The sequence below is a fragment of the Semicossyphus pulcher genome, unplaced genomic scaffold (genome assembly GCF_022749685.1).
Source record: "Semicossyphus pulcher isolate SPU_LCO1_2020_fin unplaced genomic scaffold, fSemPul1.0.p SCAF_22, whole genome shotgun sequence".
Classification (NCBI taxonomy): Eukaryota; Metazoa; Chordata; class Actinopteri; order Labriformes; family Labridae; genus Semicossyphus; species Semicossyphus pulcher.
This window is the reverse complement of record NW_027211696.1, coordinates 18,291,863-18,410,064: the sequence shown is the minus strand read 5'-3', so window position 1 is coordinate 18,410,064 and position 118,202 is coordinate 18,291,863. Positions and strand designations below refer to the sequence as shown.

Below are 118,202 nucleotides of genomic sequence, written 5' to 3'. Positions count from 1 at the left end.
AGGGGAGTCAGAATGCTAAATCGGGCTTTTACTTTGAAAAAGCATACCAGAAGTGTTCACGTACTTTACTTTCAATGCCTTTGACATATTCTACAGAAAGAGATGTTAATATTGCTGTCAGAGATCAATACATTACATTTTCGTGTTAAAGGCTAGGATTATATTTTATTTATTTTCTGTCTGTAGATTTACTGAAAATTGTTAAGTTTGCACTAAAGTTCTAAATAAAATATGAAAATTTAAACTCTTATTTATTTATTCATATTTAAAGTAATAATCTAGAAGTTTGTCATTTAAATAAATGTCTGTTAAGTCTCTATCTATCGCTGAATGAGGTAACACAATGGTGATTGAGCCTATGGCCCACTGATGAAAGCCTTTGCATTTGCAGATTTTCAGACTGAGTGTCTGTGGTGACATTCGTGGAAAAAATCACAAGCGGCGCCCAGTCAGTGACGCGTTTTCCATCACCCAGCAGTGGTTGGTCTGCCAGAGAGGGTAGGCGGAGCTAAGCGGCTGCTTTTCCGCTCTCTGCGAGTGTTGCGAGTAAACAGTAATCTACTATGGCTGAACAAACAAAGAAAAGATGGATGACTACAGATACAACTTCAACAAGAAGTGAAAATCCAAAGAAGAAGAAACAAACTCGACGCTCAGATGAAGCAAACAGTCTGAAAAGGAAAGCGACCGTCAGCCAGGAAAATCAAGAGTTACAACCGGAGCCAACCGTGGACGTCACACATGCAGCACTGTCTGGATATCTGGGAAGTGTGCTCCTGCAATTACTGTTTTGTCGCCAAAGAGAACAAAACTGACATCTTTGAGATTAGCACTTTAATTCACACAGGATTATCCAAACATAGGCTTTACCCTGTGGTTATTTCATATAGACTAATTATTTGTTAAATTACCAGAAAACAATCTTTATTGTTATTGAGATATTACATTTTTTTTCACCCAGCTCTAGATGAAACTATTATACATTCGAGTCTAAAATTTAATATTCTATGGGGTAAAGAGGCCATTTTCATGTATCTCTGTGAGGCAGCCACCAACATAAAACACGTCACCAGAAAGAACCCAAGTAGTTGTTGAAATCATAAATTGAATGATAAAGTCCAGTGTCCAGTAATTACTCGGACAGAAACGAGTGATGGAGGAAGAGAAGAGGGACACTGTCAAGATTTGAACATACAGGTAGCACATCCAATTACAAACACCTTAAGAATATATATATATCTTTTTCAGGACAGTTTCTCATCACTTCAAGTGTCACTCGTCCAAATGTATCTGCTTCCTGTGACGAGTGTATTTGAAATATGCCTCCGGCCCTTATCTCCCACATGCTGTCCGTTCTCCTGTTTCGTCACTCTGTGCGTCACCGTCAGTGTCATAACTCCTCATTAGGAGCGTCCTGACTGTGTGTGATGGTTTCAGCATTTTCTTAGATTAATTCAAGTCTCAGCTGATATTGATGAGGTGAAAATTGAGTGAAAATGTAATGTGATGTGGACCTCATGGACAGTGAAGAAAGGTTACACAGCTGCAGGGGGATTAAGAAGGCTTTATATTTATAGTGTGTGTGTGTCTGTCTGCGCTTAATTAGTGTGTGTTTTGTCAAAGTCCATATACAGCTGATCGTTCTGCTAGTAAACCTTCACAACCAGCATAAGAATGATATATTCATTAATAGACCCAATCAGAAGGCTGCTAATGAAACTAAAGGAAAAACCTGTAAAAAGGCTGATGTGGCCCATTCAGAAAATATCACATATGAAATAAACCTCTTATTAATTTAAGATCTTAATTTAAAGTGTTTGGTGTAATGAAAAATAGTGAAGGAGACTTTACTCAACTGTGCAGCAATTCTGTGTGTAAGAGGGTCGTTTTTTTACGTAGGGCCAGTCACAGACTATTTCAATATAGTCACAGACTATTTCAATATAGTCACAGACCATCTTAAAATAGAAACAGACCATAGTGAAATAGTCACAGACTATAGTAAAATAGCGTTAGATGCAGGCAGAGTTATAGAATGTATTTAACCAGGCAGTGATAAGTATAAAGATGTTTAGAGGACACTTGTGTTGAGACAAGGTGTTGACAGGATTTGGACACATTGATGTCAACAAAATAGGATACGAGAAGAGGGATTTTCTTATCTAAAACACAAAAGATAAGATACATTAAGATAATCCTTTATTGATCTCCAGGGTGGAAATTCGGGTGTTACAACAGTACCGAGACAAAAATAGCATGTCAGTGAATATAGTATATATATAAAAAAAGAAATAACAAAAAAAACATAAGAATAGATAGATAAATAAAAAAATACGAGGAATATATATATAAAAAATACAAGGTATATACAACTGTTAATAAGTGCTGGACTTCACTTTTCTCACAAAGTACTTCCATGTGCATTCCTTAGTTGTGTACTTTTGTACAAAGTACAAGTTTTTAAATAATAGAACTTAACACATAGTTGACTATACCTGCATTTCAACCACGTTTACATTGTAGTTAAATGTTTATCCTCATTATACTTCAATTATATTACAAATATCTTTAAGAATACATTTAATTTGTTAGAAATACTTCATAAATATGCTTTAGATATATAAATATGTTACCTTGAGTTGTATTTTTAGTTGTTTTAAGTATTTTAATTTTAAGTGTTTTTTAAGTGTGACCATATATGATATATAATAATGTTTTATTTGAGCTCATCGTTGGTCTCAGAATAGCTGGATTTGTTGAGGATTTCTACTGCTTGCATATCAATTACACAAAAAAACAGAAAATCAGTCAAAGATAGTCATAACAATTTCACTAAATTGTATTTAAAAAACATACTACTACAACAACAGCAGAGTTTTTCTATTTCCAACATGCCCTTTGGTCCATTTTTTAAGACTTTGTATGATCGCTGAAAAAGAAGAAAAATCAGACAACTGAAGGAGCAGCATCACACAATAACACAGGGTGAAACATGTACATGAAGGCTCCAGGCTTTCCTCACAGTTTGTAAGAACAGCTGTTAAACAGTGAGAAGACATTTAAGACCGTTTTCACACCCATGTGAATTATCTTTGTGTGTGAGAACACCTTCAGTGCAGCTCAGTAACAGATGGAGGATGATCCCATTATGAATCACAGCACGTGAGGACCCACATTTTCCACAGCAGCTTGCTTTGTCCTGGAAAACGGTGTGGTCATCCCTCGGGGAATGACGAGAACACAGCAGTGCAAAGTGCCATCCTGCTGCCTGATCTGTCTCCCACAGGGAAAAAATAGTTTAGGAGAGCTTTGCATTGTTAAGAGTGTGTCGTGGTAATCGTACATGTAATGTTCAGTGTCTTTGCTGCTGCAGGTAAAAAAAATCAGGAGGAATGAAATGGATTTTTTCAGCCAAAAAATAACACAAGAAACAAGAGTCTACTAGCAATTCTGTAAAGATGAACTTTATTCACAGTAACAATGCTAACATGCCTCTAACTTTGGTTTAGAAGGTATATTATTTACCCATTATAGGATGGCCATGAAACGTTGTTGTGGACTGATGTGGAGAGAAACATGGCCATCTCTTGAGCCCCGCTGCTACTAAGACTAAAAATCGAGGATACTTAAATCAATCTGCAATAAAAATCACCAGAAAAAGACATTAAAAGTAGAAAATGTGGAACTTTTTCAACTTTTAAAACAGCTTAAAATGTCTTTGATGATTATGAGGGTGTGATGTTTTTAGAGACACAGCACTGAAAGTATTGAGTGTCTGAACCCGCTTTGAGCCCCTGCTGAGTGATTGACAAAGTATTGATAATTTCCTCTCGCTGAAAGGCCAGATTCAAATGTCACGCTTGATTTTCTCAATCTATAGACTAACAGAGGAGTTCAACCAAACTGCCATCATCACAAATAATCCAAGTATAAGTCGGTCCAAAACACACTTCCCCTGAGCAACATTTCAACTGTTTAGTAGAGTGACATGAGATGAAAGCTGCACAGCCCAAAGCCGCTTTCCCACCTGCTAACTACCTGGCTTTTGTTGCTTAATGGGAAAGGTTACAATCGGCATTCAGACCTGGGTCAAATGACTCTGCAGTAGACCCGGGTAATTATTGCCTCGGCTCTGAGTTTGATAAACAGACTGAGTAACAGATACAATAAAGACCTGACCAACATCTTCATGGTTTACTAACCCTGTTTGTGACGTCAGACGGTGACGCAGCAGAAAAGAGACCGAAAGCAGTATACTCCACTGGCAATGGGAAAACAGACTATCGGCAGCTATAAGCAGGTCTCCCTCAATGCTCTAAATCTGGTGCGAAAAGAGTATAAGACACGCCTGAGATAGCAACACAGTATAGCTTATTTTTAAGCATAAGAGAACACAGTATAAAAGAAATGAAATATTTACACATCAAGCTGGTTTGATTCCAAAACCAGGTCAAAACCAACAGTTCATTAATCATGTATTTCAAAGGCTGATATGTATTTCACTTACACCCAAGGGCGTAGGTTTCATTATAATATTGGTGGGGACAACCACTTCTTTCATTCATTTATTTATTTTTTCTGGGAAGAGAGAGAGCGAGCACATGCAAATGGACAATGCAAAAACTGTAGACTGCAGGCCTTGTTTACAGTGAGAGGCAAAGAGACGGCTGTAATTTCTGGATATTCTATGTCCTTAAATAAACCCCCTGCAGCTGCTATTACTCACTTTTGCACCACTGAAAAACGTCCGTTATAAATGCATTATTTATCTTGCTTGACAAACTAATAGTAAAAACTATGTGTCCAGGTGTCCAGAAAATGGATGAGCCTTTAAATATTTCGGATGCTTATTAAGAGTGTTTATACCCAAGAATGACAGCATCAATAATTTCAGTTCAGTCCCAGAACAACATAGGCTGAATCCAAATGTCTGGTCTTCACCAATCATGCAGAATCAGTGTGGAAAAGCAACTGTTCTGGATCGTACCCAAGTGATTTTTTGCATTGTCCCCCTAACTAAAAAGCTCCACTACCTTAAAAGGGTGTTGAGTTTAATTGGACTATTGATCTTTTCCTAAACCTAGCCAAGTCCTTTTTGTGCCTAAACCTAACCAAACCTTAACCATCGTGTTGTCACATCATAAAACTGTTCTTTGGAAGGTGCATGTGACTAATGTTGCAGAAACAAGCTGTATTTTTTCTCCTTTAATCGTTCGTTTTCAGAGAATGAAAACAGGCAGGCTGCAGTTGTGGAAACGTTTTAAGACGCACATTGTTTGGTCTTTTTATGAGATTTGATGACAATAGGAAAAAATAGAATAATTCCACTCCTAAACTATAGACACTATTTACAGTAGAAACTATAATATATGTTGTGTGCGGTAAAAAGAGTGGTCCCTTTAGACAGCTGCACAACTGATTGGTTTCTCACCATCCTTTCTTTGATATTCAAATTGAAATTAGCCGAAGACCACCAGAGGGGCTTATTACTACCACATGTATGCACACACACACACACACACACACACACACACACACACACACGCACACTTTCTCTCTCACACACTAACACACACTGTTTTCTGCTGTAAAGACGTGGGCCATCATCACGCTGCCGTTCATCACCAGCTGCGGCTCCAGGTGTCTGTCATTGATAATACACCTGCAGGCCTTTAATCACTGGTCGCCCCATTGGTTTGTATCATTCAAGCTGTTATTTTCAGAGATATCTCCTGCTGTTCCCTCTGTAGTGACACTGAAGGCCGGTTATATACCACAGACAGTGACATCATCCCACCTACGAAGGGATTATGAAATGGCGTGTGCTCCCCTGACAGTGTGAAGGTTGTTTACCAAGATGTAAGCCTACGAGTTCTTATTTAGTACAGAACAGCTGTAATGTAACGATCAAGTAGTGGATGGATGTTTATTTAAATGTTGTTTGAAATAATGAAAACACCGACCTGCTGTTGCATTTCTTTGTGAGTGAACCATGTTGAACTGAGACAAATGAGTCCTTTAACCCACATGACCCAGTGTTTCCTTCATTAGCATCCCGTGGTTGCTAACTATGTCAGTTGTATTTTATATGCGAGTTACTTGCATTTGTGCAAGGTTTTGTGCCCAAGTGAAATTACGTACATAACTTAAAGGTAGTTGATGTTTAACCGCCAACCATTAGCGCCTCATTCGCTCTTTTGGCACCTGATTTCTGCGTTTCTGCTGTCATAATTACTTAAACCACTAGAGGTCCCCAACCAACTCTTAATGTTAATATGGGTCAGAATTGTTGTTGCTGACGACCTTTATGTTACTATTTTTGGCACCTGCTTTACACAAATGGATGACACACTCATGCTTTGAGCAGAATGCTACCGTTCGCAAGCTAACATGCTAACAATGCTGAGCAGGAATAATTTCAACCATGTTTACCTTCTCAGTTTATCAAATTGCATGCTAACTGTTGCTAATTGGCACTAAACGCGACGTAAAGCTGAGGCTGATGAAAATGTCATAGTGTTGCAGGCGTTTGGTGATAAACTAAAGTATTTTTAAGAAAAGTTGTTAATGTTTAGTCAGAATTTCATAACAATCCGTCCAATAGCTGAAAAGATATCTCAGTCCAGGCCAAAGAGATGGACCGACCCGGACTGACAGGCCATCAGTAACCTTCCAAGAGCCACAACGTTACCATGGCTGAAACAAGATTTGTATTTGTTTCAGTGCATTGAACCCCACCTCACTGGAATCTGAGCAGAACGACTTAAATGTCGATATCAGAAATAGTTAAAACGGCGCCTAACAACATTATAAACTGAACACAGAATGTGCCTCTAAAATTCTCTAAGTGTTGTCCCATTATTTCAGAACAGAGAAATAAATCCCTTTAAGCCGTTCGGTGCAGAATGATACCATTTTACTTTAAACCAAACATTTAAATCTATATACTGTTATCTCTTGCAATTCAGATTAAATGTAATAATTTAATATTTTGGATAAGGACTGTGTAATACATCATTATAAAGCTAAGTGTTGCACAGATTTAAGATGGGACTCAGACTTTGGCACAAAACAATGAAGAGCCAAACCACTTTGTCGTGCTTTGTCATGCGGTATAATTTTATTACAAAAAGATTTTATACAAATTTAACTGCATAATGGTAATGAACACTTGTATCTGTTTATTTCACACTTTGCCCTCTCTGTCGTCAGTGGCAGGAAATGACTCGGCCCATCGCGTATCATTCAGCGAATAAACAGAAGGTAGAACATTCAATTTAGCACCATTCCTTTGCAAGAATGTTGACCACAAACCCAAACATGAAACATAATAACAATATAATAACTCTCATTTTAATTAATACACAACGCAAACATATAAACAATAGCAGTTCAAACAAACACAAAAGGACACTTAATTTAGATTTATTCAGCTTAACAACCAGAAAAAAGTGAAGTCCAGTGAATTTTGGCGTCTGTGTTTCATATCACTTTGAATGTTCATATTTATTATTCATATATTTAAATATTGATGTCCTTGGATGTAAGATATTTTATCTAAACAGGTGGACCGACCAGGTGGATCTCGTTTTTGATACAATTATTTTGCAGTCAAATGATACATTTGTCACGGCAGGATCCTGTCGGGATCAGTTATTGAAACAGAAATCCTCCACGTTGTTGAGTTTGATCGTCTGTAGCTCCTGGCTGTCCAATAGTCTGTAGCTGAAAGACACTCTGCTGACGAACTTCCCGCTGGACACCATCCTCACCACGGTGTTGTCGCAGCCGATCTTCATGTGGGCTGAGGGAGGAAAGAGAAGCCATGTTAGAAAGTTTTACCTCCATGTAATGCCAAAGGAAGCAGATCAGTGTGTACTCACTGGGTCCAGTGAAGGTGATGCAGAGGTCTGTGATGGGCAGCAGCTTCGATGTGTCGATGCCGTTTCCTCCCAACAGCTGAACAAAGTCTCCTGATTCTGCACAGCCAGGCATGGACCTCTGTGGAAACCAGCACATGGCTTAATATCATGTAGCAAATACCAGGGCTGCCCCGTAAAGTCTACAATTACAATCATCAGACACGGGGCCCCTAATTCGACTCATCACATGTCAGTAGAAACGGCACGGCAGGCTGGTGACTTTATAAAACGACCCTTCAGTTTCAATCTGTCCTGAGGTTTTTTCCCAGGAGCCAAATTCTTCGCAGAGATCTCCTCTCCAAAAATACTAATCGATAGTTAAAATGGATTCAAAAGCTGAACTAAAGCAGATTCCAATAAAACTGCTCTTTGGTGGGCACAGGATGTCAGAAGAGTTTCTGTATTTACTCAGCTTGTTTTAAGGTACCAATTCCCTCTGTGTTCATAGTTCACGTTTTTAACCTGGAGGTAAATTATCTACAGAAGTCTCCTCCACTTCAAAACATACCTTTTTAATGATACTGAATAAAGCAATTTCACGTTGTGGACTGCAAGCTGAGCTGCTGCTTTCTTTAGCTCAGCTTGCTTGTGTGTCTCCATTTGATCCATGATGGAAATCTTTTATCCGGTTGAATGAAATGGTAAATAATAATGGTGACGTAACCTGAGACGTTCAGTAAGTTGTAGGCTATAAATGATTTCATATCTTTCAGACAGCTGCTGCTTCTGGAAAACTCTGATAAACTAGCATCTTACAGGTTAACCATAAGACTCATCCATGTTGATAAAACAGAAGGAACAAATGGTCTGATTCGTCTTGAGCAGCCAAGTCCTGACTTTACAGTAAAACAAACTCATATTTACAGTTAGCCTACAATTCATTGGAAGGACAATTTATCACATTGACTGGGTAGGAAGTGCCAGCACAGCTACGATTTACAAAATGTTTTCTTTCAGGTTTTTGAACATGGAGTGAAGTGATTTCGTGTTGTGTTTTTTGACCTCTTAACATCGCGTAACATTTTATACCATGATCTTTTCCTCAACATAATCCAGTAGTTTCTGTGTCTCAGCGTAACCAAACTGTGAGCATTTCACAATGTTTGCTTTTTAACTTGAACTTCAACAGATGTCTCCTCAGTGAAATAAATCAGGCAGAAAGCCCTGAAAACTGCCAGCACATATATGTAACTCTGTTTTTTAAAATTAGTAAAACGTCAGTGATATGTTAGTTCCCTCAAATCTCAACAACAGTTTTAAATCCATACATAAAGTGGGTATAAGTGTGTAAACGAGGCCATGTTGCTGTCATATTATCAGTTTATAGTTTTTGGCTGCGTTGGACACCCTGAACCAAATTCAGCTCCATTGTAGTCGTGGTAACCTTTTAGACGATTCAAACACTGCTGCTAACCAAAGAGGATATTGAACAGATTTATGCACTTTTTTTTACCTTGGGAAAGTTGTGCATGTGTCCCAGGCTGAACTCGGAGACGTCGATCTCCACTGGATAAATGATGGAGAAGCTGCAGTTCCTGTGCTGCTGCGGGATCACCATTGTGTAACTGCCCTCTGGTGACTGGGAGATGACATTACAGGCTGCAGGGGAGACGAGAAACGGTGAAAGGAGGTGCACTCATAGCAAGGATTGGATGGATGCTCAAGGTGAAGCAGGTGAAAACATGCACAAATACAAACATACTGACCAGCACAGTGATGAGTTTAAACCAGACAACAAAGGCAGAATGTAAAGGTGATTTAATAATGGAGCAAAAATCATGTTTACAAAATGCATATTTTGATTCTGATCATGTGTTTGTTGGTGAAACGAAAGATACAGGCGCTGTAGCGTCAGAGATATTAAACTGACTGCACTAAATGTTGCTGTCGACAGAATTCAAGCCTGTGCTAAAGATTACTGTGACCACGCACAAGAAACATATCTTTATCTTTGAGGATATAAAGTTCCTGCTGTATTATCCGTTATACGATAAAATAAACCAAAGATTATTAAAGTCAGAGGAGGAGTATTTTTGGATGTTCTGACTTTATTCTAAACATTTTAACCTCATTCTTGACCTTGGATTTAGTTTGTTTTGTCCTTGCATGTTTCTAAAGGACAGCATCTGCCATGTGATTGTGGTCCTGATCCAGACACTAAGTAATGGCAAGCTGCCCCCTTTTTCGTTGCAATCGATGACTAAAGCCCCCCGCTAGGCTTCTATCATCACCATTGACTCACACATAAATAGCTGCCCAAATGGGACAGTCTCGCACTTACGGAAAGGGTTGATGTGTTTCCTGACTGTCAGGGTGAAGCTGCTGCCGGCGTTGTGAATGCGGAAGAAGACCATGGCCACGTTCTGAGAGGAGCGCACGGTTCTCCTCAGTGATCCCGAGTCGCAGTAATCCACATAACGCTCGTACACGGGCAGCGGGTGATCCTGGGAGCTGGGGAACTTCTCTCCTTTCATCACCCAGCCGTCAAACACCTTTGTGGGACAGAGTCACGGGGAGAAGTGGGGTCTTTAATTCAGTCATAGATGCAAATTGCTGATATTGCTCCAAGGTTTAGACCATGATGTAAGTTTAGCAGCGTGCAGTGTTAGAGGGGGAGCTTTAAGGGGAAGGTCAGTAATAGTAAGCAGGTTATGTACAGTTGCCTTATGTTAGACAAGCAAGTTGATTGACACCAGTTTGGTGTCATGAAAGCAAAAACATGCTACACTTCAAAAACAAATAGGAAGTCGCATTTTACCCCCCATGATTACTAAATGTATACATAAATATATAATGGAAAAAGAAAGTTAAAACTGTTGCATGTTCCAGTTGATACTTTAGCTCAACTTCCCAAATCTAAATGCCTTTTTAAGCAACGGGTACCTTTAAAGAGGAAAATAGTAATTTTTCAAAGATGCTGTGAGTTTACCGTGATGAAGTCTCCTCCAATGCAGTCGATGTCAACGTTGTCGTAATCCACAGTGATCACTTCGTTGGGCTCTGCCATGAAGAAAGCAGCGCAGCTGAGCTGAGGACGCTCGGCTGTGAAGGTGAACTGACCCTCCACTGCAACCATGTCCAGACAGCCTGCGACACGAGGATACAGGTGCAGGTCATAAATAAAAACAACAGAAACTGGTATGCAAGATATATTTGTAATTAAAACTGCCACTAATATTATTTTTCTGTATGTATTTATATTAATCCAATAAATCCAATTGAAACAGAGAGAGAAACTGTGTTTATGCTTTAAACTAAATCTGGTCAAATACATCAAATAGTAACATTAATGTCTAATATTGTTCATGGTCGCTTTCAAAATAAAATAAATATGCCCAGTTAGAAATTATTTTTTAATAAATATAATGTATGTAAGTCATATATATGAAAATCTCCTTTTATCTGCCTCTTATATACATTTTATAACACTTTTATACACATTTTTAACCTGTCAATTATATTATTAAAATAGGCTTTGTGCAGAATTGACACAACTTACGTAAAGGTCGGCGATACATCAACTCTTCAGGTGTTTCTCTTTTGAGTTCCGGGTTGAAAAATGAAAATAATTCATCTTTTGAGATCTCGTTGTTCTGCTGAAAAAAATGTATGAAAGTTTAACAGGAGCTTATTTTTTTTACTGAAGAGAATAAATATAAAGTTTAACTTCACTCACCTCGATGTATCTGGAGTCTCCCTTGAGGACGGACAGACACAACACCAGAAAGAAGAGCTGCTCCCGGAACGTGCGCTCCATCATCACGCGCATCTCTGTCTGCAGGATGCACCTGAGTGGAGAGGAAGTCTGAGCTGCTCCGCCACGAGCGCGGCTTTTTATAGAGACAAGTACGGTAACGATCATCGGACATGGTCGCTGTCACCCACCGTGGAGTCCCCCCCTCCTCCCCCTCCTCCTTTCAAAACCAATTACGTGTTTGTGACGAGAGCAAATGATGGACAAGTTGAGAGAGAGAGAGAGAGAGAGAGAGAGGCAGCTGATGCCAAAAGACGCTCAAACGAGATAAATATGACGTCATCTTCCCTCAAATTGTTAAAATTATCTGCAGTCCCTGAACAGTGCTGATCATCAAACACATGATCAATCATGCAAACTTAATTTAACGTCATTATGCACTGTGTTAATCAGCCACTTCTCTGCCTTTTGAGGAAGAATTGAGCAGATGTTTGCTTAAAACCATGTCAGTGCTGATGTTTGCATTTGTATCTAATTGCAAACATCATAAGAACCTGTATGTAATTGATATCTATCTCAAATTAAGCTTAAAACAGCCACTGAAAGTAGCTTAATGTAACAAAATAATGATGGCAAGTGGGGAAATTCTATCGGCTAACAAAGAAAATGTGACATAGTCAAAAAAAACTAGTTAATGGAGTAAACAGCTAATACATTTACTGTAACTTAAACCCTAAAGATATAATCTCAAATATCTCATTTTCGTCGTCTTTGGCGGCATCTTATGGAGATAAACAGTAATTGCAGGAGCACACTTCCCAGATATCCAGACAGTGCTGCATGTGTGACGTCCACGGTTGGCTCCGGTTGTAACTCTTGATTTTCCTGGCTGACGGTCACTTTCCTTTTCAGACTGTTTGCTTCATCTGAGCGTCGAGTTTGTTTCTTTTTCTTTGGATTTTCACTTCTTGTTGAAGTTGTATCTGTAGTCATCCATCTTTTCTTTGTTTGTTCAGCCATAGTAGATTACTGTTTACTCGCAACACTTGCAGAGAGCGGAAAAGCAGCCGCTTAGCTCCGCCTACCCTCTCTGGCAGACCAACCACTGCTGGCTGATGAAAACGCGTCACTAACTGGGTGCCGCTTGTTGCACCAGACAGCCAGTCTGTAATACTGCAAATGCAAAGGCTTTCATCAGTGGATATTTATTGAAATGAAAATCTTCAAGATTATTACTTAAATGTCCTTGAGAGAAAATGTGTCTTACAGCCAGGGAAAACCTTAAACAAATAGGCATAGAGATACAGACTCGGGTCCAAAAACATAAAAATAGTATAATACATAAAAAGATGAATGGGTTACATGACAAAAGGACACAGATTTATGTGGGATTGTTTTGCTGCTCACAGGTGAAGAATTTCCTTTAACATCTGTAGTTATTTAAAATACTTTTTATATTGTTCAAAAGTGTTTTTTTTTTTTTTTTACTGTGTCCAAGAAAAAAGATCCCAAATTAAAAATCACACGTAAGAAAATCTGGATTTATCTGTGTAACAATTCCACGTTGCAGGATTTAAGCCTGGTAAGAAAACAGTGTTTTCTGTCACAAATGCCATTTAATGGCAAAGAGGGGTCAAAGGTCAAGGTGGGATTTATTGTCCTTCCCTCCACTTATATATATATATATATATATATATATACATACACACACACTCTACTCAGTATACAATGGGAGGAAATTGCAATCCTTCAGTGCGTCATTGCACAAGATAAGGACGGTTTTTCTGTTGTGATTCAGGAAGTGAAGGCGCTGCTGGGGACCGGCTGAGGTCAGCTGTGATGTGAGTCCATGATTTCACTTTGATTTTATAGTTGTTATCTATCTGTCTTTTATCTTTTTGATTGGTTATATTGTTTCGCTTTTGTCTTTTTATCATATTTCATATTTTATCATAAGTCCAAAATGTATTTAATGTTTACATTTTCCCTGTTTTAATATGAGTTTGTCAGTCTCATATAAAGTACTTTGAGTTGCACTCAGTCTTATGTACAATTTCTAGGCATTGTCTTTCTAAGCAGCCTCGCAGCATCTGTAAAGATTCTTGTTTCTATTCATACAGTGAACTTTATTTTCGTGGACGTTTAAAGTTACATTCACACTTCATTAGGAGTGGAGGACACTGAGTACTCCCCCACCTGTCTGAGCTCTGTCCCTGTGGTCTGCAGGTGCCTCAGGCTGTTGGAAAGGTCAGTCAATTCAGATGCAGAAATTGGACCTGGGTGTTATCCACACTCCTGGTGGTGTCGAACAGAACAACCTGATTGTGTCCTCAAGATAAGTAGTGTATAAACTTGTTATTCAAAACTTGGAAACTCCATTAGAATATTTTATACACCTAGAAGGCAAATACAACTTGGGATACAATTTAAAGTTTTAAATGATGCCAAAACAGTGAGCTTGTTAAGACTCACATATGACCCCAAAAGTAGCAGTGTTAAATACAGCCAATCTTGGAACCCATCGGCTATAGTCTGTTGACGATATAGCCTCTGGGATGGACGGTGAACATGTCGGGTGGGTTCGGTTTAGCCAGCGTTTAGCGATAAACGACTTCCAGCCATGGCTTCCTTTTCCATCCGCTGCATTGTTTACAGTCCAGGTCGCGACTCAAGAAGCGACCGTGTGTTCAGATCAAAAGTGACACGAAATTGTCTCAAGTTGAATTCTTGATCTGGAGCAGCTTTTTAGCTGAACTTACTGCAGATGTCTGTTCGTAGAGATTAATAAGAAGCCAAATCATCGTCAGATAGCCGCTGATGTGAGCCGGGATGTCATTACGGCGGATAAAAGTCGAGCTGAAACGGCATTTCGAGAGTATCTAGCTTCCGTATCGTGACGTATTTCCGAGGGACACAGGACGTGCAGGCGGGACATATTATTAGAGGGATTTGATTTGATCGCTGAGAAGTGGGCGTAGACAGACGTTCTCCACAGCGCAGTAGCTAGCTAACTGACCGAGCGTTCTTGGTGCTCTGTGGCTAAATGTTGCAGATTGATTGACAGGTGGATGTCATGATATTATTGGTTGAAATTGTTTGGTGCTAACTTACGTAAGCACACATGACATTTTGTTTTACAGGAAGAAAAAATGATCAGATTTTGATATAAGAATATGAAGAAATGGATTTCCTGTATTTTTTTGGCCTATATTGTCAAATAGATGCACAATATTACCGGGGATGTGAACTTAAAGGATTAAAATGACATTTTTCATTTCACCTCGACTTTAAGTTCTGTCCGTCTTTGCTCTCCACACGGACTGTTTTTCCTGCATACACCGAAGCCTGCTGATACGTGATTGGTCAGTACTACACGGACTGCAAACACAGCGTTTTTATGTAGAAGCTGTAAATAGAGATTATATAAAACAAACACATTTTCTTTGTAGTGATGCTAGTTAAGTCACCCAGTTCGAGGCAGAAGTTCTGCTCTACTTCCTGGTTAGATCCAGTTTGACAATAGCTGTGTCCCAATCCACGGGCTGCAGTCTTCGAGGGAGGCGGTCCATGGAGGACGCTCCATTCATAGACCGTTAAAGCTGAACTGAAATGAGACGGTCTGGTCTACGGAGCATTTCCTGTTTGCGTCGCCAGCTGTTTCCGCCCTTACCCTTGCGTCACCAAATGCGGCTCCTGTCGCCTAGCAACGCCTAGGCTAACTAGCTAGCATAACTAACGTTGAGTAAGTGAACCTATTATTTTAAAGAAAATTTGTTTCAAGGGCCCTTTCGTATTCTTAAACATTTGTAACGTAAGCTGTTCGAGTTGAAACCCAAAACGTTTACATTTTAACGTGTATTCTTCGGCCGTGTGAGAGTCCACCTGCTCATTGGGATGCTCCCGATGGATTCTTCACGGCCCAGGAAACGGAGGACGCATCTGAAGGAGCCTTCAAATTGGGACAGCCTTCGACGCGCTTCTGTGACGCAATCGGCCTTCAGATACGGCCTTCGAAGGCTGCAGCCCCTGGATTGGGACCCAGCTATTCTATTGACAAATCTAATTGGATGTGCAGATGCTGGAATATACTCTGAGCTTTTGTAATATTAGCTCCAGAGTCTGGCCTTTTAAGACTTCCTTTTATTGAGATTTGACATGATTCAGTTATGTATTAAACAAAATGGCTTGCATATAGTGTCACATACTGCCCTCTCAGAGAAACAAAGCTGTGCTGCACTCAAATACGCCTTTGTTTGCAGGTTAATTCACTGTATCAGTCGAGTCAAACATATGCATCAATGAGCATTTATTTTCCATCTTTGTGAACAGTGCAGGATGTAGAAACCACTCAGCAGGTAACAGGTGTAATGGGGCTGAGATAGAGAAGGTAAAGCTAACAATTACTCTGTGAAAGCTTTAAGATTTCTCTGTGTGTTTGTTTCTATGAAAGGTATGTGATCTAATGTATGTGCCTGTACAACCTGCTGAGATTGGCAGGAGCATAACTGCAAATATAGCCGTTTGAGAGCATGACGTCTACATTATATTCAGATAGGAGCAACATGTGTTTTATTTGTGGACACACTTTACATCCTGTTCGCTCTTTTGAGCTATTTTACAATTTGCATACAGACCTCTCACTTTAAACTCTCATTAAACCTATTTTCTGCCTCTTTCGGAGCAATGCGCTCGGGGAGTTTTCATTTGGCTTTCAGTGTTTTTGCACAGAAGCCGGCCACTTGAGGGTCTTTTCATTTTAGCCCTGAGAGGTCCGTCTGAATAGCAGAGAAGCATTAAGTGCTGGTGATGAAGCGTCATTAGGCTCCATCGAATCAGATGCTTCCCATTGTGTCCTCTGTGGAAGTTATGTACATTATCTCTAAGTGGACGGACTCTGACATAATTAATGTCCACTTTAGCAAATGAGATTTCAAAAATATGCAGGAGGAAGCATTCACATCTGCTGGAGTAGCAGCCTTTTGGACTAAAATGTCTCCATTTGAACTGAGGGCCACTTATGGTCAGCTGTGCTCTCATTTCACAGCTTCAGATTAAAGTACTAATGTATTAAGCAGCTCTGAAAATAGTATCCTCTTTGAAACAGTTTGAGCCCCGTCATTTTACAACACGACTGAGTGTGTGTTCAGACAGAGCAGAGGGAAAATTTGGAGGAAAATAAATAGAAGCAGGACTTCCTGGTGAGGCCGGTCGCTCGCTTCATTTCAGCTGATGTCTGAACAGTTTGCTGTTTGGAGCGTTCACGTTGCGTGAAACAAATTGCTTTCATTGTCGGAACATATCAGAGTCTCCAGCCATGTTAACAGCTCTTTACTGAGCTAATGCTAATGTTGCCATGCTAGCATTCGCACAATAGAGTTGAAGTCCCTCCCCTTCCAGTGGACCACCATGTGACATGAAAAATCTGTACAATAGTCAATGACCAGAGGCAATCATTGGCGTTGAATTACACATATTATGTTTGTTAAATTAAAAGATAATTGCTTGTGTGTGTTTTGTATCGAATATTAAAGATACAATCTCAAATATTTCCCCACTGGCGATAATTGGCAATTATGGGAGCACACTCAATTTAGCCAGACGTCTGCGGTTGGCTCCCTTTGTCGTGGTTCTAACTCTTGATTTTCCTGGCTGACGGTCGCTTTCCTTTGTCAACTGTTTGCCTTCATCTGAGCGTCGAGTTTGTTTCTTCTTCTTTGGATTTTCACTTCTTGTTGAAGTTGTATCTGTAGTCATCCATCTTTTCTTTGTCTGTTGATCCCCGCCCCAACAGCCTTTGATTGCATTCATAAGGTTGTGCTCTTAGCATGGCTAAAATAGAAGCAAACCTTTCAGAAAATATTGATTAATCAGTTATCGTAACAGGGGCTGACCCACATATGCTCCACCTGTGGGCGTTTCATCCAACCATTGACCTCTTTTAATAAAAGGTCAGACAGAAAGCCTCGAGCTTGGAGCTACTGACATTTCCCGTTTGACATGACCTCCACCTGACATCGCTGAGAACACAAAGAAAACCATTCATCCCAGATTAGGATACTTTATGTCAGAGTTTATAGGACGTTGAAACAAATAAACACACACATGCCGATATGTATTCTGAGCATGCTGCTTGTCAGGGTTGTGAGCCCTCACTGACTGAGATGCTGTGACTTGACTGTTAGTTAGCTTCCTATGTGCTCCTGCTGACACTGATAAACAGCCCTCACACTCGGCTGAAATTGCATGTTAATGAAAACTTAAATCTTCTGTAGAATTTCACTTCTTCAGGTGTTTCAATAAGAGGAAAATTGCCTTTCTTATCACACAGATAGTGTCCCGTCGATACATTCTGATGCTCACACTAATATGAGAGGTTGGAGAGGTGAGAAGACGGCACGCAGGTTCAGGTTTGATCATATCATTCTGAGTTTAGTGCGAAGCTTCGGTGACGTCAACAACCACCCGTACTGACGTGTCAGACGTGCAGAGGCAGGAGAAATCTCTGATCTCATCTCCAGCTGTTGGATGAGAAAAGGTTATTGGATCTTTGCTCAGGAAGTGAGAAAAGAACTTTAATCTGTAATTTAAGGTTTCATTCATACATGTCACAAAGCTGCAAGAAAACAAGTCGAACATTAAATCAAGTGAACTGCAAGTAAGGAAGCAGCAGAGATCAACTTTTAAGCACGAGCATGTAGACGTTTCTTTTTTGAATTTTCTTGTCTTCACAATATTTAATTGTAGTCATACCTACATGTTGATGCTCCATTTAGGTGTGGAGATCTACTTTCAGTTTAGCTCAGTTGGTAGAGCAGGCGCCCTGTGTACAGAGGCTACATCGCAGGTTCAATTCCCAGTCTGCTGATCATTTTATGCATGTCTTCCCCCGCTCTCTACTCCCCACATTTCCTGTCTCTCTTCAGCTGTCCTATCAAATAAACTTTAGATCTACTTTCAGTTGTTGCAGCGCCACCTTGAGGTCAATGGTTGCCCTTTCATGTGCCCGAGTAGTGGGTGGAATTGATGCCCTACCTGTACTAATAAGTGATAATTATGTCAGGTTTTGCTTATGATACCTTTGGCTCTATTAAAACAATATTCACATTCAGAGCGCTGTCGCCTCACAGCAAAAAAGTTCCTGGTTTGAATCCTGCTTCAGACGTAGTAGTTTGCCTCCACATGCATGCGTGGGTTCCCTCCGTGCACTCCGGCTTCCTCCCACAGTCCAGAGACACGCTTGTTAGGTTCATTAGGTTCATTGGCCTGCAAGTGTGAATGTGAGCGTGAAAGCTTTTCTGTCTCCGTGTCAGCCCTGTGATTAACTGGGGAACAGTCCAGGTGTGACCCGCCTCTCACCCAACGACAGCTTGGATAGACTCCAGCCCCCCAATTACCCTGAACGGTATGAACGGTATATATAATGGATGGATGCAGTTTAAATCTCATCCTGATCCTAAAAATGTCATGTAGGCAGTGAAACAGCAGGGGGCAGCACTTAAAGGCCTGAACAGTGGTAGAACTTAAAAGACGACGCTGGCATTGCTTTGTCTTTAATGTCATTTTAATCACACTCAGAGCTAACTTTGGCCTTCAGCTGGATTGTATAGATGTTGGTACACTTGCCTGGTGAAATTTAAAAGAACAATCTTACAAGTGAAAATGATTATATGTGATTCATGACGGTCACATGACTATGGACGTCATGTATGTGTGCAAACATGCATGTTTGGACGAACACATGGACACGCAAACAAGTGTGAAAGCCTCCTTCATGACTCAAACTGTAACATAAGCAGTCTGTACCGTGTGTGTGTGTGTGTGTGTGTGTGTGTGTGTGTGTGTGTGTGTGTGTGTGTGTGTGGCGGATTCAGTTCAGCCATGCATAATTCAGATTTAGGAAACAAAGGCCTGCTTATGTCATAACAGGGTAAGCTTTACAATCCTGCGAGGTGAGCAGAAGAGGCTGAAATCCCACCGGCTGCTAAACCGGAAGAGAGACAGTCAGCATCTTTAGCTCCTGAGAACATCTCTCACCTGTTATGCACTTTTATATATATCCTGAAAAACACACAAATTCAACACCTATTATTAAATGTATCACTTCACAGTAAGTTATGTGGACAGTATTACAGACAATGTTACTTTGTTGCCTTTTTATTTGCTTGTTGTGCACTTTAGATTATAACTTTATCCCATTAACTTCATTATTATTATTGTTGTTTTTTCTGATCAAGTTATATCTCTCTTTTTTTTTTAAACTTTTTCTCATCTCAGGTTCCTTTTCACTTCTCTTTGTTTTGATCTGAATCTGACGCCTCTTTTTCTTTGGCAAACAGGAAATCACCTTTTCTTATTTTTATTCAATCCGTCACTTTGTTGTGTTTTTCTTTCTCACTTTGCCACTTTAGGCATCCCCACTGTTACACACGACTCCTTACCTTTTCTGATACAGAAGAAAGAAAATACTGACGCGGTGTAATAAAAACATTTTAAAAAAAAAAGATAATTCTCAGGTTGTGTAGAGCTGTTCACATCTTATCTGTGCTTCTTGCGCCCTCTGCTGGCCAGCTGAGGACCCTGCAGGAGGAAGGAATTACATCCTTTAGTTGTTCGGCTTTGAAGTGTAAAAACCTCCTGATTAAACTAATAAAATAATTACAGTACACTCACAGAAAATAAAATCATAATTCATTGACTTTGTAAATAATCATGACAAGAGCTGCATGAGGAGGATAAAAGGGTCTTACATATTCATTTTGCACATTTCATGGCCTAACACTTCTTAATAAAAGACCTCTGAAATTAAATAGAATATAATAATAAATACATTTTGAAAAAGAAAGTAATCTTACAAGTCTCTTAAACACACTGCAAATTCTAACAAGTTAAGTTTACTTTAAAAAAATGAGAAAACCGATGACCTCGGGAAAAGTGAAAGAACTTAACTGTGTCAACAGATTACCGTAAACCTTTTCAGCTGCATTAACACAAAACAAATACCGTAGAATGTGGTGTATAACACACACTTTAATACATTTTCTTTTAATCTATTTATAAAAAAGCTTTTTTTCAAAGCTTCCATGTCATGTGACCCAGTGTCCTCAAATCAATGTCAGATGTTAACACTCACTTGGACAATCAATGACTGTATATACAGATGGACGACGCGTCACTGCAAATTCTTTGGGACAAGTCAAATATCTTTGATGGTTGAGTTAAGTTAACTTCTTTTATTAAGATAGACTGTTAGCTTTTACAGTGTTTGATCATCATAATTTGTTGTGCATTTACAGTCCAAATAAAGAGACAGCAGTGCAAATAAGTGGCCCACGAGTCGACACTGTTTTGTCAACAGGTCCTGTGTGAGAGTTGGAGTTACGACCTGTCTTATAAAAGCTGTTTATATGTTTGTCCTTGTGTGCATTATGTGACTTGCTGTTGTGTGTTATGTATTAAATAACCTTTTTTAAGTTGCTTATTGTATTTAGTCTTACGATCTTAAACATCTGTGACACCATATTCCAGACATTGGCACTTGTGAATATTTGATTCATTTCTTTATTTAACAAGCAATTCTTTTTAATTGACAAACACATTTTCAAAAAGCTTTACGGTTTCTCATTGAACCCAGTTTCTATCATTTATAGTTCTATTTATGTTGTAATAATGTGTATATGCTGCTACTGTTCACCCTCCATTGTTCATACACAGAGGGGAGCGAGCAGTGCTGAGATGTGCCACCACTTATTTACTTTAGAACAGATTTGAAGCACTTGTCCTTCAGCGTACAAAACACCTAAAGAGCTCAGGATATATCATCTTTTGTTACATCAGTTTATAGAAAGACAGGTGAGATTAATGCATGTTACTAACTTTATATCGTCCCGGGAGTTTTTATGCTCCCTTGTTTTGTAGGTTCATTATGACAGCTATAGTTGTTATTGCTGAAGTGATCTTTTTGTTCACCTCTATCCGTCTCTCCCTCTATCCTACTTTCCCTGTCAAGGCAGATGACCGTGAGCCTTGAGCTGCTCGAGGTTTCCGTCTGTTCAGAAGGTTTTCTTCACGCTGTCGCAAAGTTGTTGCTGTTTTTGGATTAATGTCTCTCCAACAAATATAAGAGTTCAGTAAGGACCTGCTCTCTTTTGTCGTGATTTGGTGCTATAAATCAAAACGGATTGAAGTATCTATTTCATCTAAGTTAAGTCTATTGATCTTTTAGCTTCTGCTTTAGAAGTTTGTACTATTAGTTTGACATAAAGGTGTAATAAATATATATTTGACGTGTCCTTAACCGAACTTGACGGCTGTGTTTACTACTTTTACTCCTTGTCCTTAAATTTTAAAATTTCCGCAGGAGCATGTGATGTTACAGATGGTTATGTTTTCCATCCTCGGGACTTCTTTCCTAATATTAGTGCTAATTTAATTCCTAAAATATAAATGCATTCTAATCTTTGTGGAGGATCGATTCGACATCCACATTTCTTTGAATCATCTTCAAGGAAAATGTATAAACTGGGTCACAATCAGGCCGCAGGTTTGTTGTTGGCTGTGAAACATCTACATGAACTCTTCTTCTCTCTTGGAACAACTAGATATTTATAGAAACTAACTCCTCCATTCCTTTCGTTTTCCACCAGTTCTATGAATTTGTGTGTGTTCCTCGAACAGGCTTCCTGATCTGTTGACCTCATCCAGGCTTTTCCTCAGCGCTCTGAGACTGATCGAGGCTTGGTGACCCCTCAGGTGGTTCTCTTCTGGTGCAGACAGATGAAGAACAGAATCATCCTTTCTTCCTTAGAGCCAGGTGAATAGTTCATTTGTACTCACAAGTCTTTACATATATTCATTATCATTTTTATGGAACTATGGAACAGCAGACTGGCATGAGACACTGTATACGGGCAATAGAACCAGCATGCACAATATAAGCTGTGTCCCAATCCAGCAGCCTTCAGATGCGTCCTCCATCTCCCCGGCCCAACGTATCCCGAGTTGTTTGCGAGCCAATTCCAATGAAAATGCCGACTTTTAAGGTGCCGAGGAATACACTTTAAAATGTAAAAGATTTTGGTTTCAACTCAGTCAAACAGCTAGTGTTACACATGTTTAAGAAAACGAAAGGGCCCTTGAAACACATCATCTAAAGTAGTAGGTTAACCTACTCGATGTTAGTTATGCTAGCTAGTTAGCCCGCTAGCTACCTTTTGCTGGGCAACAGGAGCGGCGTTTGGTGACGCAAGGGTAGACCGGACTGTCTGATTTCAGTTTGGCTTTAACGGTCTACGCAGGCTATCAATGGAGCATCCTCTGTGGACCGCCTCCTTCGAAGGCTGCAGCCTGTGGATTGGCACACAGCTATCATCTTCCTGACTCAGCTTACGCCAGAGCTTCATTTTGTGTTGATTTAAGCACTATCAACGTCCTTTTAAGTCTGTTTTCTGAGTAAAGCTCGTATAAACCCCTGTGGCTACCTGCAAACAGCAGACAGACACAACTTGCTAGAGTTAGTTTAGCAGCTAAAGATCTTTAAGGAGGTGGTGGAGACCAAAACAGAGCGCCTGATTGTTTGATTTATATGACTACTTAATTAATTTATAAAATGTACAGAACAAACCCTTTAGAAATGATCTTGTATTTAAATTTAGAGCTGTTTGATATCTTCTGTTCGGGAAACACTGGATCCTCTTGGAAAGCTAACCACTTGGTGTAGGCACTTTCATCTGTCAGGTAATTAAAGCGTGTACTTGAGTGTACACCCTTTAATTATGCCATGATTACTACCCTGAAACAAAGTACATGAGCAGGCCGGTCTAGTGTCATTTCAGCGAATAAAATCAGAACGGCTTCATCCACAATTTATCCACGTGCACTGCATAAACAATGGACCATATGACTACACATGCAGGTTAACATGAGGTAAGTACAACATTTCTGTTTAAAATCCAGTGGAAGTATGGAGTAGTATAAATTAAAAATACACCTTTTAAGTCCAATTACCTGTTGCTTTATTTGTTCGTTGGAGTTTCCTGAGTAAAAATACTTTTCACCAACGCCAATTAGACTTATTTGTATTTGTAGATTAAGATATAAATAAATAATCTCATAAAATGTGTAGACGGTTAGATAGATTGTTGCTATACTGTGAGGACCTTTGTATATATATTGATTCATAATGATTTATATAGGGTCTATAGTGAGGACACTAGGGCCGCACGGACACCGAGCCTGCCGGTGGAGTTGTGAGAAGTTACGAAGTTCACAGGCCGAAATGTAACCCACTGTGCAGCGGTCTGTACCTGCAGGACGGCCCGTACCTCTCTGCACTGACTCACTATTACACATGCATGTTTGGTGTAAGCAGAGCAACCTTTCTGTACCTTCACCATTATTTTAATTCCAGATCAGAGGACTTAATATCGTGGTTTTAAGACATGAGTGGACTTTCAACAGAGGGAACTGTTTTACTCCCAAATGGACCGCTGAAGGTAAGAGATCCCTGCTGCGTGCTGCAAGCGGAAAACTGTGACATTAGCGTCTCACTGAACTTTTATACACGTAGATTCTTCAGTTATTAATGCACGAAATTATTAGTGTAAGTAATGCACACGCAAACACTTCCAAGCTAATGCCTTATCGATAATGAGCCAATTACTAATTAAAAAAACAGATTACAAGACGTCTGTGATGGGGTTTAAAAAAGAGAGAGTACACTATTACCTTGATGGATTTTTCAGACCACTAGATTCTATTAAAATAACGGAACATTCCCCTGTGGAATAACTGTAGTTAAAGCATAATTAGAGTCGGTTTAAACAACTTTAAAAAAGCAGGATGCATGATGGGAGATGTAATGTGTCCAAGAATGGTTATTAAAAAGGCTTAATGTGTGATAAGGGTTGTTGGCAGTTGTTTTGTGAGCCTGTATTTGGGATTTGTTTACGTTTAAAGTATAAAGATATGGAGATAAATGCACAGCTCTGATGGTCTGACATATATGAGGATGTTTGTAGGTATATCAGCCTGTTCGGATAATATTAAATGTGATATGCTGTTTTAAAGAGGTGCCGATGATCTGCAGCAGTTGAACATGTTTGCCTCCAGCCACCAGGGGGCAGTCTGCAGTCTCAGCAGGAGATCATGTAAGAGTGCTGAGCATGCAGAATTAGATCTGTTGTACACACAGTGCTCTGATTCTCACTATCAGAGACAATAGTTGATACTTAGAGGTGGTTGTGGAATAAGTATTAAGATTTAGATACTTATGTGAAGATAGAAATACTGCATTACTCAACACAATCAGGCACACAGCAGTATTTTTAGCAGGAAGTGAACACAGACAGATGCTTCGATGCCCTAACAGAGGAACCGTGTCTGTCAGATTTACTAAAGTTATCCAGTGTGTCCTGTGATGTAGTGGAGATTATATTCGTTCTAAATAAATGTATCAATGGTTTGTTAGATGTGTAGCCCAGTTTTACAGCCCAGTAATTAGCTTTAAAAAATTTAATTTACCATTTACAAGGTCAGATGTTATGGCTCATTACAGAGTGAGAATGAGATCTTATTCAACAACTTACTCTTATTTATGGCAGCAAAATTCATGAAGGCAGTTTAACATAACTAAACCTGCATTAACAGACAAAAAGACACTAGCTGTAACTACAAAACTCTAATATGATTTCTTTTTAAGTTTTTATGTGGCAAATGGGGGCTGCAGGGTGGTGCAGTGGTTAGCACTGGTTTCTAGGTCCAATCCCGGGTCAGACAAAGTGGGCCTTCCTGTGACCCTGAACAGGATAAGCACTATAGATTAGTGATGCAGAAATTCAGCATTTTCTCTAACCGATTACTCGTCCCATTGCTTAACAATTACTCGAGTAATCGCTTTGTAGTTATTGTTTTTTTAGTCCAGAAAAGTTGCGCAATGGAATCAATGCGGTGACAGTCTCCCACTCCATTGCTTACCTGGTGGTGTGTGGAAAGGGAGACTGTCTGCTCGCCACATATGGCAGTTGTTGCCACCTGCAGGGACTTGAGCACTGGGGTGATTTCCTCCCTCCAGTGTTCATCCCGGAGCTCCCGTGTGCGCTCATTGCTATGGCGGACAGAACGGACAGCAACGATTGCCCTCCTCTGTTCAACACAGTTCAAACGTTTCATAAACTGGAGTTAGGCTCTAGGTTACGGACAGCCTTGAAACCATCATTAATGGCCAGCTGTTGGCCAAGCAGCTGACCGACTCCCAGTCTTGCCATGCGAAGCTTTTTTTAACCAGCAGCTTTTAGCTTCGCAGGATTCTTTAGCTACAGCCGGCTGCGTGCGGTTCCCATGACGTCATCGTCGAATTTATAACGTTGCCATGGGGATTATTTTTAAAACACAGGAAGCAACAAGCATGATAGTTTTGATGACAATGATAGGCATACATGACACAGAGAACTTACTGGGATAAAATGTAGAAAAAATATAGGACCCCAAAACGATCAACGATTAAAATTCTTTTATAACCGATTATGATTTATTGAGTACTTGTTTACCCAAGTACTCGTTTGCCCCCTATAGCCAATGGATGGATGATACAGAGCAGTGTTATTATTCATTTGGAGTTTGGAGTAAGTCCACTGTTCACGTGTTGCTCTGTTTTTGGTCTCCACCAGCTCCTGGGTGGAATATGTGTCTTAAGATGCTAAATGCTCCACTGTGTCTGCTGCTTGTTTCTGTTACATACCTGTGTCTTTTTTCCTCTTTGAATTTTCTTTACAGAAAAATAAAAGTAAAAGCTAAAATAACTACATAACTAATTTATGAACAATCAATATAAACTATTAGTTTCAGCTTGTAGACAGTTAGCTGAATTAGTTTGTCGGACAAAACAAGCTGTTTGATGACCTCAGATCGGGGGTCTGCAGATTGTGATGCTGAAAGAGGAGTTACATATTTGTAAGGGAAACTGCAATCAGTGTTTTCTGAGCTCTTTATATAATTCATGCATTTTCCGATATATTTTGAAACCTACAAATATTTGATCCATAATGGGTCATAAAAAGTAATTGCCTGTTATGAAAGTTGTTTATTAGCTCACAAACGTGATGCTGGTTTCTCCCTTTCATAAGGTTTAGATGTCAGAGGTCGACCTCAATCAATATGTCATTAACCAAAATACACACGCGCTTAGACTGATGCACAATTGTAGCAAAGACAAGATTATTTTTGAGCATCTTTTACCAAGAAATCTAAATATAACATCAGCTGAACGAGAAGGTTGTAAGTGTTTTTTCATCACTTTGACATCATTATTCTGCAAATGGAGGCTTAAAATGACCCCTGGAGTCAAAGCACGGCCTCCGGGGGGATTAGAGGGTCATGATGGAGAGGTGGAAGTGATATAATGTCAGTGTGATGTCGAGGAGAGGAGGGGGGAGAGTGAGAGAGGAACAGAAAGAGAGGGGGGATGGACCGTGGCCAATGATCTGCGGGCGGAAAGTGGAGACATAGATGAGATTTCATAAATCCAGCTACTCTCCACGGGCCTTGAATGCAGCATATGTGAGAAGAAGGAGGTGATGAAGAGCAGCCAGGTGGTTCAGTCCATTTATTCATCCGTCTAGCTGATGGTACAGACCACCAGGAAGGCTCAGATTATATCCTGAAACATCTCTTTGCCCTGGATATAATCTCGAAATCTAACATCCGGAGCTGAGGAGGACGCATGAATTAAACAATCACCAACACCTCTTCCTCCGCCCTTCACGCGCTCAAACGGAGGTGTGTGTGTGTGGAGGAGAGAGCAGCCGATGCCCGGAGAAAACATCCGCCTGTGTGGACGGCAGGAAGGTGGTACCCAGCGTGTTTCTTATCCGGGATCTGACTCCGGAGGCGCGGCGCTGAGGTGATGGGCTGCGCTCCCAGCATCCACGTCTCTCAGAGCGGGGTGATCTACTGCCGAGACTCGGACGAATCCAACTCTCCGCACCAGACCACCACCATCTCTCAGGGCACCGCGGCCACGCTGCACGGGCTGTTCATCAAGAGCGATGCGGCCGAGACCATCCCCTCCGTCATCACCTACCAGAGCAGGCACGCGCGCAACAACTCGCACCGGGATCGGAAGGAGAACAGCGGGGGACACGTCCGCATCGAGGCCGAGACGCAGACCAGCCACACCAGCGTCAAGGTACAGAGCAGTAACAGAGAGGGGAGCGTTTTTTAGATGAAAGCAAACACGGTTTGCTGGCACTGACACGCGCAGGTCGTGAGTGGAAATGGCACGTGAGGACGTTTGTTTGTTTGTAACCGGAGGAGGCCCGAGCCTTCTGATGGGGGCACATGTCTCCTCTCATTCACTGTCTTTATCAGTCCATCTCTGCAGCCGGCTGTTTATCAGTAACAGTGATGATAATGTCATGTGTTACATCTTTTATTGCAGTGAAAGATTTGATTCTAGAGCTGCAATGATTAATCGATTACTGGATCAAAAGGAAACTAATCGCCATAATCGCTTAGCCTTTTCTGTCATGTTTCAAGCCTAAATGAGAAACGTTTGCTGCTTCCAGCTTCCTAAATGTCAGAATGTGCTGCTTTTCTTTGTCACCGTAATTTAAAAGTCTGTGATTCAATCAATCAATATATTTTACTTACAGCACCAAATCACAACAAAACTCAGGACAAAAACTGAGCAGGTCTAGACTGTATATTATTTACAGAGACCCAACATTAATCAACCCATAAGCATGCACTTGGCAACATATGGCAGGAAAAACTTTATTTAAACAGGCAGAAAGCTCGAGCAGGACCAGACTCATTGGTGACAAGCCTTCTGCTTCAAACAACCAGAGAAACAGAGAGATGGTTTAAAACACGCTGTATAAAGAACTCTTCGTTGGAAGTACTTTAGTTGTAATCGTCACAGAAATCTTTTCTTTTAATATTTTGTTCTCTGTCAACTCTGTCATGAGGCAGTTTAGTCTAAATGTGTGCAGTTGTTTACAGGCTGTTTGCTATCTCAAAGCACAGCCCTGTACAGCTCAGACTTAGAAGCCATAGATTAAAGCAAATGTATTTGTTATTTAGTTAATAGTTCTTTACAAAAAACATAAGTTGCGTTGTGGACCAAAAAAGTACAAGATAGTTTTAAAAAAAAGATTATCATGGGTTAAAAAGCACTTAGGTTAGTTAGTGCTTAGTTAATACTTGCATAATGCTACGATGTGTTACACTATGAACTGTTACGCTACAATCTGTTACGCTACAGTCTCTTGCGTGTTGCGTTACGATGTGATGCGCTACGATCTGTTGCGTTACGATGTGATGTGCTACGATCTGTTGCGCTATGATCTGTTGCGTGTTGCGTTACACATGTGATGGGCTACGATCTGTTGCGTGTTGCGTTACAATGTGATGTGCTACAAACTGTTACGCTACGATCTCTTGCGTGTTGCGTTACGATGTGATGCGCTATGATCTGTTGCGTGTTGCGTTACGATGTGATGTGCTACGATCTGTTGCGTGTTGCGTTACGATGTGATGTGCTACAAACTGTTACACTACGGTCTCTTGCGTGTTGCGCTATGATGTGATGCGCTATGGTCTGTTGCGTGTTATGCTACAATGTGATGCACTACAATGTAATGCGCTACGATGTGATGCGTTACATTGTTTTGCCCTTCATTGTGTTACGATGCGTTATGTCATGTTGCGTAATGTTACGTTGTGCAATGTTAGGCTGCGCTACTTTGTGCTGTGTTATGCTGCGTTACTTAGGGTACAGTAATAAGTCATGTTATCTGTGTGATGAAAAACTACTTGGTTATATTTAGGCACCAAAAGTACTGGGTAAGGTTTAGAATAAAAAATGTTGTTTAGGTTTAAATAGGAACAAATGTTAGCAAAGTTACGTATACTTCACATGATGTAAATAACTTCATGTTATGACTGTGACGTTAAGTCAGCATTGACTTCCAATCCGGCACAGGACTTGAACCCTGGTGAAGAATGAACTTAGGCGCACAAAAATCCAATTGGTTTTCTTGTGATACTTTGTGATATGAACATGAACGCTGCTTTTAACTTAGTAAACCAACAAAAACACATTTCTATGTGAAAAGTGAGCGCAGCACAGGCTGTCTCTCTCTGCAGTATTCATTCAGTGTTTGGGGAGCCAGAGTCTCAGCATGAAGACCATAAACTCGCACAGTTGTGTACACGTGTTGTCATGAGGGAGCATGTGAACAGATACTTCTTCATATTTATGATCCAGCCCCAGAGGATATCGCTGTGTTTTGTTAAGAAGCTGCACAGCAGATGATCCTGTCATCAGACCCTCAGAAACACTTTAACCCTTTCAGGCCTGAGTGAGATCTGGAGTGGATTTCCAAAATAAAATACACATCCTATGATTATAACCTTTTTTATTTAAACAGATTGACTTTGTTACACTATACTTTTGGACCTTTGCTTTAAAAAACTCTCATTATTTGTTTTGATATTGTGTCATTAATGTAATCCTGGCCTGAGTTTAACGCCTTCATAGAGGCTCTGTCGCTCCCATGCTCTTTACTTCTCACATTTCATTCATTTCTGGCCCAAACTTTCCTCCTCTGGCCCGCGTCTGGATGAAAATTGGCTTCAAAGAATAATTAGATTAAGTGAAAATCTAACAGGAAGTGTCTCATCAGCAGCTGAAATCATAGAACGTGTTGCGGCAGCTTAATCGTGTTTAATCTAGAAATGTGATAGAAAAGATTTGTGTCATTAGTTTGGAGTGGCACAGATTGCGTGCGTGTGTGTGCGTGTGTGAATGTTTATGTACACAAGTCATCTGTTTACCCCTCTGGTCAGGAGTGTGAACAGTGGCATGTGAAGGAGCTGGTGCTGGTGGTCTGTACAGAGATCCCTGCAGGGCGTCTTTACACACACAGAGACTTTAAGAGCACACAGAGCCGAGCGTGAATTAGCATTTTTTCAGAGCGACCACTTGTGACTAACAAAAGTTCAGTGAAGAAGAACAAGACTGGTGTTTTGAAAAATAGAATCACTAACTAAGTTATTACGATTAAAACAGTGGCCTTAATCTGCTGTTTGTTTTTATTTTGTGGGTTAGAGAGATATAGCAAACAGCTTACATCTTACTCCATAACCATAAAGATCTATCTCTGTAGAGATCCTTTCTAATGCTGTCTGACACTAAGAATATCAAGCACTTACAGTGTGTTTGCACTGAAAGATTATGTTGCAGCAATTAGAAACTGTCTCCCGGCTGCCAGCTAAAGCAATCGATTGAAGCAAGCCCAAAACTTTTACTTGTGCTCATTTAGACCCCCAGAATATTCAAAAATTTGGCTTAGGTATAACAATACAGGAATCTCACTTTAAAGGTAGAATAAGTAGGATGTTTTCTTACATTTTGTCAACAACACATTCAAACTGGGCCCCTCCTCCTGGGCTCGTCATCACCGGAAGCTCACTCTCACTCTCTCGTGCGAGAACACGCCCACCCCGCCGAGCCAACACCTACAGCATCACTGTTAGCTTTGCGCTAGCATGCTAACCACCGGTTAGCTTGTCCTACCCGGGTTGAGGCACCTACCTGTCCAACAGAAAGAAGGCCAACTCTGCATCGCTCTTTCGCCATGTTCGCCGGTCTGAATGGGGCCCAGCTGCTAATTTGAACCACTCCCACATTCACCTGTACGCTGTGATTGGCTCAGGGAACCACGACAGCGCCCCTCCTGAAAACGTCCCGTGCAAAGCAAAACAACAGAACAGATGCAGAGGGAAGGGTCTCACAAGGGTCTGCACGCATACTCACCAACACACGTATAGAGGCCCATAAGTGATGATTTATATTATATTTGTAAAAGTCTTTATTTTATTTTTCTAGGAAAATCCTGCTTATTATACCTTTGAGTTGGACCTATTTGCTATGACTTCTGGGCAAATTTAGACTTTCTGCAAGCTAAAAAAACACAACTAAGTAACTGAGTCAACTCTTTATCACTCCAGCAGAAAGTGTTGGCCGAAGAACTCAGCAACATCGAGGGCGTTTTATTGGGAGAGCAAAGAGAGCATCACAGAACAGGCTCAAACAAAAACAGCTGAAGCTGTCATGGATATCAAACGGGTTACTGCGCTCTCTGTAGCTGCTCTCCCTCTCATGACTCTCTCCAAACACAATGAGCCATGTTTCCTTTGGTGCTACTGGTCAGCACGTTTCACTGAAAGCATGGAAACATTGCTCGACATGGAGGCTGCCTGGGGTTAAGACGACTTGACTTTTAGTCCTAGAATATATTCATTAAAGACTAACACAACAGACCAGTCGGTAACAGGCCTCTAATCTTAGATCCATTAGCCCTTTTAGCGGCACAGCTCTTCAGGTTTTAACTGCAGTCTACACATTGCAACATTAATGTAGATGTATGGGATGTCTGATCCTTTATTGTGTCTCAGTATATGAGATCAGAGCTGTGTAAAGTAATGATTCTCACCAAACAGTACTCTGTTATTGATCTTGTCTGCTCACATCAGCTGCATCATTTGGAAAACAATGACACGCCTTCTTGCAGATGCTCGTGGACTGTAATATGAGGAAGACAACCTGTTGTTTCCAGACCGTAATTTATAAATCAAACTCCATCATCATACCGTCATCATCTATATCGTTTATCCTGTTCAGGGTCGCAGGGCGGCTGGAGCCTATCCCAGCTGTCATTGGGCGAGAGGCGGGGTCACATCTGGACTGATTGCCAAGACAGACACTCATTAATGCTCACATTCACACCTACAGGCAATTTTAGAGTCACCAATGAAGCTAACGAGCATGTCTTTGTGACTGTGGGAGGAAGCCGGAGTACCCGGAGGGAACCCTCACATGCACGGGGAGAACATGCAAACTCCACACAGAAAGGCCCCCTACGTCCGAACATGGATTAAAACCTGGAACCTTCTAGCTGTGAGGCGACAGCGCTAACCACATCAGCTAAATCTAATCATGTTAGCATTGTCATAGTTAGCATGCTGATGTCTTTGGCTGACTGACTGACTGACTGACTGACTGACTGAATGAGTGACGGTACTTTCAGAGCCGTAGAGAGAGAGTTGCGACATTGCAATGGCGGATCATGGAGCATGTTGGACCTCCACTGACACGACTCTCTGTCTATACGGCTCTGGATGCTTTGTTCGGGGAGTTGGCGGGGCTGCATCTCCGCTGTCGTCACGTACGTCCGCAGCGCGCACCTGCTTTCAAACACGTCGTCATCAGCCTCATAAGGACAGTGTCCTTGTAACACATTGCCCACAAAAGCGCACATTGACCTGATGCAGCCACATACGAGGTTTTGACCTCGTCTTGTTTAGGCAATACTTATGTTGAAAACTTTCATTTGACGCTGTCAGTGTCCGCCTTAAATCCCAGTATTGAAAGGCTCATCAGAGCTCATCAAAGTTGTGAATAAGAGCATCAGTGTTTACGCTGTGGTGTAACATTGATCTGTTGATTCTGTTCCTTTGTTGCATTTGCATTTAAAATGCTGTTATTGAGTCCTTTTGAACATTAAAGCGCCACCATCTTTTACAGAGTAGCACAGAGACAGAGCATGGAAACATGACTGTGCAGAATAAAAATTCAGACTATGCTCCATTGAGGTAACTTTCATGTAAACACACACCTACAGGAACTGCTTTGGAAATAAACACTCGTCCGGGTCCAACATTCAAACTATTTTCCACTTCAGAGTCTGGACGATTCCTGCTCTCGCACACCCCCTCCTCCAACGGGACTGAGCCGACACTGAGCTCAATAAACCTGATAATTTTGTTAAAGTTCACATGAGTTAGTTTTAATTAACATTTCTTTCAACATTCGACACTCAGAAAAACAACAGGAGAACCAACAGCATCTGTCTGTTTCTCCTGAGCAGCTGCACTGAGATGTCAGTCAAACTGAGAGACAGACCATGAGGAAGTCATTTTTAAGAGCTGCTTCTACTTACAGAACTTCTGTAATGTCCCATGAGAGCCAATCAGCTTGTTTACGTCCTGTTTCTTCACGTCTCTTTACTTTGAAGGCTGTGACTGATGATTTTGAAACTACGAAACAAAATGAAAAAAGCTAACAGATAAAGAGAAAGACTCTTAAAGTAACCAAGCAATAACCCCAAATGGCAACTGGTAATAATAGCACGCAAATGCATCTGTTTACATTCACCACAGGCTCCTATTTAACACTGTTAGCAGAGTGTGAAGCTCCAGCTAATAGAGCGCGGAGCATGCCTTTGTCTGGGCCTCTTATGAGTTCAGGTCCCGCCCTCTTTTGACCAGTCATGATCGTTGGCTTGGGCTGCACAGTGGTGCAGTGGTTAGCGCTGTCGCCTCATAGCTGGAAGGTTCGAAGTAGCGGAGGAGCAGCCCCGCCTACTCCCCGAACAAAGTATCCAGAGCCGTATAGACAGAGAGTCGCGTCGTGCAGGTCCAATATAGTCCATGATCCACCATTGAGAAGACGTAACTCTCTCTCTCTCTACGGCTGTGAAAGTAGCGTCACTCAGTCAATCAGTCAGTCACATACAGACCCGTGTGTAGGGCTGACTCCGGTGGTCAGCCAAAAACATCAGAATGCTAACTATGACACTGCCAACATGATTAGATTTAGCTGATGTGGTTAGCGCTGTCGCCTCACAGCTAGAAGGTTCCAGGTTTAAATCCATGTTCGGTCGTAGTGGGTCTTTCTGTGTGGAGTTTGCATGTTCTCCCCGTGCATGGGTGGGTTCCCTCTGAGTACTCCGGCTTCCTCCCACAGTCCAAAGACATGCTCGTTAGGTTCACTGCTGACTCTAAATTGCCCGTAGGTGTGAGTGTGAGCCCTGTGATTGACAGGTGATCAAGCCAGGGTGTAACCCCGCCTCTCGCCCAATGACAGCTGGGATAGGCTCTAGGCCACCCAATGACCCTGAACAGGGTAAATGGTGTAGATAATGGGTGCATGCATGGATGCTAACATCTGCTAATAAACATAAGAAACAAAGCACAGCTGAGGTTTATGGGAATGTCATTTAATTTGCTGATATTTGGCCCAAATTTTTTGACATATTTTGACTTGATGATGGAACTCAGAGTAGCTTAGCATAATTTATAGTTAAAAAACCCTCATACACCCTCTGCCTGAAACCACTCATTCAGCTCTGTCCCTTTAAGAAGCCCCGCCCCTACAAGCCTGCTTTCTTTTGATTGGCCTACAACGTGCAGCGTGTAGAAAAAACTGTGTGAAACCTGGCGTTCACAGCAGCCTGCAGACTGAGCTGAGAAGCCTGGGGATTACTCCAACATACTTTTACCTACAGATCTGAAACTTCACCCACGTTTAGTCTGGACATCCAACACTGTAACATTATATACCTGTCTTCAAATGTAAAACAGCATAATACCCCCTCTTTAGTTTTTCAAGTCATCCTGAGGGGAACAAATTTTGTGGCATTCGTCCAATAGTGCACAAGAAGTGAGGATTTAAACGGCCAGGTTTCCTTTGTACACTAACAGCCTCATGCACCAGTGCTACAGCTAACAGTGCTATTCTCGGTAGCGTGAACATCAGATGTGAAGGTTTGAGCCCAGAAGCTGCTCACATGACAGAGTGAACCCACGTCAGAACATCACCAGATCAGTGTGAGCTTATCATACTGCGGAGAGAAGTCCAGAGGAAGATAAGACTGTCAGTGTGCAGACTGAGGCTGACCTCAGGTCCGTCTGAGCTCCACAGAAGGACACCTGTGCTGCTGATAAGACGAGGCCTCGATGCAAGCATGTGCTTCACGTTAACTCCAAGGCCTGCTGTCAAAAACGACGCGTAATAAGAGATGATAAAAGCATAAAATGAATCTCATGTCATTTCACTGCTGTTCAGACGCTGATTAAAGCGACATAATTCACTAGATCAGAAGATTTATCCCTGCACCGAAGGCTGCAATAACGTCATTTCTAAACAGCCGGATTTTCAAAGTAAAAGCCTCACACAAGGTCAAGAGAGAACAGACCTCTTTGTCACTTACTCCAAATGCTTAGACTTTGATCTGAGCAGCTGTAATGTAAACTAACTCGTCATCGTTGTAATCTAACTTCATTGTGAACACCTTCAAAAGAAGACATTCAACATGCTGTAACTTTGTTAGATTTACATCATCCTGCAGAACAAGCTGCTGCATCAGATGTGCAGAGCAATGTTCGAGCCGCCTCCACGATAAAGCTTTGTTTAATCTGTATCATAACAATGTGTGCGCTGTGTATGCAATGACACGATGTACCCTGGTCAGTAATTAGGGGTTTATTTATACAGCACCTTTCAAAGCCAATGTTACAGAGTGCCTCACAGAAACAATAGAATGAGCTGAAGTTACTCCAAATGATTTAAGGCAGGGAGGGTTACCAACTGTGGGGGAGCAGAGGGAGAGATGTGAGGCAAAGGTTCAGCTTGTTCTGTTCGAGGTAAAAGGACCAAGGTGTCTGCTGGTGCTCTGATAAAGACAGGAAGTAAGTCATTGTTGTTTAGTGGCTGACATGGCGGCAGCATAACAAATCCAGGTCTTCTAAACATTAACGTGTTCTCCTGAGGGTCATAATCTCATATAAGGCCAAATGTTATTGGATGTGTTTCAAAATCACAGAAAAAGACGCTCCTTCTAACACTCACATTTTATGTTTGCTTCAGTTTCAAAGTAATCCAGAGACAGTTTTCTGTACATCCATGAGAAGGCTGCACACAGGAAGTGCTAACTGCTAATTCGGCATACTTTACATTAGCTTAATTGTAAACAACTTTTGGTTATATTTCACAGCTAACGGCATTCGTGTGATGACTGGTGGGTTCCCTTTCCAGAGTTGGGAGTTTTGTTTATTTGCCAGCTTTAAGTGCATTCATTATCTACACCGCTTATCCTGTTTAGGGTCACGGACCGGCTGGAGCCTATCCCAGCTGTCATTGGACGAGAGGCGGGGTTACACCCTGGACACATCACCTGTCAATCACAGGGCTGACACGTAGACACAGACAACCTTTCACGCTCACATTCACACCTACGGGCAATTTAGAGTCACTGATGAACCTGACGAGCATGTCTTTGGAAACCCGCTAACACTCTTTTTGGCTTAATGGGAAAGGTTACAGTCGGCACTCAGACTGGGTCAGATGACTCTGCATTAGACCCTCAGCCCTAACCCTAACGCCTCAGCTCCGATTGGCATCGATGGGAACACAAAACCCGTGTTGACGCGCTAATCTCCGCCCCCTTTCCGGCGCCACGCTATGCTCCGTCGGTAACTTCTGTGACTGCTCGACATCTCAGCTACAAATTCCGCCCGTCTCCGTCCGAGCAGTGTTCAAAATCTGTCGACGCCGAGTTTGATAAACAGACTGAATGAGTGATAGGTACAAGAAAGACCTAACCACCGAAACATCTTCACTGTTTACTAACCCTGTCTCTGGCGTGTTTGTGACATTAGACGGTGACGCAGCAGAAAAGAGACCAACAGGAGGATACTTCAGTGGCAATGGGAAAAGAGACAATCAGTATCTATAAGCGGGTCTTCCTGGGTCTGAAAAACTCACGTCAACGTGATAATTTCGGTGGGAAAGGGGTATAAAATACCTCTCTGCATTTTATACTGGTATATTGGTCACACTGGTAAATAGGACACAGCCATTTTAGAGATGAAACACTGATGTTACAAAGACTTTCATTGTTTAGGGCAAACTCTAACGTTCCATCCTCAATCACAAATTAGATGTGATCAGAGCATTTTGTAGACAAAACAGGAAGTACTAAAAACTCTCTTCCCATCAACCGAGCAGTGACTGTGGTCTGACTGGTGTTTGATGATAAGTTTGTTAACTCGGCGGCAAGACGTTAACCAGAATCTTCTCAGACATTTTTCCATCCTGAGGAGACGTTTTTCCTGATCAGGAACTCATTTTTTGTGAATGCCGGGTAACTTACTGTTTACATCCTCCGAGTTATGGGAAATGCAGTTCCCAAACGTGCTGAAAATGTTTATCTACCTCCTTAAGTGTCCTTGAAGCAGACTGGTCGCTTAAACAGAGGTGGGATTAATTATGCACTCTATCTACTCTACTCTGCATCTTCATGTTTTGACGTAAATATAAAGACAACAACTTTTTACATTTATTTTTACAGATAGTCTCTCCTCTCTCGTTCCTCTGAATCCTTCTTAATCAAACCAAGTTTCAAGTCTTGTTCATTTTTCTCCACATCCATTCATTTTCCAGAAGCTTCTGTCTGTGTATCCTAAATCTTCCTTAATGTTTCCCCTTCCCGTATTTCCATGTCACCTTCTTTAAGAAGAGCAGCTTCCCTCCTACACGTCGTCCGTTATCTGCTGTCTGACCTCTCTCCAAACTGTTCCCGGCAGCGATCACCGAGCTGTTCCCGTCTCTCGCCTTCCTTCCTGCCCTGGTTCACGTCTGGATGTGTCGTCCTAAAGTTAAACACAATCACTCCTTTTCTCGTGAAGTAAACTCTCAACACGCTCTTTGAGTCAACCGCCAGATGCTTCTTGTCTTTCTCACTGACCTGCTGGTTCTCTGGTTCATTTGGGTCATCTTTGACTTTATTGACATTATGTCTTCGCCCTGATTGCTGGGGCGAATGTGACATGTAGTGTGTACGTGCTTTGAGTGGTATGAAGACTATAAAAGTGGTATAGTAGAGCAGTCCATTTACTGTTTATAAATGTGAACACATACTCGATACAAATGTGGCTCGCTTGACACAGCTACGGCTTTCCTCTGTGACTAAGCAGGGGCTCTGATTCACCTGCACGCACAAACAAACACGTTTTACTTCTCTCTGCTAAACTTAGATTTAGCTTAAAATGTCACCAAACACTCTCCTTACACTCTCGACATGTTAGCAACTTATTACAATCAGGCTTCTCTGTTTAATCTCGACAAAATACCCGGAGCTGTCGCAGAAAAAGGAAAATATTTCCCTGTTGGTTGTTTGAGACAGAAGCTATCGATCTCAGGCTTCCTCCCACAGTCCAAAGACATGCTCGTTAGGCTCACTGGTGACTCTAAATTGCCCGCAGGTGTGAAGTGAGTGTGAAAGGTTGTTTGTCTCTTTAGCTACTTTCTCACTGGTCAAAAACCCGATAACACCTGCTAACACTTTTTTTCTAAATGGGCATTCAGACCCGGGTCAGATGACTCTGCAGTAGACCCGGGTAATTATCGCCTCGGCTCCGATCGGCATTGATGGGAACACAAAACCTGTGTCGACACGCTAAACTCCGCCCCCTTTCCAGCATGATGCTATGCTCCGTTGGTAACTTCTGCGACTCCTCATCATCTCAGCTACAAATTCCTGCCGTCTCCGTCCGAGCAGCGCTCGGACATTGTTCCAAATTTGTCGCCGCAGACTGACATAACAGACATAAACAGACTGACGCAGCAAAAAAAGAGACCTAAAGCAGGATACTTCACTGGCAATGGGAAACGAGACAATCTGCACATTTATTAGCAGGTCTTCCCGGTTCTGAAAATCCTGCGTCAACTTGCCAATTTCGGTGGGAAAGGGTTCATGTGTCAGCCCTGTGATTGACTGGCGATCAGTCCAGGCTGTAAACCCCGCCTCTCTGACAGCTGGGATAGGCTCCAGCCGCCCGTGACAGATAATGGATGGACAAATGTGTTCAAATGTGTTGCTTTTTAACTATGAGTGTATCATGTTTTTACTCCTCACTCTGACTAATGCTGCACATTTTAGCCCAAAACGAGCCTGTTTTTACCCAGAATCCTGTGTGTGACATTAGTGGCCTGTTGTGACTACATGTAGGTTTAAGTGTGTCCACCTTTAAGCCTCATTATCACCGACAAATAAGACTGATGTGTGTCTGAGTCACCGCCTCCTGTCCTCCTCACGGCTGCTCCTTGTGTGTCGTCTGGCAGCATTAACTGAAATCCCCCACACCTCTCCGTCTTTATCCCTCCTCTCTGTTGTTGTGGACAACACACACATGTTTGTCTGAGACCGCTCCCCCTGTGGGTTATGAGTGTGTGACCATCCAATTATATTAATGACTCAGGGACTCAGAATGTGCTCACAAATACCTGCACAGACAGCGGAGGGTTAAAGCCCAGGTGTGACACATACAGAACACTGCACAGCTGATTCATTGTGTGGTGTAAGCATGCACATGTAGCTGAGTTGCTTATTCACAGCAGAGTGACGCAGGGGGTCAATAAGCCTGCACACACACACATATATAGAGCTCAGAGCGAGATGCTCCTGCAGGAGGATTACGAGAGTAAACCTGTGAGTTCAATCTGCGGCTGCCGGCTAATTCCTGCTAAACACGTTCGCAGAGGACAGCGGAGCAGAGACAAGTCTGCAGCGTAGGAGAGAAGCAGCGCGCAGATATCTGGAGTTTTAGGAATCTTATTCCAGATTAATAAGAGTAAAAAGTTGTTTTAGTGCTGCGTGGACTCTTTGAGCTGAGACAGGGAGGTGAGAGAAGATTAAAGGAGAGGCAGGTCGTGCTTGAAAACAGCAACATGCAAATATGCTCCTGGACATCAATGGTAAAATGGTAAGACGTGTTCCCTGCCTTTTGTGGTGATTTGTGTGTGTTTTATATGTTTGTGACATTGACTTACACACAGTTTTTTTTATGTTTGCAGGTTTCAAGTACAGAAGAATGTGTCGGGCCCATGAGACTGACTCAGGAGCCCATTCAGGTAAGAACAGAGCCGACTGTGTAACACCTGGAGTCATGTTTGTGATCTCTGAGGGACTTTTGTTATTTGTACAGTAACTTAGACTGTATGTTTCCTGTGTTTCATACATGTTGGTTTTACAAGAACAATTAATTATCAGGGTATTGTTTTTATTGGTGGGTAGACAGTAGCTCTCAGTCTGTAGGGACTTGGCTTGGGAACCGAAGGGTGGCCGGTTCAAGTCCCGATACGGAGCAAGCACGGGAGAGGTGCTGTGTCCTATACTGGGCACTGTCGAAGTTAACGCATGTCCACGTGCAGCCCCCTCACTCTGACATCTCTCCATCAGTGCATGTCCCTTATTCTGTTTGTGCATGTGTGTGTGTAGCATGGTAATAATAAGAGAGTGAAACGATGTGGGGATTAATGAAGTATATCTAAAAGTAATAATAATTATTATTAGCTTAGTTTGAAGAGTATTTGTGTGATTAATTGATTCATCCTTTTGCCTACAAATGGCAAAAATTGCCTGTCAATATCTGCAGAGCCTTGTTAGACGGACTCAAATGTCATTTTTGTTGGACCATAACCCTGAAATATTCAGTCTGCAGTGATATATAACAAAGAAAGAAGCACATCGTCTCATTTCTGAGGCTGTGATAAAAGGAAATTTCCCGTTCTTTAAAGACATGATCCCAAAGTTCTTAGTTTTGATCTATTTGGCGGCACCTAATGCAGGTGCATACGTCCCAATTACGTCCACAGTTGGCTCCGGTTGTAACTCTTGATTTTCCTGGCTGACGGTCGCTTTCCTTTTCAGACTGTTTGCTTCATCTGAGCGTCGAGTTTGTTTCTTCTTCTTTGGATTTTCACTTCTTGTTGAAGTTGTATCTGTAGTCATCCATCTTTTCTCTGTTTGTTCAGCCACAGTAGATTACTGTTTACTCGCAACACTTGCAGAGAGCGGAAAAGCAGCCGCTTAGCTCCGCCTACCCTCTCTGGCAGACCAACCACTGCTGGCTGATGGGAAACGCGTCACTAACTGGGCACCACTTGTGACACCCAGTCTGTAATACTGTAAATGCAAAGGCTTTCATCAGTGGGCCATAGGCTCAGTCACCATTGTGTTACCTCATTGGGCGACAGATGGAGACTTAACAGACATTTATTTAAATGAAAATCTCCCAGATTGTCACTTTTGAAAAATGACTCACTACTTGTGTCGTGTGAAGACGTGTTCTGTTTGTGTTTTTATTATCAGAATGGTTCTGGATCAGTTATGTGGGTTTATGTGGCAAAATTTGAAGACAAAATAAGTTGGATTTTTATAATAATTTTTTATAATTGATCAATTTGTATGGCTTCTTAGATTAAATACACCTTTGACCTGAGGTTGTTCAGATTCTAGGGATATAATGTATTTAGAAATGACATCACAATAAGGAAAAATAACAATGTAGGCACTCGCAGACGATGTCTTTTACAGAGCTCTAAGGGTTAAAGAATATCTGCCACAGCTTGTTTTGTTTGTAAATGTATACATTATGGATGTATTTGATGTTCTGCTTCTTAGTAACATGACTCGATTACGTCCTGACGACCACAACACACTGTGTGACCTACTTCCTGAGCAGAGCGCACTCTTATTATCGCTGCAGTCTTGGTTTTAGAGCAGCTTCATTCGTGTGAAACTGCCCACATTCACACCTCGTTGAGTCTGCTCTCTGCGCCGTCCGTCCTGCTGCTCCACAACTTGTAAATATTGCAGCTTGGGTCGGTTGAGTTGAGTCGGGGATTGTGTGTGCTCATCCTCTGCTGAGGGGATTAGGCCGTGTGCTGCTCAGATTTAACCTTATGTAACAAAGAAAGTAAGAGTTCCTGGAGGTTCTCAGCTGCTTTAAATGCAGGTACAAACAGCATTCCTGTTTTTATCTCACAATCAGCTGCTTTATTAGAGGCCTTTTATTGCTTTTATTCCATTTGCTTGGGTCTGACTCATCTCTGAGGATTTGTGAGTTCAGCTCAGTCCCAGCGGTGATGTTAGCGGCCTGGCATGCTGCTCATGTTCATGCGGAGCTACAGGATCCTTATTCTTCACGCCAAATAACAGCGCTCCAGGAATCCGAGGCAGGTGGACGGAGCGGAGTGTTTTCTTAAAGGGCTCGTCTCATGCCCAATAAAAACCTTTAAACTGCTTACACTAAAGCAGCCCGGGCAGAGTTGTACCTCCCCTCTCCTGCTTCACTCCTTCCACATGCACGGAGAGATGAAAAGAGGGAGATAAAATGCTCTGCAGGAGAGAGGTATAAAACATGAGCCTGTTACTGCCTCTCAGTCCTGCAGAGTTTAAAGCTCTCTCATACTCCGGCTGATCTAATGATGCATGTTTCACTCAAAGAAACACGTGCTGTAAGTTGTTACATTTGGAGCTGCGGAGCACATAAACAGTGTCTTATGATGAATTTAAAAGTTTAGACTTTTTCGGTCGAGAGATCGGCCGCCGTAGCCACTTCCGCTAACAAAACACACACTTAACTTAGCGACAGAAACAGCAAAGATCCTGCACGTCGGCGTGTTTAACAGCAGAACAGCTTCTCTGTGTTGGTCTGAAGCAGAAGCCGTTCCTCCTCTACTCTGCTGCTCGGGAACAGAACGCTGCAGGAGCCTGATTTGTCAACAGAGCTGTCAATCATGAGGTCACACCCCCTTTTTACAGCATCAAATAACTAATTAAAAGTAAACTTGTCAGAAAAATGAACACTTGGACATAAATCAGCATGATAAGAACTAACTATAATGACAGAAACCATGTTTGAGAAACATTTATTTTGATTTTATAGTTTGACTCATGTCCCATCTGTTAACATGGAGGAGGCGGGCTTTATGAGCTATACTGCAGCCAGGCAGCAGGGGGCGATAGAGAGGGTTTGGCTTCACTTTTAGGGAGCTGTCATGTCGTCCATCTTTTTATTTTTGTCACCGCCTCACCTTGAGATCAGACAGCTCTTTCCCTCGACACTATGTCTGAAGCCCAGATCCCACAGGATCCGTGTCCGTCTCGTTCTGTGTACGCCACGACCTCCAGAGTTGATCGCTCTGCTCCGCTAACAATACGTGGCAAGTCTATTTTTGAGGCCGCTTCAAGCGGGCGTCAAGCTGAACGGAACAGATCGTTCCAAACGCGAAGTCAGACACAAAAACAGCACAGAGCATCCAGTCATTTCAAAAGAAAACACCGTGTACAGACGTTTTTATGTTTTATCACCAAATCAAAATGACGTCATAACTGGAGCTCGAGGCCAGCAGCCAATCAATCAGTCAGAGGGTCCCAGAGGTTATTCTTCACCGAGGACGACGAGAAGTTTATTGCGCGAGATAATGTAGTTCTCCTGTGATCTTGTGATCATGCAAAACCAGCTGCTTGGGTCAGCGCTCGCTGTGGGCAAGGGCGCACGCCGACTGACGGACCAGAACTACGGCGGACACGGACCTGTGGGACCCGGGCTTTACTCTGCCCCCTGGGGGAGCAAAGCAGCATCTGTACATTTATACACAAAATAGGCTCATTTAACTCAAACATTATACTTTATTTACTGAATACAAAGAGCATGAAGGTATTTGTTGCAAAGTCAGTATCCTGTTACAGTCAGACTCTCTCACACGTGCTCAGAGCTGGTTAGCTCAGTGACACCTCTCGGTCTGCCTCTCTCTCTCTGTGTTTGGGAATCTCCTAACGCTTGCTGGCATCTTGCCTGGGTGTGCAAACATGGCAGATTAACCTTTGACCTCTGGAAATGTGAGTCGGCTCGCAGGCAGCAGTTGGGGATAACACACTTATAGTACAGATTTATTTCTGTCTCTAAATACACAAATGTCATCATTTAAATGATGTATTTATTCTGAAGACGCCTTAACAAGGTAGTTACATAAACCTCCATTCATTGTGTATCATTATCAGTGAGTTACGTTCCAGTAAGTGTGTTAATGTGACTCATGAAGCGCCTGTGTGACGGACTGCAGCCGTCTGTTTTAAATGTTTGACTGTTGGTACATGACGTGGGTTATTAGGACCAGCAGCGCCGCCTCGCAGGCTCATATCTGGGCTTCTGGTCAGAGATGTGTGCGGCCGGCTGTGTTGTCGACTTGGTGCTGTGTGTGTGGAATTTCACATGTTAGCATCATGGTTACACAAGCCAGCGCAGGATCAAAGAGTGTGGACCTTTCACACACACTCACCAACACCAGCTCGTTTTAGCTGCTGCTGCTGCTGCTCTCACCTGCTCTTTTCCACACGCCTTTTTCTCTAAAACACTCGATGTTATCGGCACGTTATTGATATCTGCAGATGTGTCATTATTCTGCTGATATTTTCCACCGATAAGATGCTTTAATTCTGCCTAAATGCTCGATGACTCCCTGAAAAAAATTGACGTAATGCTACGACTTTCACAACTCTTAACTAGCTAACAGTTAGCTCACATTTTACCGGACTTAACAACATCAAACACGCCGAAAATACACTCACGACCAAAGCCGACGCAGAGAGAGTAACATAAACATCAGTGCAAAACTAACTTACATATTCACGGACGCACACGCGCTAAAAAGAGTCCGTCAGCGATCACTGATGTCTCTGTAGTAGGTGCAGTAAACAAGTCCGGGCATGTCTCCCTCACTGCCGTGTTTCGGGGGGATGCTGCATTCAGGTGCGCTCAGAAACATGAGTGACCTTTGTACAACAAGCGTGAAGAAGGGTGCAAGACGTCTGCGGTATGGCGGTTTGTGGCCTCTACAATAAGAGTAGGCATGTTATCAATTTCACTACAGGGGAGACTTGATGTTCTCTGCAATTAGGTGGAAAAAAATATGTCTGCACAAAGGGTTGGCAAATATCGTGCATCCCTAAAAAACACTATGAACTACTCCTGTTCTTATTCTACAGCCGCACAGAAAGTGTTGAGTGTTATTCTTTTCCTCCCCCCACCCATGCTCTCCCCTCTATCCTTTGTTGTCCTCGCAGGGAGTCAGGAGGTGAAGCTGCAGCGAGCGGAGCTGAGTGTTGTTGCTCCTGGCTGCGGACCAGCTGCTTTTCTGTGTATGCGTGTGTTCATGGGAGCATCTCGGCTGTCTGTGTCGTGTTTTCAGCGCACTGTATCAAAGGTGGCCGGTGTGTTCGAGGTCAACACCCAGTGTGGGAATCAAAAAGTCTCCTGATTTGAAATGATGAGTAATTATGTACAACTTATTCTTAAGGAAGAAGACTCCACATGATGCTCCCCCCCTCTTCGGGGTAATAAAAGGGGGCTTGAGTCTTCCAGTAAGAAAAGAAAGGCGTCAGTCAGGAGGAGGGAAATCAGATGCATGAACACACTTTCAATTATGTTCAGATCCTCGTCCTCTGATCCCCTGAGCTGTTTGTGTCATGTGACTGTGAGAGGAAATCCACACACAGAGAAACACTGGAGGAAAGGAGAAGAGCAAATCCTCCCCGAGGGATTTGCTGTCTTTTCTACATTTAGAAAACTCTTAAAGAGTTTCCTCTGATATCTTCTGTGAGAGATCGCTCAGATTAAGTTTCGTAACTCTCATCTTCCGAACTAGCGATGTCATAACAGCTCTTTGGAAAGATCTTATGACCGTGCTATTTTCAGAGAGCCGCTCAAAGGAGCCGTTCATTGTCTCTTTATTTCACGACGCAGACGTGAACTTCAAGCTGAGGGGGGTTTAAGTGTTTCTGTCTCCGTCTTGTGTCTGGCTGGTTCTCACTGTAAATGAAGTGTTTAATAATGTTTGTCGGATATCAGGCGTAGAAGTAAATTAGCGCCACCATCTGGAGCGGAGTGGGACGAGGAGAGTCTCGTTGGTATCAAAGAGAAAAGAGCGTTGGACTGTGTGGAATATTTAAGCGTTTTGGAGCAGCATCATTAATATTTCTCTGTGTGTATTTTAGATGCATTTATCTCTCTTATCTCGCAGCTCTGACCCGTGCCGTCTCCCCCCCTTGTCGGTTTGGGATCGTCCCATATTGATGAATAAATGCAGCCTCTCTCTCGCTGAATAAACACAGACACGAGCACACCCCGCTCTAATGCATAAACTATGATTACACACGTGCTGGTGTGGCATGAGAAATAAAAAAAATAAGATTTTCAAGAGACACAGCAGAGAAAAATCAGACAGGAATGAAAGGAGAGGTCTCCCCGGGACCACGTGATCATTGCCGTGGTTACGGGAAGAGTGGGCGGTGCTTAATGTGGCCCAGGACACATGTGCGTTCACACTAGATGTATGTGGATTAATGCGTCCCGAACCACCTCTGTATGTGGCCTGAGTGATCGGATCTGAATGCGTCTTCAGTCTGTCCTGGGAGCGTTCACACCTGTAGTTAAGGCTGTCCACATGTTGATACCAGGTGTGAACAGCCTCTTGATGTGGAAGGCAGTCTATAACAAATCAAAGTTTTTGTTCTACATTTAAAGGACACATTTATGTCAATAACCTTGTTGTCAAAGTCTGGTTCCTGCCTGCTGCTGCATAAAGTCCAGTCTGCGGAGTAAAGTAGTCCCACTAACACAGGTATTCTATAATCATCCCAGCAGCAGCCGCTCTGTCTCACGCAGGCTTCCGTTCCTTCGTCCCTCCTCAGGTCCTGCTGGTGTTCGCCAAAGAGGACGGCCAGAGCGACGCCTTCTGGTGGGCCTGCGACCGCGCTGGCTTCAGGTGTAACATCGCACGGACGCCCGAGTCTGCCGTCGAGTGTTTCCTGGACAAACACCACGAGATCATCGTCATCGATGGACGACACACGCGCTACTTTGAGCCCGAAGCCGTGTGCAGGTGAGCCTCAGATCTTCTTTCAGAACGTCTTCTACCAGAATGGATGCTTGAAGGAACAGTTGGACATTTTTGGGATGCAACACTTTTTATTTGTGAGCACAACATGAAAGGATTGATACCACACTTATGTTTGTACAGTAAACATGCTGCTATAGCTAGTTAGCTTAGCTTTGCATAATGACTGGAAACAGAGGGAAACCACTAGCCTGGCTCAGTTTAAAGGTAGTAAAGCCCGGAGTCCAACCAGAAAACCTTTCAGAACATAAGTGTCTGTAAAAAGAAAAGCCGACAGGATTGAAGATGTAACACCAGCTCCTTTCTGGAAGGGAAGTAATTAAACATCAGACAGGTTTAATTTTTCCAGATGAAGATGTCCTAACCTGCTTCCTGTGTCAGCTAACAGGCTGAGCAATGTGAACCTTTTATAAAAACATCGTCCTCGTTCTTTTTAAAGGCAAAATTTGTGAATTTGCCTTTTAGTTGCAGAGGGAGAACTTTTGATTCGTCACTGCATGTTGGGAGTATTTGTCACTTTCTGAGCTTTTGCATTGTTGGTGGTGGATTTTGTTGCCTTTAGATGGAGCCAAGCTAGCTGTGTCCAGTCTTTAAACTAAAGACGCTTTCCCACTGGTCAAAAAATACACTACCACCCGGCTTTTTTGCTTAGTGGGAAAGGTTACAATCAGCATCCGTCAAATGATTCTGCAGTAGACCCGGGTAATTATCGCCTCGGCTCCAATCGGCATCTATGGCAGCACAAATCCCGTGTGGACACGCTAATCTCCAGCATGATGCTATGCTCCGTCGGTAACTTCTGCGACTCCTCGTCATCTCAGCTACAAATTCCGCCCGTCTCCGTCCGAGCAGCGCTCGAACATCGTTCCAAATTTGTCGACACTGAGTTTGATACACAGACTGAATGAGTAGATACAATAAGACCAAACCACGGTAACATCTTCACTGTTTACTAACCCTGTCTCCGGCGTGTTTGTGGCGTCAGACGGTGACGCAGCAGAAAAGAGACCAACAGGAGGATACTTCACTGGCAATGGGAAAAGAGACAATCGGCTTTTTGAAGCGGGTCTTCCTGGGTCTGAAAAATCTGCGTCAACGCACTCATTTTGGTGGGACGGGAGTTTAAGCTAAGCTAACCAGCTGCAGCTACATGTTTACAGTTGTATCTTTTCGTCTGACTCTCAGAAAGAAAGCCGACCCATTCTGAGAATGTCGACCTTTTCCTTTAAGCATCAAATTTAACTCTGATTTCTGCAGCAGCTTGAACCGGCAGAGTAACCTTGTTCTGTTTCTGTCACATCATTCAGACCAATCTGCATGTTTGGCATCAAACAGTAGTTAAGGGCTTCCTTTGCCTTGTGGGAGAGTTTCTTTAATAAAACAGCATATAATCATTCACCGCTTTCAAAGCTAATCAATGAAATTAACTTGAAACAGCTCGTGATTGAGTGTGAAGTGCCTGAGAGCTGCTGTAGAGTGAACAGCTCAGTGAACGCTGCAGTGGAGGGCTTGTCGGCGCCCTCTGGTGTTCACTGTAGGAACCACCTTTAACCTGAAGCTGCAGTCTGACTTCCTGTCGTCTGTTGTAGCTGCTCAGTGTTTGTTTCAGTAGCCTCTCATGGATTGTGAACTTCAATGAGCCTGGGCTGGTAGAAGAAGAAGAAGAAGAAGAAGAAGAAGAAGAAGAGTGTTTAAATTCTTTCTTGTTCATCTTGATGTGTTCGTCTCTGCTGCCGTCTGATCACCACAGTTTGGCAGCTGCTCCCTCTGTGACTCCTTTTACCCACGTTAAGATCTCTGCCATCATCTGTTCTTCCTCCACCTCTGACTTCTTCTGTCCTCCTCCTCGGCTTCGTGGCCGAACCTCTGCAGCAGATGTGTTTGGTGCTTCTGTGTAAAGCTCACAATCTGCTCCCGTGTTCCTCCAGAGTCCAGATCACTTCTGCTGAGGTTGTAGATGAACTCCTTCTGACTTTTTAATACACATTTCTTTTATTTCCAGGTTGATCCGAGCCACAAAACCCTCTGAAAACACGGTTATTCTCGCTGTCGTTCCACAAAAGTAAGTCTGATTTTACCTTTTGTTTGTTTTATTTGAGACTACTTTGATGATAATCACATGTTAAGAAGTAGAAAGAAAAACTGATTGTTTCCTGTCTCTGCTCAGACCTGCTGACCAGGAGGAGCCGTCTGTTCTCCCGCTGCTCTGCGCTGGATTCAGCAGAGTATGTGACTTTACACTGTGTGTTTTCATGTGTTAGATGTGTGTGTTATACGTGTTATTATCCTTGTTTCTGATAGATGATTTTTATGGGGCCTCTAAGTGACTTCAGGTGCTAAAACAGCAGCATGTTAACGGCTCTGAAAGAGGCTCTCATTGTCGGCGCTGTCTGATGGTGTGAAACTGACGTAAAAGGTTACAAAACAAGTGACACAATCCTGACTCATTCCCCACTCCTCTCTCTCTCTCTCTCTCTCTCTCTCTCACACACACACTTAACCTCGCTCGGCCTGCAGAGGTTTGTGGAGAACAGCAGTGTGTCCGCCTGCTACAATGAGCTCATACAGATCGAACACGGAGAGGTGCGCTGCCAGTTCAAACTCAGGTACAGCATAGGGAAAACACACGCATAACACACAGACATACGTACACATAAAGGGTGATGTTGGTGATCCTGAGCTGCTGTGCCTTGACTCGTTCCACAGGGCCTGTAACTCTGTCTTCACTGCTCTGGAGCACTGCCAAGAGGCTGTGGAGATCACCAGTGAGGACCACATCATACAGGTAGAGATAATACACACTCAGACGTGCACCTGCATGCACAACCAGTCAGAAGGGGGAAATCTAAAGTTTCTAACTGTAAAAAGGCGTCCCACAAAAAGTCCAAAAAATCAACAAGATGTCAGTCCCTTAAAGGAGAAGTTCGGTTACAAATTTGGGGGTCGAAGTGACTCGTAGGAACCAAAACCTTTGTAATCGGCAGTGGCTGCAACGTGTCCAACAAAGCAGGGCACAGAGGAGTTGATCAGGGTCTTAGCTGAGTGGGTCAAATTTAGCAACATCAACTCATTGTTGCTTTGAGTTTGTTCAGGGGATTTCTCAACAGTAAGAAGAAAAAAGAGATTTATTCCCAGAGGACGGGTGTCACAGAGGGACCGCGTGTGATTTCAAAAAGCTCCCTCATGCTGTGTTTCGTGCGGCGCAATTTCTGAGGAAAAGCAGAGTTTGTTTTCAGATATGATGTTTCCCAAATGACAACATGGTCACTGTTCAGCCTGTAGACAAATAGGAAAACATTTGTTGCTGCCATGCACGTCCATCTAATCATGATGAGACTTCAGCAGCTTTCCCACTGGTCAAAAACACCCTGACACCCACTGACACCCGCTAACACCCGGCTTTTTGGCTTAATGGGAAAGTCTACAATCAGCATTCAGACCCGGGTCAAATGACTCTGCAGTAGACCCGGGTAATTATCGCCTCGGCTCCAATCGGCATTGATGGGAACACAAAACCACGCTAATCTCCGCCCCCTTACCGGCGCGATGCTATGCTCCGTCGGTAACTTCTGCGACTCCTTGTCATCTCAGCTGCAAATTCTGCTCCTCTCCATCCGAGCAGCGCTCGAACATCGTTGCAAATTTGTCGGCCGAGTTTGATAAACAGACTGAATGAGTAACAGATACAATAAAGACCTAACCACCGTAACATCTTCACTGTTTACTAACCCTGTTTCGGGCATATGACGTCAGACGGTGACGCAGCACAAAAGAGGCTGACAGGAGGATACTTCACTGGCAATGGGAAAAGAGACAATCGGCATTTATTAGTGGGTCTTCCCAGGTCTGAAAAACCTGCGTCAGCGTGCTAATTTCGGTGGGAGAGGGGTACCTGTCTCCTCGCTGCGAGAGGAGCCTCCTGAAATTGCCCAAAAATGCTGTCAGAACTTTCCTTTAATATCGCAAATGAAGCATTTATGATCCAACCAGGAAAAAAGGCAGAAAAAAGGTGCAAAGAGAGTGAAAAAGATAAGATACAATTTCAATTTAGTACGGCGAATATGGTAGTTTGTGGTATAATTCTTACATGGCAGATGCTGCTAATACTAAACTTGAACTCTTGTTTTTTTCGCAGTACGTGAACCCGGCATTCGAGCGGATGATGGGCTACCACAAGGGGGAGCTAGTCGGGAAGGAGCTGACTGAACTCCCCAAGAGCGACAAGAACAGAGCCGACCTGCTGGACACCATCAACACCTGCATCAAGAAAGGAAAGGTGAGGAGCCTCATCCATCCATCCATCCATCCATCCATCCATCCGTACATCTACACACACCCATCTGTCTATCTGTGAGATAAGAGGACGTGTCATCGTTTCCTGTCTGTTTTGTGTCTGAAGGAATGGCAGGGTATTTACTACGCCAGGAAGAAGTCAGGTGACAGCATACAGCAGCACGTGAAGATCACCCCGGTCATCGGACAAGGAGGGTAAGTGAAGATGAACGAACGCAGAGCTGTTCCTGTCATTACCATGACGACAGAAATAACTGACCGGCTCTTTTCTCGCTTCCAACAGGAAGATCAGACATTTCGTCGCCATCAAGAGACCTCATATAGACAACAACAATCAGGTGAGGCAACTTATAATCTGATATTTTTGATTTGGCAGTAAAAAAACGCTGAACTCAGAGATGATTTCAGTCACACACTCTTCCCTCTGAGCACGGTGCAGACTCTTACAAAACGTCATCAGTGGAAATAAAACTCTTTATCTTAGATCAACAGCCATTTTTTCCATTCCACTGTCGAGTGATTGTAAGCAAAGTGAAATGTCCTAAAAGAAATGCAAAACAGGGTTTTTTCCATCAATGGTTTGGTGCAAAATAAACCCTTTACAACGCCTACTTACATCAGAAGTCAGCAGTGCAAACTTTTACATGGATGTTATCCTCCAGTAAACCCACAAGAAGAAGAAGAAGAAGAAGAAGAAGAAGAGGTTGCAAATTAGAAACAAAGTTTTCTTGGTGATGTGGTGAGAGACGGAGGGAGATTCTCAGGGATTCGTTTTTATCAGCTGTTTTCATTTCAGCTGTTATTGTTCGTGTCTCATGCTGTCTGGAGGCAAAGACAGATGAATGATTTGAGGTACATCACTGCCACCCTTTAATTCAATTATGGCAACATGAAACGTATTTCAGTCGGACAATTTGTGATAGTTTGAAATGTTTCTTGCAGCAGCAGAACACAGCTTGTGTTAGGTGTCGGGGCTCCGACCTCCTCACAGATTTATGTTACTATGCAGAAACTTGAGGAGTGATGAGATAATATCTTAAACCCCCCTCGCCGGAGCCTGCCGGTGGATGCTGGGGTGGTGGTGGTGAGGCTGAAAGTAAGAGCGCGGTACAGGCGCTGGGCAGCGGTGGCAACAACCGCAGAGGGAGAGAGCGGACATCTTGCGGCTTAAATAGACGCCACATTGGGAGGAAGTGTTTGTCAGGTGATTGTGGAGAGCGATGCATGTCAAGTGTGAAATCACTGCAGCTCGAGTTAAAGGCCTGAACTAGCTCGCAGGCACAGCTCCATTCAGTGAAGGAGTTTCCATCTCGTCATCAACTCTTTTCCAAGTCGGGCAGAAATTATGTTTTTGCTCTGATTTTCTGTTTCCATGAAGTTTTTCTAGTGTGAACAAAATGCTGATAAAAATACATCCTGGAAACATGATTTTTGACTCATTCAGACACCTGAAAGAAAAACTAAACCTGGACCACCCTCTTATAAGAGAGCATATAAGCGCACCTTGAAATCTCACAGTTGTCTTTGAAGACCTCCTCCAGTGAACATCAAGTGTTTAACCTTGTAAACATCTCCATGTGGTGTTCTTCATGAACATATCAGGGACAACATCAGCAGTCATCTCCATGGCTGGGCCTGTCTGCTGTTAACCTGCAGTGTACCAAGGACAGGCTGAACAACACGTTTTCAGATCGGCAGGTTTGAGACGTCACAAACCTAAGGAGCCAATCCTGTTAAGGGACGTTGTGATGCTATGCATATCATTATGTGTAACCTATGGCAACCACTTTGGCGATGTGCGAGCCAGCTGTAACCGTCAACGTTAACGTTACTACTACTAATTACTACATTTCAAGCTAGCTAAGTTTCAACAAGTTGCCTCTAAACGATGGCAGAGACGTGTTTTGTTTTTGCAACGGAGGGGCGGTTGGAAATGTGCATAGTGGGCGGGGCCTCTGCAGATTCAGGATTTATTAATGAGGGGGAGGGGAGGATTTTTACAAGGTAATTAAACGTATTTATCAGCAAAAAAACATATCAGACACAATTTATTATTCCAAGCAGAGCAGTTTATATGTCTGAAAACATGACTGGAGCTCTTTGCTGGCTCAAACCGATAAACCCTGAGCTTACAAGCGATACGAGCAGATGTTTGGAGAACAAATTGCTGCTGCAGTTTAATTTCTCGCTCACAGGCCTCTCTTTGAAGATTATGTTGTGGAGCTTGAACGAATGTTAGTCCTAGTTTGGCCCAATCAAGCCTGAGGGACAACTCAATGAATGAGTCCAAAGGCACAGACTGCAAACTCTTCAGATGTCTGCGGGCTGAAGTGTCAGACTTGTAGCCTCGCAGGTTTCCAGCTTTGTTGTCCAGCAGCGTGCACACTTTCCTCTGCAGCAGGCGTGTCGCTGCTCTCAGCTGGGTTCTAGGCCAATAACGTCACACTATGCTAAGCTACGGCTAAGCACCAGGATCCCCCGCTAAGGCCCTGGAGGGCTAACAGCCAGGCGCCAGATCTATTTATACCCCGAGCACAAAGCTGCACAGAGAGCAGCTTTAGCTCACGGCTCTCTTTCATCGTGTGTGCACAAGGTGAGTCAGCCGCTGGCACCTGCCCGCCAAAGCCTCATTCCTGCTTGTTGGGAATTCTTAGACATGGAAGCGATTGATCCCATTCCCGAAAGTCAACCCCACAACCTGAATGTGCCGAGCGGAGCTGAGCGGCGTGTTCAGGCTGTTTTTAACGCTCATTCTCACCACATATTAGAGGGCCGAACTTACGCAAGACGGAACAAACGTTTAGTATTTGATGGCATTTTAACTGACCGATCTTATGAGGCGTCTTCACTGGGACGCTGTTCTCCATGAGACGACCCGAGGCCACAGGCGACCTTTCCGGACAGCTCTGATCTGATACCGTGTCCCTGCCTGCAACATTTTCCTTTGAGCATTTTTAACCAAACATTATTCCACTTTTTCTCCCTCGCAGACGTTTGGCTGCAGCTCACAGTTTCCATTTCATTGTGTTGTTTAGTTTGCAGTTCGTACAGCATGTGTTTGTTTCCCCCTCTCAGTTCAATGAGCATAAAAATCTAAAACAATTTCCCAGGTTTAGTCAAATTCAAAAGATGTTTTCTTAGATGTTTGTTTGTGTGTTGCAGCCAAAGACGCACATTAAGATGAAACCAGCTCAATCTGGCAGCCGTGTTTGTCATTAGACGTGTTTATACTGTTTTAATCCTGTTTACTCAGCGTGGGACGCTTCGCAGAACTCAGAGACTTAGACATTCTGGAAAAAAGCTTATGTGAGATTGACAAACATTTCAGCGACCATTTTTCTCCAAGATATTTCAGATTCTTCTGGCAGAACACTAAATAAATATAGAGTCTATGTGATGAGCATATTTATGTTGCGTAAGTGTGCACACTGCTCCACCAGCAGCCTGTAGAGGTGTCAACAGTGAGTCACTGAGTGAGTAAATCTGCTATAACCCGATTAGAGGCTCCTCATATCTACAAAAACCTCCGCGTGACTAACAGGATCTGCTCGATGAATTGTCACCTGCATGAAAATATAATATCAACATAGTTAGACGTTATGTAAGCTCCACAGCTGTGGTAAATATTGCCCCAAACATAATAAATAAGGAGCTTTTATTAACTCTAATAAGTGACATTCTTGCTTTTTTACCTCACAGAAATGTCGTCATTATGTTTTATTTTAGAATAATTACTTGTATACGACATAATGATGCCTAAAAATGTAGAGATGACACGGCATTTTCAGGGATACTGCAACAAAGTACAGTGTGCGCTGCACATAGCTTACTTGTCAGTTTGACCCAATGACTGTTTCTATAGATGGACGACGCACATCCATCTGCTCCCATTGTACAAAAGTGATGCCAAACTCGCCCCTGTGATAGGCGATGCCATCTTGTCATGGTGACGTCATTTGGAGCCAGAGTTTGGGAAGTAGAGATCGGCGGGTGCAGCCGCCGTAGCCACTTCCGCTTACCAAAGCACACACTTAACTTACCGAAAAAACAGCAAAGATCGCACGTGTTTAACAGCAGAACAGCTTCTCTGTGTTGGTCTGAGGTTAACGTTCACAGGTTTGGAAACTTCAATGACTGTAGTGTTGGTGTTAGTTACGTCTTTTCTCGCAGATCGTCCTGCACTCTGCTAATCCAGAGCTGATTGGCTGCAGGAGCCGGATTGGTCAAAAGAGCTGTCAATCATCACTTTGACAGCATCAAATAACTTATTAAAAATAAACTTGTCAGAAAAATGGACACTTGGACATAAATCAGCATGATAAGAACTAACTATAATGACAGAAAAATGTATTCTGATTTTATAGTTTGACTCATGTCCCATCTGTTAACATGGAGGAGGCGGGCTTTATGAGCTATACTGCAGCCAGGCAGCAGGGGGCGATAGAGAGGGTTTGGCTTCACTTTTAGGGAGCTGTCATGTCGGCCATCTTTTTATACAGTCTGTGGTTTTAAGTTCTCAATAATTGACCCTTCGCTAAGCCCCTCCAATGAACGGCCACTTTCCAATCCTACGTTAGCAACCGTAACTAGGTGCGGAACAAGGAGCAAGGAGAAATCCGACAGCAGATATCTTCAAAGTTTAAAGGGGGGTGTCATATTTTTTTCCTTTTCCGAAGCCAAAAACTCGACTTAAAACTCTCGTTTTGCAGGGATAACGCAACAAGGGACTTTTCTTTTATGAGGTTTACGACTTACTCTGACTTCACTTAACCCGGTTGGTCACTGAGTCGTGTACTTGGAATGCGTGTTGTCGTCCTTTCTGTCAACTTCTCTCTGATATTTGGGAACTATTTCTCCAGAACTTTGCTCCTATTTCCCGTTGGAACATCTCTCACTGTTCAAGTTGAAAATAATATTTACATGCCGGTGCGAAAGCTTGAGGCGTAGCAACAGTAACCAAGGGGGGTGGGACTAAGCAAAGGGTGAATCATTCATCATAATATCTCCAGACAGTTTTTATTTGTTTGTACCTTTTATCGTGAGGAAACAATCTCTGACGTCAAGTTGTTTATTCACATGTTCTCCCCGTGCTTGCGTGGGTTCCCTCAGGGTGCTCTGGCTTCCTCACACAGTCCAAAGACACGCTCGCTAGGTTCACTGGTGAATCTTAAATGTGAGCGTGAAAGGTCGTCTGTCTCTACGCGTCAGCCCTGTGATTTACTTGCAGTCAGTCCAGCCTGTACCCCGCCTTTAACCCAATGACTGCTGGGATAGACTCCACTCCTGACTCCCAGAGCTGGGACACTTACTCTGTATTCAGACGTGGCTTTGTTAGTCACAGGTTTTAGCTGCAGGGAGTCTTCGATGCTTATAAATGAACCCATACAGACTATAGAACAAACTGGTCTTTAATCAGGTTTCACTTTGTGTCTGTCAGGTTCACAAGTTCAACAAGGAGGAGAGATGCAGCGGGGAACACTCTCAGTCAGGTAAACGACTGCACCTCATGTTTAATGTTGCTGGAGCCTTTACAGTGAGCAGGTATCTTTTTATTTAGACACATGTACATGTAACGTCTGTAACGTTGTGTCCACAGAGTGCCACTCTCTACGTCACCGGGACAGGAGGAAAGACTCCATTGAATCCCGATCGATCAGCTCCCGCGGCAGTGACGGTGAGACCATCCACAATACATTATCTTTTTATTAGAGCCTCGGTTTGAATGAGCGCAGCTGCAGAGTCTGTAGGAGGAGGCAGACGGGAGGAGAGGGCGACAGTGTTAAGTAGGAGCACAAAGGAAGAGGTGAAGAATGGCGGGAGTGAGTCAGACTGCGTGATGGTCGCCACTTGAACTTAAGAGATGCTGTAGAGATGTGGTGGGCTGATGACACCTCCCTCCTCAGGTCACTCCGACACAGCTGCTGCTATTTTCATGAATCAGCCGAGAGCTTTTCGGTCTGCTTCATCGAACCACTTCTCTTTATTCTCTTCACATCCAAGTCTGTCCATCATCCAAGATGTCTTCGGCTGTGTCCCAATCCAGCGGCTGCATCCTTACAAGGCCGTGTTGAAAGGCCGATTGCATCACAGTGACGCGTCGAAGGCTGTCCCAGTTCAAAGGCTCCTGCAGATCCGTTTCCCGGGTCGCGAAGGATCCATCAGGTGCATCCTATCGTGGCCCAACATATCCCGAGATGCACTGCGCGGCAATTCAAACGAAATGGCGTACTCTTAGGCGGCCGAGGAATACACTTTAAAATGTAAACGTTTTTGGCTTCAACTCAATCAAACAGCTAGTGTTACACGTGTTTAAGAAAACGAAAGGGCCCTTGAAACAAATGATCTTTATAATAATAATAACTTACTCGATGGTAGTTATGCTAGCTAGTTAGCCCGCTTGCTACCTGTTGCTAGGCGACAGGAGCTGCGTTTGGTGACGCAAGGGTAGACCAGAGCGTCTCACTTCAGTTCGGCTTTAACGGCCTACGCAGGCTATGAATGGAGCGTCCTCCTTCGAAGGCTGCAGCCCGTGGATGGGTCACAGCTTTTATATCAACATTTTATTCACATTTAAATTGTTGCACGTGTTCTATACTTTCTGTTCCTTTCGCTTTCCATTCATCAGCCTTTTGACGAGGGCGAACGTTTGCAGGCTTTTTGCAGTAACTGTTTTATTGGCATTAATAAAAGACCGTTCTGTTATAATATAAACACATCTTTGTTTTCTGATTGCAGCTCCGAGTTTACAGAACAGAAGATATTCCTCTGTGGCCAGGATTCACTCCATGACCATCGAGGCTCCAATCACAAAGGTAATCAATCAGTGGGGTAAATATTTGGATGAATACGGAAGCCCTGAGCGGACATGCAGCCATACATTTTATTAACTCTGTTTTCCTGTGATAACATAATTTCCGGTTGTTTTCTCGAGATCTTATTTATCTGGAGATAACAACGCTGCACCACCGTAACGTCACATGATCATAACTGGTACCCCCAGAGCTGCAAAAGCTTAACAGGGCGATGGCAGCATGGCATGTCCTGCTCTGTGATATCACAGTGACCAGCCTGTTGTTGTGAGAAAAAACGAGTTGTTATCTCGAGATGTTGAGATAAATAAGTCGAGATCTCAAGAAAACAGCTGGAAGTTCCTCGTTATCACGGCATGGATGCATGTCCGCTTAAGGCTTCCGTAGATAAATCATTTTCATTTCATTTGATTTTTGAGCACTAACAATGAAAAACAACTAATTCAACCGACGACATAGACTTTCTGTTGCATCGTCTGAAAGCTATAGCGAGGCAAAGTCCCTCCGCTTTCGATGAACCACCGTGTTCACTATTTTGGGAGAAAAACTTGCTCTCTTTTTTATTCCGTTTAAATTTTGCCATGAAGTGCAGATATGTTTCTCTTAAAGGAGAGTTTTGCATGTCAAAAAGTTGCAGTAGGTGTTGGTGTTTTAAATGGTGAACGCTCCGAGCGCCTCGAGTTGAAAAAACATCAACTCAAAGCAGAAAAGCGGCCGACGTCATTGGCGTCATTTACAGCCTGCAAAGCGCGCTCTGTCTGATCGGGCCGTTACTCTTTGATTTAAAAGCTCCGTCTCTGTAGGGATCCTTTAAGAAATGTCTTCAGACACTTAGAATAACAATCTGAGCCCGTCAGCGGTAAAAACAAGAACTTTTAGAGGAAGCAGCCATTACAGCCTGTTATGCAGCTGCCGCCTGAAGCAGTCAGCTGGATGGTGCTGTGAGCAACAATAAACCAGGTCAAGCTGCAGGCCTGATCACACTTCAATAATGCAGTTTACAGTACATTGCATTGTGTGAGTCTGCCTTCTCCTGCAGGCCCTGTGTCGCTCTCTGTCTTAGCAGCAGCTTCTTTTAGCCCTCAGAAGAGTTTCTCCAGCATCACATGCACGTCTCCCTAACACAGAGAAAGGAGCGCTCTGTTGCAGCGTGTCATGCGGAGGGCTCTTTGTGCCTGTGTTTGTATGAAGTGTCTGTTTCTCGGCAGAATAAGGACTTTTCTTTCTCTTCCTCCTCAGGTGATAAACATCATAAACGCCGCGCAGGAGAGCAGTCCGGTGACGGTGGCCGAGGCTCTGGATCGCGTGCTGGAGATCCTGAGAACCACCGAGCTCTACTCCCCCCAGCTCGCCTCCAAAGAAGACGACCCCCACACCAACGACCTGGTCGGGGGGCTCATGAGTGTAAGAGTATTCTTGTGCTTTTGCTTCATTCATAAGCATTTACACTCTTTATAAGGAGAGGCTCTTATCTGATTCTTACCTCATGCGTAAGAAATTGAACATGCACTCTTTTTGAAATATTTGGCTCCCAAAATCAAACCGAATCAGTTCTTTTGAAGCGCAGACAGATTTAATTCTGACTTTGAGGTGAGTCACTGCACGCACAAGAAAAGAGTTGTTTTTAAGATCAACCAGTTTCCTGGAAAATCTTTCTTTATACCAAATGAAAACTTTTTTGGTCATGTTTGTTATTAGTGGTAGTTTTTTACTACAAATACCACAAAATCAACAATAAATTGATCCTTTTAACAAGTGTTGCACGTTATTATCGGCACGTTATGGGTATCCAGATTATGTCTTGAAGATGACACATCAGCGGTGCCGGTTTGGCTCAGCGGTTAAGATTGGCAACCATATACGGAGGCTATAGTCCTCGATGCGGCGGCCCCGGGTTCAGCTCCCGCCCCCGGCCCTTTGCCGCGTGTCGTCCCTGCTCTCTCTTCCCCCGTTTCCACCACTGTCCACCGTCCTCTCTCTAAAAAAATAAAGGCATAAAAAGTCAAAAAAATTATCTTAAAAGAAAAAAAAAGAAAAAAGAAAATGACACATCGGCATCGGCAGATGTGTCAGTTTTCCGCCGATGAAACAACGCTTTAATTTTGCCTAAATACTCGATGTTTCCCTAAAAAAGCTTCATGTAATGCTGCGACATTAACTCTGCACAAGTGTGTGCACGCCTCTTCCATCAAGCGTGGAGAAGGGTGCAGCTTCACCGTTTACTAACTCTGTTTCGGGCGCGTTTGTGACGTCAGACGGTGACGCAGCAGAAAAGAGACGGACAGGAGGATACTTCACTGGCAATGGGAGAAGAGACAATCGTCATCTATAAGCGGGTCTTCCCGGGTCTGAAAGCCCTGTGTCAACGCACTAATTTTGGTGGGAAAGAGGAATATGAATAGGCATGATATCAATTCCACTGCAGGGCAGACTTGATGTTCTCTTCAATTAGGTGGAAAAAAACATGTGGCTAATATATCGCTATCGAGATCAGCAATTGGCAAAAAGGGTTGGAAAATATCGGCATATCGTGCATCCCTACTTTTTACAAAAAGTTTGTGTATCAAAAGATTGATAAAAAGATGATTGATAAAGTTAATAAGTAAAATTACTGTTTTTGTCAATGGAGTCTGGTGGCTTCGTAGAGACGCGACGTTACGGCTGTTTCTGCTTTCAATAAAGCATCTTATTCTTTAACAAAACAGCCCTCTCTCTGTCGGGATCCTTTCTGACATGTTTTTAGACACTTCTGAGCCTGTCAGTGGTAAAAACAACAACTTTTACTGGAAGAACTTTGCCCCTGAGGCTCACGTTGCAGCCGTTACAGCCTGTTTTGCAGCCTCCGCCTGAAGCAATCAGCTGGATCAATTCAGAAACTTTGATCCGCTGTGGAAAACAGTCCAAACAAACTGTCTGCTCTAGTTTTCTAAAGACGATGACCGGCTATTTCAGGAAATGACTGAGCCTTTCATGAAAACAAAGACAACGGTTTATTTGTTGGCTGTTTTATAAGATTTCCGTCTTCAGGGGGAAAAAATGATGTCTGAAAGTCAAACGTACACAGATCAACACATTGTTGGTTTCTGTCCTTTCATGGCTTTGTTGACGAATAATAATTTGTGTTTCGGCGTATTAGTGTTTTTTAAGAAAACAAAAGCCTCTTAATGTTTTATGCGATTATTTCAACCGCTTCTTGTTTTTGTTTTCTCTGCAGGACGGGCTGAGGAGACTCTCTGGGAACGAATATGTCTTCTGCAAAAGTACGTTTGAAAACACAACATCATGTACCAATGCAAGTCAAGTCAATGTATAAAGCATATTTAAAAACAGCAGCAGCCGACCAAAGTGCTGGACAAAGCTTAAAAGAAACAATACATAGAAACCAAAGCAATGACACAGGACAAAATGAAACACAACAGGCGGCCTACTCAGGACCAGAGGACTCAAAAGTTAGCATAAACATGTACGTTTTGAGGCGAGCCTTGAAAGACTCCACAGAGGAGGCAGACCTGACCGAGGATGGAAGCGCTGTCGAGTTTTAAATGAGAGCGGGGGACCGCCAGGAGGTCTGAGCGGCCTGGGAGGGCTGAGGAGGTCTGTGATATAGGAGGGGGCCGGGTCGTTCAGGGCTTTAAATACAAACATCCTTAAAAAGGATCCTGAAGCGGATTGCAGTGAAGAGAGGCTGAAATGGGACAAATGTGATCCCTCTTCCTGGCTGGACCAGTTGCAGGCGGGACAGGGACGACAGGCTGATGTTACAATGTTACAGTTTAATTTAGCAGACGATTTTGTCCAAAGCGACGTACATCTGAAAGTCAGTGGTCTATACTTTCATATCCGATGGCTGTCCGACCAATTTGAGGTTCAGTGTCTTGCCCAGGGACACTGCGACATGTGACTGTAGCAGTCAGGGATCAAACCCCCAACCTTTCCGTTTGAGAGACAACGACTCTACCACAGACGCCAGTATACAGAGTTGAGTTACAATAATGGAGTCGGGAAGAGATGACAGCGTGGATTCTCTTTTCTAAGTCACTGAGGGAGAGAAGGGGTTCTAACTTTGAGATGGTTCTGAGCTGAAAGAAACACAACTGCGTTCACCTGGAGGTCAAAGGTAAAAGCAGTGTGGGAAATGATTCCAAGGTCAAATATAATGCGAAATGATTGTTGTAGTAAAACATCAACAACAGGACAATGACTTCGTTAAAGGCAAACAGCAAAGAACTAGACACGGGCAAATAATGTCCCCTTTTCTGCAGCTCAGACACTGACAGCGCTCTGAGAGCTCTGAGAGCAGCGTACCCTCCTGCTCAGGCTCACACAGGCCAAACAGTGTTGAGTTGATGAGTGGAGAGCAGGCAGGAGTCCAGACATACAGGCCGTCGTTAGCAGAGATTATAAAACATGAGGCGTGCTTGAATGACTCTCATGAATACATATAAAGATGAATGTGGTCATTGGAGGCATCACAATGTTCCTGGAGCTTTCTGGAGTGTTCATGTTGTGTTATGTAATCGCTATTATGCTGATTAAAGTCACAAGGACACTTAGCTGAGAGAAGATCTGATCAAGAGTCTGTTTCAGAGGACTCATCGTCTTCTTCATCAAGTTACATCAGTTACTGATCATCGTCTTAAAGGACCACATTTACATTGTGAGACTCTGGCTTGAACATAAACTAATTATTAACCAGTCCAATCCTCCCTGAGCTCCCTCCCAGTTTGCCTCCTTTATGATCAAATCACCTTGAACAACTTGTGCATGTGTGTCCGTGTCCCGTCAGATATGAGCCAGAGCCAGCTGGCGATCCCGATCACTCTGAACGACGTCCCTCCGTCCATCGCCGAGATGCTGAACGATGAGGAGTGCTGGGAGTTCAACATCCTGGAGCTGGAGGCAGCGACACACAAGAGGTACGGAGACGGTGGAGAGGGAATCACTGCAGCCTAACTGAGGACACAGACTGTTTTTAGATCCAGGAAATAAATTCAGTTGTTTGTTGATTATTTCATTTAGTTATCACAGTTACTTGATTTATGTCACAGTAAACTTGGCGGTTTATATCTTTATACCTTCACAAATTGTGTGCAACTTTTTCTCTGTCGACTGTTGGAGGTAAAGAAAACCAAGGGGGGAATTCACTAAAGGATTGCGCGGCTTTTGCGCCGGCTAAACCTGTGCAAGTGGCACAAAAAGACTCGGCCTCATTCTCCAAGCACACACAGAGGGTTGAATGCACCCCAAAGTGCGCTGCAGAGCAAACAGCGTCTCTGTGCTCCGGTGCTGTCTGTGCGGATTTAATCATGAATCGGACCTTAGACGGAGCAGCTAGCGGGGGCAAATGATGCGCAATTTATGGAGCTATCAGCGCCCACAATTCATTCTTAGTTAATTTAAAACTACAATTTGTTGTTGTTGCTCTTTAATTTGTGAGCAACCTGGTGGATGTCCGTGGATAATCCGATTGTTTCAGGATATAAAGATCATTTGTGCAAAAAAGTATAACTTAGGATGCCTCCTGGGCACATCCCTCCCCCGTCCAACTGGGAGGAGACCCCGGGGCAGACCCAGAGCTCGCTGGAGGGAACATATATCCCGTCTAGCCTGGGAACGCCTCGGGATCCTCCAGGAGGAGCTGGAAAATATTGATAGGGAGATGGACGTAATGCAGTCTTTTGTGTTACCCTCCACAGACCGCTGACGTACCTCGGGCTGAAGATCTTCGCGAGCTTCGGTGTGTGTGACTTCCTGAATTGCTCGGAGGTGACGCTTCGCTCCTGGCTGCAGCTCATCGAGAGCAGCTACCACGCCTCCAACTCCTACCACAACTCCACGCACGCTGCAGACGTGCTGCACGCTACGGCCTTCTTCCTACGCAAGGAGAGAGTCAAGGTTGGTCGATAGAAACAAGAATGTCACTGGAAATAGATGTTGCATTTGAGGGAGGAAGTGTTGCATTGATGGACACACTCACTTGTAAGGCCCTGGTCAGTTTGTGCAGTATAACCCAGTCCTGACCTCTATCTGTGTCTCCTCTATATTCAGGGCAGTCTGGACCAGCTGGATGAGGTGGCGGCTCTGATAGCAGCGACAGTGCACGACGTGGACCACCCGGGCCGGACCAACTCCTTCCTGTGCAACGCCGGCAGTGAGCTGGCGATCCTCTACAACGACACGGCCGTGCTGGAGAGCCACCACTCCGCCCTCGCCTTCCAGCTCACCATGCGAGACAGCAAGAGCAACATCTTCAAGAACACAGACAGGTCGGTCGCAGCAGTGTGTGGTGTCACAAGCCTGCTTTGTGTTCAAAGTATGAGCGTTATCTTAACTTTCTCCTCCTGCCTGCTGACAGGAATCAGTTCCGGACACTTCGACAGGCGATCATCGACATGGTGCTGGCCACAGAGATGACCAGACACTTTGAGCACGTCAGCAAGTTTGTGAACAGCATCAACAAGCCGATGGCAGCGATAGAAGAGACCAGCTCAAGTGTAAGTGTGTGCATGTGTTTTGGGGGGAGTGGCTTTGACATGTTTCCACTTAGATACTTTCTAATACCCTTTTCCCAACGAAGTTAGCACGTTGAAGTGGGTTTTCCAGACCCGGGAAGACTTATAGATTGTCTCTTTTCCCATTGCCAGTGAAGTAACGCTGGGTATAAGTTCCTGTTTATGTTGCTTTTTTTTTGCCGTTGTTTATTGAGGGAGGTGTCCACCGTAGTGGGTGAATGGCTGAGAAGTAGTTCAGGGGAGGGAAGAAGGAGTTATTGTTATAAAGCTAGCAGGCGCCACATGAACAGAGGCTGCAAACGTATGTCAACAAACATGCACGTAACCGTGTGTGTGTTCCTTCCCTCAGAGCGACTGCGAGGGTCAGGCCAACATCAGGAACTCTCCAGAGAACCGTCTGCTCATAAAGAGGATGCTGATCAAGTGTGCAGACGTGGCTAACCCCTGCAGGCCGCTCGAGCTCTGCATCGAGTGGGCCGGACGGATCTCCGAGGAGTACTTTGCACAGGTGTGAGGAAAACTCTGACGCAGCGATACAGTCTGTATCTGTGAGGGGAGGCGTGCGTTTTCATCGTCTCTCTTTGCATAATTTATCTCATCAAGCTGCAGATATATTTACACGAGCGTGCGTTAAACTTTGCTGTTGTCTCTGTTGCAGACGGATGAGGAGAAGAGGCAGGGGCTGCCGGTGGTGATGCCGGTGTTTGACAGGAACACCTGCAGCGTCCCCAAATCTCAGATCTCCTTCATCGACTACTTCATCACAGACATGTTCGACGCCTGGGATGGTGAGCGCTGTTCTTAGTTTGTTTCCATTGCAATTCCAAGTAGGACGGTGTGTTCCCTAAAGGAAAAGCCCTGCGCGTATATAAATAGAGTGTGATTGTATTGTTAAAAGGTCAGACAGGTTACTTTGCAGGCTTTAATGTTTACTCTCTGAGAACTTAAGCACTTACAGTAATTGGCTTGTTGGGGATTCCTCACCTGCTTTTACTCTGGAGGTTTCCCTGCCAAGTGGAAACAAGTGTGGAGCTCCCGGTGGAGCCAGAAGGAACATCAGATGCTCACTGAAGTCCACGTCGGGGCGGTCGTGTAGTTTTAATCCAAACTAGGATATTTCAACAATCATTGGATGGATCGTGACGACATGTTTTACACAGCGGTCGACTTATCCACTCGTTAACTGCAAAGCTTTATAATAAATATGTTGGATAAGATAAAAGCCAACAGTGTTGAAGGTGAAAACATTTAAACACAAATATAGTGACAACTGTAACTGCTAGCTAGCTTGTAGGTCCTGTGCATAAGGAGGGAGGGACGTACATTTGGATTGGACGCTTAGAATATGTTTTCCAGGAAATAATAAACGATTAAAATCATTGAAAAAATCCTTTTTTATCATTGTTGGGTTAGATATTAACTTATAGGTGACCAACAGCGCGAGATATTTGTGATAAATCAACTTTTACTTCTGTTTTGATCTCATGGAAACTTGAAGTAAACCAGCTTGTCTTAAGAGCTCATCTCAGATCCGGGCTGCACGGTGCTGCAGACAGATTACCGCATGGGCAAAGTGGGACGTGCCCGGGGTTAAGAACCATTTCTTTTATGTGTAAAGTTTTTGGTATTTGGACAATGTTGTTCGAATAAAATTGTTGGAATTCTTTTTTTAAATTAGATGAATTTCCACAGACGTAATGAGGTTGGTTGCGAGGCGTTAAACTCTATTTCGCGGTCATTTTGAAAATGGAGAAACGTGAGCTCAGCAGGTCGGCAAAACGCAAACTAAAGAAAGAAAGACGACGAAACGATTCCCTTTTAATACATCAAATACCCTCGATTTCCACATGTTTAACAAAAAGCATGTGGAAGGCGATTGTGATCCTTTAAGCAGGACCTGGATGCTGATGGTTGTTCGCCCCATGCTGTTGTGCAACCAAGTTCTTGTGCTTGGTGAGGGTACATGCAGTGCCCAGGGCCCACGGTCATGATAATCCGTCCCCGATCACAGCTAGAAGGTTCCTGGTTCGAACCCCGGTTCAGACGTAGTCAGCCTTTCTGTGTGGAGTTTGCATGTTCTCCCCGTGCATGTGTGGGTTCCCTCCGTGTACTCCGGCTTCCTCCCACTGTACAAACACATGCTCGTTAAGTTCATTGGTGACTCTAAATTGCCCGTAGGTGTGAGCATGAAAGGTTGTCTGTCTCTGTGTGTCCGCCCTGTGATTGACTGGTGATCAGTCCAGGGTGTAACCCCGCCTCTCGCCCAGTGACAGCTGTGATTGGCTCCAGCCCTCCGTGACCCTGATCGAGATAAGCGGTATAGATAGTGGATGGATGCTTTTACATCGCTGTCGTCACAGCCACCAGACTCCATTCATAAAAACAGTAATTTTACCTTGTAGAACAGAGGATTGGAGGTCATGGATGAATGGAGTCCTCATTCTTCTCGGCAGATTGCAGGACAGGACAGCTGCTTACACTGCAGTTTCCCTATTCCCACTGAAATTCCCTTTAGCTTTACTCTCCCCAAGAGGGAAACTTGTTTACGGTCAACGCAGCTCTGATGTCACGGAAAGATTCCAAATGCCAGCGGGACGGCGAGAGGGAGTGCGCGGGCGTCAGGGGAGGGGAAGCTGGGACAACAGAGGAGTGGATGGGGGCTACGATCAGTCGGTTTGGGGAGAAGACGAGGACGCGTAAACACAAAAACACACACGCAGCCGCTCTCAAGTCGCTGTCAGGTCACCGCGGGGTCATGTAGTTCCAGAGAAGCAGCGAGGGTCGTAAACACACCGGAAATTAGGATGTAAACATCAGCAGGTCATGAACTGAGGACGCACACTCTGCAGACATACAGCTGTATGTTTGAGTGTGGAAGAAAGGGGCCGTTGCAGAGTGTACGTAACATCAGACACTGTGCATGAACACGTTTAATCATAACATCCTGTGGTTGCTTCATGTGCTGTTACCGGTCTGCACCAGGGTTCTCACACTGCCTGTGTCTGCCTGACCTCTTTGTCTCATCTCCCCTCAGCCTTCGCCACCCTGCCCGGCCTCATGGAGCACCTGTCGGAGAACTACAAGTACTGGAAGGGCTTAGACGAGATGAAGTGCAAGAGTCTGCGTCCTCCGCCTCCTTCTTGACCAGCTCCTCGCCTCCGCATCTCTTCCACACCGCTCCGAGCAGGGCGGGACAGCGAGCGCAGCCCAGCGGAGGAACATGGACGGAGCTCTGCACCCTCAGGGACTCTGAGAGCAGACTGACGAACACCGAGACGCCGTTTCTGTCTCAAATCACAGCCTCTTTTCTCGTATGGTTCACATTCTTCTTGTGGAGAACAGGTTGTCATTTGAAGGCCGGGTCCGCTCTCTTTTCCTGAAAAGCACTTCTTCTATGAGACTGAGTGGACCTCAGGAGTCACCTGACAATCTGTACCGTACAGTGAACACACCAGAAACCTGCACTTTAGCTAAACAAGGCGTTTTCTTTGGAGCTTTTTCCCTTTTTGGTCTTTAAACTCACCTTTTCTTCATTCCTCATCCGTCTCTTGCTGTAAAGGAAAAGTGGTGAATACGACGGTGACCAAAGCTCGAGACACTGACTGATAATCAGCACCAGGAGGGATCTACCTGCTCGTGCTTGCCGGTAAACGTTGGTTCACTCTTCAAACTGCCAACCTGTGAAGGTGCTCAGCTGGAATTTTACACTCTTAAGTCTTCGGGACACTTTGACTCGTGTCTGGGACCAAATCCGTAGTGCAGAAAAAACCTTTGGGAACGATTAAAGCGAGGGGACATGCCGGGCACCGGGGTCCAATCAGGAGGGGAGAACCAGCCAGGTGACATGGAAGAAGGAGATCATGTAGCTTTGTAACCGGTGATGAAACATGGGGTACTGTTATGGTCACTTCCTCCCTTTGTGCACTGTGAACACACCTGTAGGTCAGAACAAATGAAGGAACATAATTGCACTGTTCAAGAGGATTTCTGCTGTTTATAAACCTGGGCCTTATTTTTACATATTTAAACGACTTCGGTGTGTATTTAAAGTTTTGCATTTGCTCTGAAATGTGGCCGTAATGGCGGCGACGCACGCGATCCACTGAAGTGCTTGTTTTTGCCACTGACAGGCTCAGATTGTTTCAAATGATCCCGACAGAGAGAGATCTTTTTCTTCTAGAGTTAGATGCTTTTCTTTTTAACCAGAATTTACAGCTACATCGCTCTCGTCAAAGCCACCAGACTTCACTGATAAAAGCAGTAGTTTAACCATGTAGAACAAAGGAGTTACTGGTTACCGGTTACCGCTGCCTTACTTGGTTAGTTTGTTTGAGTTACTGATCGGGCTGAGACACAGTGCTGACATAGGTTCAGTTTTACTTTTTCTTTCACTCTCCTGGGGTCCGCGGAGAAGAGTCTCACTGCTGCATCTCCTGATTTTTGTTCTGCAAACTTAAAGTGATAATCTCGAAGATCTCAGTTTTGTTCTCTTTGGCGCCACCTATGGTGATAAACGGTAATCACTTCCCAGATATCCAGACAGTGCTGCATGTGTGACGTCCACGGTTGGCATTCAGACCGGGTCAAATGACTTTTCAGTAGACCCGGGTAATTAGCGCTTCGGCTCCGATTGGCATTGATGGGAACACAAAACCTGTGTCGACAAGTTAATCTCCGCCCCCTTTCCGGAGCGCTGCTATGCTCCGTCGGTAACTTCTGCGACTCCTCGTCATCTCAGCTACAAATTCAACCCGTCTCCGTCCGAGCAGCGCTCGAACATCTTTTCAGTTTACACACAGACTGAGTAACAGAAACAATAAAGACCTAACCACCGTAACGTCTTCACTGCTTACAAACCTCCGGCCTGTAAACTTTCTGTTGTCCGACTCTACAATTTCAAAACTTTTTGTATCTACATCCAAAATATCTAAAAAATCTGGCCCAGGTTTAAGAAAACAGTGATTGCTCTTTACGTTAGAGGTGATAGTTTCATGAAACAATATAAACCCACAGCTGTGAGACACTAACTGTAGACATATGTGCACCCACATAAGAACAAACACGTATCTGAAGAAGCTTTGTGTGAGACGCTGCACTGACTGTTGTAAGGTGCAAAAAGGTCCTGAGTCCTGATGTTGGGTCATCATGGAAGTAGGGAGAAGCTGTGCTGGACCTCACAGCCACCTGACAGGTGTATGAAGGAGAACCATGTTTGGATCAAGTCGCCTGTTTTTTTTCTCAAATGGTTTTAAAATCATTCGGAGCCACAGAAACAAAGAAGGAGCTTCAGGTGAGATGTGTGTGACGTGTCTGCCCTCTGGTGGCTACATTAGGGTGCTGCAGTAGTGGTGTACAGGTGCATTAAATCTGCGTTCATGATGCATCACTTCTGAGATCAGACTTTAATATCAGAGAGATGATAAGTATTATCCTTTAGTTAATGCAACCATGCAACAATTAAGCAATTAGTTGTCAACTATTCGATTAATCAGCAACTATTTTGATGACTTAATCGATTTGAATCGTTTTTTAGGGATGCACCGATTGAGAAAACCACCGATGTCGATGTTTTTTTTTTGTTATTAATGCCCTCGTCTGGATAAGGAGCCAAAATTAACTTTAATTATAAATAAATGTATTCTGGCCTTCAGCGCACTCTTTGAGAAAGCGTGAATTCAATCTTTCAAATTCCCAACAAATTTATTTAAACTTCTTTCACATAAAAATTATCTTTTTTCAAAAAGTAACTTCACCTTGTTTTAGAATCAGCTGCTCGTGGGACAAACAAAAAGACATTTTAATTAATCAAATTTTACAATTAAAGCAGTTGAATAATAAAAACATCGGCGCATGTCACCTTGTTTACAGAGGGGTCGATTTCTGTGTTCATCTGATGCATCCCTATTTTCTTTCAAGGAAAACAAGTCTGAATTATTCGCTTTAGCTTTTTAAATGTGTATTTTTCCCTCCGTTATGACACATAACTGAATATCTTTAACAAAACAAGAGAGTTATGTATCATCTTGGACTTTTGGAAACACTGATTAGTTTATAAAGCTACATATAATTCTGCCAAAATGATTCACTTGAAAATAACTCCCAGAAAGGAACTTGTAGTTGCAGTCCTATGCTTAGAGCACTTCTCATATGAGCACATGAATGAAACAGTATTAATCAGCTCTGCTGCTCGCAGCACATTTGAGCCCTTTATCGTTATTTAATAAAGAATATTAGATAAGAAATCAAACGTCTGATTAGAAGTTAAATCTGCAGATATCCAGAGCTGCTTCTGGGTGTTTCTTACCCATGTGAATGCTGGTTACAAGTGAAGGAGGACATGTTGCTGTGCAGTTACAGTATATGTGTGTTTATCCAGGTAACGGCGTGACTGTATGAACCAAAGGCACAGGTGCCTTAGTCTTTGGTCATCGTCACGGTAACAAAGGTGTTTGTTTTGGTTGAATGGTTCCTTCTCTCCTCTAAAAGCCATAACCGTTTGAGATACTTTAGAATACGGTCTGCGTTCCAGTTTGAGTGTCAGCAGGTGAATCTCACTGTCAGTTTGTCGTTTCGTTCACTTTAAAGAGACACAGCCGTCACCTCCACGTTCAGTGTTCTCACAATGAAATGCAGTCACTCTCTTGATGACCAAGGTCTTAATCGACGCCTTAAATCTTGTCACCTCTCTGTGTTTAGGTCTGCTATTATTGCAATACACTGTAAACCTGCTGTTAATGTAATATACTGTATTTTCTTTGCATTATTTGCTTCTGTAATTTCTGTTATGGCTGTAACATGTTGCAGGGATGATGTCGCCGCCTCTGAATGTTTCCTGACGGCTCTCTGCGGTCATGAGAAGATATTTTTGTATCCACAGAGACGATTTAAATATGTCCGACCTCCACGTCAGTCCATGCCTTCTGCGTGTGCAGCACTGACCGCGATGTGATGATACGAATTAGATCGGACGACAGCCGCTCGCTTCAGAACGCCTCGCTCGCTTCGAGTCCACTGAGGCAGAACCAGATTGTATAAGTGCTCGTTATGTAACGATCATCACTTCCACTCATTTCCACTTCCTGTTTCTCATCTGACACTGATGGCCGTGGCTGCAGACAACGTGCCAATAATTTATAACCTGAACATTAATAATAAAGTCAGAATGTTATGTACACTACAGATTATTTTTCAATGACAGAACGAAGGATGTCTATTATTGGAAGTGTAATGAATGACAGACGTCACTGCCTCATGCGTCGTAGTGATCAAAGCTTTCATCACTTCACACGTTTGTATGTTTAGTTTGCTCTCTGGATTTTAATGTCTTACGTTGATGTTCTGTCAAACACAGAAATGTATTTAACAATTAAAGATTTCTATAAACAAATATGAAGCTGTTGCATGAATGTCTGCAACGATTTCAAAGGAATAGTTTGACATTTTTTGGGGATTATCTGTTTTCAGACGAAAGAAAGAAGTCGTTAGCTTTGCTTAAAGGGATTGATCACCAGTTATCTACCTTAGGGCCTGTGTCCACCAACGGCGCTTCCTGTTGCTAGGTTACGAAAGTTGTATCGCGTCACTTCTGCTTCCCTTGGCAGTGACCGTTAAGTCTGTTTTAAATCGCTCTCTATGCTTAATATTGCTTTTATTCAAGGAAATCTCACAAAGGAAACATAAGGAATCATCCTGTCATTAGCAGCAGCTCTGCACCAGGAAATTGTACCCTCGAAAAAACAGGTTTGGGTGAAGGAGATAAATGTCAATATTAACTTCTCCTCTGCCATTGTTGTTGACAAAGTTGATTTTGATTGGCAGGTGAAAATTGTTCAACCTCACCTGAGTGCTGTGAGCACAGTGAAGCTGAGGGTGTTTTTGCGCTTAGGACAGCAAAAACAAGCTGTTAGTGGACACAGGCCCTTATCTCTATATATCTGCGTTTGGTCTAAAGCATGAACATTCCCTGCATGTTCTCTGTCTCTTCAGGGTGCAGCTCAAATCTGCAATATCTGATTTTTCTTCTTAGACATAGTTAGTGCCCCAGTTCAGCTTGAATTTCTAGTCCAACTTTCTCTTGTATTGCAAACCAGCTCAAAACTACTTCATAGTGAAAATTGCATCCCAAATTATAAGTGCACATATCTACAAAGGTTAGTTTAGTAGCGAAATCTTTACCTGTTTCCAGCCTTTAGCTAAATTAAGCTAACCCCCTGCTAACTGCGCGTCATATTTACCGAACAGATATGAGAGTGGACTTGATCCTCTTTTCTAACTCTCAACGAGAAAGTGAGTGTTTCCCAAAATGTCTAACTATTCCTTTAAATTCATAAATCGAGACCCGAGATGATTAGAGCCTGAAGAAGAGCTCGTTGATGATTTGAAGTTGCAAAGAGCGGCTGAAAGTCCTGAACGAAGCAGCAGCTCATAGGCCACCTGGTGGTCAATGATCAGGACAGAAAAACACCCAAATCCAAACAAAGAGAGCCGTGACACAGGATCATACACCAAATATGAACCTGAGAGAGGAGGTGCTTCGACAGCAGCAGCCGTCAGAATACCTGCTAATCCCTCAGAAGCCTCCAGAGTATCTCCCATGATCACAGGGAATGTGCCGGACGTCGTAACAGCATCACAGCACTGAAAAATCTAAATCTGGAAACAAGAAAACTGCAAACATTTAGTTTTTTAAACGAGGTATTTACTGACTTTTTGCAATTTAAGTTAAAACACTTATTTTCAGTCAAAAGGCAAACAACAACAGTCACACTGAAATGCAAACAACAATCATCACAGTTAATTTAAATCATTTGTTACAACATCAAGCAACAGCTTTACATCTCTCCCAGTTTATAAGGCAGCCATTCGAGGGGTTCAAAAGGTCAGAGGTCATGTCAGAGTCCTCCGTTCTCCTCCAGTTTCTGGAAAAGTGCCAGACTGCGCAGGTGAGACTGCCTCTCTCCGTTCTTCCACAGGATCAGCAGGTGGTCCGCCGAGCAGGTGACCAAGCCGTTCTCCTTAAAGCTCACAAACATCTGACACAAGAGCAAGAAGAGGTTATTAAAAGCGTCGACATTATATGAAAGATTTTTACCTCATAAATTCTTACCTGAACGGCCCCGGAGTGTCCGATCAGATCACCCGTCAGCTCCAGCGTCCTGATGTGTGGGACGTCTGTGACCTTCTTTGACGGAGGACCATTCTGTTTGTTCGACCGGCCGAACGTCCACATCCCAAAGAAGCCTGGTTAGAGGACAGGAGAGAGTCGGTTTAAAGATACAATGTCCAAGATTTCAAAGATTTTGCTCTTGAGCGCCTCCCACTGGCCATGACCAGGAATTACAAGAGCACTCTTCCCAATCTAACCAGATGCCCAAGGTTGGCTATGGTTGTAAACTCCAGATCGTGTGATTAGAGCTGCATCCCTAGCAACGGTCTGTTCTTCATAGCAACGGTCCGTTATCGAGAAATAGCAGACCTCGGGATGCCGTAATTAACCAATCAGAATCAAGTATTTCACACAGCCGGGTAATAATATGAGATAATTAAAGCTCCTGTTTTTAGCTGGTTATGAAACAGACTGAAATTAACAGTGATGCCTCTATATGAGCTACAGAAGCAAACAAAACCATCAGCGACAACATTATATCTTCATAGTTATTATGAATGCCTGTAACCACTGCTGGGGGGGGGGTAGGTGTCAGACGAGGCGATTAACTTCATGCTGCCAAATCAGCATTTTTTCTATATTTTTCATGGCAAAGATCTGCAGAGTGATATGTTTGAATGTTAAAAGAATGAAAGATGAGATTTTTTTTGTTAAGAAACACATCTTACACATGTGCAGGACGAGTTTAAAGAAATAAGAGGTACCACTTTGTCCACAGGGGGTACAAAATCCACACAAACTTTAAGTTCTTCACAGGAGCTTTAACCAGAAAGGAGGTGAATTTACTTTCAAATGCAGTAAAGATAAACTGCAGCAAGATATAGAGGCTTTTCCACTGGGCTACTTCCTATGTTAAGTGTTAAACAATATTATCTGGAAGGCTTATACAGCTTGTTTCAATGCATCTCTTAAATGGAGGTGGTGACAGCAAACATGACCACATTTATGGGATGGAAAACACAATAGGTTTTAGGCTACTTGAGGCAGAAGAAACAAGCTGTTACATACCTGTCATGTCATCACCTTGTAAGCTAATGAGCATATCATTGCCGATATAACACGCAACAATTATGGAGCAACATAAGCATTAGTTCATGTGTTTGTGTCCACCATGATGTCTTTCTTTTTGCTCTGCTTTTGGTCCCTACCACCTCCTGAGAGAAATATCTGTCTATTTAGCTGCTACATGATCCACTACGTTCACTAGCTAGTTGCTAACCTTGTTTGTCAGGTGTTTTCTACTGAACAGGTGATTTACAGTGGCCTTTTCTTTAGCTTTTGCTCTGAAGACGACGTTTAAGTTACAGCCGGGAAGTTAAACATTTAGCTGAGCCAAGAAGAATCTTATGCAGGATCATCATCATTAGAAGAGAGCCTTTCACATATATATTGTCATTTGTACACTGTCATTATAAATACAGATTACAGCCACTCTAAGTTTCCTGTCCGTCTCCGTCTGTACGTTCATCATGGCTGATATTTCCGTGGAACAGACAAGAGAAGCAAGTGATTGATTTCTGGTTTCTCAGAGGCATAAACATTCAGTGTCACCACAGCTACACACCGCCTGCTGCCAGCTGGGCCATCAAAGACAGCAAGACCACACTCAACCTTAGACCACCCCACTTAAACAAAACCTCTCTCAGTGCTGGGAGAGTACATTTTCCTTTCATACAAACACATCTGGACTGCATTAGTGAACCTCAACACAACCCACACATCAAGACTCTCCGCTGTACACACATGTGACGCAGGCAGTTTCCCTCTGACTTTGAACTCTGGTGAGTCGGTACGATCGCCTAGTTCTTCATGTTTGTGTATACACTGCTTCTAATCGAATAGCCATGTTGTGCATTGTATTTGTGTGTCACCTGGAGAGGCCGGTTCAGCAGGTAAAGGCAGGTCCTGGATCTCCCACATCCTCACGCTGCCGTCTTCAGAGCAGGACATGAGCTCGCTGAAACAGAGACACAGAGACGGCTGCTCAATCACAGGACACAGATAAAACAGGCAGGTAAAAGAAGTTCCTGCAGAGCGGTGTTTGTACTCTTGGTTGTGGTTCTGTTGTCAAAGAGGAAGAATTCATGTTGTGCCTCCTTGCCATATATCTGTCCCTCCAGGAAGTTATAAAGTTGCCACCAATTTAACCAATCCCTTTGCAGTTTTGGCCAATTACCGCAACCTTTCCGCAAATTTGACCGATCACCCTAAACCTAGTTATTGTACGTCACCATGTATGTACGATTACCGTTCTCACACGGCTCTGGTGTTATCGTCTCTCTCTCATGAGCTACCTAATCTGGCCTAAAACTACTGTCTTTGAAGCCGTCTGTCTTTATGGAGACTCTAAACAGGTGAATCCATAATAATCAATCCAACACTTGATCCTTCCTGTGATTATCTATCCATGTTTCCATGCTAAAAACTGTTAGCTGTCCACTTAGCCACTTCCTGATGCCTTTTGTTGAGTCTATTGATCAGAGATCAGAGAGTGAGTTCCTACCTTTTTGACAACCAGAGGCTCTGTAACACACGTGAGTCACTTCTCAAAGAGCGTTTGTATTGTTAGATAGTAATCCCTGTCTGCTTTCAGTGGTTTTATACTAGCGCAGCGCTCCAAATGACGAGCAGAACAGCATAAATGTAATAGATAATGTGTCGAAGTCTTGTCACAGGAAACCACCGGAGGTGATGTCAGAAGAAAAACAGCTCGCTCAGCCAATGGATGGATTAATTAGAGTGTTTGTTCGTGTCACTCACAGTGCATGTGTGATGTCTTACACTGAAAAAAAAGCCTCAAAATATCGCAACTTGCATTGCAACTTTTTTTAAAAGCTGCAGCAAAATCCGGCATTTTACGCCGCAACAATCACAGAAAAAGCTGCGAAATCCTGGAGCGACTGACATGTTCATATTCGTAGCTTTTAATGAGAAAGTTTTCATTTTGATTAATAGAAAAATCATGCTGGTAAAGAGAACGTCACAAAGCGTAGAAACAGGAACTAGTGGTAAAATGTCATGTATTTACCTGTCAGATAACAGCATGGTGTGTAACACATTAGAGTCGTGAGCGACCTTCCTGTAGGCCACCACTGTCTTTGTCACAACGCTGTACACATACAGGCCGCTGCCCACGGCTGCCAGGATGTGCTGCAAAACACATGAACATATAAATATCACAGTATCAGAACAACAAACAGGTAAATCTCCTCATCCCGCCTCACCTTCCCGTTGGTGGTCAGATGCTGAATGGACATCTCACTGGGTTTAGGAGCTGCCAGTCGGATCTCAGCCTGAGCGGAGGCCTGTGACTCCTCCCACAGGATGTGCTCATAGGCCAGGATGTTCCAGTCGATCGCATCCCATAAGATCAGCTCGCCCGCGTGGGAGCCGCTTGCAAAGAGCCCGTCTGAGGGAGACGGGGAAGAAACCAAAATTAACCTGATAGTTCCTGAAGCTGAACTGTTAACACTTCTTATATTTCTTATAATTTTTTATACGTTGGCCTTTGCACGCTGGGACTATTGGAACCCTTAAATATGTGTATCTCTGAATGCAGCAGCTTCTGGCCATGAAGATAACTTGATGCCAAAGGTGACGATTTGATCTTCAACAGACTGACCGTTGACATTGATCAGAGCTCTGATCTGGTCCTGGTGGTCGGACAGGCAGCGGATCTCAGACATGGACAGAGACGAGTCAGTCGAGACTGTGAGCCGGTAGATCACTGACAAAGAGGGAAAACAAAGCTCCATAACAGTTCTTTTTCCTTCATTAGAGCAAAATATATCCTGCAAGTACCGAACATTCTGCCTCTCACCGATCTCTTTGTCCATAGCAGCTGCGACGCAGTTCTTGGGCAGCTCTATCAAAGCAGTTACGCCTGCAAAACGGCAAAACACAAGGACGACACTCATTAGATTGTGTGCAAACAGAGGGGTCAGGGGTCAGCATATCATCACATGAGCGGTTTGTTTATATGACAGTTGTTTTCCTTTTGTTTTTACTCACCTGTGTCGCTGTGGTTCTGTCTCTGACACTGCAGCTGGAAGTCTTTGTTCCACACACACAGCTCTCCCCCGCCGGAGACCCACACACACAGCCGCTCCAGCACCAGCAAACACTGAGACACACACACACACACACAGCTGGATCAGCTCATATAATACAAGTGATCATTTTAATTTGGACACACACACATGAAAAGTATCAGCGAAGAAGAGAAATCAAATATAATTAGCCTATAGATGTTGTTGTAGTTAACCTTAATCTATGATCAAGAGGAGGCAATTAGCATTTAGCAATTAGCATTTTTATCTTAAATCATAACTGGCAGAACAATCTTTAGTGTCAAACATTTTAATTAGTGCGTTACACATCCAGCCAACACAGAGTTAATTACCCACAGCTGAATGACATGATGGAATATGCAAGAAAATCTCTTGAAGGATCCAGACATGTGCATGTGCTATACGAGTGTGTTCAGAGCACTGAGCAACACCTCTGCAGATATAACCTTCAAAACTAGTTGGAATGTTTAAGCTTTTCTATTTTCTAAGATAAACAGGATGCATTAACTCGTCTGGGAATAACAGCTAAACAGAAAGCAGATGTAACATGAGACGGTGAACTGAGCACAAAAACAGAAAATCAGATAAATTAATAATAAAAAAATAGAAATGTTTTTTATAAAAGGTTTGATAATTAATTGATAAAGGTATAATAAGGAGGATTTTGGCAACAACACATTCAAACTGGGCCCCTCCTCCTGCGGTCTTCGTCACCAGCTCTCTCTCACGCTCGTGCGAGAACACGCCGACCCCGCTGAGCTAACACCGACAGCACAGGTTGGTTAGCTTTGCGCTAGCATGCTATTTAAAGTCTAGCTTCTGTTTTAACTCTTTATATTTTATCTTCACTTTGCTTTCTGATGTCTTTTTTTAAAATGCTTTTGTCTTGTGTAAAGCACTTTGAATTGTCTTGTTGCTGAAATGTGCGATATATAAATAAACCTGCCTTGCATTGTCCAACTATAGTCTAAATCACTGGCCTTATGTAAAAGGCAATTCTTAACTTGCTTCCCCCTTTCTTGTGTAATTTTATTCGTCTTAAAAAAAGCTGGAAGCTCCAGTCTTCGCTCTGTGACCCACTCGCAAGGCTTAATCTGTCCCCAAAGTGCGTCTTGAAATGGGGAAAGGGTTTCAGGTACACAGCTCCTGCTGCTTGGAATCTGCTGCAGGAGGATTTGGGTCTGAGGGAGCTGATCTCTTTAAATCTGTTAAAATAAATTGAAGGCATTGGAGGAAGATGCATCAGGTTTGATTAATGACATTCCGCTATGTGACTCCAGGTGAGTTTACCTGTGATTGTAATATTTTCATGTAAGTCTGAAAATGTGTTAAAATGTGCTGCTGCTGTCTTGGCCTGGTCAGTGCTGTCAAAGAGATTTTTAATCTGGTTAAATACATTAAAATAAAAAAATAGCATTCAATTAAGACTTATCATGTTGCAAGTTTTTACAGAGTTGCTACTCGGTCTGACTTTATGAGGTTAGACTTTAAGTTATTTCAGCGCTCATTAAGGCGTGAGACCTGCAAGCAAAACATACTGAAAAGTGGCTTTTAAATTACCTTTACAGAAGACTGAAGTTCTGAAATAGTCTGAACCCTGTTTCCTGTATCAGGATCCCACAGCTGACGAGTAAGATTAAGGAAAATACACAAACACAACATCTGCATATGAGTGATTATCGTGTGTATTTATATGTCGGGGTGTTTGCGCTCGAGGATACACTAAGACTCCGGTCCGAGGAGGCTGTGATGAGCGACGTGTGCGACAAGAGTCCATTATTGCAGGTGAAGGTGGTTATGGCTGTTATTTGCTGGGAATGGCCCCTCAGCTCCTGCAGCCTCTCTCCGGTCTATCAGACACACAAAAAAACAATTAGTGCCACTGTGTTGTGTGTAATTCCACAATGAACTGAAATAATCAGGTTGCAAAGGATTACCTCAACGTTCCACACCAGGACAAGGCCGTCATCTCCCGCTGAGGCACACCTGGAAAGCATAATATGAAAGGTATGAGATGCTTCTTGCAGAAATACGTGACAGAAATACTTCAGTCGAGATGTGCACTTGGCAGCGAGTTCACTCAGTTAATCTCTATCTGTGTGAGGAATTACTTCCCGCGGGTCCATCTCCACCTGAGAAACCTTAAAAAAAACATCTGTCCTGAAGGCTTTGCACCTTCACTTGCCCTCTGACCCCCGATCATCCACACTACCTGCTCCCAAAATCAACAGACAGGATGAGCGGATAAAAAAGAGAGATAAAATGAGAAGAGAGGAACTGTCGAGGATACATTTTTCGGACTTCAAAAGCAATCTGGAGAGAATTTTCTGGCCTTTGCCCCCGACTGTGGCCCTGTGTGCGGAGAGGACGAGCCCCAGAGGAGGGGGTTATTACTGGAGGAGACCAGGCGTGAAGCAACCCCCACCTCCTGACACACACACACACACACGTACTTAGTTCTGTTATAAATCCCAATCTGGCCACTTATGCAGACCCACTGTAGCATGCCGGTGTGCAGCATGCTTCCACAAAGGAGAGCAGGTGCAAAAGTGTTATGTGTGTGCGTGCATGTGTGTATGGACAGCATTAAAAGGCTTTGGCTCTACTGTACTGTGCACACACAATCACATAGTGGTGATGATTGGGCTCTTGTCATGCTCTGTAAGTTTGCTGTAGGTGAGGATCTCCTGTCAATCACAGAGGGGATAGAGGCCAGCCAAGGGTAGAGAGGAGAGAGGTTAGAAAGAGTAGGGGGGGGCAGTTGATGGTAGCGGGGGGTTGTGGTCTGCTTACCTGAAGTCATCAATCTGCACCAGAAATCGAACAATGTCAAAATGTCCTTTCAGCACCTGCAGCTCAGTGAACCAGTTTTTGGGCTGTTCCTCTCCGATGCACAACACGGGGCTTTTCTGCAGACATCAGAGGGAGAGCGGTGAGACAAGCAGGCCGAGGTGCAGAGGGAGTAGTTTATTGAAGTATTTCCATTTTGTACTACTTTATACATCTATTGCACTACATTTGAAAGGGAAATATTGTACTTCTTTCCTGCAAAACACTTACACGACAGCTACTCTTACCTATAGCCGATTAATGTATCGAAAGGAAACTAACTGGCAACTATTTTGGTAATGTTTTAAGTCATTTTCAGGCAAAAATGTCAGACATTAGCTGGTCGAAACTTCTTACACGTCTTTCTTCATCATTTATTAAAGTAGCTGAAGTGTCTTCTGGTTTTTGGTTGGACAAAAGTAACTATTTGAAGACGTCACTTCAGGCTCTTGGAAATCATGTAGCGCATTTTTCAAAATGTACAACATTTTATGGACCAACAGGTTAATCTTTTAATCGATTAATCTGTATGGAAAATGAAAATAAGTCTCAGCCATAATAAGATTATTTAATGCAGGCATTGCTAAATATTTAAGTTGTTTCTCAACCTGTTTGGTTTGTGGCTCCATACAAAAAGGAGAAGCTAGTTGAGTTTCCCTTTTAGATGTCGATGGGTTATTTCCAGAGATCCTTCTAATCTTCCCACAGAGATAAAAAAAATAATATTTCTCATAAAAAACCCAACAAGGATCAGAGAAAAGTCTTGAAAATGAAAATATATTCGTGTACCGGAACTCTTACAACATCATCATATATCTCATGATCACTCTGATTTATCTTTTGGCCTTTTATAGTTTGGAAACCACTGATTTAACTTAAACTACTTAACTGTATATGAAGTAGATAAACTAGTTCAACATCTGACAGCTATAACATATAATAATACAGCTAACTGCATGGGAAGCAATCCAATACTATCAGATGTAATCATATATCAGTCACAGGCATGCAGAATGATTACTTTTACTTTTGATTCTTGAAGAACATTTTGCAGATGATACTTTAAATAAATAAATATTTTAAAGGTAGGATATTTTACTTGTGATGGAGTATTTTATGTTGTTGTAATGCTGCGTTTGTTGAAGAAAAAGATCCAAAAGCTTCTTCAAAAAGTATGAGGATTTTAATAGATGTTAATTTGTCTAATAAAGGTTGCGTTTACAGTTGTTATTATTGATAGTAGTCGACATTCTATAAAGTTAATGTATAATATGAAAGACAGTATAAGTCCAAATAATATTACCTTCAATCCAATCAAATAAATGATGGAATACTTAATTAATAAACAAGACCTGTTGCTAAAACCTAGCAGAGTACAGCTAACAAACATCTTCAAATATTAGCATAATTCAGGTTTATCTCCATCTTACCTCCACTGAACCCTGAGCTTCTCGTCCACCAAGAATCCACCGAAACATGATTTTGTTTTTGAGCGATACACGTTTGAAAATGATAATAAAGCCAGTTTACATACTTCTATGAATGTAAGTCACAAACATAGCTTGGCGTGTAGCTACGTTAGCAAACAGGTCGCATAATAAACAAGCTAACGTTCAGGCGCGTGCCACTAATTTTAACAGTCATTGGCGTAAACAGAGAAACCCGAAACGCTTCCGCTTGATGAATATCGTCCTATTTTTCGCCTTTGTGAGAAGATTGTGGCTTCGTTGTCGTGATCGGATAATTTCACAAAAGCAGGCACATTTTACGTCTTATATACAGAGGTATGTTAGCTAGCTACATGTTGTAAAAAGGAGCTTTTCAGTCAAGAGCACCACAACAAATCATTCATGTGACTCAAACTACGGAAGCTTTGGTTGGACACGATTCATTACAGCCGAAAATATTACAACGTGAGTACAAAGCATACGAAGACCAAACATTGTGTTAGAATGTTGATCTTGAAACAAATGAGAACATATATGAGACATATTTTGGGGTATGTTCTCTATTAATCGTTTTTTTACTTTAAGATCCCCCCATAAGCGTTTTAAAATACATAAAAAATACTCTTCTTTAATAATATATTGTGTTATTCCTAAAACAAAGTCCAATCTGCCGCTTCTCCTTAATTATAAAATTCAGATTTTATAATTTACAAACAGTGTTGCCTGTCTGTCCTAAGACAAAGTTGCTCAATCAGGATCCACACTCAACTTTTCATTTCTCCAAGGACATGCCTCTGTTCCTCTGCTTTATAAACCTTACACTAAAAGTTTTACCGTGCAATGTTTTTGTCATGTTCATTTAAAACTTGTTTACGTTGCATATTGGACCACCAGTGGATCTATAATTAGATGTCATCATGCTTGTACACACAGGTTAAGGGACAGCTCACAGGACATTTCCCCCCTTCAGCATATGAATGAGAGGAGACACAGTCTGGACAGTGAAGCTGAAACATCTAAGTGAACTAACAACATGCAAAACATCTTTATTTTACTTTTAGGGGGAAATGTTCCACTTCAACACAGTGAGCTGCCCTGTGTTTCCAGTTTATATGGCTGTCATTCATCTTTTTACAGCTAGATGGCAGTGTGACACATCCCCTGAGATCAGAGGAAGGCTCAAACCTACATTAACCAGGAAAAACTAATTTGCTTTACCAAGTGACTCCCATTTCGGTTCCCAGAAATGTGAGTTCAATTCTTTAAAGACAAAATAAATTCATGTTGGAAATTTCTGCTGAATTTTAATAATCTGTAGCCTGCAGTTTTTCTTACAACCCCTTGTTTCTGTGCTCCTTCCCATGACTCCTGCTTACATGTTTTCCTTCCATATCTTCCTCTTCTATTCTATATTCTCCTCCTCTGAGTGTCTCCCCTGTTAACACGCAGATACACACAAACCAGACACACACACTCACATAACAGTCACACATCGCCCTAGCTATGTCTACTCCTGCTCCCCCGATTGAGACGACACGCAGTGTAGGGCCTGTGACCTTCATGGTGGCTCAGATCTGCGGCTGGCACTGATTTCTGATTTAGTGTCGATCCGCCGCGCTTGTCAGGGGCTGCGAGGTGCTTTCCATGCGGTAATAGAAAAGCTCAAGGGCAGATAGAGAGAGGAGGAGGGTTAGAGAGAGGGATTGGTTGAGGTGCAGTGAATGGGTTTTAGATTTGGGGATGGGTGATGCTCTGTTTATTTAAGTATGTGTCAGACTGAATGAGTGGGTCAGATATGTAGAGAAGTGTTTTAGGTCAGTATACAAATATTCAAAAGATGTAAAGAAAAGTGGGAAAAAAAAGCAAGTCTAAACCCAAGCTAGCTGCTCTTTGCATCTGTACTAAGATACAGTGTTGCTTTGAGCTAAATGCTAATTTGTCAGATTGCTAATGCTGATGTATATTTGGTAGAATGTTAACAATGTTATCCAACATAGTTTATTATCGTCAACATAGTGTATTAGCATGCTAACAGCTAGTAATTAGCATGAAACACAGTACAGGTAAAGGCTGATGGTAATATCATTTATTTTTAAGGTATTTGGTCATAAACAAAAGTATTGGACAAATTAAAAATTTTACCTGATGACTACATTAGATTTAAAAAAAAAAGGATTAATCCTCTGGGAACCATGTATAAAAGTACCTAATTAGCCATTCAAAATGTGTGCTGATTAGTTTGATAGACATTAAGATATTTTAATGGATAAATAAAATACGGGTCATCAAATTCATTAGCATTCATCCTCTGGGTACCATGTATGTTTGTACCAAATGTCATTCCAATTCCCCCCATAGTAGTTGAGATATTTTTAAATCTAGAATAAATAGCTTGACTTCACTGACCAACAAATCAACATTACAATCCCACTCAAAACCACATATTTCAATCAGAGGGTGGCTCCAGCTGAAAAGTCAGGTGATCACCTAAATTATTGGAATCCATCCTCTGGGTATCATGAATGTTTGTACCAAATTTCATTCTAATTCCCCCCACAGTTGTTGATATATTTCAATCTGGAAGTGCTTGACCTAATTGACCAACAAATTGACTTTGTAATCCCACTAAAAACCACATGTTTCAACCACAAGGTGGTTCCAGCTAGAAAGTCAGGTGATCACCAAATTTATGGGGATTCATTCTATGGGTACCTTGAATGTTTGTACCAAATTTAATTCCAATTCATCTCATAGTTGTTGAGATATTTCACTCTGGAACAAAGTGCTTCACTTAATTGACCAACAAATCAACATTGCAATCCGACTCAAAACCACATATTTCAACCACCAGGTGGCTTCAGCTGGAAAGTCAGGGGATCACCAAATTCATAAAGATTCATCCTCTGGGTACTCTGAATGTTTGTACCAAATTGCATTACAATTCATCCCATAGTTGTTGAGATATTGCAATCTGGAATAAAGGGCTGGACCTCGACATTACAATCCCCCTGGAAACTACATATTTCAACCACAAGGTGGGTCCAGCTGGAAAGTCAGGGCATCACCAAATGTATGGGGATTTATCCTCTGGGCACCATAAATGTTTGTACCAAATCCAATTCCTCTCTTACTTTTTGAGATATTGCAAACAGAAACTTTGCCATCACTTTCAAAATCACAAATGTTAACCATTATGGTATCTCTACAGAGAAAATCAGGTGATGACCAAAGTCAAATAAGAATATTTGATTTGTTTACCATGAATATGTTAAAATAACTATGCACCAATCCAATCTGTTAATGTAGAAATACCTCACAGATAATTTTACCACTATACCTGTTGTTAGCGCTTGATTAAAAGTTTCATGGTAATCCACCCGATAGTTGTGTAAATATTTAACTCTGGACCAAAGTGGAGGACCAAAATACACACTAACAAACCATTATGTTGCTAGCATGACTTAAAAAGATTTAGAAATTGCAATAATGCTCGGATGGTTCAAAGAAATGAGGACTGAAAATGAGGGATAAAAAGATAAAGGAAATTATTAAAAAATAAATGCAAGAAAAGACGGAGATTCGTGAGTTTACCTGGAAGAAATAGGAGAAAACAGTAAGAGGTTCCTGAGTGCAGCGGCCTCTCTCTGCTGTAGACGAGGTGTCAAATATGACCAATGGCAGGAATCAGCGAAAAGGTGAAGTCATGATGTGATGGCCTCCATAAACACTCCCCGCACTAAACACCAGAGTCAGAGCAAAGAAACAAGCCTGCCTGCTGCCTCTTCCTCCGCTGTAAGCCTGATCTCATCCCCCTATCTCCACCCTGTAAGGAAAACAAATGGTTATGATGATGGAAAAGGAATTAAGCTGTAATTTAACAATGGACCAACAACAGTATTCAATAACAGGCTCCCTTCGTCGCTGCTCAGAGGAGAGAGTCTCATTCTTGACCAACACACTTCACTGTCCCTCTTCATCAGGATTTCACTGTGTTCTGCTTTACCTACTGTGGCCTCTGCCTTACATGGGATCTGCACGCAGACTTCAGGTAGCAGCTTTAATCCACAACTAATCATACACTGGATTTATCTGTTTCTTTATCTTCAGATGTACTGTTTTTCTTTTATCTTAAAGTTTAAAGAGAAATTCTCAAACAGCGGGGCACTGTAGTTTTTTAGCAAATGTTTCTCAAACTGGAGGAAATTGTGTATTTGTTGGGGACTATTTTCAGCCACAGACTAATGCAGGATCAAGTATGTAAGATTGAATCAAAATAAACTACAGTGCCTGTGCTTATCGTAGTAGAGGGACATGTCACTCACTGTAAGGGTAGAGTAGTTTGTAGTCAACACTAGTGCTCTATGGCACTGATGAATTATCTTTATTGACTGAGTGGACAATCCTTCTTAGTGGGATCATTTTAATTGTTGTTTTTTGTCGTTTCAAGGGAGTTGACATTAAGAAAAAACACAATACTTTAAATTAAAGATTAGTTTTTTAAATGTTTTCAAGTCTATCGTAATTAAATACTGACATTTCTTTCACATAGACCCTGTGTTTGAGATCACATACTACAGTAGCAATACGTACTGATTTGGCCAAATTGTAGTATGCAGTATGTAAACAAAAGCAAAATTTACAGTTTGCCAAAAAATACCCGGATGTCGTACTGATTCGGAAAAAATATCCAGTATGCATCGGACCAGTCTATTGTATCCCACAATGCAAAGTGCTGGAACATCATAATGGCAGTTGGAAGGGCAGACGGCAGCATTCGAGCAGAAGGGGGCGCTATAGCTAAAGAAGCAGCTTTTTGCTATTGAGCTATTGTTTACTTCCGCGTTCAACTGGCGTAGCATACTGCTAGGTAAATTTTAACAGCTCTGTACTACACACCACTGCCGAACGCAGTATGTAGTATGTAGTATGTAGTATGCGATTGGGAACACAGCCACTGACTGCCATAAGGAGACATCTTTGTAGTGCAATTCTAATCTACCAGGTGAAGGGAAAACTCAACCAAAAATGTTTTAAAAAGTGACATAATTTAACGTAATATACACGTGGAACAGTTCAGGGTTTTCATGATGTTGCGCCCGGTTGACCACATGCAAAGTGATGGACGTAGTTGCGTAAAGAATAAAAAAGTTTCTGTGACGTGACCATGCTTACAGTGCACAAAAAAAGAGCTAAAAAGATTCAACAGAAACGTCTTTTTCCTGAATAATCTGACCAGTTTTTCTTGATAATTCACAGACTTTAACAGCTGTCCTTAAAAACTATGGACTTGTTTTTGTTTTTAACTGACCTTTTAAACTTGTAAGGTCGAACATACTATAAGAGCTAATTAGAACAAAGTGCATGAGGCTCCGATCAGAAGATATATGTGGCACATAACCCAAAGAGGATCATGGTCTGAAGCTGACCATGAAGATGCCTGAGTGTATTCAAGCTTGTCACTTTGATTTGTCACATGAGTATGACTGTAATTGCTGTGTTTCAGTCATCATGGGTTAATTATCAGCCTTGACCTATTACACACACACATATACATACACACACACACACTTTAGACATGAGGATGGAAGGATTATTTTTGTACACATATTCAAAGTAAGAAGACAAACAGCACAGTGATGTAAAGCTGCCTGTTATATTTCACTCTGCATCATCTTCTCTGTCTCACTGATCATCACTGTCTGCCTCTCCCCCTCCTACCTCCCTCCCTCATTTGGTGACCCACTAATGTTCTGTTCATTTTCTCTTATGAATAGATAATGGGCAAAAATCAAATCTCTTCATTTGCATGTAATACAATTAAGACCTTTTCAAACAATGACAAATGGAGGGAGCAGCGAGGTGTCAGTCAGCCTCGTCAGCGAGCGAGCAGAGACAGCGCGGCCGAACCTCTCCGTTTTAACCAAAGATTAATAAAAGCTTCAGATGGGATTTTCTCGCCGCCATCTGGAATAACAATCTCCGAGATACTCCGAGAGTCTGCCTGTCAAATAAAATTAAACTTCTCATGAATTTGGATTCATAACCAACATACCTCTACCTCCCCAAAGGCTAAAGATTAGATTTTTCTTCTATAATTATAATTGGATGTGTGTCCTGAATTGATCTCAAAGATTAATATCTGATTTTCTTGCCGGTTTCTTTATTTGAGGACTGTTGGACATTGGACATTTGGAAAACATGTTTAGCTCAGGTGTTAGCTACCTTTAGATAATAACTGTTATTTCCTAATCAAAGTATAGCAAAGGAAAAACAATACTTTAATGTTAATATGTAAATTAAAACAGTTTTTGGATGCTTAATTTGTCTCTTCTCACCATACTCTACCTAAAGAGATGCCTGTATACTAAGCTAAGCTAACTGCCTGTTGGCTATTGCCTCATAATTAGCAAACAGACATGCCAGTGGTATCAATATTGTCACATAGCTTACACCACTTACTAAAATAACAAACTATTAGTCTACAAGATAGGTAGACAAACTCCACAGTCCACAGAGGGAAGTTTAAAAATACTGTCATTTTGGAGGATTCCTGCTTTGATTTGACTAATTTCGACTGCTAACGCCTCATATTAGCTTATGCTAATGACTTGTTTTAAAACAGACTTGAAAGTGTAGTGAACCTATCCTAAGAAAAGTTCAGCAATAATTGCTTCATTTCCAAGAGTTAGATGAGAAGATTGATACCACTCTCAGACGCGTATGCTATCTGTACAGCTAGAACCAGGATCCTGTTAGCTTAGCCTCGCATAAAGACCTGAAAGAGGGGGAAACTGTTAGCCTGGCTCTGTCTAAAGAGAACAAAGCTAGCCTACCACCTATTATTTCAATTATTAGTATTAATAATTTTTCTGGGCTGGTGACTTTATCGTCTCTAAAACGCAGGTGTTTTACTTTAGGACAGGCTAGCTGTGTTCACAGTCTTTAAGCTAGGCTAAGCTAAGCACCTGCTGGCTCTAGCTTCATTGTTAGCTGGCCAAGATGACGTCCAAAGCCAAAAGTGTTCACATTCAAGGTTATGCTTTGTGACATACCTAACATTGTGTGCAGTTAAAGATTGTGTTGCCTCTCCGAGTACGCTGACAAATATCAAGAAAGCAAATTTTATTTCCCAAAATGATGTAAAAGTTTGCAATTACTTGATTTGATTTGTAATACACAACCCTGTTTACATGCATATAAATAAATATAAATATGAATTCAAATTGTTTATTTCATAACCTTAGCAAACATAAACATAAACATGTGAATAAAATGTCCATAAGCACACAAATAAACACACATGTATGCACACCTATAGATGCACACACAGAAACACACACACTCACACGCAGGAAAATTAATGAGCTCTCATTCATAATCCAGGAGAGAGAGAGCCATATTCACCCTTGGATGGTTTATTGACTGATTTCATTTATTTGTGTGGAATAAATAGGAGGTAAACATTGGCTCGCTCTCACATTTTCCGCGACACACTCGCTGCACAGCATTCTGGGAGAAATGATCCCACCAACAGCAGGGTCACTGATTGGCTACCTCGTCAGTGTGTGACAAATTACCCAATGAGAAATAGGTTACCCATTTCCACAAACTAATTAACCTGGGTGATAGTGAAACAAATTATTACATTTATGTAATATTATTTCACATCTGTCGCTAGACTGCAAAAATCTTTATCCGGGTGCTTCCCCGCTCTCCTGATCGCTTCTTCTCTGTGGTTACAAACGTCCAGACAACATGGAAGCCCTGCAGGAACTGCTTTTGTTTAAGTGCATGTTTTATTTTGAAAAGATTTAATCTTATTTAACCACGTTGAATTGAATTTTAAAATGATTGAAAATTAATTTTATTTTGTCCAGTTACAGTGTGCTAACAGGCACTTAGGGCAACGGTTTCCAACATGATGTGGTCACATGATGATCAACATTTTAGGAAATAAGAGAAACATTATATATTTGGTTACATATTTTATTTACGTGTATATTTTTAGCATTATACTAATCTTGGTGTCTTATTGGGAAACCGAGTTTTACCTCTAAAAACTCTCCAATTAAAACATTGCTGCAACGTTAATTAGTGCAACTCAACTCAAGTGCTCTCCCACTCAAATCAAGAGGTGTATAAAACCAACCACTTCTTTAAAACACAATTCATTGATTTAAAGGTGGCAGTGACCTTTGACCTTTAACCACCAAACTCCACTCAGCTTATATCTGAGTCCAAGTGGATGTTTGTGCCGAATGTTAACGAATTCTCTCAAGGCATTTCTCTAATATCCCGTTCACAAGAGACTGGGAACGAGGGACAACGTAATGACTCTGCCGTTGACTGCTCGACACATATGTTAACCAGACAACCCCAAGACTCCCTTTTCGTCCCTGCTCGGCTGGTGAGGGTTTATTCTCATGACACAAAGGTATCAGAACTCTTCGGTGTGTTGAAAGACCCTAACGGCAGAGAATCTCCTGTGTCTGGATCAGCTGGTGGATTGAACATGCCAGAACTCTGTGGATCCATCCTGACGAGAACTCAGAGAGAGTTCACGAGTTTTATTTAATCCCAGACAAGACACCTGTCCGGCCTTCAGGTGTGAATCCACCTTCAGGTATTGGATGTTAGAATGTGTGGAAATAAGTTGAAGGTATTTTTAAAAATATCGATATCACAAAGGATTTTAGAGCTCCATATTCATGTTTGTGGTTGACGATTCACAACGAAGGGATTTTCATCTTGTTCATGACTTTAAATGAAGCAAGTTTACGTTTAATATAGTTTTTTCTGCTAAAACATCACAGAAAAAGAAGAACACATTACACTCTCTGATAATGTCTCAGTTTTGTCCTCGCTCAGATTGAGTTTGGCACCTCTCGTCTTGCTGCAATTATTAACTGGGAGTGTTTTGGTTTCATAACCTACATATGTTCTTATGTGGTTACACTCCAGCCTAAACAAGAGAACACTTGATGATCATTGTTTTCTTCTCGCTCTGTATGGATAAGGACTGGTCCGGTCATTTACAGGATGACTGGTTTGAATCCATACAGGAGCTGCAAAGCATGGTGGAGGTGGGATACAGGTAGAAGCTATAAGAGTATACTCCATAAATGTGGAGATAATATTCACTATACCTGCCTCTTTAAATATATTATATAAAGATATGTTTGTACATTTGTAAAGTAGAGGAGTTAAATGAAGGAAATTGAGTGAACAGAAGTGTTATGTAGCTTTGCTTGTGTTGTATAACTCTCAGATGTACATCGCTTTGGACAAAAGCGTCTGCTCAGTGAAATCGTAATTGTAGCGTAAAATTTTAAAGTATAATAGCATGTAACTGCAACAATAGTTTGCCCAGGTGCTGAAGATCCCTAATTACCTTTATGAATTTACTTTGAGTACTTTTAAAGGAGTGATTTCATGACTTCAGTGAGGTCACCCAGACTCCTCATCTGATGATGTCACCACATGATGTCATACCGAGCTGAGATGGTGAAGGAGACATTTTTATTTTACTGCATCTTTCTGCTGTCCAGAGAAAAATCTGCACCTTCTAGTTTGGTTTGAGAACAACTGACTGATGAAGCTCCTCTCCTCTCTTATAACATTTAATAAACAATTTAATTTCATAAAATGACTGAAAGCAGGCCTCTTGTCTTCACTCTCGAGAGCTTGATGTTAAAGGTTTTTAAACTACAATTATCTGCCGCCTCTGAATTCTGAAGCTGCTTCAATAAAGGAGGTTTGATTCGTGATGTGACATAATTGAAAATGATTTTTATTTGATCATTTACATTGAATCCATATTATAAACATGTCCATGAAACAAAAATGGTTCAAACATTTAAAAAGTCAGATTTGATCATAAGCACAGACAGAATCTTGGAAACATAATTTATCACAAACTGACCAAAATGGGAACAAGAGTGTTTCCGCTACACAAAACATCCTATCGAACAGAGTATAGTTAAGTCAGTTTCCGGCTCTTAATTTATAGTATTTCCCTTATTTTCTATTTTTTTGCCTTGGAGAGCACATGCAGTCAAGTCCTCTTCATGTCGTCCTGATTTCAATCCTCCTTTAAACCTCCAGGTGATTTGTTTCTGAATGTCCACTGTGCATCCTTCCGGCCCGTCAGAGTGGAAAAAAAGGATCTTTAACCTTGTTTTTCTGTATTTCCTCAGAATTTGTCTTCAAAAACTGTCCGTCACCAAGCAAATGTCACTGAAAGCCCCGCCACAACAAGGGCTGCGTGTGCCAAAGAAATAAATACAGAACAAACCAATAAGTTAATTTAAATAGACAAATAAATATGCTACATGCGAAATAATAACTTATAGCCTCGAACAGAACCAGTCCTATGTTTGATAAATAGCTTCAGGTTTCCCTCTTGGTTTGGGTTTCAGAGAGAAAAAATGCCAGGTGTTATTAGAACAAGAATCCTGGTTGTGTTTCTCCCGCTGCACCGTCTGGATGTTTGGATGAATAAGAACTAAACGCAGAAGATCTCGTTACTAAGTGAAACTCATGGACACTGTGTGCTCCAGCGCTTTGCGGCGCAGCGACGCGATGCTTGTCCCTCTCCACATGTCACTGTCCGGGGAGCTACACAGCTGAGGCGAGCCGGTCACGTTGGTGGGGCCGGACAGGGACGCGGGGACCATCCCGGGGAACGTGGGCTGGTAAAGGTGAGACTGCAGCCCGGAGCCGTTGGACGACATGTTGGAGAGACCCATGGAGTTGGGCGGCGGCCCTGCGCCGAGGCTGCACTGAGACAGGGACTGCGCCATGGCCTGCTGGCGGCCCAGAGACGGCGGGAGCTGCAGCTGAGACACGCCGGGCATCCCCGCCGTGGCCCAGCGGGTGTCGTTGGCGTGGAAGGAGCAGAGGCTGTCGCCCATGGCCGCTGCTGCTGCCGCGGCGGAGGGGAACTGAGGCAGGCCGTGGTGCGTCGGCAGGAGGGTCCCCGGAGCCCGGAACACGTTGGTGGTCTTCTTGCGCTTCTTCCACTTGGCGCGTCTGTTCTGAAACCAGACCTGCGTACAGAGAGGTGAGGGGTTAGGAGGAGGCTGCTGGTGCACTGACAGGTCATTTTATTATAGACAGTCTGTGATCAACCAGCAATAAACACTGAAACACAGTTTTTCCACGATCTTATGAGCTCAAATCAACATGCCATGTTTATTTACATTGTTCAGATTTATGCGTAAAACGTCCCAATTAATACAAAAAATATAAAAAGTGCGTAAATGTAGTTTTGATTGTTATAATGATCTTTATCTTGACCTTTGACACCGCAACGTCCAGGAAAACCCTTTTTATAATAGGCTTTTGTTTTGAAGGCCAGTTGGTGTCAACACTGGAAAAGATTTTGGGTGAATTTCTAAAAATTGTTGCCCCGATAAATAGGCCGAGTTTCCACAGAACTATTACAGTTGTCATGTACATTTTTAGTTATAATTATTATAATAATTATAATTATTTTTTTTTTTAGAGTTGTTTATTTATTTTGTACAAACATAATTAACAGAATTTAGTGCCAAAATTTGACCTGAAATTATTTCTCCTGGTTGGAGCCGCTGTAAAGCCCGCAAACGGATAATAAAGATTATGTTACTGCTGTGACAAACAGACTTTATTCCGGAAGTCCTTGAGCTCTCTGTATAGGTCTGCTTGGGCGCGTGCCTCTATATGATTAATGTGCAGATTTGCTTGAGAAAGTGGCGCGTGGTAATAAGAACGGGACCATCTCACTCTCTCCCTCCGCGTACCCAGCCGTGAAATCCGGCCTGAAATGCATTACACTTCACAGGAAAGAAAATGCAATTTCTCATTCCGTTTAAAAAAAAAGACAGAGTGCACCCTCAGCAGCGCGCGCGCGGCATTAAGACGTGCAGGGCGCTGACAGGCACGTGGCTATAAACTGATTCAGGATCTGCTGCTTCTGATCTCAGCTGTGTGATAACAGCAGATCAGCGTCATTTCACTAATTCTTATTTTATGGAGATAGAGGCCCGAGTGATAATAATAATGATTATTAGGGTTTTATTTCAGTGCACGTGCCATTGCTGTAGTTAATAGGGCGGTGGTGCCATATTTCCTAATGTGGAGGATGTGTTATATTTGTGCAGACTGCAGGTCGGTGAGGACAGCAGTGTCAGAGAATATTTCAGGTGTGTTTAAAGGTTGAAATCAGCTCAGAGACAAACTGAGGCGATAAAAACGACGTGATAACGCTGCGATCATCATTTGGTTCCCTCTGGATTCATCAGGAAATGAAACGCGGGCCAGTGAATCAGGCACATTTTACAGTATAACAACAAATCCCTGCAAAGCAAACGTCTTCATAAAACACGCAGAGTGTTTACGGTTTGTAATCAAAGTCTCAGGTCTCCTGAAATTAAAATATAACTTCGGCTTTGGTCGACTAAAGTAACGTTCAAAGACCTTATCTCAGGCTGTAGCTATTTATTTCTCCTGTCCTGTCACAGGCTTGTTATGTACACTGTACAGATAAAGCACGTGTGTAGTCGCTCACACAAGGTCGCTGGTTCGAAGCCAGACACCTCCGAATAAATAATATCACCTCATGTAATAAACAAATTAAATATGTTTAATGGAATTAATGGTGAAACAGAAGTGACATTTTGGCACATGCTTAAATAAATATCTGAATATTTGCTGATGAAAAATAATTTCAGTGTGAAAAGGAATGAAGGCAATAACAAGGAACGTTTTTGGTTTGTATTTGCAGAACTAAAACGCATTATATATTTATATTATGGTGCATTACATGTCCTTTGATGGCTTTAATTCTGCATCCATGAAGACATAAAGAGCATTTTTTGTTAACGCAGTTTTACTGACAAGTAACAAGCGAATATGATGCATTTAAAGTCATTTACAGAAAAGCAGCACATAGACAGAACGAGTTAAATGTGTTCTTCATCCTTCTGTCCTTTTGTAAATGTGTTTCTTTTAATTGTTTCCATTGAAGTTGTTCTGAGTTGATGGTGTTGGATGTTGTGAGCATGCATGGTGCGTGTGGATAATAACATGCTGCAGCTTTTGTCATTTTCATTTGGAACAAAATGAAATTGTTGCGTCCACAATTAAAAAGGATTTAATGTCACTAAATTAATTTAATTTGTTTGTTTATAACAGTTTTGTGCTTTTTATTTTGTTGGTGGAGTTTTTGTATCAGAACGTGGCTGATTCTGTTTGAACGTTTGATGCAGCTTTACATTTTAAATAATAATGTCGGAGGCTGCACCCTGCACATATCACACTGCACGTGAGTCTTTGTGTCTCCTCTCTGCATCTGAACCGTCTCGCGCTCCGTTTCATTCCCTCCATTGTTAACTCAAACTCCCCTCCAGCCCTCCTACCTGCACTCTGGACTCCGTCAGGCCGATCCGCAGCGCCAGCTCCTCGCGCATGAAGATGTCCGGGTAGTGCGTTTTGGCGAAGCTCCTCTCCAGCTCGTTGAGCTGCGCAGGCGTGAAGCGGGTCCGGTGCCGCTTCTGCTTCTGGCTCTGCTGCGCTGCGGACTGGTTCTGGTTGCTGTTGTTGTTCTGCTGCTTCTCCTGCTCTTTGCTGTTCACCTGCACCGGGTTGGATCCTCCTCCTCCGCCGCCGCTGCTGATATCATCACCGGGGAGCATCGTGGCTCCTTCCACACCATCCGGGCCCGGGCCGAGCTCCCCGGAGTGTCCGCCCGGGTCAGGTCCTCCTCCGCCCAGCCTGCACTTTAAAGCCTCCCTGTGGCCCAGGAGCTCCGCCGCGGCATCCTTCATCCCTGCACAGAAAACCCACAGCTGGTGAGAACAGAAAGGTAAACATTTTCTCTGCAGGAAGGAAAAGGACATGTTAGACTTTAACAACTGCACACATGCGATATTAACAGGTAAAAACAGGGAATTAAAAGCAGCTGAAACATTTTATGTCTACAACAGAAAAGCTTTGCATGCATTAAAAACACAAATGCAGAATTAAAAAATCCTGCAGCTCTTTAAAGAGAGACACAAGCACAGCATGCACAGCCCAATCTGCTCCTTAAATACTCTTAATTCAATTCGATCACTGCGATATCTTAGAAAATGGTTAAATCAAATTACGCAGTAATATAATAATAATAATTACTTTTCCAATGAATTAAGCGAGTTTAGCTCACTTCACTCGCATTAAGATCATCTAAGAAGCAAATTGACAATTTTCACAGCTTGATTTAAGATGAGAAGTCGCCTCCAGCTTACAGTAGAGTTGAAGACCGGAGTTTGGTGATGATAACTCACCGAGGCGAGCATCCAGGAGGTCGGCATGAGATAGCATTGCGCACCGCTCCAGGGCGAAGTGCTATTCCCACAAAAAATAAAAAATCTCTATGACTTTAACCTATTTAAGAAATATATATGGCCTAAATGAAAGCAAATTCGGTTTGTGGTTAAAAGGGAGGTTCGTTGCATTATAATGTAGTTTAGAGAAATGGGGAGGCGCTTAACAGCGGAATGAACCCATGAGCTTCTCCAAACGAGGACCAATCAGAGCTGAAGCCTGAGGTATGTCAGCTTCAGACCCCCCTGCACCTCCTCCTCCACCTCCTCCATCCTCTCACATCCACAAGTTCATTCCTCCTCATTCCTGTAATTGGCTTTGATTTCTCCTCCAAATTACATCCAATAAAATAACCTGATTTAATATCTGTGTGAAAGCTTCGACCCGTTCAAGAAGTGTTGGATCACCGCAATATTTGTTTAATTGCGCGTGCTGTTTTTGAACAGGAAGAGGAGGAAAAAACATGGCTGCATTAACAGAAAACACATAATAAACTCTGTGTAATCATAATACAAAACTGCATTTACTTTGAGTGCATTTTTACCTCCATTATGACCTCTTTATGCCTCCTGGAGACCAAGTGAACCTCCTCTAATACCCCTGATTCCCCTCTCAGCCCAACAACAAACTTTATATAATTCTAACCAGACTCATTTTCAAGGCCATTAGGCTTTTATGTAATTAGTGCCAAATCCATACACGCCTTTATTGCAAATATCAGAGTAAGATCAGTATAAATTAGTGCTAATTTACTACTGTTTAGGCCCGACTGTCAGGAAGGGAGGGACTTAGTTTAAATGATGTGTGGGTAAATTAATTCGGCGGAAAGTGGAGGGAGTTTAACACGAGCTCGCCTTTGATAAAGGGGACACAGTGAGTGCACGTGAATAACCTGACACCTGAACAGAAAGGCACAAGCATGTTTGGGAGGCTTTTATTTTGGAATTTCCAATCTCTGTCCAAATTAAGGTTTGTTTATTCTAAATGAGAAAAAAAATGTTGCTAAAAATAAAAAATAAAGGGAGATCTTTAAATCAAAATTAGGCTCAATTAGCACAACAACAGCGGTCTGTCAAATACAAAAAAAATCAGCCATGCTGTAGACAGATGTCGGGACGTTCTGAGGGAGCAGCTTTTATTTATTATGCGCTGAAAAAGTGGCACAAAAGACGCGTCCGAGCGTGAACCCGGGGCTCGTTTGGCTTCTTTTCTTCATCCGTCCGGGCTTCTATCGCTTCTGCTCATCTTTTATTTGTCTGCAATCTGGTGGCACGACCGAGAGACCGACAAACACACACACACACACACACACACACACACAGACACAGACCGGCAGGGAGGGATGGACGGATGGATGGATGGAGCGGAGCAGTGTGCGGGCGTCTCTCTCGGACGCACGCGGAGGAGATTTCGTCTTTGCGCCTTTCTTCACGGGAAGAAAAGAAGAAGATGCGCACTTGGAGATATTTTCTGTCATCTCTTTTATTCAGGCTGTTAATCTTCTAAAAGCTGGACTTGAGGTAGACTTTTAAGAGATTTAAGACTGGAAGATTGTTTTATATTGTACACGAGTTTGTTTATTTTGCAGGCGTTTAAAGAAATTAAAGATAATTGATGTAATCGCACAGCTTTTCGATGTAATAATTCTGTATAAAAGAGTATTTTTCTCGCTCTACCGGCTTTTTTTACAGCTGTTATTGGCGCGCTGAAAGCCTCTAAGCATCGTTTAAAATCATCACATTGGCGGATGATGGATCGCGCGCTTCATTTTACGACTTTTCAATAGCTCACTGCTTTTATAGCTGAACAAACACACAGTGAATGACTCCTCTGGTGGCAGCAGGTCATATTTTAACCCCGACGAGAGAGAAAGGGGATGATGAGGCGTCAGGACGCACGAGATATTTACAATGAAAGGGCCTTTAAACAAACTAAATTCATTATTTTCGTTCAATATTTACAATAAAAAAGGGCATTTATACATGTTTTCCTGGTGCATTTGTGTTTTTTCCTCTAAATAATTACACTTATAATCATTTACTCTCTGTAATATAATTTATTTAGCTTGTTTAGTTTGATTGATTCTTGCAAGATTTCATGCTTTATTTTGAAAATCTAGGTAATAAAACACATTTTATTCAATGCACTGAAGACTTAAACAATAATTATCTTTAATTTATTTTATTCCCACATGAACAAACAAGTGCTGTTTGATAAATCACTCTCCATGTTGTTATTCCTGTTAGATACAATGTGTTTAGTTCAGCTAATTCAAAGGCATCTTTTCACTTAATGGTGTCAATAGTGTGTGTGTGTGTGTGTGTGTGTGTGTGTGTGTGTGCGTGTGTGTGTGTGTGTGTGTGTGTGTGTGTGTGTGTGTGCGTTTGTGTGAGGTGTTGGTTTTGCTGACTTGATAAGGCTGTAATTAGGGTAAACAAGCTACCAAAGCCACAGTTAAAGCTGCACCTCTCCCCGGCAGACTCACACTATAACTCCAGCACGCGCCCATCAATCTCATCCATGACATAAATAATAAAAAATAGAAAAACAAATTCCAGCCGTGCAAGTTAATGCGGTGCATCTGGGTGGAAAGCAGACATTTTCACGGGTTGTGGAGATGAGGAGTGACTTTTAATAATAATAGAAAAAAACCCGTAATATTGTAAATGTTGTTATAGGGTGAATTCTGGGAATGTGCTGCACGTGGTGAGGCTCGAACCCGTGACCCTCTCGGTTACAGTACAGGCTCTCCAAACCACTACAGGCCCGCAGGTGATTTTATTTCCCCCTCCCCTCCTCTCCTCTCTCGCTGCAGTCTGTATTCACTCAATTAGAGATTTCTGAGGAGAAAAACAATCGATCTTCCATCTGCACGAGCCCCAGTTTAACAAATGAGATTCTTGTTTCATGCAGCTGATTTGGTGACAGTCTGCGGGGGATTAGGAGGAATAAGTTACTGTGTTTGGAGGAGAAGGAGGAGGAGGAGGAGGACAAGAGGGGCTGATGCTGCAAGAACACAACGGTCTGCTCTGTCCAATGACAAAAAAAAGTTGACGCGGACAAACTTTAAGGGCAGAAAAAAAGAACGAAACAGAAATTGTCGTGAGCGTAAAACGCATCCTCTCCACTGTGCCGTTACCGCAAAAGCAGGGAGGGGGCAACGCACCGCATCCGCGTCAACATAAGGACGCGTTTGTCAATAACCCTGCAGTTAGGCCTAGCTTATGAAAGCAATTTTTTTTAAATATAAATAATCTTAAAAAAGAAGCGTTTGTATCCTTAATTTTAGTAAACGTAACAATACAACAGTTTAAAAACAGCCCATGAACGTCACATTTTTCTGTAGACACATTATACGGCCATTAGGCTATCAACAATTATGCTAATGTCGAACAAATATTTTAAAAATAGTATATAAAAGTACTATAAAATATATATTATGTAAATGAATCTCTGTGAAAGCAAAAATTGTCTTGTTTAGTATTTTATTAGGCTACATCCAGGGGCTAGCTTTAGCACTACAGGATTATTAGCATAGTGAAGCATAAACATGTAGCCTAGCTAAAAAGCATGTTAGGGGCTAGTGTAGCTGGCTAATTTAACCCATTATATAAGTGTTTTTGATTAAATTTAAATCAAATATGGTTGAAATGTATATACGGGCATATGTGATAAACTTGTTTTCAGTTACATCTTAGGAAATGTAGGCTATTCAAATTTTAATTTGCAAATTAGCCACATAACGGTAAATTGTAGCTATGGTTCATTTTATTGATGTATCCTACTAACTATTTTGATGTGTGAGACCTTTTTTGGTGATTTTTATGTAAATGCACTTATTCAGCCATCTGCCCCAGCTGAATAAAATGTGCTATATATCCTCCCAGTATTCTCCCAGTTAGATTGGTTTGCTCCCAGGTTATATACAGGCCAGTTTGTTCATTCAGTGCTAATTTAAGACTATAATTTATGTTTTGGAAACAGAGATAGGAAACTAGGTAGAGTTTGAGTAAGGGCACTTTACATAACTAATTATGTCCTAACACATAATTTAAGTAATGTACCATTATGCTATCTTATACTTAAAGTCCACTGCAGCTCAGACTAATCAGAGATAATATTACTTATTACTGATTTACTCATTTATAAGGTATGATGTAGCTATCAACATCAATAGATTGAACTGTCCTTAGGCTATATAAACTATTTAAAAACCACCATCAGTTACAACAAGTAAAATGCTACTTTCAAGTCCCTGCATTACTAAAAAAAATGTATTTTGTAAAAATCCCGGAAACGGGCCGTTCAGCTGCCAAATGGGTGCTTTTATTTTGAAACTAAAAGTAAGTTTAGCTGGTTGCACTTCACTACTTTTAAATGAATAAATCAGTTGAATGCAGGAGTGTTTTATTGCTACTTTTACGTAAAGAGGATGTGAACACTTCTTGTTATCCCGCCTGCGCATGCTCAGATCAGTCCTCCTCCTGCACGGGTCCTCTGGTCACATAAACCCAGATGTAAGCGCCCCTCCGCCGCATCTCATGCCTCAATTAGCGCCGCTGCCCTCTGCACGGACTCGATTAGGCCGTGATTTATCCGAAAGAAATATAATTATAGCTCCAAATAAAATAATCAGCATTGAAGAGCGATTTCCTTAACGAGATGGAGCGGGGTGGAAGCCACGGAGTAGCAGCGCCTCATTAGGGCCCTAATGAGACTTTGGGGTGATCCCGATAATTATCGAAATGTGTAAAATAAGGATCAAGTCAAATGTAACCTTAATTTGTCTGCCAATTGAGTTCATTTATTAGTAGGACTATTTAGGAAGGACTCTGTCAGCCTTTAATACGAGGTGTGGTTATTTTAGTGCGTTTGGATAATAGATGTGACTGCAGCAGGGACGTGAGACAGACTGTTTCATCATTCATGACCAGAACCAACATTAGTCACGTGACTGACGGGGCTGCCCAAAATGCTGCTGTCTTTAATGCAGGTATGAGGACACAATCCAATACAGCTATTAGAAATACCAGCAGGTGCTACACTGTTCAATTAAAACCATCTGGGTAATAATCTGTTTATTAATCGATCTGTAGATGGAAAGAAAATTGCAATCAACAAATTTGATAAACGGCAAATCGTCAAAGGCTTTTTCCACGCATGTAATGGTAAAATTTGAGTTTCTATTTATATTTCAGTTGATATTTTGCTACTTCAGCTGTATTACATGACTGTAAGTTGAACATCTGGGAGTTTTCTGACACATTTTCCAAACTATTGCTGCAACGATTAGTCGATGAAAAGAAAAACAATTTTCTTAAATTGAATAATTAATCAGAAAAAAACGGACGAATATGCGGTTTACAGCCTCTTAAACACGGAGATTTACTGTTTTTCTCGTTTATTAGTATTTTAAAAATGTTAGTGTCTTTTGGTTTAGCTCTGACAAATCAATGTGAGGTTATTTTTCATCGCATCTGATCGTTTACAAACAAAAATAGAGTTGAAACAATTAATAGATTAATCAATTAGTTGATGAACAGAAAATAATAGCAATAATTTTGATAAGCAAAGTGAACATGAATTGCAGAAATAGTATTCCTTGCTTTTCTCAATTGGTTTTCTATTACGATTAATATCAAAAACATGACGTTTAAAGCATCATGTCGCTATTATGCCTTAAAAAATGAGTCTTAAAATCATTTGGATGTGACACCGACTCCCACTGCACGCACCAAAAGCATGTTCGTGCACTTAGGTTGAACGAGTAGAATCACCTGGGAGAGGTACGCCACAACCTTCAGGCAGAATACAAACTTCTTCTGTTACTCATCTTAGCTCTGTTTTCTTAGGACGTCGTGGCGTTGATGGTGACGGAGAAGAAAAGGCCTAAGGTGGGAAAAGAGAAGGAAAACAAACCCATATCTTCGCATAATGTTCAAATCCATTGGAATATCTCTTTTGATGTCGATGCAATCGGATCTTTATAAGAAGTATTTAAGGGAAACGGCTAATCACAGTGTAACACGATGAATGGGGTCTCTTTTCCGAGGATTCCTATAGCTCCTCAATCCCAAACAGGCTGACACAAGGGAGTGAATTTCCCTGTTAAACTGCAAAAACACAAAGTTTCTTTACACCACAGGGACTTTGACAAACTGATATTTTTCCACTTTTTCCTGATGTTTTATTGAGCAGTTTCTCGATGGAATAATTGACATATTAACCTTTAATGACATTAAATGTTATACACTGGTTAGTATTCTCAATATTAATCAATTTTAAGGGTTAGTGATGTTAAGAGCGCTTGCAGATTTAACAACATATGCATAAAATGAAACTTACAACACCGGAGCTTTGACGACTACCTGCTGAAAAGTGAAGCTACTAAAAGCAGAGAAGACAACAGACAGAATATATGTACGTGCGCGTTTAATCAAGTCTGTGAAGATCGTGTGTCAGTAAGCATAAGAAAGACACTATTAAACTGAACGCTTTATCGTGTTCTTGTGGGATTTCACACACAGGAGAAGCTTGATCAGATGTGGTGGCACGTTAACAGTAAACAGTAGAAATAATTACATCAAAGATTCAGTTCGCCTGCACGGTTACAAACAGGCCCTGACGAAAAGGAATGGACATTTAAAGCAAGTGAAATCTCACAGCGAGAACAGAAACAGAGCAGAAATCATCCTTCAAGCTTCACCGAGTCCAACATGTTACGAGCCTCTTTGTACTCCTCTGATTCGCCCAAATCCTCCTCTGTTTCCTGGAAAGACAAACACACACAGGAGGTTTGCTTTTATTGCCACTTTTAGAAAAATGCTGCCATCTCCTACATAACATAAGGAATAACAGCGAGATACCTAAAAATAAACCCACAGATCTCAAACTTTTTTGTCTAACTATAAATTAAGTTCTTCTGATGTTGTGAACAGTGAAGTGCTACTAGAGAAACTATCGATACGGCAATATATCGTCGTCCTGACTTGTGCCATACAATTATTGCTAGGCTGGTGCCAAACATTGATATTTTAATTTATAAATATTTGGCACTGGCGATTTTGACTCACCATGTCACTACTTCATGACTCCCCGCGGTGGTGATTATGACATACATCCAGATTCAAAGCCGTAACGTGTTTTCACAGTTCTATAGTTCTAAATTTAATTTACAGACTGAAAACACGGTCATTGTTTCATCTCAGTTTGTGGCAGATTCTGTGTAACTGACACCAAATTGCAATGAATAAATACATTAATGAGTGATGTATCCTTATATGATTGTCTTGCAATATATCAATTATCGCAGAATCGCTGTGATCCTGATATTATTGTTATCGTGGGCCACGTATCGCGTATCATATCGTGAGTTACCCTGTGCTTCCCACAACGACTAAAAAAGCAGTTTCAAGTTAAAGATACAATCTCGACTATTTCAGTTTCGTGCTCTTGAGCGCCACCCACTGGCGATAATCAGCAATTACGAGAGCACGCTTCCCAATTTAACCAGACATCTACGGCTGGCTCCCTTTGTGATGGTTCTAACTCTTGATTTTCCTCGCTTTCCTTTTCAGACTGTTTGCTTCATCTGAGCGTCGAGTTTGTTTCTTTTTCTTTGGATTTTTACTTCTTGTTGAAGTTGTATCTGTAGTCATCCATCTTTTCTTTGTTTGTTCAGCCATAGTAGATTACTGTTTACTCGCAACACTTGCAGAGAGCGGAAAATCAGCCGCTTAGCTCCGCCTACCCTCTCTGGCAGACCAACCACTGCTGGCTGATGGAAAACGCGTCACTAACTGGGCGCCGCTTGGGATTTTTTCCGCGATTGTCGCTACAGACACCCAATCTGTAAAAATACGATATACTGCAAATGCAAAGGCTTTCATCAGCGGGCCATAGGCTCAATCACCATTGTGTTACCTCATTCGGCGACAGATAGAGACTTAACAGACATTTATTTACATGAAAACCTTTGTACCTTTAACATTCAGTTTTGATTTGACACTTTGGCAGACATGGATGATGTAGAAGAGCTGCAGGCCTAGCTGTCGCTAATGTTAGCTCATCATGTTTGTAGGGCGGTGCTCTGCTTGTTGTAAGGACAGCATCCCTCTATCACACATGGTTTCTGAGGCTTTAAACTGGAGCCAAATAAAACACAGAGGTGTCCTCCTCTCCAAAACAAACAGACCCTGTGATTAAGATTGTTACAAACACTCGCCAAGGCTCTTGGAACAGGAACAGGTGAGAGATGAATGTGAAACAAATCTTCATCATACAGTGTCCTTGTTTACTCCTAGATTAGTGTACTAATGTTCTTTGTAAGTTATGAATGCCACCAAATCAAACAAAGTTATCTGTAATAGTACGCAGCTTTTAGTTTTCAAGTCTCTCAATGGTATTCGATCGTTTCTTAGTCTCAGCCAATTTGGGAAATCTGGGTATTTGAAAGGAAAAAATGGCTTTGAAACACGTCTACTTTAGTCAGTATCATGTTATTGGAATAAACTTAGCAGTTAAGGGTTTGAAGGAGGGATAATGTGACCGTATGGTGTCTATGTCCTTTAATCAAGTGTGTGAGTTCCTGTGGTGGTCACCCCAGTGACAGCGCAGCTAATGTTCTGTGATGAGCGTGTGCATATCCACATGTCTGACTAAAAAGAAGAAAGAAGGGAGGATGAGTGATAGGACCGGGGACATGTTGCTAATTCCAGGTCAGCTCCCGCCCAGCATCCGGCTCTCTTGTGAGTGACTCACAGCAGCAGCTGCCTGACTGCTGCTCTGCATTAATTGAGATGACCCTGAGACATGCATGCTTATGTTTGCTTCGCACCATATCAACTTAAGTCCTGAAGGGATTAGCACAGCGTGGTTAATTGGTGTAACGTGAGGCTTGAGTGTATTCAAATTCAAGTTCACTGGAATCACAAATAAACAAGTGATATGTGGCCAACGGAAGAGTTTTATTTGATCCAACTTTAAAGGCAAATGCTCGATGGTAACCGCAATATTTGTATGCATTTCTTCATCATTCTAGGTGTTTTCAATTGTGGAATATACCAGTTAGTGGCGTGTTTTCCATCAGCCAGCAGTGGTTGGTCTGCCAGAGAGGGTAGGCGGAGCTAAGCGGCTGCTTTTCCGCTCTCTGCAAGTGTTGCGAGTAAACAGTAATCTACTATGGCTGAACAAACAAAGAAAAGATGGATGACTACAGATACAACTTCAACAAGAAGTGAAAATCCAAAGAAAAAGAAACAAACTCGACGCTCAGATGAAGGAAAACAGTCTGAAAAGGAAAGCGACCGTCAGCCAGGAAAATCAAGAGTTACAACCGGAGCCGACCGTGGACGTCACACATGCAGCACTGTCTGGACATCTGGGAAGTGTGCTCCTGCAATTACCGTTTATCACCATAGGTGCCGCCAAAGAGAACGAAACTGAGATGTTCGAGATTACAACTTTAAAGAACAGGACTTTGACTCAGGTGACCAAGGTTTCAGGTCCTGTGTGAAACCACAAGTCAACGCTATAAACATCTTTCCCAAAACCCTAACCAGGAACTGTTTGTGCCTAAACCTGAGCAAAGCATGGGCACAAAAACTACTTGATTAAGTTTGGGAAAAGAGGCATGTTTACCCAGTTCACACTTACTTTAGCAATAAGCTAGCAATAAAAAGTTAAGTTCAACTGTGAACCTTATTGAGGAGCGAGAACAAAGGCCTGAGGGTCACCAAAGTTTCATGCAAATAAATCCAGAAGTTAAACATAAAAACTACTTTTAATGTGAAACTGCTTTATTCAGATAGCTACTATTTTAAACCAGCAATAATCCTGCAGTATGTCAGGTCTGTGCACCCTTTTCGCCCCCTACTGGTCGACGTGAATGCAGCTTCAAAAAGAAAAACATTTCACACTTCTTTCGCTTCTCACATTTGCATGGTTTTGACTGCAGTCTGTACACTTCAAGACATACTAATCCTCTCCTACTTATGCGTCTATGCACTGGTTTAGTTATAGATTAGCTTAGCAGATATATTGTAAGATATAAAACAAAAGGACTTAAAGTTTATACTGCTTGGTGGCAGGAATTAGGACAAGGCCATAACTTAGTCACAGGAACAGCAACATAAACGGATCAAGAGTTTCATGAACACAGTTTTGCCCTGATGTGAGAGGGAAAAGGTTTTTATACCTTTGCTTGCAGTGATTTCAGGTGTTACTTACTAATAACTGAAGCAGATCTGCATGTGCGATGGCCAGACGGCGGTGGCAGTCTGGGATCATCATTCTGGACTCCTGCAAAACCTCCATCTGAAACCACACAGAGACCACACCAGTGCCATCAGCATGTTAATTCATTGGACTTATTATATTTCTTTATCCCAAAATTCAGCATGTACTTTCATACAGAGATGATTAGTTTAAACAGCTAGAAACAGGCATATTCATTGGCTGTGTTTCTCTGCAGCCTGGCTCCTGACAGTACCATGCAGGGTGTCCCACATACACTCTGTGTGGTTAACATCTCCCAACAAGCCGGCGCTATGAAAAATGTTATTGAGTTATCGATTGGGCAGGGAGTTGGGCGGCAGGGGAGCACCTCGATCTGACTGCACACCTGGATAAATGAAGAAACCCTGAGCCGAGGGCACTGTGATCAGGCGTAAAGAGGTTTTACTACGCCTGGAGTGAAACTGTGTTACAGCCGGGGGAAGTTTCACAGCCGCGGCTAATGTGGAATTCCCCCAGCTGGCACCCTAAAGAGCAGAGAGGAGCTGGCTAACGCTGTCAGACACACTCAGTCATGACAGATGCTTCCTCACCTGGCCCTCTGTCGAGCTGGAAAAGTCAAAACATGGATGCATTTACACGGCTCCGCACACTAACAGGCACTCAGATGAACTCATACAGCGGCAGCCTGGCAGGCAAACAGACAGGCACGCCGAAAGACGGCAGACAACTAGTCGAGTTTGTTGCCGTCTCGACGTGACAAGGTGAGGCAGAGTAAGCATCGGAGTGCTGAAACAGAGAAAAGTCACGGTGCCCTCTCGGTGCAGTGGAATGATCCCATCAGCGCGGGATAAAGACGACACTTACAGCGTATTGATTCCATTAAAATAAAAACCTCTAATCCATCCTGCCTCAGACCTCTCATCTCCAACCATAATCCATCTGGCCTCCCAATCTCCCCGTTTAACACCAGCCAAGCCGGCAGCTCAGCCGGAGCCGCCGCGCTATGAATGAACAAACAAAACAAAACACTCACAGAATTTTAATGGTACCAGTAAACATAATCAGAGTCGATGCCCGCTCTGCAGCTCCTCCCGACCACGAACATTCAGATTCAAAATTAACTGGGACCCAGTACCGGCACATTATGACCATATATTTTCATATTGTCCACATGTTGAGCCTTTTTGGAATAAGTGGGGCGTTGAAAGGGAAGTTTCTCTTATATAAAAAAGTTGCCGATGTTCTCGAGTCTCTGGGCCTTAGCTCTGGTTCTTCTGGCAACCACCATCGTAATTACACTTAGTTGGCGCCCCAGAAGAACGACAGGCTATCTGACTTATGACTTGTAGTCCCTACAACATTTCTTAGTCAAAACTAGGATAAGCTAAGCTAGGAAGGTGTGCGTTGTTATTATTCGAGCCAGAGTCAAAGAGATGCAGCAGAGCCAGACTGTAAACTTTGACCAAATGTTAGCTTATGAGAAACCCCTACTGCACTGTGTCTCAATTAAGGGGCTGCATCCTTCGAAGGACGCGGTCTACGAAGGATGCGTCCTTCGTAGCCTGTGTAGACGCTAAGACTGAACTGAAATGAGACGGTCTGGTCTACGGCGGATTTCCTGTTTGCGGCACCAGCTGTTCCTGCCCTCCTGTCGCCTAGCAACAGGTAGCTAGCTGGCTAACTAGCTATCATAACTAACATCACGTATTATTTTAAAGATAATTTGTTTCAAGGTCGTTTTTTTTAACATTTGTATCTCTAGCTATTCAACTGAGTTGTAACCAACAACTTCTCCATTTAAAGTGTATTCTTGGCCGTTTAAGAGTCCGCCTTCTTGTTTGAATTGGCGCGCAATGAATCTCCGGATACGTTTGGTCACAAAGGTTGCACCCGATGGATCCTTCGTGGTCCAGGAAAAGAGGACGCATTTGTCGGCCGCATCTGAAAGAGCCTCCGGAATGGGACAGCCTTTGACGCGCAGCTGTGACGCAGTCAGCCTTTAAATACGTCCTTCGAAGAAATTTAGCCTCTGAATTGGGACACAGCTGATGATTACACACTGATTTTGAGAATGTAAAATGTTTACTGTGTTCAACTTTGTTTAGTGCGTTAGCTTGTAGCATTTCTACAAAAGAACTACCTGTAATGTGAAGCTGATGCTGATGAGGATGGCAACAGTTTTGCAGGTATTTGATCATAAAGCAAGTTCTTTCACAAACTGATATGTTTACCTGATGATGGCCAGGACATGATTTATATACCAACGTTTAAAGCATCCAAAAGTGGATGAGGTACAATCCATACAATAGTTGTTGGCAAATTTAAGCCTGTACCGAGATGATGGACCAACAGATGACTAGCATGGCTTGAAATACTGTTACTAGTTAGAGGGGACATATTTTAGCTATGCAATCAATTTTCTTCTATTCTACTGTGTTTTTGAATCACGTTGGTGAAGTTTAATTATTTTTCGGAGCCTCTCCTTCCTCCTGAAACGAACAAGCTGTTTTGCCATTCAAAGGTCAGACCTTAGCCACGATTGGCTGACAGTATGTGGAGTGACCGCGTAGCCCCTCCTCCGCGTGTGCGATCCCACTCTAAAGTCGTAGGAAACATGGCTGCTCTGGGATCGGTTACCCGGCCTTGTATGTACGAGCCAGAATCAGCAGGAGGTATCGGAATGGTTGATATCTTGACACCGACTCGACTACAAGCTCGTGCAAGAAGGCAGCCTGAGGTTGGTCGATTTCCGCGAAAGCAAGGTTCTACGTAGAAACCTGCAGCCGTTCTGAATGGCCCATTACAGAGGCGACCTTTTTAAACATGCAATTCTGGATGCAGTTTTCACTTTTTCACTGTGAACAATAAACACACAAAATGTGAAACCCATGAAAATATGAGACTATCCGTTCAAAAGATACGGCCCCTTTAATCCCAGAAAACATGCCTCTTACTTAACACGCTGCTTAATTTAACCTCTTTGGTAAAAATCCCGATGTAACGAACTGAACACATGCACCCGTCTGTGGTAACTTAAGGACCCCTGCTAGTGTGTTCTTGATGCTACAGAGACATAAATCCAGCCAGCCACATGAGCGTCACAAGTTTAAAACCCTAAACTGCTTTCTCTAATGCACAGTTAAATGATGGAGGGCCGGCAGCCGCGGTGACAGATAATGGGAAGTAGGTTAGGGACACTAAATTACCAGCATGTGTCAGTAATTATCAAACTCCTCTAAAGTAACATGATATAATTACATCTGCATCAGGCAAATTACAAAATCACTAATGATTCTCCTCTCAAAACCTAATTCTTCATTATCACTGTGGACTGACCTCATTACATGACTGAGGGGCGGCTCAAATCACCAAGATAGAATTCACTTCCTGATGATAAGAGAGTAAAACGCCATCGCTTACAGGCTGAGATCAACAGGAAACCCGGCTGTGATAACGCAGAGTTTCAAATTAAGAGCCATAATTGTTGCACGGAATAAAAGGAGCCGAACACAGGAGCCTCCTACCTGTTTCTTGATGACATAATCATCTCCTTCCTCGGCTTTCAGGCGCTCAACCTTCTCCTCCTGCTGCTTCGCCTCCGTTTTGTACGAAATCTCCTCCTTGGCCAGCCTGCAGACGGCGGGGACAGGAAGAGAGGAAAAGACAGTTCATAGTTAGAGGCGGTGACACAGTGTTGTTCCATCAAACGTGAAACATAAATGCACAGCCGCCCAGACAGATAATATAAGCCGAACCATGAAAAGGCAGGCTGTGATGGTCACCTTTTACAGACAAGGCCATCCATCCTCATTCTCTCCAACGCTCCTCTGACTGAGGGGGACACAGTGAGATCATCTCCCGCAGGATGGCAAGATACACACCTCAATAACAACCAGCGAACGCATCATTCCTCCTCACAGAGTACTGCCATCCAAGTGGATATCAGCCTTATAGTCGGCTTTATGCAGTATATTTTGATCTAAAGCAGCTTAGGATGGGACGTACTCGCATATCATAAAAACGTCCCTGAACATTTGAGAAAAACGCTTCCATAAATTGTGAACATGATGCTTAGCTGGCATGAAAAATGCTTATATCTGGGAAAAACCTTCACTTAAACACTGAAACATAATGAATAGGTAGCTGCTTTGCATAGGCACACACCTTTATAAAGGCCTTTCAAAATAAAAGCATAAATTTGTTCTAAAGGTACAATCAAAGGTCGCACCTGAACTAGCAAAATATTCACTTTTGATTAGAGCTGAACAATTAATCAAACTTCTATCAAAATCACAATATTCAGTTAAATCGTAATTTTCAAATCGCAGGAGGCACAATATTTGTTAAAGGTCAAATGTGTGTCAGATTACCATTCTCATTAAAATATGGTGCAGCAGAGAGGTTCTGGCCAACACAAAATTACACCCTACACACAGGTCTGTATGTGACTGACTGACTGACCGACTGAGGGTACTCTCAGAGCCGTACAGAGAGAGAGTTGCAACATCGCAATGGCGGATCATGGAGCATTTTGGACCTCCATTGACGCGACTCTCTACCTATACAACTCTTGATACTTTGTTCAGGGGAGTAGGCGGGGCTTCTCCTCCGCTGTCCACGTTGTCATCAGCTTCATAAAGACAGTCCTTGTAACACATTGACCACAAAAGCACACATTGACCTGATTCAGCCACGTACGAGGTTTTGACCTCGTCTTGTTACAAAAGCGTTTGCTTTTGATTTATTTCTTTAACAGTGAACAAAAAAAATCTATTTTAGTACATTAGTGGAGAGGTTATTGCGTTGGTATTGGAATTACACTGAATCTGACACTGATTTCGTACCGTTTGTGGAGACTTTACAGTATTTATCAAGTAGATTTAAGCACATTAATAGTTATATTTTGTTTACTTTGACAATTTGAGCAGTTTGAAAGGATAAAACTGATGTCGAACTTTTTGTGAATTAATAAAAAAGTATTATGTCTCCATGCAGTAGACTAATCAGGGTTTAACAGTGGTGTTCAGAGCTAAAAACATAAGCATGAATCTTTCTTTATTGCTCTAGTCTGATGTATAATTAATATGGATGGACAAAATATTGATATGGAAATGTATCGTCGTCCCGACTGGTGTGATACAATTTTCGAATTGCTGGCACCAAATATCAATATTTAAAAAAATGTTTTAATCAGAACTCTGAACAGATCTCCCTGCCAATTTGAGTCACCGCATTGTTTATCTCTGACACCCACTTGCAGTGAATAATACATTAATTCTGCACTTCACCTTTGTAGGGGCATTTTGTATTCTTCAGTTAATCAGATATTGTGATCTTGCAATATATCAATTATTGCAGTGTCGTGATATTATCGTTATTGTGGGCCACGTATCGCGCATCGTATCGTTAGCGTGCGATTCCCACCCCTAATGATTAATGAGATTTATGATTCCAGGTAAAAGAGTATACTCAGAGTTTAACTAATAATTTTACTGTTGATTAGCCTATATGCTTAACTAATCAGTCAGTCGTTTGTTCTGTAAACCGTCAAAAAAATAGTAAGATGAGGTCATGACATCCTTAGTTAACAACCCCAAGATAATCACTGTCAAAGAGGAGGAAACAAACAGAAATTCACATTTTTGAATGTGGATCAGAGAATTTTGTCTTTTTTTATTGAAAAATTACTCAAAAAATTTTGCTCAAAAATAGCTGCCATGCATGCAGTAGGATTCCTGTTTTCTGCCAAAATATGTAAGATTAGGTTCTGCTGTGACACCGTTCAACATTTTAGTTTATCAATCAATTTGATCAACGTCATTAAAAAAACAAAATTAAAAAACATCCCGTCTTTAAAGCGTAAATCTAACTCTGAGTTGCAACTATAACTTATTAAACTTAATGATAGATACTTATTGTATCCATGTTGAGTAAACATACAGTAGGAGGACATTGTACAACATAACCTTGTAAACTGTATCATGCCTTCCAGTTTAAACCCGAATCACTGTGCTTATCTGAATTCTCTATCCACCTCCAAAACACACACACATACACACACGCACACACACACACTACTACTCCTTTTTAGAGATTAATTGATCATCAATTTGGTCCCTAATTCGGACCAAGTCAGGTGGTAAATGGGCCTCTTTTCCTTGATTGTTAGTGAAAATTGGCCTGAGTACATTGATAAATTTTGATTATTTATCAATTACGGCCTAAATGGAACTAAATCTATTAAACAGATTCTGACCCTGATTGGCATAATGGAGTTTGAAAATATCGCTATTGATAATGATTCCCGGCTAATAGTCTTTTTCCGGCTGTGCTCCTGCTTGTCGGAATGACAACACAAATTTAATTTTTCATAAAATCAGCTGTGTGTGCGTAAGTGAGTGATCCTTCATTAATCAGTCACATTACCGGAGACCCTTCCCTCCGTGCTGCACTGCTCCTTGCTTAGCCGAGGAAGCCAACAGCACTCTGTCATATTTTACATCAATTACCACTCATTCTGATACGCTTCCATCAAGAAGCTTTTAAACAGGCACCGTATGCACTCTGCGGCTTGATGCAGAGTGAGTGATGTCACCTGTTTGGAGTCAAAGAAGGTGGCAAAGAGAGGAGGAAGATGGAGGAAAGGAAAGCCGGAATCATTTGAATAAAACTGAAGGACAGTCTAATAACAAAATGTCCATTCCTCCCCTTCCACTCCTGATGTTAATTTCTTATTTCTCCCAGACTTGGAGCGCCGTGTGAATGAGGGGTGGGGTCGTGGCTGGTTTTAAATAGACCTGCCACCTCAGGCTTAATGGAAAAGGCAGCTCTGTGGAAAATAGAAAAAAAGGGAATTAGAGCCAGCCGACACACACATTCGGCCGCCGCCTCCTCTAGCACTGTATTTTTGAGCCGCGGTGTAGTCTGTGCTGGGACCGGAATGACAAAGGCAAATTACTGTTGTCATTTTATTAAGGGCATCCGCCTCGCTAGGGCAGAAAAGGCACTGACTGGAATGTGCAGAAGCCACTGGAAATAGGCCCGGCTAAAAGAGCAGGCAGGTTTCCTCTAAACTCCAATATACAAAGACAGAGGAGGGAGGGAGGGAGGGAGGGAGGCAAGAGGAGAGGACAAGGAGAGACGGAGGAGAAGGAGACTGAACAGGAGAGACTAAAAGATTATGAAGAAAGTGAAAGCAATGACAGTCTGTACGTTTAAACCTAACAGCTTGAATAAAAGATCCGTGTCAAGGTGGTACTTTTGGCCTAGAAAGGGGGAGATGATCTTGAAAGGGGATTGCAGTAAAATCTGTGTTGATAACGATGCTAAACTTCAGATATTCTTACTCGATAAGGATGGTTCACAAGCCTGTAACACTGCACAAATAGCTACAAAGGTGAGATGGTTTGCCGTTTTTTGCTTGCAATTTAAGTATATACCAGAGTACTCGAGGAGACAAAAGGAGTTCAACCGAGGGACACAGAAGCAACAGTGGAAGTGAACTCCTGTTATCCTCCAAAGATGTGGACATATTTTCTCCACAAATTGGTAACATAACTTCACTTGGATGTTAGTGGCAGCTAACCAGACATCCAGTGTCAACCAAAGAGCATTAATAAAACACAGATTTTTAGCCTGACACTCTTTTATTTAAGGTTATCCCTGGTTTCAATCACCAGCTCCATTTGTCTTGAAGAGGAAAGACCTCCACGGATAATTCAGCTCTCATTCAAAACATGGTGAAAAACAAACACAGAAGAAATCCTAAACCAAAAAACAAGCTAAGTTTCTAGAAACAGGGCGAGCTAATGTTAGTGGTAGCTCGGCTCGCAGCCGCCGCCAATTATTTTTACTTAAAAATGAATATCGTCTTAAAATGTCTGATAACTTTAGAAAACGTTAATCAATTCTATACTAAAGTTTAAAAGGAGCAATCCTCAGGACATAGCCACTGTCAGTCAAAGCCGGGGTTCTCTGTAATATTTGAAATTGGCATCTGGCAAAGGAGAAAGTCGTACAAACAGCTCGTGGTTTCATTTTACATTCCCAGAACACCCAGCATGCATTGCGCCCCTCTCTCTGAAAGGAACGGCCCAGCGAGAGAGGCTGGAGTAAAATACTACCATTTCCCTGAAGGCAACGATTCAGTGTGGAACAGAATCCGAAGAATATACCGGTGGATCGTCTAAAATATCTTCAGGTCTGCAGCCTACATTTCAAACCTGACGATTTTGAACAAGACGTGACATCAGAGGCGGGCGTCCTAGATTGAGGAAGTGTAGTTTAGTGAGCTCCCTGGCCTCCGCCAGATAACGTGTTTGACGTAGCCTGGCGGAGGTGTCCAGGGCCCATTGGAGAAGCGGATAGCGCCCTCCAAAGGCCCAGAGCCAAATAGCATTTTTTTTCCTACCGTAATGGCATTAGCTCCCCATAATAGCATGATAGGACTGAGGTTGAAAATCGGCGAACTGGCCCTTTAACTAATAAACCGCCTGGGTTCTTAAGGCCTCCATTATTGTCATCAGTATACTCTTCGTAATAGCAGCATTATAAAATCCTCTATAATTATAAATATCAAAATGATTAATATAAGAAAATATTGTGATCACATTTTTTAGGCATATTGCCCAGTCCAGTCACCTGCCTTATATTCACACTCATTCTTTAAAACCTGTCCTCCTGGTTTTTTGAAGTACACTATTGTACTGTTCTGTGACATTATCCTCAATGGGAAATCCAGCCTCCGTCATTACCACCTCAGAGAGCCTGTTTGTAATCTGACCCTCATCAAAACACAATCGATAGCACATTACACTGTCGCCATTGACAGGGGGGAATTAGAGGCCCGCCTGATGGACGAGAGATCCTCTCAGACCATCACACAGACTACTACAGAGCCCATTATCTTACCACACATCATAATATCTGCTATATTTTCCATTCCAGCATGGTAAATCTGGCTATTGTACACATTTAGGGAGGGATACAAACTCTATAAATAGGCTGGCTTAAATTGGATGATGAGCCTGACAGGTCCTACGTCAAAAAGCCTGTTTTGTCCCATTTCAAATCTGTCTAGATAAACATACAAAAGATGATTATTATTTCTAAATGCATCTTCATAATTCTTTTGCTATATAAGAGTCGATTCTGCAATTTTCAAAAGAATAGAAGAACATTTTTGAAAGCAATGCAAACAGTCAAGAGGTAATGGAAGTAGATCTCAAACATCTTGACTGCTTAACTTTTCTGGACAGCACTATACATAAAGCTTAATAACTATAAGATAATGTTACAAACCAAAGAAGACAGAGCTGATATGTAACCTGTTTCTTCCTCATCAGATGCATCATATGAACACAGAGATCTAAGGTGTGTCTTTAGTGTTCTTTAAATAGTGTATTAAACTATGTGGCCCTGACAAACTTATACTTATACAATACTTATTAAGTTATAATCCACCCACCAGGCATATCATATCTTGCAAAGCTTTGTAATAACAATTGTAAGTGTGGGATGGAACTCAACATGACATTTAGTTTAGCAAATCAGCTCATAACACAATATAATATTAATGTAATAAATTGCCTTTTTCAGAAATGTAATATCCATGTGATAACCTGCTTTCTAGGCCGTAAAAACAGTAGCAGTACATGAAAAAAACCTCTGTCCCACTGTGGTGACATGACTGTGCAGTTATTTGCCACAGCTAAAATATACAGCTCACATATACTGTACACCATGAGTTCAGGCTGGGTGGGGAAAGTCTTGTTAAATTGAGATAGGAAAAAAATGCAGCTTAGCAAAGCTGTGTTAAACACAGCAGTATAATATTAGTTTATCTAATAGCAGCTAATGTAAGCTAGCTTTCAGTTGGTGCTTTTCTGTAACGTTAGCTTGCGTCAAAGTGATGTATTATCTATTTACAGCCGCTAAATTGCTTAAAATATGAAACAAAGTTAAGGACACTGTTTGAGAGTGACCTCTAACATTTGCATTCATAACAGTTTGGAAAAAGTCACACAAAAGGAAATAAGTTCTTATCAATATGATAGCTAAGAGCTAAAGCTAGCATCGAACAACGTTAGCTGCAAGTCACGCTGAACAAATCATGACATTGCTTATCTTATCAAATACAGTAAGGTTTTATTATCACCTAAGATGTGTCAGTTCATTGCCAAAAATAGTTACTTAGTGTAACAACGGCAAACAGAATAAAGGAAAACACATGTTCATTCATTCATCCATAGGCCGCGCCAAAACACCGGTATAAAGTTAAACCCTGACCGCCAAACATTCTTCCATCCGCGGTGTGTTTCAATGCCGAGTTAGACTGTTAGCATGGCTAAGCTAGCTAGCTCGCTACCCTTAGCTCAACGTACCAATCTTAAATTGCTTCCTTGACTTACTAAATCATATTTAAGTAAAACGAAAACCCTCTTACCTCTTAACAATGCCAGTTTTGATCTTGATTTGCCGTATTCTTGGGTCTGCCATGGCTGTAGAGTGTGGATATTATTCAGTTGTAACGTGCTGCGGCTAACTGTGGGTGTGGAGTGCAGGTGGAAATCACAAGTCAGGGCTGACTAGCTGCTCGCAGAGAAATCGATTTGTTTGCGCGGATGATTGTCGAGTGTGTGGATTAGAATGACAGGTCCAGTAGGGAAAACACTGTGGAGACAGAGTTCAGGCCCTTCAAACATTGTCTAAATACAGCTGCAAGCAATTACACCAAGTGTAAATGATATGAATACTGCACTACACTTCTACAGTGCAGATTAATCATTTATTTTCTAATGAAACAAAATTAAAATTGACTTATAAATGATGAAGTACTATTATAAATGCAGCTTTCCAGCAGTATGTAAAGTAATTCAGAGTAGCCACACATTCATCAGCAGTAATATTAAAGTTATGTACACATTAATGCATCAATAATATGTCTCACAGCAGACCCCCTAAAAAAGTTACTTAGGGTTGGTGATAGTTTGGTTACATCTTGTGCATCATAATAGATCTGTACATATAATAGAGATGTATTTGCAGGTCAGTGTATTAGATTTTTATATTTACTTGGCTTTGCTATTAGTGTCAATATGCATTAAACTTTTTGATGTGTGTATGGGATTTTATAAACCCCAGAATAAGCCTCTTTCTTTATTTTCACAGTCTATCACTTAAGCTAAACAATGACATGGCTCATAAAGCTGCGTTACAAAGACAGCACATTCAATATCATTTGAATCTTCTGCATCTGATATTGATTTGTGTGATCTATGAAAAAAGAATCAATTTC

General features: G+C 42.2%; 5 protein-coding genes across 7 annotated transcripts; 1 reads left to right on the top strand and 4 right to left on the bottom strand.

Annotated features, from left to right (window-relative positions):
- Positions 1-7,091: 7,091 nt before the first annotated feature.
- Positions 7,092-11,691, bottom strand: crhbp (corticotropin releasing hormone binding protein). The gene is made up of 7 exons (XM_069673503.1): positions 11,599-11,691; positions 11,422-11,518; positions 10,852-11,009; positions 10,204-10,414; positions 9,376-9,521; positions 7,884-8,001; positions 7,092-7,804 (listed from the first exon to the last, which is right to left on the bottom strand). The coding sequence occupies exons 1-7, from the start codon at positions 11,689-11,691 to the stop codon at positions 7,650-7,652; spliced, it is 978 nt and encodes a 325-aa protein (XP_069529604.1). The 3' UTR covers positions 7,092-7,649.
- Positions 11,692-27,514: 15,823 nt separating this feature from the next.
- Positions 27,515-67,955, top strand: pde8b (phosphodiesterase 8B). 2 transcript variants are annotated; one of them, XM_069673101.1, is made up of 22 exons: positions 27,515-27,796; positions 40,310-40,366; positions 46,992-47,182; positions 49,200-49,259; positions 49,365-49,422; positions 49,715-49,803; positions 49,904-49,982; positions 51,333-51,473; positions 51,597-51,685; positions 51,774-51,828; positions 56,928-56,979; positions 57,087-57,164; positions 58,226-58,302; positions 59,539-59,703; positions 61,514-61,559; positions 63,086-63,215; positions 63,996-64,194; positions 64,348-64,565; positions 64,655-64,793; positions 65,161-65,319; positions 65,470-65,599; positions 67,846-67,955. In XM_069673101.1, the coding sequence occupies exons 1-22, from the start codon at positions 27,515-27,517 to the stop codon at positions 67,953-67,955; spliced, it is 2,604 nt and encodes an 867-aa protein (XP_069529202.1). The 2 variants fall into 2 exon arrangements, with proteins under 2 accessions (XP_069529202.1, XP_069529203.1); XM_069673102.1 differs by lacking the exons at positions 51,333-51,473; positions 51,597-51,685; positions 51,774-51,828.
- A 5,556-nt stretch (positions 67,956-73,511) lies between these two features.
- Positions 73,512-82,700, bottom strand: wdr41 (WD repeat domain 41). Its single transcript, XM_069673572.1, has 13 exons — positions 82,307-82,700; positions 80,841-80,956; positions 79,985-80,033; positions 79,769-79,897; positions 79,608-79,670; positions 77,989-78,100; positions 77,798-77,860; positions 77,600-77,704; positions 77,202-77,386; positions 77,006-77,127; positions 75,849-75,934; positions 73,918-74,051; positions 73,512-73,843 (listed from the first exon to the last, which is right to left on the bottom strand). The coding sequence occupies exons 1-13, from the start codon at positions 82,352-82,354 to the stop codon at positions 73,703-73,705; spliced, it is 1,353 nt and encodes a 450-aa protein (XP_069529673.1). The 5' UTR covers positions 82,355-82,700; the 3' UTR covers positions 73,512-73,702.
- A 9,445-nt stretch (positions 82,701-92,145) lies between these two features.
- On the bottom strand, positions 92,146-96,667 carry otpa (orthopedia homeobox a). Of its 2 annotated transcripts, none has more exons than XM_069673745.1 (3): positions 96,592-96,667; positions 95,725-96,134; positions 92,146-93,372 (listed from the first exon to the last, which is right to left on the bottom strand). In XM_069673745.1, the coding sequence occupies exons 1-3, from the start codon at positions 96,665-96,667 to the stop codon at positions 92,851-92,853; spliced, it is 1,008 nt and encodes a 335-aa protein (XP_069529846.1). In that variant the 3' UTR covers positions 92,146-92,850. The 2 variants fall into 2 exon arrangements, with proteins under 2 accessions (XP_069529846.1, XP_069529847.1); XM_069673746.1 differs by having other exon boundaries at positions 96,631-96,667.
- A 6,418-nt stretch (positions 96,668-103,085) lies between these two features.
- Positions 103,086-117,496, bottom strand: tbca (tubulin cofactor a). Its single transcript, XM_069673500.1, has 4 exons — positions 117,351-117,496; positions 110,431-110,536; positions 106,898-106,984; positions 103,086-103,439 (listed from the first exon to the last, which is right to left on the bottom strand). The coding sequence occupies exons 1-4, from the start codon at positions 117,401-117,403 to the stop codon at positions 103,359-103,361; spliced, it is 327 nt and encodes a 108-aa protein (XP_069529601.1). The 5' UTR covers positions 117,404-117,496; the 3' UTR covers positions 103,086-103,358.
- Between the last annotated feature and the right edge of the window lie 706 nt (positions 117,497-118,202).

What these genes read in the sequence shown, in the direction of transcription:
- pde8b (XM_069673101.1), top strand. Translation starts at nt 27,515, where the DNA reads ATGGGCTGCGCTCCCAGCATCCACGTCTCTCAGAGCGGGGTGATCTAC. An exon ending in TGACTCAGGAGCCCATTCAG is followed by an intron (nt 40,367 to 46,991) that starts GTAAGAACAGAG and finishes GTCCCTCCTCAG; the next exon opens with GTCCTGCTGGTGTTCGCCAA. An exon ending in CCTGCATCAAGAAAGGAAAG is followed by an intron (nt 51,474 to 51,596) that starts GTGAGGAGCCTC and finishes TTGTGTCTGAAG; the next exon opens with GAATGGCAGGGTATTTACTA.
- otpa (XM_069673745.1), bottom strand. Translation starts at nt 96,667, where the DNA reads ATGCTATCTCATGCCGACCTCCTGGATGCTCGCCTCGGTGAGTTATCA. An exon ending in CTCCGGTCTTCAACTCTACT is followed by an intron (nt 96,135 to 96,591) that starts GTAAGCTGGAGG and finishes TTTTCTGTGCAG; the next exon opens with GGATGAAGGATGCCGCGGCG. An exon ending in TGACGGAGTCCAGAGTGCAG is followed by an intron (nt 93,373 to 95,724) that starts GTAGGAGGGCTG and finishes CTCTGTACGCAG; the next exon opens with GTCTGGTTTCAGAACAGACG.
- tbca (XM_069673500.1), bottom strand. Translation starts at nt 117,403, where the DNA reads ATGGCAGACCCAAGAATACGGCAAATCAAGATCAAAACTGGCATTGTT. An exon ending in AAAACTGGCATTGTTAAGAG is followed by an intron (nt 110,537 to 117,350) that starts GTAAGAGGGTTT and finishes CGCCGTCTGCAG; the next exon opens with GCTGGCCAAGGAGGAGATTT. An exon ending in CAGATCTGCTTCAGTTATTA is followed by an intron (nt 103,440 to 106,897) that starts GTAAGTAACACC and finishes TTGTCTTTCCAG; the next exon opens with GAAACAGAGGAGGATTTGGG.
- crhbp (XM_069673503.1), bottom strand. Translation starts at nt 11,691, where the DNA reads ATGCGCGTGATGATGGAGCGCACGTTCCGGGAGCAGCTCTTCTTTCTG. An exon ending in GAAACACATCAACCCTTTCC is followed by an intron (nt 9,522 to 10,203) that starts GTAAGTGCGAGA and finishes TCTCCCCTGCAG; the next exon opens with CCTGTAATGTCATCTCCCAG. An exon ending in ACATGCACAACTTTCCCAAG is followed by an intron (nt 8,002 to 9,375) that starts GTAAAAAAAAGT and finishes TGGTTTCCACAG; the next exon opens with AGGTCCATGCCTGGCTGTGC.
- wdr41 (XM_069673572.1), bottom strand. Translation starts at nt 82,354, where the DNA reads ATGTTTCGGTGGATTCTTGGTGGACGAGAAGCTCAGGGTTCAGTGGAG. An exon ending in AAGCTCAGGGTTCAGTGGAG is followed by an intron (nt 80,957 to 82,306) that starts GTAAGATGGAGA and finishes TGATGTCTGCAG; the next exon opens with AAAAGCCCCGTGTTGTGCAT. An exon ending in GACACTCCGGGGCCGTTCAG is followed by an intron (nt 73,844 to 73,917) that starts GTAAGAATTTAT and finishes CTCTTGTGTCAG; the next exon opens with ATGTTTGTGAGCTTTAAGGA.